Source organism: Mesoplodon mirus, assembly GCF_964341445.2.
Source record: "Mesoplodon mirus genome assembly, chromosome: 3".
NCBI lineage: Eukaryota > Metazoa > Chordata > Mammalia > Artiodactyla > Ziphiidae > Mesoplodon > Mesoplodon mirus.
Window position 1 is genome coordinate 24,110 of NC_138978.1, and position 121,896 is coordinate 146,005.

Consider the following 121,896-nt stretch of genomic DNA (forward strand, 5'->3'; position numbering starts at 1 on the left):
TCTTCTTATGTCTGGGCATTGGGAAAAGAACTGTCCTACACTCTAGAAAAAAGAAACACTTAAATAGTAATTGCCCTACAGCTCTGATAATAGGATATTGGCCCCAGAAGTTCTTCTTTAAGATGCTTCCATCCTTCCTCAGACCCTTCTGCCAGCAAGAGCTCTGTCCTCCTGGTCCTGAGAACTGAGTCTTTAAATGTGAATATCCAAGGAAATAACTCTAACTTGAGGGTGCCTTGCCTTTAATTGTGCTTCTTGCCTCCTGTCATAAAACAGGAGACATTTCTTTCTTCACCTGATGAGTGCAATTACAATCTCCTCCCCACCACCCCCCCCAAAAAAGTCACAATGCTTTCTTCCTTTGCACGCCCAGCCATTGAAAGTAGCTTAGACCACTAAAATCACTGCCTGAGACTGGAAAGGAAAATGCAAATTGTAGACAAACTGGATATTTTATCCACTCAGATTGGCTTTAAAAAACACCAAAATGCACACGTGGTATTTCCAAATATTCCTCTGTCCAGAGTTTAGTCCACAGCCTCCATAAGATTACATATCAGGGCAAATCTGAATCTTAAAAATCTTCTCCACAAATATTAGTAAAAACCTTTAGCTCTCACTAAGCAAGTAATCTTTCTTGTTCCACCTGCCAGAAACACAATTCAGAGCCTACTATTTTATATAAGCAGATAATATTTTATTACTCAGTTTTACTGACTCATGGCTAAAATTTTGTAAAGACAGATATATCTATTTGCATTTGTCTGTATGATTATGTATGTCTTTTTTTTTTTACAGGAGGGGGGGGATCCTCAATCAAGAACCTAGGAGGGTAGAGGGAAAATTTTTTTTTCTCCCATACACATACAGTAAAATACTATTCAGAAGTAGAAAGGAAGAAACAAAAAACAAGGACGAATCTTACATGTGTACTGCTAAGTGAATGGATTCAGTCTGAGGAGGCCACACACTGTATGACTCCATTTCTGTGACATTCTGGAACAGGTAAATCAGAGATGGTAAACAGGTTATGGGGTGGGGGGTTGAAATATTCCCTGTGATACTTGAGTGATAGATACCTGCCACTATGCATTAGTCTAAACTCATGGATTTTTACAACCCAACAAGTAAATCAAATGTTCAAATTTAGTTATTCAGGATATGGGAGTGTCATAGGGTGGAAGACAGAATGTGCCAAAGAATCTGATTTAGAAATGTACGAAAGAAAACTCACTGTTGGTGGTGGAACAAAAGGTACTTGAGCTAGTTAGCTATGGGAGAGAACGGAGTCTGCACTACAAAGGCAAATTGTGCCATACGCAAATAGTGGACTCTATAAGTTCTTTCCCAAGGTGGTAGAAGCTAATAATACTGAAACCACTACATCTCTAATCCGAAATGGAGCAAGCAATGGACTCAATGAAGGACAAATGGTAGAAGCCAGGTTTCTTACCCTTGGAGTGGGATGTTACAGATAAGTAAAGGCCAATGGTTACAATACCCATGTGACAATGGATAGTTTACATTTCCTCAATTTTAAAAACTTTTGTGCATCAAAAGGTGCTATCCAGGGCTTCCCTGGTGGCACAGTGGTTGAGAGTCCGCGTGCAGATGCAGGGGACACGGGTTCATGTCCCGGTCCGGGAGGATCCCACATGCCGCGGAGCGCTGGGCCCGTGAGCCATGGCCGCTGAAGCCTGTGCGTCCGGAGCCTGTGCTCCACAACGGGAGAGGCCACAGCAGTGAGAGGCCCGCGTACAAAAAAAAAAAAAAAAAAAGGTGCTATCCAGGAAATGAAAACACAGCCCACAGAACGGAAAAAAGTATTTGCACAGGATATAGTTAACAAGAGACTTTTCTTCAGAATACATCAAGAACTTACACAAATCATCAACAAAAAGACAACCAAAATTTTAAAATGGAAAAGGACTTCAACAAGGAACAGACAAAAAATGCAAATGGTGAACAAGCACATAAAAAGATGTGTACCAAGAAAAAAAGAAACCACCAAGATGTTATTATGTCAGAGGAAAGCAGGAGCCAATGGAAACAGCTCTGAATAGCCAGAGCAGGAATGAATCGAGCAAGCATATACTGTACTGCTGGCTTATAACCAAAAGCTTAAAATAACTATCCGAGTGCTGTCGACACCGGTTAAAATAAATAATTACATAGTGGAGGTTTCTTTTCATGAGGAGCGGTGAATAGAAATCTCCTACGTGGAAGAATTCCAAATAGTTGATGTAGATACTCAGCCATTCATTAAGGAGGCGGGGCTGACTCCCCTCTCCTGAAGTGTGCGGGCCGCATAGTGACTTCATCCTAAAGAAGACACACAGTACAGACTTGGGGAAAATCTGACAAACACTACCTGAGCCAGGAAGGCAAAGTTAACATGAACAGTGGTACGTTGCCTTGATGTATGATCCCGTGGTATAAAGTAATGAGTTAGCACCTTACCCTTGTAATCTGCTTCCTCAAAACCCATGACCCCATCCTAATCACAAGAAAAACACCAAATAAATCCCCATTCGGGACAGTCTACGCAGTACCTGACTAGTTCTGCTCAGCACTGCCTAGGCCACTGAGAGAAGGACAGTGTGAGAAAATGTCAGAGCCATAAACATACGAAAGTGACACTATGACGAAATGCCATGTGATACCCTGGATGGGATCCTAGGACAGAAAAAGGGAGAATGACGGGAACCTGAATAAAATATGGATTTTAGTTCATAATAAGGTATCCATATTTGTTCATTAATTGTGACAATTCCGTAGAAAACTAGAATGAGAGGTGAAATTAAAAGTTAAATAGGAACAAGCTATTACATCACCCTGTAAATCTAGAATAAAAGGATGATTTCCTAATAACACACAAATAAAATGAACCATAAAATATGGAAAATACAAGCAGACCAATTAACCATGCTATGACCCTTTTTCCCAGCTAGTTCTCCTCTCGTTATTCTGGTGTTTCCCTCTCCTGGGACATAGAAGAAACAGACACAGAGTGGATTGGCAGCTCCCCTTAGATCTGACCCCACACAGTATCTTCATCTCCCCCCAACGCGCCCACCCAGTGAGTACACGGTGCCAGAGGGTGTCTCAGGAACCATTGGTCCTGATATCTCAGGACTTTTTTAATTACAAGGGTTTAGACATGCTTACTCAAGTAAAATAAATGAATATTATTTTTAAACGACAGAAATAAATTAATGCTTCCAAGAGACAAGTTGAGAGTGGGGTTGGAGGTGTCAGGTCCAAGGGCTCACATTCTCGTAGTGTGGCCTGATCCCTCTCCAACCGTCAGTGCTGTTGAGGGCCTTGGGGGCCCCATTCACAGGCGCAGTCTCCCTCACTGCATCTGCAGGATGACACACACTCGACGTGCCTTCTACTGGGAAGGGTTTCTCCTTCCCTAAGGCTCCATGCGAACGCGTGACTTTGAATGACTTTGGCCTGGCTTGGGTCACATTCTCATCCTTGAACCAAACACAGCAGGTAGAGGACTGAAACTGGGATTGTCTAGACGAGGATCACTCATTCATCTTCCAGGTGGGTGGAGCTTGGGGTCAGCCCTCTGAAACTGTTTGGACCGGAAGCAGGTGAGATGTAGTTCCCAAAGGAAAGCTAGGTGCTGCACGTGGACATGAGGACAGATGCTGGCTCGGTGAAAGCATGAGATTCCACGTCACTGACAGCCTGCTGCACAGCACAGACCCTGAAGCCCAAGGTCGGAGAGGATTCACATAGGGTCAGGGCTGCAGCCACCCACCCGATGCTCTTGCTGTCCTCCCACAACAGCAAGAAGTTCTTCCATTTGCTGAAAAACACGTTGATGATGGTGGTAAACGAAAGGATCCTGTCTTGGGCACCAGGTACTTGCATCACAGACACTGGCCCAGAATAGCCCATGTGCCCTCGGAAGTCACACAGACCTCATTCTTGTTCCTGGGAGGTGACAGCCCAGGATTTATGCCTGCCTGTCCCCGGGCCACATTAATCACCCATCCCCGAAGAACAACATAGCTCATTTTTCCAGTCTCTTCTCTCTCTTTTTTTTTTTTTCTTGCTGTACGCGGGCCTCTCACTGCTGTGGCCTCTCTCGTTGCGGAGCACAGGCTCCGGACACACAGGCTCCGCGGCCATGGCTCGCGGGCCCAGCCGCTCCGCGGCATGTGGGATCTTCCGGGATCGGGGCACGAACCCGTGTCCCCTGCATCGGCAGGCGGACTCTCAACCACTGCGCCACCAGGGAAGCCCTCTTCTCTCTCTTTTACAAAGAGCAGAGACCAAAGGCTAGGGTGGTAAGGAATTCTAGCTCAATGGACCACTGGGACGCCCCAGGATTATTCAGTATCATGGACTTCAGAACTGGTAGGCTTTCCAAGGGTCATATGGGTGCACATGACTCTCCAATACCATGCAGCCCCTGTGAAACCACCTGTTGGGAGGCCCAGTTGCTCCCATAACTTTGATCCTTAACGAATATGAATGTCAAACTTTGGAATAACTGGAAGGCCAAAGGATTAGAGAGCCATGGTCTGCTGTATGGCTCTTGTGGCTAGGGCCACACTCAACATTTGTCGGGTTACTACCTCTCTGGGCGGCTAACAGGCTGTGAGGGAGGAGACCGCTATCTAAACTACATGGGTGCCGGGGGGCTCTCTGTGCTGCCCGGGTGGTCGTGCACTTGTCCAGCAGCATGGTCAGCTCAGAAATTGGCTGCGGGGGCTTGACAGGGCCCAGGCTGGCCTGAGCTGGAGACGCATGGATGCCTACCTGAATGGTCAGAGGTCAAGTGTTATCCTGGAGGCCTCAGGTAGTTGGAGAGGTAGAAGGGGAGTGAGGCAGGTTATGCTTAAACCTAACTCTAACACTAACCCTACCTTAACCCTAACCCTAAATCCAAACCCAAACCCATATCCAAACTCTAACCCTACCCCAACCCTAACCTTATCCTCAATCCTAACCTGAACCCAAACCCAAACTCAGACCCTAACCCTAAACCCTAACCAATTCTAGACCTTGCCCTAACCCTAGCCCCGGCCCTGACCCTTGACCTCACCCTCACCCTCACCCTGGACCTTGCCCTTGCCGTAATCCCTCACCCTCACCCTAACCCTCTCTTTCACCCGCAGCCTCTCCCTTATTTTCACTCTCACCCTGACCCTCTAACTCTTCACAATTCCTTTCTCGGTTTCCAAACCTGAAACTGTTTTCAGACTTAGGCCTATTGACTGAAGAGTTGACGGAAGGGACTGCAATCCTATAGAAGTTTTCCTCAGCAATGATTCTTTCAGTTTTTCTCTCAAAGGGACTTTTGTCCATTTACTTAGATTACTGTGCATTGAGAAAGGAGAATGCCCAGAAAATTTGAGAGATGTGAACATAGGGTCTGAGTTGACAATGATCTCAGTCATTATGAGCCCCCATTTAGAGTGGGGGCATATGAGGGCCAGGTATGGAGTCTTGTCCATGGTCTGACTTATGGTGGATCTACTAATTGACAAGCCCACTGTGTGGTCATGGACCTGACCCCTAAATTAAGAATTGGGACATATTTAGGAGACGGTACAACCCCTACTGATTCCCTGGTATGTGGGTTAAGAGCTATCATAGTGAGGAAGATCAAGTGGATTCCTCCTAAACTACTCTCTCCACCAACCAAGACAGTAAATCCAAAACAATACTGAATTCCAGGCAAGGAGTGGAGATTAGTGTCCCCTTTAAGGATGTATAGGTACAAGGTTGGCAGTCTCTATCATATCTCCGTGTAATTCACCAGGCCGCCTCTGCAGAAACCAGATGAAGCCTGGAAGATGACTACAGACTACAGCGAGCTCAACCAGACAGTAGTCCCAACTGCGGCCACCACACCAGATGCGGTTTCTTTGTTACAGCACATTAAATATGCTCTCAGGTTCATAGGATGCCACCAGTGGTGTAGAAAATGTATTCTCTTCTATCCCATTCAGAAAATAGAAACAGCTCACATTCACATGGAATGGACAATATACATTTACTCTCTCACCTCTGTCAAAATATGGTCCAAAGAGATCTGACCATCATGGCATCCTGCAGAGCACAACACTGATCCACTTCATCGATGAAATTATGTTCATCAGATTAGATGGGTAAGAAGTGAATAGCTTGCTGGAGGTTTTGGTGGACATGTGACTATAGCAACCTCATTCTTGGATATTTATCCTAGAGAAATTAAAAACTTAGGTTCACTCAAAAACCTGTACACAAGTGTTCACAGCAGATTTGCTTATAATAGCCAAAAACAGGAAACTCAAATATCCTTCAATGGGTGAATGGATAAACTGTGGTGTATCCATACAATAGAACACTGCCTAACAGTAAAAAGAAATAAATTATTGATACACGCAGCTACTTGGGTGGATCTCAGGACATTATGAGTGGTTACATGTGGTATAATCCATTAATATCAAAGTGATAAAATTACGGTATTAGAGAACAGATCAGTAGTGGCCAGGGGTTAGGGCTGGGGGAAGGGTGTGACTATTAAGGAATAACATGAGATAGTTTCTTTGTGAAGGGGGAACATTTCTGTATCCTGACTGTGGTGATGTTTATTCAAATGCACACATGTAATAAAACCTGATAGAGGCTTCCCTGGTTGTGCAGTGGTTAAGAATCCACCTGCCAACGTAAGGCACACAGGTTCGAGCCCTGGTCCAGGAAGATCCCACATGCCATGGAGCAGCTAATCCCGTGCAACACAACTGCTGAGCCTGCACTCTAGAGCCCACGAACCACACTACTGAATCCCGCGATCCACAACTACTGAAGCCTGCGTGCCTAGAGCCCGTGCTCCGCAACAAGACAAGCCACTGAGATGAGAAGCCCGCGCACCGCAACGAAGAGTAGCCCCCACTAGCCACAACTAGAGAAGGCCCGTGCACAGCAACGAAGACCCAATGCAGCTAAAAATAATAAATAAATAAATAATAAATTTATTTTTAAAAAACCTGATAGAACTATACAACAAAGAGTGCATGTAAAAGCTGGCAAAGTCCAAATAAGTTCTGTAACTAAGTTAATAAAATTGTACAAAAATCAGTTTCCTTGATTTACCCGTATGCTATGACTATGTAAGATATTATCATTGGGTGAAGCTGAGTAGAGTACACAGGAAATTTCTGTACTATTTTTGCAAGGTCTGTTTGAGAGCAAACTTTTCAAAATCAAAAGTTACAATGAAAATTGAAACTCACTAGATCCACCTCACAGTCGTGGGTCGGGGATTTCACAGGGCACGAACACCAGGAGGCAAGGGTTACTGGAGGCCATCTAGGGCTACCACATTCCCTAACAAGCATCTTGCACGTTTAATGCCGTCTCAGCATCCGCTTCCAGGTAACTCATCCTGTGATGACCATGGTAGGTCTATGGGTGGCTTTCTTTGTATTTATCAGGCTTGGGGTTCCTCAGCTTCTTGGACTTGTGTGTCAACATCTTTCATCAATTTTGGGAAATATTTCTTTCCCTGTTTCCTTTCCTCTCCTTTCAGGACTCTAATTATACCTAAGTTAAACTTTTCGATAATATCCAACAGTCCTTGGATGCCTGGTTAGTTTTATCCATTCCTTTTACTCTTAGTGCTCCAGTTTGGAGCTTCAGTTTGGATAATTTCTATTGACCTGTCTTCAAATTCATGGTTCCTTTTACCACTCTGCCCAGACAGCCTGAATTAATTCTTCAATTTCAAGACTGTATTTTTCAGATCTCAATTTTCCAGTTGGTTCTTTTTAGTTCCCATTTGTTTGCTGAACTACACTATCTTTTCACCCACTTTTATCCATCATTTCCTCTAAGTCCTTTAGCACATTTATGATTCATTACTTTTAAGTCCTTCTCTGCTAATTTCAGCACATGAGTCATCTGTGGGTCTCCTTCTTGATTATGGGTCACCTTCTCCTGCTGCTTCATATCTCAGAATTGATTTTGTATCCCAGACACTCTACAGTAGAGACAGAAAATGTTTCTCCCAGAAAGCGTTCACTATTTCCTCTGTCAGGCAACAAGGGTGAAGGGTGATCGCTTCCAATTAAACAGTATCAGGTCTGGGTTGATTCTTTAGTTTTACTTCACCTCTGGTTCAAAGGTGTTGATGGTGGGGTCAGGCCTCTGCATCCCACGGGACTTTGAGACACTGCAATGCTCAGAATGCCCAGCACTGCTGTATACTTAACAAGAGCACCATGTGGGAAACGGGTGGGCCGGGAAGATGCACTCTACCCTTCAGGGCTCCTCCAGATTCCCTTTTACCATGCCAGCCCACACAAACACATCAAAAATTTGCCTAGTTTGTCCTCATACCAGCAAAGTTTCCTTGCCTGTGACATACTGGCTCCTACGTCCCCAGACCGCAGAATTATTCCCAGGATAAAAGCAGCAGCCCAGTCTGCTTGCACTGTAGTTTGTGGAAGAGAACTTACTTAAGAAAATTAACGTAAAGGGCTTAGCACACAGCCTGGCACACAGTAAGCAATTATCCATTTTCACTACTATTGATGTTGTCCTATGTGAAATTATGAGTTCCTGGAAGAAATGGGTAGTTCTTTATTTCTCTTGAACATTCTGTGCGCCCAATGCATTTCTGACAGTGGGTGAGAAGATGTGAACTGACCGTGTGCGTAAACGTTACGTGGGGAAGAGACAAGGAACACTATGATCCTTGTGAGAACATGCGGATGCCCAGGCCTCAGGAGTTCACAGAGAGGAAATTTCACCACCTGCCATATTGGGTCTTCTGGTGCCCATTGTACAGGAAAGAAGAACTGAGGTTCCATGGGTGGGTTTTAGAAGAGCAGTGAAGCACCAGGCCAAGGAAGATAATATGCTTACCTATAGCAAAGACAAATGACTTTTAGGAAAGGGGAGGAAAGCCTCAGCTTACCTGGGACAAGGATGCCAGGAACACAGTAGCATCCCTTCTGTGTTCCGTTCGTGGGTCCTGAGGAGGCCACAGGATAAGAGACAGAAGAGTGAGGTGTATCAATACTACCCCAAACTCTCACGTTAACCTAGAAATCCTCACACATCAGTCTGTGTCCCTGACATTCTCTAAAAAATGATAAATCAAAAATGTACCTAATAAATGTGGAATCTAGAAAAGTGGTACAGATGAACCCATTTGCAGGGCAGGAACAGAGACACAGACATAGAGAACGGACATGTGGACGCAGAGGGGGAACGGGAGGGTGGGAAGAAGTGGGAGATTAGGATTGACATATATACGCTGCCATGTGTAAAAGAGATAGCTAGTGGGAACCTGCTGTATGGCACACAGAGCTCAGCTTGGTGCTCTGTGATGACCTAGATGGATGGGATTGGAGGTGAGGGAGGGAGGCACAAGAGGGAGGAGGCATATGTATACATACAGCTGATTCACTTCGTTGTACGGCAGGAACTAACACAACATTATAGAGCAATTATACTCCAATTTTTTAAAATGTATCTAAGACACTTTTGTCTACTGGCTGGTCTCTCTATCAGGAAGTACCCGTGTTAAAAATCACAGCATGAAGGTTGAAGCATGATTTTTCAATATGGTACATTTAAGTTAATCCTAGTAGCAACCAAGAGCGACTGAAAGTTTTTGGAGCTCTGGGTGCAACGTGCAATTGTTCGCTCAGTGTGGGAATGATGGGAAGTCAGGTATAAGGCAGTATGTGCTAACGGCTGGGAAGACGAAATGAACGGTTTCATCAGCTATTACCAAAGAAAGTGATAAAATAACAGGTTTTTTATTAAGAGAGATTTAGAAGAAGATAAAATAATCATAGCAGAACTTAAAATAGCCTTCCACGCTGTATTTCTTCATTGGTCTTTCTACTGAAACAGCTGTTTGAATATCTTTTCTGATTCCAAAATTGCAAACAAAGTTTCAAATGCCAGGATGAAATTTACTGCCATCAGAGAACTGTAACAGCTCCATTTACTATCACATAAGTTATGAAAGGTCTAAATGTCTCACCTTTTTACAGGATAGTCATGGATGCAAGTATTCAGTGCAGAAGAAATTTCCCTTTGCTTGTGCCACATTTTTCTCATGAAAAGTTTTGTTTATAAAGCTATTTTGAGTACTGTTCAAACAGAGTGAATTAAAACAAAAATCACATGTCACTTTACCCCTGTGCATGTACAAAGGTTGGCAAGGCAAGGGTGGGGCACGTGGAGGCCGGAGGAGTGTAAACTGGTGAAGCATTTTCTGGAGTGCAATCTGTCAGCACTTGGTACTGTTGAACACACGTGTCCCGTGACACAGCACTGCAGCTCCAGGCCGTTCCTGAAGAGACAAGGGTGCCCGTCGCAGCTTTACTTGGGAGCTGAGGCTCCTTCCGGCCCATCACGGGGGCAGGCGAGCTGGGCGGGGCAGGCGCCTACACAGGACACCTGCACTGTGCAGATGTAACGTCGCACTGAGATTGCGCTGAGCGAGAGGTGCAAGGTCCGCAGCCCCGTAACGTGCTCAGAGACCAAAAGCACACACACACAAGCAGGGCATGAAGGATATGCACATAATCTAAGACATGTTCTCAACGCTTTCGCTCAGGGGTCTAAGACGCTGCGGAGACATTAGGGTAGGGAATGGAGAAGAAAATAAAATTAAAAACCAGGGAGGAGGCTGGCACGCCCAGATGATTGCCAAAGAAAGGGCAGAAAAGGAGATTTCAGTTTTCAAATCCAGAGTCCTAGCTTCTGCAAAAAAATCAGAAAATTTAGCGGCACTGGGCCCGTCGCCACACGGCAGCAATGCAAGGGTGCTGCATAGCACGTCTGCTGTGCCATCCACTCTGTGCACCCAGGCCACCTCCCTCACTCCACACCACAAGTCCAGCCCTGCAGGCCCCTGGGGCCGCTGACGCTTGAGGACATGAGTTTTGATGCCACAAAGAACAAAAGTTGTCCTATAGAGGGTGGGACTGGGAACCAAACAGGTGTGGGGACTGAGCGTAAGGGAGAAATTGTAGATAAGATCTGGATTTCTGCCTTAATCAAGTGGGCAGGTGAGCTGCTGCTGAGACAGTGGATACTGACACAGGGCAAGTTTCAGGTGAAGAGCTTAAGTGCCATTTGGTTACATTAAGTTTTAGGTGCCCGTTAAGGATCCTCACAGCACTGAGAATCCTGCTCTGAAAAGAGTCAATTAGACAGGGTTTTTTCTGGGGCCAAGAGAGGAGTTTAACTCTCCCCATGCTGAGGAAACCCCATTGTGCACTGATGCAACCTCTGTCCAGCTACGCCCAGGCTGGGCGCATCTATACTTCGGTGAAAAACTCACTGCCCAAGTGTCCCATAGTGTTCTGGATTTCCAGGATCAGAGCCTCTTGGGGGCACACAATACTCCAGATGCAGAAGGGGCCTTTGCTGGCTACAACCTGGCCTGGAGGTTGAAGTGCATGGTGTGGAGTGGCATAAGTGCTGCGGAAAAATGTCCCAGAGGAAGATGGCCCTTCCCAGGGCGCAGAAGCATGACGTTTAGTCGAGGGCACTGGATCCCAAGCAAGTCAAAGGAAGCAGATGCCACCAAGCCTCTGCGGTGGGGTAGTCCTGCCCAATGGGACCCTCAACCCCCATTCAAGATCTCCCTGGACCAGGACATGGAGAACTTCTCAGAGCACCACAAAGTTTGTACAAAGAGAAGACATTGCCCCACCCAGAATCTGAGCAGCAACCTGTAGGTGTGATGTAGGGAAGCTCAGAGAACTGGGATCACAAGATTTCTGCCTAAGAGAGGGGTGCCACCTCCAGGAGAGCGGTCACAAGAGGAAGTGTGTGTCTGACTCCAGTCTGGGACCCACGCAGCCTGAATGCTTGGCAGACATGTGAGTGGAGGGTCTAGTGATGATGGGGAGGATGGGCAGAGAGTCCAAGCCAGTGGTGTGGATCGGGAGATGTGCACAGAGGTTCTCACTGAGGCTGGGTTCCGACCAAGACCATCCAGAGAGAGGGTGCCGGGAGAGAAGAGGGTAGAGCACAGGACACAGACATTGGCGGGAAGAGAGAGAAGGGCCTCAGAGGAGCGGCAGCCAGGCAGCCAGAGGGAGCCAGAGGCCAAGGGCAGAGGACATTTCAGGAAGGAATTGGCAGTCCCATGAGCAAAGACAAATCCAAATGACTGGTAGAAAACCACACAACTTATCTCATTAAAAAATAGGGGGCTAACGGGGCTTCCCTGGTGGCGCAGTGGTTAAGAATCCACCTGCCAACGCAGGAGACACGGGTTCGAGCCCTGGTCCGGGAAGATCCCACATGCCTTGGAGCAACTAGGCCCGTGCGCTACTCCTGAGCCTGCGCTCTAGAGCCCGCAAGCCACAACTACTGAAGCCCACGTGCCTAGAGCCCGTGCTCTGCAACAAGAGAAGGCGCCGCAATGAGAAGCCCGTGTACAGCAACGAAGACCCAAAAATAAAATAAATAAATTAAAAAGAAAATTTGCAAGTATTATATCAGTTTTTAAAAAAGGGGCAGCTAATACTCCTAATACATAAAGAGCTTTTAAAAATCAAAAAGAAAAAAACTTAAAGCCCTTTAAAAAAAATAGGCAAAATACACAGACAGTCTGTTCACAGAAAAGACAGTGCAAACAGCCCTTGAACATATAAAAAGATGCTTGATTTCACTAATAATAAGAGAAATGCAAATTACATTACACTGACTTATCATGAATTATTTCTCATCTATCAAAGTGACAAAAGTCCAGAATTCTGATGAAATGCTCCGCTGGAGAAGCTATGGAAGAATGGGCAAAGAGTGTGTTACCAGCCTCAGCAGCAGGGTCCAGGGAACGGGAGGCAGGTGCCACGTCCGGTGGCAAAGGTGACAAGAAACAGCCCCTGGAGCAGCCCAGGAAGCCGGCCAAGGGGGTGGTGAGGAAGGTGAGGCATTCCCACAGAAACAGGAGGACGGGCAGAGGGAACACGAGGAGCTAAAGGGAAGCCGTGGGGAAGGGCTCCTGCCCACGGGGGGGATTCAGAAATCTGGCCAAAAATAGGCTGTTCCTTCCGCCCGAGGCAATGATGATCCTTAGCCCCACTCTTGTGTAAACATCTGGATTCCCTGCCGTAACATCTGTTGCCACCTACAGCTAGAATGAAGTGTTGTCTCAAAACCTATTGTACGTTTAAGAAACATAGTGGCTCATCTTTTCTTTAGTTCTTCTCAGCCATTTCTACCTCATCTGTGAGATCAGAGTAAACCCAGCCCAGAACGTGTGTTCTTCTGGTTCTGTTCTATTCTGAATTCTGTTCCACCTGGAATTAAACCAACTCATTTCAAATGGCAAAAAAAAAAAAAAAAAAGAGTATGTTATCAATGAGAAGAATTTGATTCCATCTAACAAAGTTATGGGTACATTGCCCTTTGACCTGGCAATCCCACTTCTAGGAATCTATTCTGAAGATACACCTCCACAAGTCAAAATGTTCTATGCCTGAGGTCTTCACTTAAAGCAATATTTGTAAAAGCAAAATATTAGAAACAACCCAAATGTCTCTCAGCAGGGAACTGGCTGAATAAGCTGCAGTGCATCCGCATATGCAGAACTATGCACATAAAAAAAGCAAGAGGAGGGACTTCCCTGGTGGCGCAGTGGATAAGACTCCGCAGTCCCAATGCAGGGGACCTGGGTTCGATCCCTGAAGAGGGAACTAGATCCCACACGCATGCCGCAACTAAGAGTTTGCATGCCACAATTAAGGAACACACGTGCCGCAACTAAGGAGCCCTGGAGCCGCAACTAAAGAGCCCATGTGCTGCAACTAAGACCCGGCACAACCAAATAAATAAATAAAAATTTGTTTTGTTAAAAAGGCAAGAGGAGGGTCCCCATGTGGAAGAGTGGAGGGGTCCCCAAGACACAAGCAGGGTGCTGGGCAGCCCACACAGTGTCTATTGTCTGTGAAAGAGAAAGTGAATGAGAAGGTCCATGTGGGCATTTGCATAGCTTGCTTACAAAATAACGGTTCACCAGAAACTAACAAAACGTGTGGTGTTTGGGGAGGAGGTGGGTAGGGAACCAGGATTTCCAGGTCTTGCTGTTGGTCTGAGTTGTGAACCATGGAAGCAACCAGAAAACTGAACAAGACAGCAATAGCTGCTTAGAGACTTTGGAAAATGAGCAAGGCAGGGCTGTAATCCCCAAGAGAAGGGAAATAAAACTGTGAGCCCTAAAACCACCGCAGCTCCCTTCCTGGCCCTTATCTCTGCTTGGGCCTCCCTTGCCCTGATCACCCAGACCTGCAGGGCATAAACAGGGCTCGTAGAAATAAGACTTTTCTACATCAGAAAAGAGAAAATAGCCAAGGTAATGCAACCTTGTCCTGACGACAGTCATATATAATTATGAGATTCCCTCTGATGAACAGAAGAGTCAACATAACCCTGCCAAGTGCAGCCAGCGAGCAATAATCCCTCCTGAGAGGTCTGACAGCTTAAGGGGCGAGGACATTCCCTGCATCTTTACCAAGAGATCTGAGTGTCTAGCAAATTTAACTTTAAAAAAAAAAAGGAAAAAAAAAAAAAGGTGTCTCTCAAATTTCATTGAGAGGCCAGGATACAATACATCAAATCAAGATGACCAGAAATACACACGTGCCAAAGCAAAGCCAGTTTAAAGAGCATAGCAATGTAATCAAAACTGTAGAAATCTGTCTGCCTGGGAAAATAATATGTAAGCAAAAGGGAAAAAAACCAACGGTTTTATCTAAGAGAAACCTCACAGCGAAGAGCTGACTCCTGTCACTAGTCAGCAGGCCCTGGACAACGAACCTCTTGTGGAAAAGTGTGGCCCTGGGGGGTCACTCACAGGTCAGATCTCTGAACTGAGCTCCCACCGTAGAACACTTCAGTCCTGTTTTTCTAGTCAGGAGGCACTATGATCTTAAAGTTCATGTTCCCCCGCCTCCGCACCAAAATTCACATGTTGGAATCCTAATGCCCAATGTGATACTGTTAGAAGGTGGGGCCTTTGGGAGGTACTTAGGTCATAAGGGTGGAGCCCTCACGAATGGAATCAGTGCTCTTATGGAAGAGACCCTACAGAGCTCCCTCCCCCCTTCCACCATGTGAGGACACCGGGAGAAGGCACCAGCTAGAACAGGGAAGGCCCTCATCCAACTCGGCTGTCACCCTGATCCTGAAGGTCCAGCCTCCAGAACTGCTGTGTGCAAGCACCCCTTCCATGGTGTTTGGTTACAGCAGCCTGAACGGACCGAGACAGGAGGAGCGCCGTAGGATGTGCTTCCTCCTTCGCTGCCTGTATGTTGGCTCTAAGCCATGTCTGCAGACTTGGAGTTGACACCAAGGCCTGTCCATTCTTGACCAGAGGAGGCAGAACCAGGAAGCCAGCTCTGAGCTCTAGTCTAAGCCCTGGGCAGTGACCAGAGGAGGCATGTCTGGGGCCTGGCATCGCAGGTTTCTCTCTTTGAGTAACTGGCCTTACGTGTCTGCCCCTCGGTGGAAACCCATGGCGAAAGGTAAGAAGTAGGAGTGAGGCAGCTCTAACCCCAGGCTAACGCTGCTCTGAGCACTTGCTGCAGGCAGGCCTTGTTCTTAAAGCTGACAACAGCAACCCTACGAGGTAGGTGCTGTTATGACACCCTGTCCACGGATGCAGAGACTGAGTCACAGAGGTGTTAACACGCTTGCCCCAGGCCACACAGCCAGGAGCCTGTTCCAGGGTCTCCCCGCTTCAGCCCTTGCCTCTCCAGAGTAGCCGAGGGATCCAGTTAGAAAAACACCCAGTACCGTCACCCTTCTGCTCGGAACCTTCCAGTGGCTGCCCATCTCAGCCAGGGAAGATCCAAAAGCCCCCCAGCCCTCCACGCCCTGACCCGTTTCCCGCCCCCGCCCTCACTCGCACCCCCCACGCTGCTGTTCTGCCTCATCCTCAGGGCTCTGCCCAGGTGTGCGCGGGCTCCCGTCATATCTGGGCCTCTGGTCCAACGCCAGCTCCTCCGCAGGCCTTCTCCGAGAACCCTCTAAAGTAACCCCCCCCAAGTCCCCTCCTCCCCTCCTCTCCTCCCTGGTGCACTTTCCTCCTTGGCACCGTCGCACTAGGACTCATCCAGCTTTTTTTTTTTTTGGCTGCGTTGGGTCTTCGTTGCTACGTGCGGGGTTTCTCTAGTTGCGGCGAGCGGGGGCTTCTCATTGTGGTGGCTTCTCTCTTGCTGCGGAGCACGGGCTCTAGGCGTGCGGGCTTCAGTAGCTGTGGCACACGTGGGCTCAGTAGTTGTGCCTCGCGGGCTCTAGAGCACAGGCTCGGTAGTTGAGGTGCACGGGCTTAGTTGCTCCGCGGCATGTAGGATCTTCCCGGACCAGGGCTCCAACCTGTGTCCCCTCCATTGGCAGGTGGATTCTTAACCACTGCGCCACCAGGGAGGTCCGTCATCCAGCTATTTGAGTGTCGCTGTCTGACTCTCCCACGAGTGTCCATCCCGCGAGGGCAGGGACGTTTTCGTGGCTGTTGCATCCCCAGCGCTCAGAGCAATACCAGGGACGCAGCAGTGGTCAAGTACTGTTGAATCAATGGATGACACGGTGCCGCGGGTATGCGGGCAGCGGTGTAGACCCGGGGGTGGGTAAATGCAGGCGGTGCCAAAAAGAACTTACGTCCCGAGGCGACTGACACGGTAAATGCTCCCACACCTGAAGGCGCAGAGATAGTGGGGCACGTGCGAGGGGCGCTCGGCCCACACTGGAAGGGAAGCGGGCGAAGAAGGCGGGAAGTCTGTTTCGTTGGCGGGTACCTCGCTAACCAAACCGAAAGGACCCCCAAAGCACAGCGCCGCTCAGGTTCCCGACTGCTCAGCAAAGGACACTGAGCGGCGTGGACTACACTTCCCAGAAGGCTCAGCGCCAGGAGGAAAGGGTACGGACGACGCGGAAGGCGCGAGGTGTTCCGGGTCAAAGAGGGGCCTGATTCGGATGGAGGGTTGAAGAGTGTCGCGCGAGAGGAGTCGGTGTTAAGTAAGGCTGAAAGTTTGCCCTGAGCAACGATCAATTTTTGACTTGAAGATGTTGGTGGAAGTTGGCGGGGGGTGGGGGGGGCGGAGCGGAAATCCTAGGAAGCACAGGTAGGGGGGGTGGGCAAGCAAGTCATCGCTGCGGGCAGCTGGACTCGGCCCTTCCGCGGACCTCACGGAGACTGTGGGACACACCTCAGATTTGCACCCTGGCACGGTGTGGGGGGGGGCGTTGTTCACTGACCCCCATCCATCTCTGTTAGAATGCTGCTTCCAGGGCATGAATTCTCTGGCACTTTGGCCTGGGCGTGCACGTTCCTGTGACCAGAGAAAGCCCTGGGCAGAGTGCAGGAGCTTGCAATAAAAAGCTGTAGGTGGGGGCTTCCCTGGTGGCGCAGTGGTTGAGAGTCCGCCTGCCGATGCAGGGGACGCGGGTTCGTGCCCCGGTCCGGGAAGATCCCACATGCCGCGGAGCGGCTGGACCCGTGAGCCATGGCCGCTGAGCCTGCGCGTCCGGAGCCTGTGCTCCACAACGGGAGAGGCCACAACAGTGAGAGGCTCGCGTACCGCAAAAAGAAAAAAGCTGTAGGTGGGTGTGGAGGACAGGTGTGTGGGCTCCGACAGCATCTGCTCCAACATCCGTGTGGAGGTGTGAGTCCCTGTGAGAAGGAGGGCGAGAGGGGAGCACGTGGATAACGTGTACAGCTGTGAAACCAGATGAGATCGTCAGAGGGCAGTGTAAGAAGAGAAGAAGCACAAGGATAGAGCACCGGGGCCTCCAGCTGTCAGAGGTCCAGTAAGGAAGGAAGAATCAGGAAAAGAGACTGAGAAGCCTTGATCAGGTAGGAGAACAGCAGGAGATTGTGGCGTCCTTGAAACCCAGTGAAAAGCAGTGATCGGACGAGAAGTGATCAACTTGACGGCAGAGGGCATTTACCAGTGTAGAGGTCATTGATGACCTCAAACAACAGTTCTGGGGGGTTGGGATGGGGAAGCTTGAGTGGAAAGGATTCATGGGTTTTAATAGCTGCTCTCATTCAAAACCTGTATTAGTCAGCTTCCTGTAGGTTATGTTGAGTGATAAAGAAGGTCAAAAACTCAGCAACTTACAAATATCACTTCTCACTGCACCTGTCAGTGTCCAGTCAGGAGACAGAAACCACACTAGTAATTTAATCTAAGGAGCTGTTGGCTAAGAGAGCTGGGTAATAATAAAAGTTAAAAGCCCCTGGTGTGTCTGGCCCTGGGTGCTTCGGCGGCCCAGATCTGTAGTCCTTTCCCTCTGCCCGCCCTGTGAGAAAGAGTGAGGCCCTCTGAGGAGGTGGCATAAACGGGGTCACCAACATAGGGCCACCCTCCCTCACGCTATGTGTTCTGTGAGGCCCACCAATCACAGTTTTCTGTGTTCCACCCTTGCATTAACAAACAAACAATATGGTCTGTTTTTTCTCTTCTACATGGAAAATACAATTCTAAAATCACCCTCTCAAATGGCGTTAGGAGTGCTGAGACTGGCCAGCCTTCAGGGCCACGTCTGGAAGTCAGTAAGGGTGTGTGTGTCAGTGCCAACCCGCGGTCCTGAGCTGCATCCCCCGTGGCTGTCACTGCCTGCATGGCGTCCAGGACAAACAAGTCCCTGCATCTCCCGGGCACAGCAGGGAGAGGCCAGGACTGTCTTCTCTGAGGGAAAAGCCCCGAGGCTACCGAGACCAATGGTACCCAGGCCCACAGAGAGCATCCCCTCCGCCCTCCCTGGCCTGGAGTCTCTGGAAGGGGTCCCAGGGAAAAGAGCCACCTAGAAAACCCCTGCCTTCTCTCTAGGTGCGTGGGGTGGGGAGGGCCCTGTGTGAAAGGGGAGTCTGCACAGGCAGCCGGGTCTGGGTGGGGTGAGGTGAAGGGAGAGTGGGCGTCTCCTGTGTGTGGTGGGCAGGGTCCATGTGGGCTGAGTGTTCTGGGAGGGTGAAGGGAATCCTTACACCCGTGGAGGGTGCCGTGTGTGTGTGCAGCCATGTGTGCGAGGTCTCTGGGGGTCAGCATGTGTGACCGGGTGAGGTGGCAGCCAGGCAGGCAGCTCTGTTTACTAAGAGCTCTCGGTGCAAGGGTGTCCTGGTGTAGCCAGGGGAGAGGTCAGTCTTTGCGTGCGACCCCGGGTTGGGGGAGTGCCCTGTGCGACGTGCTTGAACCGGGGAAGGAGCCTTGGGGGCAGCTGTGACGGCAGGTTAGTTAGCAGACCCAGGAAAAGGACTTCCTGCCTGGGGCACCGTGGAGAGCAGGTGACAGGTCCCCTGGGGGGATCCCCAGGGGCAGACGGCTCTGGTCTCTCCTGGCCCAGGGACCCAGGCTGCTGCTGGGCTTCCTGCCTATCTCACCCTGAGAGCTGGCCTCAGGGCCTCAGGCCTCATCCTAACTGAAGGACGCTGCTCCGTCCAGGGGCCCTGCTCCCCAGCCTGCACTACCCTGGAGACTGTGCTCCCCTGTACCCCCTGGGGGACAACTGGGGTCAGGCCCCCAGAGGGGGAAGGGTGGGTTAGTGGGGGGCAGTTAGTAACAGTTCCCTCTCACCTGAGTTCTGGGAAATCAGTCAAGGTTCAAGGCTCCTCCACTGAAAGGCAAAGCTGGTTTGCAGGAAGTGGGGCACGCAGGCCCAGCGTGTGGGCTGCACCGTGTCACTCACCATATTTGTTTGCCAGGGCTGCCACCCCAAATACCACAGACTGGGTGGCTTAAACAGCAGAAATTTATTTTCTCCCAATTTTGGAGGCTGAAAGTCCGAAATCCAAGTGTCAGCAGGGTGGGTTCCTCCCGAGGCCTCGTCTCCCTGGCGTGGAGAGGGCCGTCTTCTCCCCGGGTCCTCACGTGGCTGACCCTCTGTGTGTGTCTCTGTCCTAATCTCTTCCTCTAATAAGCACACCAGTGCTTATTTATTTTTTCACAGTTCTGGAACCTAGGAGCCCATTTCTGTTGTTCGGGCCACCCAGTCTGTTATGGCAGCCCAAGCCGAGTAACACGGTGGGAAACAGGGAACCCAGGAGAGCTGCACTAACCTGCATCACCGCTGTCAGGCCCAGGCCACCCTCTCAAGGAGGGTCCAGCAGTGAAGGTGTCTAGAAGGTGGGGTGCCTGGTCAGGGGGATAGGTGACCCCTACAGAGAGGCCTGTGGGAACACAGGTTTGGGGCAGCTTCACGTGGGACTGGCCAAGCCTGGGTGTCTCTGGGCCTCCAGATGTGGGGCTGGAGACCTCAGGAAGGGCAGTGGGGGGAGGGGTCAGTCTGGGGCCATGGTGGGCTGTCAGCACAGCCTCCCGAAGAGCACCCCTCCACCTGCTCGTTCCAGGAGGGTCCTGCTGCACCTGCCAACAAGTCCGTAGAAGCGTGTCAGGGCCTGGTTTCTTCCCAGTGTTTGCCAGGACCCCTGGGCCATGGGCACACTGGACACTTGTTCAGAAGCAGGGGGGCCATAACTTGGAGTGAAAGGAGGAGGTGAGGGACAGGTCACATGTGGGGTATGGATGCTTTGGCCCCTGCCCCCCAACCCGGCTTCTCCTCCTGAATTACCACCATCTCTGGAAAGGCAGATTGAGCTCCTGCCGGCCCCACCCCTAGACACTGAGCGGGGACGGGCCACCCTCTCAACAGAAGCCAGCCTGACGCCCACCCCCACCCACATCCTCTAACACCCTGAGTCCCAAGCCCCCTGCTCCTTCCCCCAGTCCCCAGCATCCTCCCGTCTGAGCCCCTCTTGTTTCCTAGCAGTGAGACTTGGAGACACCGGGAAGGGAGAGAGTTAATAACCGCAGGGGAGGAGCAGGGAACGTGGCAAGGGAGCGCAGCGCCCCGCCTTCAGCTCTGGGCAAGGGGACTGGGCTCCTGAGCCATGAGCAGGGCGCTGACTGCTCATAATAAATAAGCAAGAGACCAGCGGCAGCTCCCGCAACCAGCAGGACAAGCCGAGAACCAGGAGCAGATACGGAAAAGCTCAGACGAGGGAAGTGCTCTCACCTGGCGGGTGGGGAGTGCCCCGGGGGGTGGGGAGTGCCCCGGGGGGGGGTGGGGAGTGCCCCGGGGGGGGTGGGGAGTGCCCCGGGGGGTGGGGAGTGCCCCGGGGGGGGTGGGGAGTGCCCCGGCTGGGACCCCTGGGGCAGGTGCACTGCAGCCACCTCTCAAGAGCAGCCAGGCCTAACGCTGACTGTCCTGCTGGGCATCTGGGGAGCTGCAAACTTCAGGCACTCCTGCCTTCACCAAGCCACGCAGGAGCTGAGGCCTCGGCGATGAGTGTGGTCCTGGGGCCCGAGGTGTCCTTGGGGGCAAGATTGGAGCTCAGACACTTCTGGGGCCTTACAGGTCCCCACTACGTACGGCAGGGAATGTAGTTTTCTCCGAAAGAGGAAAGGTGAGTTTGGCCGCAGAGGAGCTGGGGAGGACAGAGGGGGGACATGAGGACAATGGGAGGGTGGCCTGGCGTCTAGATAGCAGGTAACAGCCCAGTTAGAGGGTGAACACCAAGCCTGCTGCTTCACGGAAACTTTGGAGGCTCTGGGCACGAGCACGGTGCTTCAGGCCTGGCGGTTACACGGCCTTCATGGCTCCACCGCAGCCAGGACAGCTGTGCCTGCCACACTGCCGAGGTGCTGATGAGAATGTGAACTGGAGGGGAGACCTGGGGAACTTACGGGAATCTCTGGAAGCTTTCAGTGGCAGGGCTCTTGCTCGAGGAGCCCTTCATTCAAGAAAAGTCCCTGCCTGCTAACCCGCCTTCGCAAGGCCAGTCTGTTTCTCTGCCTTCAAGCATTCCAGTTCAGCAGACTCCCGCATGGCCGCTGTGTCCAGGACGAGGAAGTCCAGTGCCTTTCCTGCAGCGCGCTTCATGCGCCCCTGTCTTGGAAGGGAGGCTTCCACTCCTTGACCTCCCCCCTCTCCCACCACCGTGGTCAGGCCCTGGAGCGATTATCAGCAGCCTCGGTGCTGCCAGCCCAGGGTCCTCTTCAGCCTCGTCCTCCCTGACTTCCGGGCGGCTTTTCTGACCCCACATCCTCATGGGATGCCCTGGCCAACGCCCCTCTGGCTTCCCTCCTGTGCCCCACGCGCTGCCTGTTTCCTTCCCGGGCTCTCCTCTGCCGCGCCGCCGGTGCCGGCCCCCTTCAGGGCTTCATCCTCTCACTGCACACGCACTCCTGGAGGACGTGCCCATGGCTTCAATAACTTGCGGCTTCGCTTTGCTGGTACCCACCCCCACAATATGTATCTGTACCCCAGACTTGTTGTCTAAACTCCAGACGCACAACTTGACTGCCCGCTCCGTCCCCCACGTGGATGTCCTGAAGAGAAGCAGGATGGAGAAGTCAGTGCCGCCCGGGACTGATTTTAGTCCGCGTCCTCTCACCGTAATAACCTGAGTCTGTGAGTGCTTCACCGTAATAACCTGAGTCTGTGAGAGCCCCGAGTGGCACCCTCAAATCAGGCTGCTCACATGCTCACTTCCCTGGTCAGAGCCCATCCTCCCTTGCCTGCTCCCCAGAGACCGTCTCTTTCCCTCTCACTCACTGTGCTCCAGACACGCCAGTCTTCTCTCTGTCCCCAGAAGACACCAAGCCCGTCCCAACGCAGGGCCTCTGTACTCACTACTCCCGCTGCCGTCAGCCCCACGGCCACCGCCTCCTGGTGGCCAGGCTACCTCGGCAGGGCTTTCCCTGCCCCCACCCCAGGCCCTCCATCACGTCTCAGCTTATCTTCTTCCCAGTACCTATCACCATCTGAATTATGTAGTTAATGTTTTTGCTTTCATATTGGCTTATTATCTGTTTCTCACTCTGGAACAGAAGCTCCTTGAGGTCAGGAATGTGCCTGTCTTGCTTGCTTCTCTATCCCTGGCGGTGGTAAAGACTCAGGAAGTGTTTGAGGAATGAATGAGTGAGTGATGGAGAGATCTCCCTGCTCACAGCCTCACCTTCCATAACCATCTAAGCAACTGGCAGCTTCGTGCTTCTAAATGAAAATCCACTCAAGGATTCTTCAAAGTACCCACCAATGATGGGATCCCATCCGTACTTCTTAGCCCATGTAGATTAGCCGTCTACTGCTGTGTAAGCAATTACCCCAAAGCTTAAGACAAGCAACCATTATCTCACAGCTTCTGTGAGCCAGAAATCTAGGTGTGGCTTCAGCGGCTCGGGTCCGCTGGTTTCTGCCAAGCTGTTGACCAGGGTGCTGGTCCATCTGAAGGCCTGAGCCCGCTTCCAGGCGCACTCGTGTGGTTGTGGCAGGCTCGGCACCTGGTCGCGGGACCTCTCCACGGGCCACCGCGCAGCCTGCTAAGTGACCGTGAGAGTGGGGCCGAGATGGGGCCATAGGCTTTTTTTTAAATGATGACAATTGACATATAACATTGTGTTAGTTTCAGGTGTACAGCATAAAGATTTCGTATTTGTATATATTGTTAAATGATCGCCACAGTGAGTCTAGTTACCATCTGGCCCCACACGGAGCCACGAAAATATTTTTCTTATAATAACTTCAAAGATCTACTCTCTTAGAAACCCTCGGATATGCAGCACAGTATTATTAACTATAGTCACCATGCTGTGCATTGCATCCCCATGACTTATTTATTTTATAACTGGAAGTTTGCACCTTTTGGCTCCTTCTCCCATTTTGCCCATCCCCCCACCCCCTGCCTCTGGAAACTACCAATCTGTTCTCTGTATCTATGAGCTTTATTTTTTGTTTGTGTGTTTTTTAAGATTCCAAATATAAGTGAGATTATGGTATTTGTCTTACTCTTCTTGACCTATTTCCCTCAGCATAATGTCCTCAAGGTCCATCCATGTTGTGGCAAGATGTCATTTATTTTTATGGCTGAATAATATTCGTGTGTGTGTGTGTGCGCGCGCGTGCACGCACGCATGCGTATATGACATATTCTTTATCCATTCATCTATAGATGGACACTTGGGTCATTCACATGTCTTGGCATTGTATAGAATGCTGCAGTGAACATGAGGGTACATATATCTTATCAAGTTAGTGTTTTCATTTTCCTCAGATAAATTCCCAGTAGTGAAATTGCTGGATAATATGATAGTTCTATTTTTAATTTTTTGAAGAAACTCCATACTGTTTTCCATAGTAGTTACACCAATTTACATTCCCATCAACAGTGCCCAAGGGTTCTCTTTTCTCCACAGCCTAGATAACACTTGTTATTTCTTGTCTTATTGATAATAGTCATTCTAACAGATATGAGATGATATCTCATTGTGGTTTTGATTTTCATTTCCCTGATGATTAGTGCTGTTGAGTACCTTTTCATGTTCCTGTTGGCCATATGTATGTCTTCTTTGGAAAAATGTCTATCTATTCTGTGCCCATTTTTTAATCATATTGTTTGATTTTTTTGCTATTGAGTTGTGTGAGTTTATATATTTTGGATATTAACGCCTTATCAGATGTATGATTTGAAAATATTTTCTGGGCTTCCCTGGTGGCGCAGTGGTTAATAATCTGCCTGCCAGTGCAAGGGACACGGGTTCGAGCCCTGGTCCAGGAAGATCCCACATGCAGCGGAGCAGCTAAGCCCGTGCACCACAACTGCCGAGCCTGCACTCTAGAGCCTGCAAGCCACAACTACTGAGCCCACATGCCACAACTACTGAAGCCCGCTTGCCTAGAGCCCATGCTCCACAACAAGAGAAGCCACCGCAATGAGAAGCCCATGCACCGCAACAAAGAGTAGTCCCCGCTCGCTACAACTAGAGAAAGCCCACGCTCAGCAACAAAGACCCAACACAGCCAAAAATAAATAAATAAAATAAATTTATTTTTTAAAAAAAGAAAATATTTTCTCCATTCCGTAAGCTGCCTTTTCATTTTGTTGATGGTTTCCTTTGCTGTGCAGAAGCTTTTTAGTTTGATGTAATCCCACTTGGTTTTTTTTTTACATTCGTTGCCTTTGCTTTTGGTGTCAAATCCAAAAAATTATTGCCAAGATTGATGTCAAGGAGCTTACCACTCTATGTTTTCTTCTAGGAGCCTACATCTGGTCTTACATTCAAGTCTTTAATCCATATTGAGTCAATATTGAGTATGGTGTAAGATAGTGGTCCAGTTTCCCTCTTTTGCATGTGGCTGTCTGTGTTTCCCAACACCATTATTGAAGAGATTGTCCTTTCCCCATTGTATACTCTTGGCTCCTTTGTCATAAATGAATTGACCATATAGTCATGGGTTTACTTCTGTGCTCTCTATTCTGTTTCATTGATCTATGTATCTGTTTTTATGCCAATACTATACTGTTTTGATTACTATAGCTTTGTAATATAGTTTGAAATCAGGGTGTGTGATACCTCCAGCTTTGTTCTTTCTCAAGATTGCTTTGGCAATTCAGTGTCTTTTGCATTTCTGTACAAATTTTAGGTTTTCTTTTTTTTTTTCTATATCTGTGAAAAATGTCATTCGAATTTTCATAGGGATTGAATTGAATCTGTAGATTGCATTGTAGCTATATGCTGGACACTAAGTTGACAGTGAAGGAACACGCCACGTCTATGACTTCTGCTAACACAAGTTCATCTCCCTCCTCTAGATTGTCCTCCACCCCCACCCCACATAAAGCTCCTCAATTTATCCTCAAGGTCCGGATCACAGCCCTCCTCAGAGGCCCCAGGGCACAGCATTAGAAAGGGATTCAGAGGCCCATGCTCTTTGGACACTGGCTCAGCCTCCAACTAGGCCGTGCATTAATTTTATATTAATGTATGTAAATGCATACTATTGTGAAGGGTCATATTTTTAGCTGGAAAAAATTTCTAAAAAAGTCAAAAAGACAGGGCTGAATACTACGCTTGGGCAGGGGGAGCCAGAGCCAGAGGCCCAAGGAGAAGGATATCCCAGGCCTTTTCCTCTGCCAGTGAGGAAAGAACTGGCACCAGAGGGGCACGGACAGGCAGCAGCATCACAGGTGACCAGGCCCCGGAAAGAGCTCGGATCTGAGCTGGACCCGGAATTTGGCCTAGTGAGGGGTGTCTCAGCGAGACACCTGTGGCTCTGGGCTAGACCGCTGCGGCCAGAGTTCCCCCGTCAGTGGGAATCACTGGGCCGCCCAAAGGCCTTGTGGGTGAGCACTGTGCCAGCCAGACAGGATGCTGTGATCCGTGCCCCTGATTTGAAGCAAGGCCTTCAACCGTGCTTAGCCTCAGTGAAGCGCTGGGAAGAGCAGCAGGAGGGTGGGAGGGCACTGGGTCACGCCTCTCTGAACCCAGATTTCTCCTCCTCAGAGGCAGGGCCCGGAGAAGATGAAGGTGGAGGACCCTCCTCACACGCCAGTCCATGAGGTCTGCAGAGGCCCTGCCTCCCAGGATGTTGGTGGGGCTCCAGGGCCACCTGATACCCCCTCCCATCACCCTCCTTGTGTCGAGGACATGTGCCCACACCAAGGCCCCTCTTTCTGCTCACCCTTTTAAGAGAACCCCAAGAAGCAGGGGCCCTGGGGCTTGGGGTGCTATAGGCCCATGTCCCTGCCTGCACCTGGGTCTTCCCTCCTCCAGAACCAGGTGACTGAGGTGCTGCTGCCTTCCACCCTCCCCGCACCCCAGTCCTGTCCCTCGATGCCCTGGGCTCCCGCATGCTGCTGCTGCGGGCGGTGGTCTCTGTCCATTACGTGCACCCAGAAGGCACCGCCCACCTGATTTCCCGGGCGGGAGCGGCGGGTTCTCCGCGCAGGCTCGCAGCGCCGCCACCAGGGGGCGCTGCCCCCTTGAAATGCCGCGGAACTGTCCCTGGATTTGGGGCAGCCCTGCGGAAAGGAGCTCCAAAACACAGGCGCGCGGAATTAAGGATGAGCAAACGGAAAGCTTTGACGGAAGCGACAAACATCATAGCGATGGCCAGGTTCCCAAAGTTCTGGTCTAGTTCTGGACCCCAAAGTTACATTAAAGAGGCTCATGTCCTGGGAAGTACCTGCCTATTGAAATTTGGTTCTCACATCTGCCCAAGTCCCCACTTCTGGGTGACCACATGTGGGACTCCAGCGCCACAGCGTGCAGGTTTGTGGCCTTTTGAGCTCATCTGCGGACGAGCCTATTTCCCAAGACACAGCCTTGTATCGACAGCAAAGAATAAATAGGGGAGAAGAGGGCTTTGAAATCAGCAAATTCCTTCCGTCGTAAGAAGCGGCTTGAGTGAGTCACCCAGCCTCTCGGAGGCTATTCTGTGATGGAGATAACAGTGCCTCCTGCAGGGCTCGTTGAGACCATCAGAGGCAATGATGCCGCTCCTACCCCACCCCCAGCAGCTAAGCCCTCACCGTCCTCCACACCCCACTGGTACACTGCTGCCTTCTGAAACCACTGTCCAACTGAGAAAACAAATACATAAAGCAAACAAACCGGGTACCACTCCACATCCACTAGAATGGCTATAATCTTTTTTAAAGGGAAAAAAAGAAAAAAAAGCAAGTGTTGGGGAGGCTGTGCAGAAGTTGGAACCCTTGTGCACTGCTGGTGGGGATGCAAAGTGGGGCAGCCACTGAGGAACAGCAGACATTCCTCAGACAGTTACACATAGCATTGCCATTCCACTCCTTGGCAATATGCCCAAGAGAACTGAAAATATACGTTTGAGCAAAATCTGGCCCACAAATGCTCATAGCGTCATCCAAAAAGTAGAAACAACCCAAATGCCCATCAGCTGATGAATGGATAAAAAAATTGTGGCATAGGGGACTTCCCTGGTGGAGCAGTGGATGGGACTCCATGCTCCCAATGCAGGGAGGCCGAGTTCAATCCCTGGCCAGGGAATTAGAGCCCACACGCATGAGAGCTGCAGCTGAGAGTTTGCATGCCACAACTAAGGAGCCCGTGAGCCACAACTAGGGAGCCCACATGCTGCAACTAAAGAGCCCGCCTGCCACAACTAAGACCCTGCACAACCAAATAAATAAATAAAAATTTCAAATTGTGGCATATCTACACAATGGAATATTATTCAGCCATAAAAGAAATGAAGCACTGATACAGGCTACAACATGGATGAATCTTGAAAACATGCTGCATGAAAGAAACCAGTCACAAAAGGTCACTTATTGTATGATCCCATCTTATGAAATGTCCAGAAGAGGCAACTCCATGGAGATGAAAGCAGATGAGTGGTTGCCAGGGGTACAGGAGAGGATAACAGGGAAAGACTGTGTAACGGGTGTGGGGTTTCCTCTTGGTGTTATGAAGATGTTTTGAAACTAAACAACAATGTTGGTTGCACAACACTGTGAATGCACTAAATGCCACCAAATTGTTCCCTTTAACATAATTAATTTTACATTATGTGAATTTCATCTCAATAAAATAAACAAATAAACCAAGCCAGAATTATGTGCCTGGAGTAATGGGACCCCAGCCACCCCCTGGGACGCCAGCCCACAGTCTGCTGCTCTGGGGCGAATGGTTCCCCCACCCCCACCTGCAGGCCGCCCCTCCATGCCCCTGATGGCACCTTCCTCTCCACATCACCTGCCCTCACCCAGGCCCTCCACCTTCCTCCGGCTTCATGTCTCTTGTCTCCTGCTTTCTCCACCCCCCCATGGGACCCATGACTACCCCAATTCCAAAACCCACACCCCAATTCCAGTGACCCAGCAGCAACCTTTGGGCCTATTCCTCCTCCCCTTTCACCAGCCTTGACCTGACCTGTTGGGCACTCCTGCCCTCGGCCTGAGGCTGGGGTTCCCCCTCCTGTCTAAGACTGACTTCGCTCCTTTGGGAAACTCCTCCTGGCTCTTCAACCACGGCCTCTAAAGCAGACCCTTGGCCTCTAACACACTCGGTCTCTCCCAAATTGAAGGAGGAGGAATCAACTTTCCATGCCTCTAACTTTCCCCTCCACTCCTGGTCAGACCTCTAGGCAGTGGAGCCCACAGGCAGATCTCTGCTCACTCTGTGCCCCGGGCCATATCCCAGCCTCATCCCAGCCTTGCCAGCCCAGGAGGCAGCTCCAAGGCGCATTTCCAGCGCTGCGTTCCCGGCGTCCCCATGGCCTTTCTCAGGGCTGACGGCTCCCCTCCTCTCTAAGCCCCCTGCTGCTTCCTCTCACTCCTCCCAAAATGTGAAGACCTGTTCTCCGAGCTACCCTGGACCCCCCCTCTTCTTCATCCACCTTGGGGCCGGGCGGGGGGGCACTGATAGCTACCTTGTATTCATCAGGTTGGGCAGACACCTGGGGACACATAACCCAGAATTGGAGCCTCACCCCACAGTCACTGAGGTCCTTTCTCACTCGACAAAGTTGTGTGGGGTCCCCTGGGTGGCTCTCTACCTGACCTGAGGGAGCCAGGTTCTTCCACCTGGGATAGCTCCTTCCATGCTCCAGGAGAGAAAGCGAGACCCCCAGGAAGGCACTGGAAACTCAGCCTCCACTCACCCTCTCACCCCAGCCACTCCTCACCTAAAATGCACAGAGGCCAGGAAGACGGTAGGGCCGAGCTGCCTTCCTGTGGAACCCTACGTTACGGGCTTGGGGCGGTGGGGGGGCTCTGGGGGATCAGGGGCGCCTCTGTCACAACCTGCGGGCAGGTTGTCTCCCATTAGCTACAGACAGGCAGCTCAGTGCCTCCTGGGTTTGCAGCCACCTCCCCGTTAAACACACTCACTCTACAGTTTTCTGTGCCCAGACACCCAGCCCCAAGTCTTGGGGAGCACAGGTTACAGGGCCACCTTGGGGAGCACAGGTTACAGGGCCACCTTGTGAAGAAGCTGAGCCCACAGAAACAACTCGGGGAGCCCCACTCCATGACATCTGATTTTCCCCGTAGTAGGTGAAATCTAAGGTAAGTCCCAAGACTTTTCTGTCATTCTCCAGTAACTGAAGGCTTCTGTTCCTTAAGGTCATTTTTTAAAGTCTCATTTCAGTGATTAGAATGCCCAGTCCTGTGTGAGTGGTCAAGCTGGCCTCCTGCAGTGGGCAGAAGGGACTTGGTTCTGGGTGCATTTCCTCCGCCCTTGCAGGGTCAAGGAGGAGAGGGCAGTGTCGGGGGGTCTCACCTGATTAAAGCTGCTGAAATCCACATTCTTTCGGCTCAGCGAGTGTTTGGAGCTGACACTTCCTCCCCCTGCCCCCCTAGGGATCATTGCCTGCCAACCCTCATCCTGAGCCCCAGGAGACCCACAGTTACCTACCCGTGGGCCACATCGCCTCCAGCACAGTCCACCTGGGGAACCAGCAAGCCCCCAGTTTAGCGCTCTTTCCCAGACGTTAAGAAATCTCAAACTCCCTCTGTCCTGACCAGCAGTGGGAGTGCAGACCCCAGTGTGGAGATCACCCAGAATCCCTGCACCCCCCCACCCCGCCCACCAAGCTCAGTCTTGCCTTAGGGCTTCCCAGGGATCCTCTTTCTACCTGAAGGGGCTTCCCTCTGACCGAGACAGACATCCAGTCAAGAACTTCCACAGAAGCCCTGAGCTTGTTAAAACCACTCTCTGTCAATCCTCCACATAAGACTGTCTAGTGTTTTTCTTATTTATTAATTAGTCTATTTGTTCATTATCTGCCCCACCCCTAGTGGAATACAAGCTCCTGGCACCTAGCAGAGCTCCGCACACAGTAGGAGCTCGATAAAAACTTTTCATCAGTATATGGGGCCGTTAAAGCTGCACGGCAGCAGGCGTAGAACAAAACAAAAAGGTACAGATGGGAGTGCAGGGGACCCAACGCTGAGGGTGAGAGTGTGGTTTAGATGCTGGGTTGCAGGGAGGGGTGGGTGGAGTCCTGGCAGCGCCTGACCGAAGCAGTTTCCTGGCTGGTGAGGGTGGAAGCTGGAGTGTGAAGGTTACAGAGCAGGGGAGTCCTCTGCGGACAGCTCTTTAGAAGCTGTGCTGAAACAGGAAAGAGACAGGTGTGGCTGAAAGGAAAGGTTTGTGCGTTGTGATGTGGTGTGAGGCTGTGGCGCTCGGGAGAAGCAGCTGCAAAGGAAGAAGAGTCTGAATGTACGGAGGCGGTGGTGCAGGTGGGGCTAGAGGGGGCCTTGGCCCTGCAGCAGGAAGCAGGACCCTGCTCATGTGGTTCTTGGTGTCTGTGGCCAAGTCCTTGCCTCTCTGGGCCTCCATTTCCTCATCTGCAGCCTGAGGCAACACAGCGATTGTTAGCGTCACCACTCGCATGAACGTGCCTAGCACACTGAGAACACGGAAAATGTCATTGCCATTGGTATGTCACTGTCACCCCTGTGATGTTGGGAGAAGGGCAGATGTGCTTACAGAGAACCTGGTGGCCGTGGGGCCGAGGCACGGAGGGCTGGTTTCCTCGGTGACCCGGGAGGACCCAGCCGCGGGTCCCAGACCTGCAGCTCCCGGGACCGCCCACCGGGACCTCTGCCCCGGCGGCATAGCGGAGCCGGGGACACCCAGGCTCTGCGGGCCGGCCTCAGGCCCGGGTCCAGCGGAGTCGCCTGGCACCTGCGCGCCAGGCCGGAGGGCCGGGGAGGGAAGGGTTAAGCTGCGCGGCCGGGTGACTGTGGGGGCGGGGGGTGGGGGAGCCGCAGGCGCGTGGCCCCGATTGGCTGGGGCGCAGGCCCGGGGGGCAGCTACGGGCGGACGGCCGCCCAGACTTCCCGGACGCGCCTGGCGCCTCCGCCGCGCCGCCGCCGGCGGCCTCGGGGGACGCGCCGCCAGCTGCCTGGGGACAGGTCCGCTCCCGCGCCGGCCCCCAGCCCCCGCCCCCGGCCTGGGGGCGGCGGGCACAGTCTCTCTCGGGGCTTGTCAACCGCAGTGACAGCGTCGCCGCCGGCGCCTCCCACGCGTGCCGCTAGGGCAGGCGCCCACCAGCCAGCCAGCGCCTCTCCCCGCTGCAGGGCTGAATGTGTCCTGAGGTCCAGCCGCGGAGCGACCTGCGGGTCCCATGGAGCGAAGGGGGGCGCCCCTCGTTATCTGATCCTTTGGCTGACCATACCTGGTGGGCGGGGGCGCCGGTTCTGTTAGCTCTCACCCCCTCCCGGACCCCAGAACCTCGCATCCCATAACAGACCGGGGTGAACTTGCTCCCTGGGCACCCGGTGGCTGCTGGCACCCTCCTGCCCCGCCGTCAGCCACCCGACTTGATGCGGAAAACTCAGCTTCTCTGCACACCGGTGCAGAATGGAATCTCGGAGACAGAGTTTTGGGTAAAGTGGAAAAGGACAGCTTTATTCCTTTGTCAGGCAAAGGGGGACACAGTAGGCTCCTGCCTCAGAAAACTATGTGTCCCCACCCAGGAGGATGTGTTGAGGAGTTTTATGACAATCCTTCCCAAGCGAGGGGTGGCTGACAAGAGTAGGGTGTGCGCAGGGCTTGTACTCCCCTCGTCTCATCTCCGCTGGTCGGTCTCCAATCTTGAGGAGCCTCTCTGGTCCCTTGAATCTCGCCTCAGGTGGTTTCCTGTCTGCTCCCCCCTTCATTAGCAACTGTTCAGCTCTGCCCTTTGGAACCCAGGGAAGGTCATGGAGGCTGGAGTCTTGCCTACAAGAAATGGGAGGCAAACAAAAAGAGGCCTCCGTGCCCAGGAGCCTCACAGGGCCCCACTCAGTTTCACACTATGGCCGGGGACCCTGGTGGTGGATGGGCAGGTCAGCACCCCTGCGCACACCCACCAGCAGCTGTTCAGACTAGAACCCTAACGGGAGCACCTGGAAGAGGCTCCAGAAAACCCCAAACTGGCCTCCAAGTGTTGAGATGGTCTCGGTTGTCGTTTTGAAAAGTATAGATCTGCCAGTGAGCTGAGCACCGTTGAAAAAGCTATCAATTCATAGAGAATTTCATCACAAATAAAAGGTGGAGTTGAGGCTCCTGGGAAAGACTATGGCAGTTTTCAGACGAAAGTTTCTCCACATTTTTCGGTCTGGACACTGGAGCAGCTCCCCTGCCCTGCCCCGCCCCCCACGTAGGACCCCCTAGACCTCGACCCTTGATAGCACTGGGGGACACATCTGCCTGCCCGCCTGGGCTCCCACGGGAGACGTGGCCCCGCCTGTGTCCTCTGCCTCCTCCACCCCACCCCACCCCCACGCTGGCCGTGCCCACCGTGCTCGCTGTGGCTGCTCCCCACTCACCCCCTCCTGGCTGCCTTCCCTTTGTAGAAGGGCAGGCATCTCCTCTCCAACGGGACGGAGGCCGTGAGGCAATCATCTGACGGGCTCCTTCATCTATCACCCTGAACGGTGTTTCACGATACAATTACTCATCCTTGGCCAGTGATAAAGGAAATCAGCCCAGAGGCAACCACACCGGCTGCGGGTGGGGACGCCCCATCCAGGGTTTCTGGGCCTGGGTGTGGGAAACCCAGGTAAATTGTGTCTCTGTGTTAACACACAGCCCGGAAAGAGCCAAGTGAGTGGATCTGTGTGACCTGATCTGTACTCTTGCTGGTAAGAAGACACACGCGTGTGATTCTGTGTGTGTGCTCCGAGCCAGCTTGTCAGCCCTGCAGAGTGATGATGGGGGTGGGTGGGGGCCGAGCCTTGGAGGGCGACCAGTGGGGATTCGGAATCCCGGCATGGTAGCCAGGTGGGCGCTGAACAAGGCCCCAGAGCAGAGAGGCTGCATTCCCAGGGGAAGCCGCTGGAGGAATCAGAAAAGTGGGGTGAGCCACAGAGTGGGGTGCTAAGGCAGACAGGAGGAGGGGCTGGGTGTCTCGGAGCCCAGCCTGCTGCCAAGGGAGGGAAGCGGGCTGCTCGTGGGCATACAGGCAGGATGACCGGGCATGGCACCCCCTGCAGGTCTGTGTGTCACATGAGCTCCTGGTCTTCCAAACAGCAGCCTCCAGACCTTCAGGTATCCAGAGCCCAGGCAACTCTCAGCATCTTGCCCGACAGCAAGACGATGTCCAATGGCACCTCTGGATCCTACTGGATCCCTTGCTTTCTTCTGCTTTTAGCCCAGGAATCCCTGAGAAGTCCTTAGCTGATAATTAAGGGGGTAATTAATAATCAAAGTGATGAGTTCAGGGGCAAGCCTTGGCCCAGAGCAGCTGAGGGCTTGTTTGATTAAAGCACAGAGGATGTGGCCACAAGGCTATTCTGCCACCTGCCAGCTGTCACCTGCAACAGGAGGTAAAAAGAGCATCTACCTCATAGGTGCTCTAAGGGCACCTGAGATTATGCTTGTGAAGCTTGTGAAATGCTGAGTCATTATGACACATATTTCCAAGGCCTCCTGAGTGCCAGCTGCCCCGACAATAGAGAGGAGACCCCTCTGGGGCCGACAGTTCAGGTGGGAATATTGGATTCCTATGCAAGTCAGAGCCTGAGTTCTGGAAATGCAGGAACACAGGCTCACAAGCTCAAGGGACAAGGTCCTCATCTAACTGGAGAGATCCAGAAGGTTTCATGGAGGAAGTGGCGCTTGAAATCGGCATCAAAAGATGAGCAGGGAGCAGACGGAGGGACTGGTGTCAAAGTGCTGTTCTGGGATGCGGGGCATCCGGCAGCTCCTGGGCTGCGTCCTGCGGGGGCTCTGAGAGGTGGGTCTGCCCAGTCCAGGAGGCGGGTCGGAGCTCTCTTCTCCGACTCCCACACCAGGAAGGAGGGGCTGTGTGAGCCGCCCACCTTGTCCCGGATGTGCAACACTGTGCCTGGCGCAGAGGCAGGCTCAGTGCTAGTGGAACAAATCAGGGAGAAACGAGAACTGTGCTCGCCCTTCTGGCGGTGGGGCCATGGAGTTAATGAGTCGGGAAATGACAGGCTGAACGATCCGAGCAGCACCAGAGAGGCCAGCGGGGAAACAGCCGGGACCTAGGGGGGCTGCCGGGCAAGGGAGGCCTGAGCCTCTAACAGGGAGCAAGTGTGGGACAAGTGGCGGGGGCCGGGAGGGGGGGCTCCCACCTGAGAGCCAGCCCAGGGCTGGAAGAAACAGCTGGGCGGGGTCTGTGGCGTCTGTGCTGCTCGGGCACTGAGCTTCCCAAAGCCACCGACTCTGAGGACAGTGCCTCCCAAACTAACACTGGGCTTCAAGCTCCCCTAGGGCTGCGTCGAAGCAGCATCCTCCCCACATCGGCCTCTGACTTGGGGTTCCCAGAGGCTCTAGCTTGCTGCTGGCTGTGTTGAAGGCGGGTGGCGTTTTGAACGAGGCCCTTTTCCCAGGCTCTCTCGGGGAAAGTTTTACCTGCCACTCAAAGAATGCCTGGCTCCTTGAAGCCTGTGGGTCTCACCTGCCCCACAAACAGAAGGAGCATGGCGCAGTTCAAGACCAGGACTCAAACGGACGGCACCCTCCCTTCCCCTCCACTTTGTCCACCACCCCCCACCCTGCTCAGGAGGAGCCCATCCACCTGCAGAGCTCGGAGCCAAGGCCCAGGTCTGCCTGCAGGTCCGATGTCTGCCTCCTGTGGGTGCCGCGGCCCAGGCTGCTCCTGTGGCCAGAGGACCAGCCCTCGAGAGCCCTCCCCAAGCGCCCCATGTCAGCAGCACCCTGTCCTTGAGCCCCTGGGCAGTGAGAGGCTGAGATCTGAACCCACCTCTGTTTCAGACAGTGTCCACTCCAAGCCAAAGCCTGATGCTGCCAGACCTGCCTGTGTCCCATGTGTGACATGTCTGTGTTCATGACCAAGGCTGCTGCTCATACTGTCTACAGAGTGTACTTGCAGGTAACAAGACGGACCAGGGGTTTTCCAAGATTAAATTTCCTCTCCCAGTGACTGTCATTGGGGCACTGATGACAAAGCTTTCCCCACTGATGGATGGAACCCTGGTCCCAGGCCCACTGGGTTCTCCCCAGAGTGGACTCAGCCTCCCTCCCAGCTCTCGCTGCTCCACGTGTGGGGACCACTTTCGCAGCTAACGCGCCGTGGCCCACGCCCTGCTTCCGTGTCCTCCTGGTCCCCATGGTAAAGCCACCAGCCGCCCCGGGCAGCAGGGATGGGCCTAAGGGCCTGGAGGTGGAAGTGGCCAACAGAGGACAGGCTGGGGGTGCTGCAGAGAGCATGTCTTCCAGGCCCTTGACCATGGAGCCCCCTCTGACTCCCCTTCCCTGGGATGGAGTTCAGGATGTCCCTCTTTTACCAGGCTGCGGTGAATTGGCAAGTGATGGGGTTGAGGGTCTGCTGTGAGGCCGTGGGGCCCAGAGAACACCTGCCAAGGGACTTCCCTGGTGGTGCCTTGGCTAAGACTCCGCGCTCCCAATTCAGGGGGCCCAGGTTCGATCCCTGGTCGGGGAACTAGATCCCACACGCCACAAGGAAGATCCCGCACACAGAAACGAGGATCCCACGTGCCACAACGAAGACCCGGCGCAGCCAAATAAATAAATAAATAAAAAAATATTCTTTAAAAGAAGAAACGAAAATACCTGCTGAGAGCCTCCTCTATGCCTGGCCCTGTACCAGGTATGGGGCAACTTGTGAGCTCGTGAGACAGGCACTCAGACAAGACAGAGCGACCAGGCCTACTCTCCTGCCGGACCAACTCAAACACCAGGCAAAATACAGGAAACAGTGGCCCTCGAGACAGGACATCAGATGTCAAGGGACGGGGAACCATGACGCTGAACCATAGGGGTGAGCCCTCGGGTCCCCCAGCACGCTGCCTCCAGGGTCTCCAGCTGTGGCACAGGCAGGTTCAGGGATGCCCCGGCGGGGAGGCACAGAGTTGGGAGGCCCGGAAAGCCAAGGAGGCAAGAGTTCGCAGCACGGAGCCCCCGAGTCTGCAGAGCACGGATCAGCCCGTGCACGTGAGGACCGCGCCAGAGGCCAGGAAAGACCCACCAAGAAGGTTAAAGGGCGTCGGGTCCAGAGCTCACACGGGCTGTGAAAAGTGCGGGCTCGTCCCAACAGCCGGGCCAGAAGACCTGGAAATGGGGCACGGTATCAGGTGGGTCTTGCCACAGTAAGACGGGACGGAATTGGCCCAAGACTAAAGGCTGCTCGGGTTCTCCCAGCAAAGCTTAAAAGCAAGACCTGAAGGGACCAAACTGCTACCAAGTAACTTCCTGGTGTCCAGAGCAAAGTGCAAGGATGTTTATGAAAATATCCAGCTCCCAACAAAACCCACAGTCCTGATCACCCAACCAAAAGTCGTGAGGCAGGCACGGAGGCAGGAGGGTACAGCCCAGCAATAACTGGGATGGAAGCGCGGGTGCTCGAGGACACGGAAGCTTTTCCTACAACCGCATCCAGGTGTTCGAGAGGCCGGAGGACAGACTGAATGTGTCTGGAGCAAAAACGATGCTGCTGGGGGGTGGGGCTCCGAGCCAGACCCTGCGGAGGCCGGCCGTCACACGCACCCCGCCCCACACAGGCCTGGGATGCCTGGCACAGACTAGGTGCTCAAAGCGTATACTTTCGTCTTGTTTAATTCTTACTCCCTTTTTACAGATTCAGGCTCAGAGAGGGTGAACTTTGTCCCAGGGCCACGCAGCCAGTAAGTGGTGGGTGCAGCGTCCCGGGCATGTGGCCTCGGGCACTCTGCGCTGCACACCACTGAGCCCCAAGTCTTGCCAACCTGGCGGGTTCAAGGTAGGCTTAGGGTAAGCAAGCCGGGACAGGGAAGCCCATCAGCGTTCGGGTCCAACATTAGCTGGCAGGAGAGAGGTGTCGGTGCCGGCGTCTAGTCCTGCCTGCCACATCCTCCGTCCCGGACGGCTGCAGCCCAAACCCCCACCCCAACTTCCCGACCTGGCCTCGGCCTCCTCAACTTGGGGGTGGGAGCCCGGTCTGAGGGCGCTCATTTCTGTAATTCTGTAATTACCATAATTGCCTTAACCACCACTTCGGCTGGAGCACTCTGTGCACAGAGGCTCCAGCACCCCCACCTCTGTGCACTTCAGCAGCTCCACCTGGGGGCACAGATGCACAGCCCAGGGGACAGCCCCGGGCTACCCCCACCCGGCCCCACCCTGCCGCGGCTCGGTGCACCTCTGTCAGACCAACCACAGATCTAGACTGTTTTCTCGCAGCCCTCCTGCTTGACCAGGAGCCCAGTGCTGGACACAGGAGGACAGGATGAGCCAGGGGGTGAGTGCCATGCCTGCAGGTATGCACACCTGGGACAGGTTGCCTGCGCTGAGTCCCACCCAGGGAGGCACAGATGCACCTGGAAGAGGCCACACAAACCCAGACACCGCACCGATCTTTCCTTCGCCCTGGGTGGAGCATTCTGGGGAGGGGTGTGTGGGCCTCTGTTGTGCTGGTGATGGTGACCTCGGCACTGACCGGGCAAGTACCAGGGACCAGGCGTGGGAGGCTGCTTCAGCAGCCTCCAGTGATGGGGCTTCGCCGGCTGCGGGGGGTGCTGTGCTGAGGTCCAGAGCACAAGAGCGAAACCCCACAGCCTCGCCTGCTCCAGAGTCGGCCTTGGCACCAGCCGCAGACTCTAAGCCAAGGCCGAGGCTCCAGGGGTCCCGCCACTAAGGGAGGGAGGATGAGGGGCCCCCCAGAGTCTCCATAGCAAGCAGCAGCTGAGAGCCAGGCCCAGGCAGGCGGGGGGACTGCCGCCGGCTCCCGCCAGGCCCCTGGCAGCATGAGCGATAAGAAACTAATAATTTATGTTTCCAGCTCCCGGGGCCCCGGCGCCGAGGGAAGGCTGGGCCACGGCCTCCCGCTCACCGAGCAGCCGCAATCCTTTATTGCACAAATTATTAACGACCAGAGAATGAATGACTCTGTAATCAGATCAGTGCTGCCAGCACTTTTCATTTCGTTTATTTGTATAAATTCTGAAGTCGGGGTCTAGCCTGAGCTCCAAAGCCAGCCTCACACGGGCACCCCCCCCCGCCTGGACAGAGGACGCCCCTCCCTCACCCTCACCCTCACCCTCACCCTCACCCTCACCCAGGACTCCAAGGGGGTATTGAAGACAGAGCGGGCTGTGGAGGGGGGCAGGGAGTGGGCCTGAGCTGCAGCGCGCCCACCAAAATCTCCTCAGACAATGGGTCCTGGGCCGGGGTCAGAACTCTGCCCTTCCACCCGCCGCAGGGCCCTCTGCTACCTGTTCTCAGGGCCGGGGCCTTCCCTGCGCCCCCCCCCCTCCCCCTTCCCCAGGCCCTCACTCATCACGGGACGCTCCAGGCCGGCCTCGGCCGCCTCTGGCCGCAGCCCCGCGCCTCGCTGCCTCTGCTTCTCCTGCCCGCCCCGTCCTCCTCCCCCCGTCGTCGCCTGCCTCCTGGGCCGGTCTCCCCACTGCCCTTCCTCTTCCTGTCCGGCTGCTCCCTTGGGTGCAGGGGCTGGGAGGCTTTCCGTGGCAGCGCTGAGGAGGCAGCTGCCTATGGTCCTCTCACGAGCCCACTTTTAATCTCATTGACCTCTCGTTATACTACAGCACATAAATTCAGATTTGGAGAGCTTATGTTCCATCATAAATTGGGCTGGCAGACTTCCGATCAACAAGATAAAGCTGTCTCCTGCGAGGTGGGTGTTTTATTAGTCTTGGCCTCAGCGCTGCAGGCAGTGGAGGTGGGGTGGGGGAGGGAGGTCTCCGGAATCCTCCTGCGCTGTTCAGAGGGGCCTGATGGTTCCTCCTGTTGTCATGGGCAGACCCCCGGTACAGGGGCATCCCCTAGAACCCTATCCCCACGGCAGCAGAATGAGCAGCCCCTGCTGGACCCCCAGGCTAGGCACTGGAAGGTCAAGAGGGAGACCCCATGTGCACCTAGGCCTGTGTCGGTGTATGCCCCTCCCCCTGTGGTGGAGCTTTGTGAGCCTGGCCAGAGCCAGAGTGGGGTTCAGGGGTGGAGAAGGCAGCTGGACCTGCCTGGGCATCCTGAGGGCCAAAGGGCTGGAGGAGGGGCCCAGAGGGAGGGCGTTCAGGCCCCAGCTCCAGAGATATGGTGGCCTGGCACAGCTCGGTCTGCAGATGCAGGTGCATCCCGCCGGGATCCCCAGAGATGGACATGGGGAGGTCTTGGTATCTATGGGCCACGCTGTGCCTGGGCTCCTACTGCCCACCCAGAATTGGGGGTGATGTCTGCTGACCTTGCCTGCCCCTCCCTGCAAGCCAGGTTCTTCTTCAAAAACTCAGTCTCGGGACTTCCCTCGTTGTCCAGTGGTTAAGAATCCGCCTTCCAAGGCAGGGGACGCGGGTCCAATACCTGGTTGGGGAACTAAGATCCCACATGCCGTGGGGCAGCTAAGCCCGTGCACTCTAGCACCCACACGCCACAACTAGAGAGAAGCCCGCATACCACAACAAAAGATCCCACATGCCACAACGAAGAGCCTGCCTGCCGCAACTAAGACCCAACACAGCCAAGTAAATACATACATATTAAAAAAAAAAAAGCTCAGTCTCCGCAAACACTCCCTTCCTCTGCTCCTAGTACTTCTGGACTAGCTTCTGGACCAGCCTGCCAGCACCACCTCTCAGTAAAGCCACCCAAATCAGCACCCCCCAAGGGGGCACCACCTGACCCTTCTAAGCCACCAGCACCCTGTTCCTCACCCACTCCGGGTTGTTTGGTTGGAGCACTTCTGAGTACCCGGGCCTGCCCACGGCTTTGGCAGCACAGCAGGAAACCTGTGGGACTAGGGTATGTGCTGCTGTTCTGGGCACAGAGGGGCCCTAACAGGGCAGGAGGGTGATCCTGGGAGGCTTCTTGGAGGAGGGGATGCTGCCGTGGGTCTTGAAGGTGAGTAGGTGGTGTAGCAGGGCCGATGTCACCGCCAGGCACAGAGGGTATAGCACCTGGACCCCGGGCACTTGTAAGGATCACAAAACATTTTTAGTTTAATTTCCTTTAAAGTCAGAAGGAAAAAGGAATATAATAATAGTGAATGATGAATCTAGCATGGATTATATTAGTCTTTAATGGAGGAGGTGGCCCACAAAGGCCAAAGGTGGCATACAAGTCGGAATGGGACCCTGGGCGGCTACAGAGTAGTAATATTGGGAAGTGGGGCTCCTGGGCAGAGGAAACCACTCAGCTGTGGTCTGACATTGAGGGAGGGCAGGGAGGCCAGAAGCTGGGCCTGGAGCAGAGGCAGGGCCTGGAGTGCAGGCAGCCTGGGCTGTTCCCCGAGCAGCCCGGAGAGCAGCGTGGCCAGACGTGCCCATCAGGCGCCGGACAAGCTGCGGCAGAGTCTGGGGTGTCATGGAAATAATGGTGGGTGAGAGGGGCCAGGTAGGTCACCAGGAGGGAGAGGGATCTCGGCGGGAGCCCAGATGAGGCTTGCCCCTCGGCTAACGGGGAGGAGGAGTCTCTGGGTGACGGAAGCCAGATGGTGATGACAACACAGCGGTGGGAGAGGGGCTCCAGGGACTGTGAAGTGGACACACGTGGTGAGCTGTAGACTCTTCAGTATCTGGATTGAAGCTAGATTTGGGGTCATAACCTATAAAGGAAACCACAGAAGTCCACAAGAAAGAGGAGAGTGCCTAGGGCGGAACCCACCCACCCACCCACCCATCCATCCATCCACCCCCCATCCATCCATCATCCACTCAGCCAGCCAGCCCATGTTTAAGGAGTGGGTGAGGCAGAAGGATCGGGAAGGAAGGAATGAGGAGGGAGGAAATGGGAGGCTGATCTGAGAGGAGGGTCTCGGGCATGTGCCCACGAGGGGGGCTCATCTAATACACATTCACCCACTAAAAGCAATAAGAAAAATCCCAATGTGTCAAGGCCAGCATACGGCAGAAACAGGAAGCAGAACATCAGCATCGAGCAGAAGCTGACAAGTTTGCTGAGGACCACGTTCCTGGCTGGAAGATGGGATGACCCAGCCCAAGTCCTAGGTTTGCCCTTTACCAGTTTCTTGGTTTTTAGGTTCTTTTTTTAAAAATATTTATTTATTTATTTTGGCTGTGCCAGGTCCTAGGTGCGGTTCACGGGATCTTCGTTGCAGCATGTTTAGTTGTGGCATGCGGACTTAGTTGCAGCATGCAAACTCTTAGTTGTGGCATGCTTGAGGGATCTGGTTCCCTGACCAGAGATCAAACCCGGGCCCCCTGCATTGGGAGCGCAGAGTCTTCCCCACCGGACCACCAGGGAAGTGCCCCTTTACCAGTTTTCAATCACCTGTCACATCTCTGAGGACTCAGGGGCTCAGGAATCCACACATACCCACTGGATCTCAGACACAAAATTACTCAACTGCTGACATGGGGCAAACTCTCAGATTTTGACAGTGCCACCGAGTCCAGGAGAATGATCTGTCTGTTCTGGCAGGAGCATCTGTTGGCATCTGCATGTACACAGAGCATCAAAAGTTAGGCTCCTCTGACCTGGCAGGGCAGGAGGACCCCACACTTGGAGATGCCTGCACTCCTCTAGAGGGAGGCGCAGATACCTCAAACCAGCCCCAGCCCTGCCAACTGCCTCTTCTCCTCCCACTTCTCAGTGGCCTCTGAAAAGTGTTCCCAGTTCCCCAGTCTGCAGGCGGGAGGCCCCCGGTGCCAACCTGGGACTTTGTTAAGTACCCTGGGCAGAGCGTCAGGTTGTGGCCTTGGACAGAGGCATGGAGCTGCCGCCCTCCCATGTCTGTGGTAGGTCTGGCCTGGCCTATGCACACGGGCTCCACTCAGGGGCTCAGCCAGTACCAGGCTGTGCCCTCCAGCCAACCCACTTCTGGGCACCGTGCATAACTCCAGGGGCATGCACACCCCAGGGCTGCCCGTTGTGACACCCCCAGACATCAGCACAGAGGAATGGATGGCCTCGTGGAGAGCTCAGCAGGTCACACCCAAACAGCACCCACAAAGACATCAAAGCACCCCACAAGGATGTCACTGACTCAACCTGCCCCGGAGGGATAGGGTTGTTGGCAATGGGAATCCAAGACTTGGCCTTGGACGGGGTCAGTCTAAGTCCGTGACCTCAGAAAGCCAGCCTGGGCCAGACTTGTGAGGATAAACAGTAAAACTCACCGTCCACCTCAGCTCTCCACTTCTGAAAATCCCTGACGGACAAATCAGTGCTGACAAAGTGACCGTTGGCCCTCCAGGCGAGCCTGTGGGTGGGACTATATATGAGAGACTCAGGCCACCCCCCCTCTCCTGGTGAAGCAAGTGCAGAGCACAGGTCGATGAGTTCCTAAAATATACAACCAACTGTCCAGTGAAGGCCGGTAAATGCTGTTGGGGTGCAAGTTTCATTAAAGAAAAATGAACGGGAATCAGGCAGCTGCGGTTTACGTGATGTTCCTCAACACCCCGGCCCCACTTAATGGCCGTGAGGTGGGCACCTGTGTGCGGGGTGGGGCAGGGGGGATGTTCCGCGTTGTACACCCATGTGCATGGTCCCATTGTGTTGTGTTCCCATGTGCACTTTGCCATTCTGTGTCACATGCTACGTGTACCCAGGCCACACCGGGGCAAGGGCAGGTGCCCATGTGATGAGCTCTCCGTGTGTGCTGGGACCTGCACCTGGGCCGCTGCGTCCCCACCATCTGTGTCAGGCTCTCCAGGGCTGCCTCTTAACAAGGAGCTCATTACCCAGGACAGAGTGGAGGCCATTTCCCGGTAACTCTGGCTGTTTTTCTTTATTTTGAGGATCCACTCTGCTTCCCCTGTGCTGAGTTCTGCCCTCTAAGGCCCCAGAGACCTTGTCACATGCTCGTGACCCCTCCATGTAGCGCAGAGAAGGCACTTTGTGGGAGGAACATGGGGGCAGGAGGCCTCAGGTAGTCACAGCCTGTACCGGGGGTGCAGTGTCCCGGAGACCCCTCCAAGGTCTCCGTCTGCTTCTTCACGCGGGAGCAGATGTAAGCCCTCGCCCACTGCTGCTGGGTGGCATCCATCATGGGGCCTCTGTGCCACCCCCAGGTCACCGGCAGCGACCTCAGAACAGACTGCCACACCTGTCCTTGGACTCTGATCTCCCCCTCAGTGTGGACAACACCTGCCAACAATCAAGGGTGCCCACCCTGACCCCTGGGTCTCCCAGGCTCCTGAGTTTTCTCTCTTGCTCTGGTGAAGAGGATGCCTCTGGCCAACTTCTTAAGAAGCTTCTCGGACAGGAGGGTATTCAGAGTCCTGCCTGGGCAGAAGCTCAGTGGGCGGGTGCTGGGGGGAGAGATGAGCATGGGTGGAGCTGCCCCAGGCAGGAAGGCCAGGCTGAGCTGGGAGGGGGCTGCACTGCTGCGGTCCCTGAGGGCAGTCCTCAAACACTGACACCTGAGTGTGTCGGAGGACAAACCAAAGCCCTGCTCGCAGGGAGCTCACATCCGGCAGGAAGTCCAACATATAAACAGTCACTGCTGGGCCAGCCTGGACTCCCTGCACAGCCTGGGAGCCTCTCAGAGCTGGGCCTGGGGGCAGTGACTTCCGCCCCCAACCAGCACCTCCGTGCCTGGATGTCCTCTCTTCTCCAACTTGCACCCAGCGGCCTGGCAGAGAGCCCGCCTGAGCTCACTCTTCCACAGCCCCCTCCTGCTGCCCCCAGGGTCCCTGACTGGTGCCCTGTGGCTGAGGACAGCACAGTGGTGTCTCTGGGGGCCCTGGAGGACTCTATTCCTTCCCTTCGTTTGGCCGCACTTTGGGGGGAGCCCTCCAGCTCCTGCACCCTGAGACCATCTATGGAGGAAGCACGTAGGGCACGCCAGGCCCCCTCACTGCACGGCCCAGGGACCTGCAGCCACATCTCACCCTGACCGCTCCAAGCCACAGGGGACCCCACCGATTCTGAGGCCCTTCTCTCATTGTCAGATGGGGAGACCAAGGTCACGATAAGGGCAGAGGGGGCTATGTCACACAGTGGCCAGCCAGGAGGACCCAAGTCTCAGGCCACTGCAGGGTCTGCTCTCTCCACCGCCTGCTTCAGCCTCCCCAGCACAGCTCAGGCCCAGGCAGGGCCACAGCACCGAGCAGGCTGCCCTGAGGCAGAGTCTGCTCTCTGCCCCCAGTGATGCCACTAAGGGGGCATGTTCACTCCTAGGGAGGGACCGGGCATGCAGAGCCGGTGGCAGCCAGGAGTCCCACCCAGGTGAGCAGACAACAGCTTCCTCTGTGGTGACGTCAGTGTACCCAGTGCAGCCCGTGGTGTGTCGAGCACACGTGTGTCACTGCTCGCGTCTGGGGTCACTGCATCTGTCTGAGAAGGTGTGTGTATGTCAGCATGTGTAACATAGCCCGTGAGTATCATGGCATATGTAACCGACAGTGTGTGCCCCAAGTCTGGACACCAGGCCCTAACTCTTTGCTTCTTTAAATGGCATAAGTTAAGGTCAGTGGACAGACCAGCCTCAGAAACACCTCATTTCCTGAGGGAGAGGTGGCATGGCCTGCAGCCAGCTCACAGTTGGCCAAAAGCAAGGCACATCCCAGCAGGGCAGCCCCTCCTGTGTCTGACCTGGAGCCAAGAGCAGACACATTCCTGAAGGCTCTGACCACTCTTGCAGGGGTGTCTGATGGAGCCCCAGCTAAAGTGCCACAAACCTCTGACCTCCCAGGCTGACCCTTCCTGGTGGAACAGTGCTACACACCAGACAAGCTGTCTTGGACATGACAACTCTACCCCTCTGGCGTTCACGCTGCAGGACCGTGTGTCTATGTGTGTTTTGTGCAGAGGTCTTGGTGGTGTCTCCGATCTTGGCTGCCGTGTTCAGTTAGCACACACACTGTCTGCGCATGTTTGTGGCTAGGATGCCAGCATCTGTGCCTGCACCTGTCCTGTGCGAGCAGCTTTGGGAGCTGCTGTGCACGCGTGTGGGTGTGAGCACACGTGTGGGCTGCTGTCTGTGCGCTGTGAGAAGGCGTGCACGTGTTGGTTGCCGTGGGTGCGGTGTGGGCATGTGTGTGTGCGCTGGGCCCACACCCGTGGGGCCCCTGTGATCTGTCTCTGCATATGCCTTCCTGGGTCTGGGCAGGTCTCGGCCTGCGCTCCCAGCCCTTCAGGCACCGGGGCTGAGCACAGGAAAACGGAGGCTGAGGGGGGCAGGCCCGGCCCTGCACCTGTGGTCTCAGGGACACACTGCTTTCCTCTGCGTCTCTCTCTTCTTCCAACCTCACCTCTGGGTTTCTCTTCCTGGGGTTTTACCACATCTGGTGCTCAATAAATGATTGATTGGTGAACGAATGGATGAGAAGGGGGCTCCAAGGGGGCGGTCCGGCGAGGAGGTAGGCGGGCACTCCAGGATGGGAGGGAGCACCAGCTCTGGACAGGCCGGGCAGCCCCAGAGGGGCGGTCAAGGCTGGCCGAGCCTGGGTTGGGGGCAGCAGGGTCTGTGGGCCGCCCCCGCGCTCCCCGGGGACGTCTCGGGTCACCGTCTGCACCGCCGGCCGCGCCGCCCCGCGGGTTATTTATGACCCCCTCTCCCTCCCTGGCGGCGGCGGCGGCGGCGGCGGCGGCGGCGGCAGCCGGGGCGGCGGAGGGCCCCGCGCGGGGGGACCGCGAGCAGCGATGGCGCCGCGGAGGCCGGCGGGCGGCCAGGGGCGGAGCTCCGCCGGCCGGAAGAGGGGCTGCAGCCACCGACCCGACCTGCGTTCTCCGCGGGGCCGCCAGGCCTGAGGGCCAAGCAGCGGTGATCCTAGCGCCAAAATTCTGTCCCTCTGACCTCTGGTTCCAGTCTGCGAAGTACAGAGGAACGTGCGGGCCCAGATGCCAGACCTGGACAGGCGGGAGGAAGTGAGCAGATCCTCCTGCGAAGAGTATAATGTCCAGGGGTGAGGATGCCTGGTCCCGTCGGCGTGGGAATATCGCTCCGAGCCCCGTGGGCAGAGGGCTCTATTTCCCAAGAACAGGGGGAAACGTGGGGGTGGCGGCGAACTGCCCTGATCAGCCAAGACTCCGACAGCCCCTGGAGGGAGGTCTCCTTGGAGTCAGGGAGTGGCCCTAGAAGGAGAGAGCGTCCTGCAGAGAGCTTTGGGCCCAGTCCCGGTCTTTTCAGGAGGGAACCCTGGTCCTCCAAAGAGGGCTGGAGCCAGACGGTGGCGTGGAGGTTAGGCTGGGTGAGCTAGGTCAGCCACCACACTTTGCCAGCTGGACCCCTCCCCTGAAAGCCAGAGTTGGGGACCCCCATGGCACTCCTTAACCATGGTGGGCCAATGTGTGATGAAAGAGGCCAGGGGTGAGTGAGGGGTGGTCCTGCAGAAGGGACGGGAGGCCCCCCTCCTCAGGCTCGGGACAGAGGAGAGGCCTGGCCTGACAGCTGCCTGGTATCTTCTCACATCTAGAGATGTGCTTTGCCAGCCTCCCCTCCCCAAACCGCAGTGTGAAGGTCAGGGGTTAGGAGGCCTAAGGCTCAACAGACAGGTGCAGGCAAACAGAAGAGCTGGGTGTGGAGGCTGTCTTTTGGCAGCAGGGTCAGGGCTGTGGCCAAACAGTGGGCACACAGGCCCACTTGGCCTCCAGCTGAGCCCTGATGGCCTCTCCACACTGAGCTATGACCACAGATTAACATGAAGCCTCCTCCACGGGCCTTGGCTCTCAGGCGAGGACAGCCTCCTGCATCCATTTGACATGGAGGCATCACACCTGAGAGCAAGACGTAGGCCCCAGAGGCTGGGTGTCGGGGGAGCTCCCTAGCTGTCACTCCTGGGGTCAGGTATGTGCAGGTGTCCAAGTTACAGACACGGCAACGGGGCTGAGGGTGGTGAAGTAAGGAGGGATCACTCACATTCACACCCAGCTTCCCACCTGCCTCTTAAACTCCCACAGACAGAGATACAAGGAGTAAACGGGCAGAGGGTCCCAGACACATTCCTGGTCTGAGCCCAGACCTCACTCCCCAGGTTGGTCTTGGGGCTGGCTGGTACCTTAGCTGAGGATGAGGTGGGCAGCATGCATTAGCACACGAAAGCAGCGTGGTCCCCGGCAGTCAGCCACATGCCCAGGTGGTGCTGGCGTCTGGTAGGAGGGGCTGAGGGGGATTGTTCCCTCACTCCCAGCACCTCCCTTGCAGAAGGTATGAGCACACCTATGACCCAGCTCAGCAGCCCCCTGCCCAAGCCTGGTCAGGAAGATGCCCACATGGGTGCCCTGCCAGGTGCATCTCAGAGGGGCAGGGGCAGGGGTCCGGGAGCTGGGTTGGGATCAGAGGCTACTCTCTAGCTTGTCCCAAATGGCACACCAGAGAAATACAAGGTCCCGCCAGCTACTATCAAAACCACCGAGGTTCTCAGTTTCTCTTCCTAGTTATCCCACTGCGAGGCCACCATGCTGACCTGCAAGGAGGTGTGGGTTGATCCCAGGGGACAGCTGCCCTCATACCAGGCCTAGACCAAGGCTGACCTGCTCCCCCCAAGGCACGGAGGTGGACGTGGATGCGTAGGTCCCTCGTCCCCAGACTTGCACACGGCAAGGAACAGCAACATGCTCAGGTGCACAACCCCCCATTCAGCTGCCCCTCCTCCTCCCCACGTCCCCCGCCCCTCACCCAGATTGCATCTAGCCCACTTTCTTGCCCCATCCTATGGCTCAGATACTGTCTGCCGTGGACGCAGACAGCCTGGATTTGAAACGTCAGTACAGTTACTTGGCCTCTTTGTATCTCACCTTCCTCATCTGTAAAATGGGGATAATAAAGGAAAACTCATGTAGGGATGATCAGGTGAACTAAGGTGTGTGAAGTGTATGGGGAGGGGGCAGTGGCTGATGGAACTGTTATCGTTGTTATTCACAGACCACGGACCCTCCCCAGCACCTTTGCCGAGGCCACACAGCGCACACGCTGTAGCAGAGGAGACCACCCATGCCCTCCCCACTGATGCCCACCACCTACCCAGAGCTGCCGGCTCACACACACCCCCGTCAGGCAAGCGGCGATTCGGATCCCGGATCCGCTCCTTCGGAAGGAGCCAGCCCCCGCCCCACGTGGAGTCCAGGACTCCGGCTGGGGCGCCCAAACAGTGACTCCCTCAGCACCTGGCGCGGTCCATGCGCGCCGCGTCTCGCTGGCATCCGTCCCCCGCAGCCCCCCCCAACACACACACCAGTCTCCTTTCCTCCTATTCTCTCCCACTTGGGAATAGGGCAGAGGGTGCAGCCGGGGCCCGTCGGGTCCCCCGCGTGAGCCCAGTCGGCCGTCACGCACCCCCTGCTGGAGCCCGTGCCGCCCGCCCGCCGCGCCGGGGCCGTTTAAATGGGCCAAGTTGTGGCGGCGGCGGCGGCGGTGCGAGTCTCCCAAGTCCCCGCCAGGCGGGCGCGCGCTGGAGTACGCGGGTGCGCGGCTGGGACGGCGGGGCGGGGGCCTGGGACCCTCGGGCGGGGCGGGGCGGGGCACGCGGCCGGAGGCTCCACACCTCCTCACTGCCCGGCTCAGCCCGGCGGGCGCAGCAGCAAGCCGGGCGCGGGGCCGCCCCGGGGGGCGCGGGCGCAGGTGGCCCAGCGCCCTGTGGAGCCCCAGGGTCCTGCAGCTGCGGCGCTGGGCAGGTCGATCGGGGATCGATACAGCTCCGGCAGCACCATGTCTCAGGCAGCAGAGGCCCCGCCAGCCGGCCGGGCAGCGGTCCGAGGTGGCCCGGCTGGGGCGCAGTAGCGGCGAGGACGTGTGCGCGGCCAGGAGCCCCCCAGGCCCCCGCCCTCGAGACCCAACTCCAGCCCCGGCCGGAACTAGCTGGGCCGGCTGCGGAGAGCCAGGCTGCAGGACCACCCGCCCACCATGCCGGCGGTCAAGAAGGAGCTACCCAGCCGCGAAGACCTCGCCCTGGCTCTGGCCACCTTCCACCCGACCCTGGCCGCGCTGCCACTGCCGCCGCTGCCCGGCTACCTGGCGCCACTGCCCGCCGCGGCCGCCCTGCCCCCAGCCGCCTCGCTACCAGCCGCGGCCGCGGGCTACGAGGCGCTCTTGGCCCCGCCGCTCCGCGCCCCGCGCGCCTACCTGAGCCTGCACGAGGCCGCCCCGCACCTCCACCTTCCCAGAGACCCTCTGGCCCTCGAGCGCTTCTCGGCCACTGCGGCCGCGGCACCGGATTTCCAGCCGCTGCTGGACAACGGCGAGCCGTGCATCGAGGTGGAGTGCGGCGCCAATCGCGCGCTGCTCTACGTGCGCAAACTCTGCCAGGGCAGCAAGGGTCCGTCCATCCGCCACCGCGGCGAGTGGCTCACACCCAACGAGTTCCAGTTCGTCAGCGGCCGCGAGACGGCCAAGGACTGGAAGCGCAGCATCCGCCACAAAGGTGCGGCCGCCGTGGGGGCGCGGGCCTCTCCGGTCCCTCCCTTCTGCTCCCCGAGGACCCGTGGGTCCGGACCCCCCTCGTCCTGCCACCTGGGAGACTCCATCTCTGCCTAGAGAGGGCGCTGCGACTCCGGGGCCACCGCAGAGACGCCCCCTCCCCCCAAGCACGGTCGCCTTGGTGGACCCGGGCAGAGCGCCCTCGGCCTCCGCGGTCCCCCCAGCGCTGGCCGCACGAGCCGGCGGCTCCTTCCGTCCGGAAGGTCTTTGCGGGATTCCTGGGCCTGAGGCTAACGGGGAAGTTTACGGGAACTCGGGAGAGCGGGCTGGAGGCCGACTGGGCGGGGTACTCCCCTGCGGGGTCGAGGAGCCACCGGTTGTGGCGGGAGTGGAGGGGCACACGTGCGGCCGGGTGCGGACGCGCGCTGGTAAAGCGAACGGCAAGGTGCAGGGGTGGCGCAGGCAGGTGGGGGGCGCGAGGGCGCGCGTCGGGGCGGGAGCGCGCGCGGAGCCGAGCGGCGGCGGGGCTGGGAGCAGCCGCTTGGGCTCCCGCAGGAGTCTGGCTCCGAGGGCGCGACGTGCGGGCGCCAGAGCGGGCATGCGGTGGGGGAGAGGGGGTGAGCGCCAGGCCGGGGGTGGGGGGTGGTTAGAAAGTTAGGGGCCCGGTCACGCTCGTCGACTTTGGGGCTCGCGGCTCCATGAGATCAAGCGCAGCCCCGTGTCCCGACCGCGCCGCTCACCTGCGCCGGGCCCGACCCTCCTCCGCCCAGCTCCGGGTTCCGGCGGACCGGCTTGGAAAGCGTGGAGCGCGGGAGGAGTGGCGCAGGGGGAGGGCAGAAAGCCGCCCTCCGTCAGGGGAGGGCGCTCGCCGGATCTTGAGTTTCTGAGCTCTGCAGATCCCCGCGGCGTCCGCGAGGGTGGGCTGAGCGGCGAGGCTTGGCGGTGGATTCGGAAGTTGGACGGAGGCGGGTGTTCGTAGTCGTGGTGGGAGGGAACCTGGCCTTGACCCTGACAGCGCCCCGGAAGCGTGCCCGCGTGCCCGGCCCCACCTGTGCCCGCGCCGCCCCTCACTGGTCCTGCCTCGGCTCTCCTCGCAGGGAAAAGCCTGAAGACGCTCATGTCCAAGGGGATCCTCCAGGTGCACCCTCCGATCTGCGACTGTCCAGGCTGTCGAATATCCTCCCCGGTGGTGAGATGCGGGAGAAAAGTTGGGGCTTCGGGGTCTTGTTTCTCCGCTGCGGAGCTTGTGCCTGTATTTTCTAGGATCAGTCCTAACCTCAACCCTGCCGATGGGCAGGAGGGAGCCCCCAGCGACTAATAGAGGAGATGGCTTTGGGTGGGAATCCCGGGGCACCAGAGCCCTCGCCCCCTTGATGCAGGGCAGGGTCCTGCCTGTCCTGGAACCTCTCCTTGGGAGTCTGGGAGCTGCTTCTCCTGAGGTCCTGGGGACAGCCCACGGTGTGAAGGATTCCTCCCTGGACAGTGTCACCTGACTGGGGCTTGGGGACTTTGCCTTGTCACAGATCTGGAGGGGGTCACCAAGTCAGCTGGCCCGGCCTGGGAGAGGGGCCAGTCCTAAGGGAATGCTCGTTCTGGGATGTGACAGTGTGACAGTGTGACAGTGTCGGCTGGCCTGGATGTACATTTTGGGGTGGCCACAGGCTTGGATGTGCGTCTCTGGGTGCCCAGGGCTGGAGCCCTACAGGGCAAGTTCCTAGATGTCCAGGAGTGTCTGGGGATACAACCCGGCTGGGGGCACAGGAGGTGCAGTGTGGGCCTTGGGTGTCAAGAGAACTGCAGCTGGGAGCTGGTGTGGGGCCTGCAACCTAGTGTAGACATCTCTTGACCCCTCATTAGCCTTGGGGAGCAAGAGAGATGGGGCCTGTGGCTGCCCCTGAAGCACTTCCTTCCCCATCGCGTGCCCTCCAGGCAGCAGTGGTTGGAGGGTGGACCTGAAAAGGAAGTTTCACCTTGAGGGGGACAGTTTGAGCCCCTGGGGGAGAGCCCATTAGGGCCATGGCTCCTGGCACCACTCAGTAGCCCCGCTGCCAGGAAGGCCTGAGAGGACCCTGCCGGCCGCCTTCAGCTTGTTTACTTTGGACTGGCGGTAGGGTGGGGGAGGGGATGTCCTGGATTCCTCGTGGGCCCTGGGGGTGGGCAAGCTGGGAAGCCACACACAGTCCTGTAAAGACACACAAGTTGGGCAGGGGAAGAGGACGCAGCTGAGCCTCCCCACGTGCCCACCCCACACACTGTCTGGCATGAGCTCGCCATACTCACAGGCATGCCCGCCCCCAGAGCCCCCCAGAGCGTGTACACAGGCAGCCCACCTTTGCCCGCTGCCACCATACCTGCCTGGGGCAGGAGGCTGAGCTCTCGCTCCCCTTCTCAAGTAGCTGGTGCCCAAGAGGACACCCTCCAGGCTGGTCTGGGTTTTCTGCTCGGGTGGGAGGAGCATCCCCTTTTGAAGGTCTCCCACAGGAGGGGGGTGGGCAGGTGGCCTGAGCGCAGCATCAGTCCCCTCTAGGACACTGCTTGGCAGGGCTGCCTACCTGTCAGGGGCTCCCAGGCCCCTGCCCTGCATGAGGGATGCCTCGGCCCTGGGCCTGCCTCTTCTGAGCCTCGTCCCTCCCAGGCCCGTCCCTGCACCCCTCCCTTAGGAAGGAAGGAGTCTCACGGACCCCCTTGTCTTTCCAGGCCCCACCTTTTCCACAGAGAGACTGTTTTCCCCTACTCCCCGTGGCCAGGTCCACAGGTATGTGCACACTGCACGGTCACAGAATATGGGTGTGCACACGGCGCAGGGGTCACGCAGCGGCCTCCACACACCCACTCTCGCTGTCTGAGGAGCCAGTGCTTGGCTGGGGCAGGGGCTTAGCGCCCAGTTCTTAAATTTGTGTGCTGAGCCGGGGCGAGCAGCTGAGGTCTCTGGTGTGCGTGGGAGGCGTGTGTGTTCCCTGTCCTTGGCCGGGGTCAGCAGGGCTGCCCATCCTGGCCCCTCTTCCTCAGCACCCCCCCACTGGGGCCATCCCAGGCCGCCCTAGCTGGTCTGGCCGCACCCCAAGCGGCAGCCTTACTGCCCTGTTTCCCTCTCCTCTTCCTTGTCCCACAGATGAGAAGCAGAGAGACATGCGTTTACTTTTCTCTAAAGAGAACAGTTTAATTAAAGCGGAAAGGCAGGAGAGGAGGTCCTCTTGCTTGGGCTACAGCAGGCTAGAGAACGACAGAGCCCAGGGGGCCTTGCAGCTGAGCACACTCCCGACAGGCCAGGGCTGTCGGGAACCCTCCCCCAGAGCCTGGCCTGAAGAGGCTCGGGGCCCAGATGGGCCGTCACCCCCCTCCCCCTCCCCCGCCTCGCCCAAGCTCTGCTGTCGCTGGTGGAGCACTGAGCCAAGGCCAGGCTCTTGCAAGCACAGGGCGAGCCCCCTCGACTTGCAGGCCTACCCCGGCTCCTGCCCCCCCCACGCCACCCGTCCCCGGCGCTGCCCAGTCCATCTTGCTGAGTGTGTGCTGCGGAGCCAACCACGGGGGGCCTCCTGCGTGGATGTGTGAGGGCAGGTGTGGCAGAGACTGGGGCTCCCAGACCCTGTCGGGGGCACTGCCCAAATCTGGGGCTGGGGTGGGCCGTGTGTCTGGAGGTGAGGGTGTTCTGGGTCTGAAGAGAACCTTTCCTCTGGAGGGCAGCACTGTGCGGGGAGGGGCGAGAGCCCCCTGGACACCTTCTTCCCCAAGCTCCTGCGTGTGGCGGGGACACATTGTCCTGGCAACCGGAGGGCGGGGTCCTAGGAGGCCCCTGCCACGTCCCTGAACCAGTAACCTGTTATTAAATAAGAGAGAGCCTCCTGCCCACCAGAAAATAGGAACTTTTCTTCCCTCGGGTGGCAGGACCTGCAGATGCTGGCAGGTGCCATCCTGTGCGGGGCCCTGAGTGTGAGCCTCCGGCCTGTGCGCGGGCTCTGAGTTCTTCTGGGGAGGCCCTGCGTGTGTGTGAACCCTGCTCCCCGCTCACGTCGCGGTCGCAGGGCCGGGAGAGGTGCGCCTCGTGGGAAAACTCCGAATCTTTTAGTTCCTAACCCAGGGGGGAGACACCCCCCCCCCAGGGCCCGTGGGACAAAGGGTCTCAGCTGCCAGGTGACCTGTGAACCAAAGGCCTGCCATTTGCCCAGGGTCAGCTTCAGCCCCCCCTGAGCTGGCTCCGTTTGGCACTTATCATAGAAAGCGGGCTTGGCATGGGTGGGGGGTTCACACAGAGTCAGGGGGGTTGCCAGGCAGACGTGCAGGCAGAGGTAACTGCACGTTGAACAGGGACGGGACCCACAGCGTCCCGCGGGTACTCGCGGCCCCTCGGGGCTCCCTGGAGCTGGGAAAGCCGCGCTGGTCTCCAGCAGGCGAGTGCCTGTGGAGGGGCCTGGGCCGAGTGTGGAGTCCCGACAAGGCACTGCCCACACCCCAGCCCCCAAGGTGGAGTGGAAGGCAGTCTCTGCAGGGGTTCCTGGTGGAGGCCTTGCCCCCCTGCTCTTGTCTTGGCCTCTGGCCGGTTGTGACGGTCCTGGAGGCTGGAGGCCCCGCTGCTGTAGGCGCCCAGGAAGCTGAGCGACCCGGTTTGGCCTAACCTTCCTCTCCCACTCCCTGTCCAGAACCGGGGGCGGCTGGCAGACAAGAGGACAGTTGCCTTGCCCCCTGCCCGCGTCCTGAAGAAGGAGCTGACCCCCAGCTTCTCAGCCAGTGGTGACAGGAGTGGCCCGGCCTGTGGGCAGCGGCTGGGCTTGAAGCAGGAGGACGACCCGCGTGTCCGTATCATGAAAAGAAGGTGCTTCAAGGGCCAGGGTGGGAGGGCACACGGGCTCTGGCAGGGTGGGGACATCAGAACTGGGGTCTCCAGGCAGCCGAAGGCCACATCAGGCTTCGGTTGGGGGGCCTTTGCCCTGGGGATAGGGCCCCGGTTTAGCTTGCTGTGTCTCCGTGGACGCTGATAGCTGCCACGGCTGAAACAGAACCTGGACCCCCGGGGACATGCCACAGGATGGCTGCGAGCCCACCTTGCCCCCGCCTGGGGGCCGAGTGTCGGGCCAGGACTCGGTGGCCTCTCCGGGGAGCAGGCACCACCAGTGGTCACGGCCAGAGCAGGCCAGGGAGGGTCGTTGGCCAGGAGGCCCGGAGCCGCTGGGTGTGAGGAAGGAAGGCGCCTCTGGGAGGGGGGTCTGGTGGCACCACAGCCAGGCGGGGAACGGGGAGCTGGGCGGGCCCCACGCCCGCTCTCACCGGAGTGGCCGCGCCCTGGCTCCTACTGTCCCTCCCAGGCTTGGGGCCACCCTTCCTGACCTCCCACCTTCTCCCCTCCCGACCGAGGCCCCTCCCTCTGTCCACTCGCCCCTTTTCCCATCCATCCATCCATCTGTCCGTCCATCTGTCTGTCCAGCATGTCTTGTGCATCCCCAGAATTGTAGGCCCTTTCTCTTCCTGCTTGGTCTTTTTTTTTTTTTTTTTTTGCGGTACGCGGGCCTCTCACTGTCGCGGCCTCTCCCGTTGCGGAGCACAGGCTCCGGACGTGCCGCGCAGGCTCAGCGGCCATGGCTCACGGGCCCAGCCGCTCCGCGGCACGTGGGATCCTCCCGGACCGGGGCACGAACCCGTGTCCCCTGACTCGGCAGGCGGACTCTCAACCGCTTCGCCACCAGGGAAGCCCCTTGCTTGGTCTTTTAACATGTTCCAGTTTCTCCTACCCACCCTAACCGTCCGGGCCCCTCGAGACACACACCCCCGCCAGCCCCCACTCCCACCCGTGCTAAGGTGAAGCACCACGTGGGCCTCCCACTGCCCTCCGTCAGCCCGAGGGCCTTTTCAGGGGTGCTGCTGGGATGAGAGCGCGGGCACAGGGCAGAGCTGCTTCCTTTCTTCACCTCTCCTGCCTCTGCTGCGTGATGGTCGCTTTCAGGAGGCAGGTTGGCAGCAGCTGGGACCCAGGGGCCACCACTGGAGCCAGCAGGGGCCATGGGGCTCATTCCCTGCCCGGAGCAGCTCTAGCAACTAGGAATTTGGTTCAGTCACACGAGTGGCACGTGCGGAGGAAGCCACGGCCCCACCCCCAGCACAGCACGGGGGCTGCTCTGGTTCCACTGCAACAAGCAACAGAGACCCGGGCTCTCAGTCCTGCCGCTTCCCGATTCCTCTGTCTGGTGAGGCCAGGAGCTGGCTCCTGCCCCGCGGGCCTGTCCTGGTGGCAGCCACAGGCCTGCTGAGGGTGCTCTGAGCCAGCCCAGTTCCCTTGAGGCTGGCGCTCCAGGGCAGACACAGGGCGTGACACACACACACACACACACGTCCTGCTGTCCCCGTGCCGAGTCCTGGAGGCCACACTGACCCTCTGCTTCTCTCTTTGCAGAGTCCACACCCACTGGGATGTGAACATCTCCTTCCGAGAGACGTCCTGCAGGTAGGGCCGGGCCAGGCTGCCCCCACAGGCTGTGCATGGGCAGGACAGAGCCTTGTTGCTCCACGTCCCCTGGGTCTGCTTCGAAGTCTCTCCAGCCTCCCTCCCCTCCTCCCCTTAGTCCGTCATCTGTCTGTTGACTTGTGCCCAGGCTGTGAGAGCAGCACGGCCGTGGGTGCTGGACTGCCCAGCCCTGAAGCCACAGTGCACTCCCCCTCGCACATTGAAGCCCGTCTGTCCAGAGCTAAGGCCGTGACCAGCCCCTCCCACCCTCCCAGAGACCCACTGGGATGTGAGAATGGTGATGTGTGAGTGGGGTCTTGAAGGACGCATAGGAGTTCACTAGGGAAAGGGGATGTCTGCAAAGACATGGAGGAGGGAGGGAAGGGGAAGTGCGAATGGAGGAGGGGAAGCTGGTAGGCCTGGCTCAACTGGATGCTAAGGGGCCTTAGATGCTGGGACTGTTGGCATTGTCCTTCAGGCAGTGGGGGGCCACTGAAAGTTCTTGAGCAGGGGAGTAACCAGTGTATGTTTTGACAAGGTCCTGCTGGAGGCCCCGCCCAGCAGGCTGGGGGTTTGCTCCAGTCCATGGTGATCCAGGTATGGTGGAAGCAGAGAGGCTGAGGGGGCTGCCAATCCAAGATGTAGTAAGGAGATAAAAATGAGGGAACCTGATGAGGAGGTTGGGGGGTGTTGGGGAGACCCAAGTCCCCCGTTTCAGAAGGGCAGGGGTGGGCAGTCTGTGGGCAGAGCCCAGGCTGGGGTGCCTGTGGTGTCTGCTCAGTGGGGTCAAGTCTTGGCCCAGTGCTTCCAGGGAAGGCACAGGAAGGGCCCAACCGAGCAGGCAGTGGGCGTCCAGCACTGAGTGGCCCCACTTGCTGCCTGGCTTTGTGCCAGATGTGTTATTATTATTAATTAATTAATTTATTATTATTATTATTTTTTGCGTTGGGTCTTCGTTGCTGCGCACGGGCTTTCTCTAGTTGTGGTGAGCGTGGGCTGCTCTTTGTTGCGGTGCGTAGTCTTCTCATTGTGGTGGCCTCTCTTGTTGTGGAGCACGGGCTCTAGGCACGCGGACTTCAGTAGTTGTGGCGTGCAGTCTCAGTAGTTGTGGCGCACGGGCTCAGTCGCTCCGCGGCATGTGGGAGCTTCCCGGACCAGGGCTCGAAACCGTGTCTCCTGCGTTGGCAGGCGGATTCTTAACCACTGCGCCACCAGGGAAGTCCCAGATGTGCTGTTATTTACATTTCTGAGAATGTCTGGGTCCTGGAGCCGAATGACAATGAAAGCGTCTTTAAACTTCTCTCCACCTCGTCCTGAAGCTGCTGCTCAACCGATCATGTTTATGAGCCGTCATGAACGCTGATGACATTTTATGAGCCTTTTACTTGGGAAGCTACATGATAAATTTGTCAGCGAAGCCTGTAGGGAAACCCCAGGCTGCTCCTCCCCTGCCTGTAGCCCCCTGCTCACCCTACCTGGCCATGGGATGTGGGAGAGGGCCCAGGTGTCCAGACGTAGGGAGCCCCTAGCAAGAGGCCAGGCCCCAGTGTGAGGGGGCTCCTTCGGCCTGGCACAGGCGCTCAGAGCAGCTGGGCTGATTTCCTGGACTTTACCAGAGGGGAAACTGAGGGGCTCAGCCAAGAGGACTTACAGCCCACCTGCGCCCCGCAGTCCCCCACTGCACACCCCGGCGTCTGGCCAGGGGCTGGGCGAGCACACGGCCCAGCAGCCTCACACTGACCCCACCCCGGCTCTGTCTTTGTCTCCTCCCGGCTCCTTTGGCCCTGTCCATGTGTCTTTCTGTCTCTAGTCTGCTGTCTGTACTTCAGGCTCTGTCCATCTCTTTGTCTGCTGTTGCCATCCTTTCTGTCGGTCCAGTAGCGCCTGTCCGTGTCTGTCTGTCCATCTCCGTCTCTCTGGTCATCGGACTTCATCCATCGATCTTCATCTGTCTGTCTGTCCATCGGTTCCATCCGTCGGTCCATTCGTCCCCATCCCTCTGTCTGCATGACTGCAGTGAAACACCTGCCTGGTTGGAGCTCCCCCTTAGGCCCCATGCATCCTGGGCAGCAGGCAGGAGATGTGGCCCCTGCCCTCCTGAGGCCCCTGCGCTGGCCCGGAGATGGACAAGGGCTGGACAGTGTAGCCGGCACTGGAGGACCCGAGGGCCCCTCACGGGGAGACGGGGTCTGAGGGTTCACACGTATTCAGTCTGGCGTGTACAAAATTTCTTCGCGGTTCTTTATATAAAGCCTGGCGTGAATGACACCAGGCTTTATGTAAAGTGAATGACGGAGTGACCACACAGGTTTTCTGGGCCCGGGCCGGCCAGGCTGTCCTGGGGCCCATGGGGCCGCCCCCCAAGGCAGGAAGCAAGGGTTTGGTGGGTGGACTGTGCCCTGTTTCCCACTAGGCTTCACCTCCATGGGGCTGCAGCGCCACCCGAGTGCCTGAATGACCAGCGAGTGAAAGCACTGCTGGCCACGGTGGTGGTGAGGGGGGCAGACCCGGTCCCTGCGTGGGGCACTCGGCTGAGGAGTCACGGGGAGCAAAGTGACGGGGCCTGACCCTACTCCTCAGCCTCTGGGGAGTTGGTCCCCCTCCTGCAGGAGTCCTAGGGACACCAGAAGGGGGTCCCCTCAAGGGAGAGCTCCATGGCAGCAGCAGCCCTGCCACTAGGCACCCGCCGCCCCCTCCCTGGTGCTGAGGACAGCACTTCTCTCTTCCACCCCCCACCCCACCCCCCGCCCCCACATTGATGAGGAGGATAGAGGGGGTGAGAATCGCTGCCAATTAATCCCATAAAGTACTTATTCCCACCCCACCTGCCCTCTTATTTGCATGCGGGGGGGCCTTCTCGCCTCCAGGGAAAGGGGGTTGGGGGTGGGAGAGAGCCTGCATCAGGGTCTCCCAGAGGCTCTAGAGTCCAGCCCTGGAGGCTTCGGAGCCGAAACTGATCTGCTTAGGGGCCAGCTCTGGATTAGCCTGCTCCAGCCACCCAGGCTGCGGGGAGGGGGTGCTGGGGGCTATTTAATGAGGTTTAGGGTTGGTTCCCAGGTCACTCAGTGGAGGCCCCCCTTGCAGTGGCCCAGACAGGAGGCTGCTCCGTTACAGGTGGGCTGGGGAGCGAGGGTGCCGGGGAGGGAGTTCTGGCACGTCACAGGGGGGGCTGGGGTCCCTCCCTGCTCCTCTTCTGTCGTATCCCAACTTCCTGCCACTCCTGGCCGCATCTGCAGGGTGGCGAGTGGCCCTTCCCTGCGCTAAGGGAGATGCTCTCAGAGCCCCAAGAGCAAGCGGGTTGGGGGACCATTCCCTCCCTCTTTTCTCTGGGGTTCTGTGATACAGGCATTGAGCTGATTTGACAGGAAGAGAAATGAGGGAGCAAAGTTAAATTTGTGTTCATCCCAGGGTTCTTCGCGGGGAACCCTGGAGAGAACAGAGTGTCCTGAGCACGGGCACACCGGGGACCGCGGTGAGCATCTGTGTCTGTGTGTGTCTGAAGGCCTGGGTGAGTGTGCGTGCGCCCACGTGTGTCCCTGGACACGCGCACACCTCATTGGCTGCAGACTTTGCTCTCAACCTCGGTTTCCTTATTTGAAGAAATCGAGAGTCCGTGGGTGGTTGCAAGTTTAGCACGTGCACAGGAGTGAGTGCTGGGCCTTTCTGGCAGCCTACACCCCAGGAGCAGGCCCCCCAAGGCAGGAGGCAGGGACACCGTGGCCAGTCTCTCTGGAGAGAGAGCACTGCAGGACAGGGCCAGCCCTGCACTCCAGACAGACCCTCCCCGGGAGCAGCAGTGCGGTCTGAGGGCGAGGCCTCCACGTCCAGCGGACACTTGGCGGGTCCTGGTGGGCCCAGGTGGGGCCTGCGTAGGTCAGGGTGAGAGCCCACACCCACCGGGGAATGGAGATGCTCACAGGCGAGCTCAGTCAGGAGCCCCACGGGGTCTCACCTTCCCCGTCTGCTTCGCTGCAGCCAGGACAGCGACCTTCCCACCCTCATATCCAGCGTGCGTCGCAGCCGCCACCTCGTTATGCCCGAGCATCAGAGCCGCTGTGAATTCCAGAGAGGCAGCGTGGAGGTCGGCCTGGGAGCCGCAGGTGAGGGGCCAGGGCAGTGCCGGGGGCTGAGGACGGGGCTGCCCGAGCCAAGGCAGCTCAGCGAGAGGACGGCCGCCCCACGGCCCTCCCTGCGTGTCTGCCCATCGGCTCTGGATGCCGCCGCCACCCCCAGCAGCCTTGGCGGGCGGCCAGGGAGGCCAGCGGAGGCGGCGGGAGGGGGGCGAGGCCGGCTGTCCCCCGGGGCTCTGTGTGATGGTAATTGTGTTAATCCCGGCCAGCCGGGCAGACAGAAGGCGGAGGCGGTGGCTCCACCGTGGCTGCTGCTGCTGCGGGGGGCTTGGAGTGGCCGAGGCCCCAGGGGCAGATGAAGGCAGGACAGTCAGGGAGTGCAGGCCTCAAGGAGGCTCAGAGGTGCACACCTGGGAGTGGCTCCTGGATGGGCAGGGACACGCTCTGCACGCACGGAGTGCCCACCGACCCCACAGAGCCAGGGGCCCCAAGAGGGAAGGGGGCCACGCCCTGAGAGGAGGGGGGCTGCGGCCTGGACCTCTGCAGGGGTGGGGCAGGAGGGTGCTGGCCCAGGAGCTCTGTCCCTGAGGATGGGCGGCTCCTGGTGACAGCAGGAGCTCAGAGGGAGGGACAACTTGGGGACCCACGAGGCACCAGTGCAGAGAGTGGGCGGCACGGCTGAGCTGTGGCTGAAGGTGGGGGGTTGCTGAGAGGAGGTGGCAGGGGTCCCTTGCTGCCCTATGGACCAGGGCAAACCCGGGAAGTTCCCAGCAGTGGCTGCAGCTCTCAGGAAGGCTGGGCAGGGGATGGTCCACCGTCCTAGGACACCTGAGTATCCCCATCAGGGCCTCCAGGTGTGCCTGTGCCTAGGTAGGCCTCTGGGGGAGTGCTGCTTCTGGAGCCGTGTTGGGGGCGCTGAGCAGGCGGCTGATAAAATCTAATTGCCCCATCAATCGGGGGAGCCTCCGGAGCCCCACAGTGGTTGAGATATTCTGAGCCGCCAGGCCCCCTGCTGCCTGCACACGCGGAGACCTCCCCACGGTGCGTGGCCTGAGTGCGCGTGTGCGCCCTGGGCCCGGCCAGAGGCCTGGGTATCCACTCACGCCCATGTGACGCGCGTGTATCAGGGTGCCCTCACTCTCTTCATGCTCAGGTTCAGGGCCCGCATATGAGCGCTTCAGGGTCCCACGTGGTCTGCTTGAAGCACCACGTGTGTCCTGTGTCCAGGGTTCGTCCGAGTCCTGCCCTCCTCTTGGGACTCCACTTCTCATCGGCTCCCACGTCTTGCGGCCGGCCCCTGGGTGGAGGCCTTTGCCCGTCCTCACCTCCTCGTCCCCAGGAGCACGTGTCAGTCCTGTTCTCACCCGGGCAGGAAGGGTCAGGAGGAAAGGGCTTGGGGCGGCCCTGCAGACATCTGGTGACGGTGTGTGTGTCTGCTTCTGGCTGCCCCGGGGGTGTCTGTGAGTAGATGTGGCCTCCTGAGGGCCTGGTGAGCCCCAGACCCCCACAGCAGGAGCCCCCTGTGGCCATGGGCCTGGTTCTCACTGTGGGTCCCCCCCACAGTGAGGTGCTCCCCAGCACCTCTCCCAGGCAGAGAGGAGCCCCACCCCCAGTGTGGAAACCGGGGAACTGATCGCAGGGAGGTGAGAGCCCTGGGTCGTTCTCTGGGTCCAGGAGGCGTGCGTACAGGGTGGGGTGTGGGCAGCAGGTGTGGACCCAGCCCAGACCCACCTTCCCGCCTGGCACAGCCCTGCTGGCCCTGCTGGCCGGAGACCCTTTGGCTTCCTGAGGGGCCTTGTGCTGGTTGAGCATCCCCCACCCATCCTGCTAGGTCACTGAGGTAGGACCCTTCATCTGGGCGGTGGGGACCTCGTCCTCGTCCCTCTCGGGGCAAAGCCTGGGGCTAGGCCACTGAGCCCGGCCAGTGGCAGGAGGTAGCCGAGATCAATAAGTTATTAGCACCATTCTGTCAGCTGTAAAGTGGAGATTGATCGGCACTCTGCTGCCGCCGCACTTCCCCACCTGATAAAAATGACAGATTAAAAGAATAAGGAAAAGGAATTAGGCTCTGGAGCTGAGGGCTGGCCTTCTCGGGAGCTCCCCTTGCCAAGGTGTCATGGTGGGCCCCTCACCCACCCACCCACCCACCCAGAGCCCCGTGAGGATGGAGAGGGGGCCAGGAGCACGGGGTCTGGACGGGAGGCCAGCACCGTGGTGGGTTAGGGTAGGTAACTGTGGTGGGTCCAGGAGACGGAGCCAATTGCTGAGCTGTTCCGCAGAGACCTCCCAGGCCTTGGGCTCGGGAGGGAGCCTGGCGTCTGGGTGCAGGGGCTGGGATGGATGAGTCTGGTTTGGATGTGGGACCTGAGAGAGGACTTCAGGATGGGGGGGCTGGGGCGGGGCCTGGGCCACGTGAGGGGCTGTACACAGTGGGTGAGGCTGCTTGGGGTGCCCTTCGGGGCTTAGCCCAGCTGGGCAGGTGGGCATGTGTGTGACAGGCCAGGCCAGGGTGGTGGCTCGGGCTTTCTGGGGGCAGTGAGGGGTGTGGCCTGGGGGCAGGGGCCCAGGAAGAATGGATGTGGCAGGTGTGCCAGGGCCTGTGGCCTCTAGGAAGGGCTTGGGGTACCCTGGCATGGGACCCTGCACTGCCGGTCCTCACCCCTACCCTAGGAGGAGAGGTTGGTTTCCAGTCAAATCAGGGTGCTGAGGAGGGCTCCTTACTCTGCAGAGGAGACTAGTCTGGCTGGTGCTGGCAGCATGGCACCTGTGGGGTCCCGAGTTGCTACCGGAGGCCGTAGCTGTGAACCTCCCATCGTATCTACACGCACACAGTCCAGAGCCCAGGGTCTGGACCGTCCCAGGCCCTCGCCCTGTCCCAGCCCCGCATGAGGGACCCCGGGCTGGGCACGGCTTTAACCTGGCCGGAACCCACAGGCACCCCTGAGGAGTGAGGGGTGTGGTTCCGGCCTGAGCTGTTCCCGCCCTGGCCCCTACGAGCCCTGAGAGGCAGGGCGGGGTTCACTGTGCCCTCCCCCAGGTGACCTGCTGGGCAAGAGGCTGGGCCGCTCCCCCCACATCACCAGTGACTGCCCTCCGGAGAAGAAGGCCCGAAGCAAGTCCCCTCCAGGTGTGAGCCCGACCCCTGGGGGGTGGGGAACAGGCACTGGAGAGGAAAGGGGACAGCCTGGACCCTCTGCAGGGCAGGGTCAGCACAGCAGCAGGTTCTAAGAGGGGAGCCTCCGCCTCTCCCCCTCTGCTGTATCTGAAGGGAAAGACCCCCTCTCCTGTGCTTGCCCAACACAGAGGGTCTGTTGCTTCCGGAACTAGGGCCCGGCATGGCCCCCGAGGATCATTACCGCCGGCTGGTGTCCGCCCTGAGTGAGGCCGGCACCTTTGAGGACCCTCAGCGTCTCTACCACCTGGGCCTCCCCGGCCACGGTACGTAGCCCCTCCCCACGCATGAGAGTCCACCACGTGCGCCGGACTCTCCCTGTCCTGAGACGTCTCTGCTCACCCTGCAAAGAGGCCCTGGGGTCCCTGGCTGCTGACAGCAAGGCTGGGGTTGGAGGCAGTTCTTTCGGCCCCTCAAACCTCGAAAGCCCTTGTAGGTGGGCAACGAGGCCCAGCTCCTCCTCCCTCTGCCCAAGCAGCCGCTTGTTTGGGTGGATCTGGGGGAGGCCCCCCGCAACAGATCTCCCGCAGACTCTCCCAGCTGGGCCTCGAATGGCCACTGTCACTTCACAGATGAGGAAGCTGAGTCTCAGGGGAGCCCACGCGAGAGTGGGAGGTGGGGCAGGTCCCCGTGGCCCCTGCTCTGGATGGCACCGTCTGGCGAGTGCCAGGCCCCTCCTCGGGGAGGCCAAGAGCAGGACAGCAGTCAGCCCCTGAACGTCCGCCGTGGACGTCCGTCCAGAAGCAGGATGGGCGACGGTTCAGGTTTGGCCGCCCGGCCTTCACGGCCTTCACTGGTGCTCGGGAGGCGCTCCGGCCAGAGGCGCCACGCCCATCCCACCCGGCTCCCAGACAGGACGCTTGGAAGCCCCCCTGCCACCGCGAGGGCGCAGTCCGGCACCCTGTCCAGCTGCACCCGGGCTTTGCAGACCCCAGTCCGGGGGCTGGGGCCGGGGGCTTGCCTTTTCTGGCTGGAGCTGGGTGAGAGGGTGCTGGGAAAACGGGCCGGATGTCCTCTCCTTACACAGGCACTGTCCCCCAGGGCAGTCAGGCACCAAGAGCCTGAATAATTCACCAAATGTTAATAATTTAAAAATCTTCCTTTTTAATTGCTTTCCCTGCCCTGCCTGGGGCCGGCTCCGCTGGCCTGCGCGGGGAGGGGCGATGGCCGCGGGGAGCTGCGCGGACTCGGGCTGTCAATCAGGCCCCCGCCCGCCGCCCCCGCCCCCGCCCGGAGCCGACGGTAAATAACCCAGGCCGCGGGCGGGCGGGGGCGCGGGGCCCTGCCGGGATGGGGATCGATGCGGGCGGCCGCGCCGGCTGGGCTCTGCGGCCTGGCACACGGCCCCGGGCAGGACCCACCTCCGCTTTTCGGGTAATTAATTTATAAACAGGCGGTGGCGGCGGAGCCTGCACAGTGGGGGGGCTGCGGGGGGGGACTGTGAGGTCCGGCCCTGAGAAGGAGAGAGGGCCAGGGGTGGGGAGCGGAGTGCGTCGACCGCACAGTGGGCCCGGGTGTCACCTAGGAGGGGGGTGGAGACCCGCCCCAACTCCTGGACAGGTCCCACTGCCCTCACTCTGGGGCCTTTGCACGACCCCTCCCCTCACGGGCCCTGCAGCCTTGCTCGCGGCAGCCTCAACTCTGGTTCCTGCACCACCAGACTCCCCTGCGTGGGACCTTTCCCTCTCTCCATCCCAACCACTTTTTTGTTCCTGACATCCCCGTATCCCTTACAAATGCTCACCTGGCCCCCCTCCCAAGACCAGTGGGTGCCGCCAGCGGGCCTTGCGCTGGGATGTCTGGTGTCGGCCCTGCCCCATGGCCTTCTGCTTGTCTTTCTGTCCCGGTGACGAACCAGCAGGGTCGGTGGGAGACTGCTCCGGGTCTGCGTGTCCTTGGCCAGTGTACTACAGGGTGTGGGGACATGGGGGCCTGGTGGGGGCTGCCCTCTGGGTCACTGCTGCTGCCGCCCCCTCCTCAGATCTCCTGAGGGTCCGGCAGGAGCCCAGCGGCCTGGAAGTCCACCTGCCCTCATCCACAGCAGGTCAGCGTCGGAAGCAGGGCCTGGCTCAGCACCGAGACGGCACCGCCCCAGCTGGCGCCCCATCCTTCTCAGAGAGGTATCGGGGTGCCTGCATTTCAGAGAGACCCCTACATTCCCTGTGCTTGTTTCGGGGCTACAGAGCTGCGGTTGGCAGACCTATCACCTGGTTTCTGCATGTGAGGTCCACAGCCCGCACTTCCCCTTCGCCGCTGTACAGCCGCAGGGTCCTGAGTGAACCGGGCACTGTGCTCGGGCCTCGGATGGTGGCAGCTGGGCAGAGGCCCAGAACATTTCTGGGGTAGAGTGTGTGGGGGTGACCATCCCTCTGGGTGGGGTGTGTTTCCACGGAGTAGCTGTGGGGCCCGCTGAATCAGGTGCCCCTGAGACAGCTGAGGGCTTTGCTCCCCCAACAGGTAGGTGAGGGAGCTTGAGGCAGATGAGGGGGAGCAGTGCGAGGTCTGGGAACCCCGAAGTCGGAGAGCTGGGGGCGGGGAGAGCCCCCCAGCAGCACCGATTCAGACACCGGAGCCGCTGGCAGCACAGACTAGGCCTCCGGGGCTTGTAGGGACCGGGAGACCCCAGGAGGGGGCGGGGGCGGAAGGACTTCGGAGGCTTCCCGCCCCTCCCGCCGGGAGGCCGCCCTCGCGCCCGCGCCCGCGCCCGCGCCCGCGAGTTGTTGGCTGCAGCCGCCGCCTCCCGGACCGCGGCTAATTGCGCCGCGTCCGCGCAGGGTCGGCTAGGGGCAGGGGCCGCGGGGGCGGGGGCCCCAGCGCGGTAATTACCGCCACAGTCGCCGCCGCCCGCCGGGCCAGCGCCTCCGCGCCGCCGCCGAGATTAATTGGCGCCGCCAGCGGCGGCGGAGGCGACCCGAGCTGCGGCGGGCGCACATCGACCGCCCGCAGGGCCGGCAATTAGCAGAGGCGGCCGGAGCGGGGGGCCGCGGGGGCGGGGGCGGCAGTTCCGGGAAGAAGGGGCCGCGCGGGGAGGGGGCCCGAGCCTGCGGCGCGCGCGGCTCACCACCCTGCCGTCCACAGGGAGTTGTCGCAGCCGCCCCCCTTGCTGTCGCCCCAGAATGCCCCCCACATCGCCCTGGGACCCCACCTCAGGCCCCCCTTTTTGGGGGTGCCCTCGGCCCTGTGCCAGACCCCAGGTGAGGAGTAGGCTGGTGCGCGATTCTGTGCCCCGGAGGTTGGGGGGGTGGGGCTGTTGGTGCGGGGCCATCCGGGTTCGTCTGTCACAGACCGCGTGTCCATCAGTGCTCCCGGCGAATCCGCCCCTTCCCCGATGGAAGCCAAGGACAGACCAGGGCGGGCTTGCGTGGCCCTGGACCACTCGGCCACCTGGCCTCGTGGTCTGTCCCCTTCCCACCAGGCTACGGCTTCCTGCCCCCTGCCCAGGCGGAGATGCTTGCCCGGCAGCAGGAGCTCCTGCGAAAGCAGAACCTGGCCCGGTAGGTGCTTCAGCCCGGGGCGGGGCGGCGGCACGGGAAGTGTCACTGCCGAGCTGGCTGATACTCCGCCGTCTGTCTCCACGGCCAGGCTGGAGATGTCAGCAGAGCTGCTGCGCCAGAAGGAGCTGGAGAGCGCGCACCGGCCGCAGCTGCTGGCACCCGAGGCCGCCCTGCGCCCACCCGACGGTGCCGAGGAGCTGCAGCGGCGCGGGGCCATGCTGGTGCTGAGACACAGCTCCGCGCCGCTGCTGGCCCTGCCTCCCCAGGGACCCCCGGGCCCCGGCCCCCCCACCCCGCCCCGGGAGCCTGCCCGCCGAGCTCCTCGGAAGGGGGGCCCCAGCCCTGCCTCAGCCCGGCCCAGCGAGCCCAAGGAGACCACAGGGGCTGGGCTCTGGGCACAAGACGGCTCTGAGGATGAGCCCCCCAAGGACTCAGATGGAGAGGACCCCGAGATGGTGGCTGCTGGGGGCCAGGGCCCCATCCCAGGCCAAGCCCCAACTGGAGGGACCAGCTCTGAGGGGAAGGGGCTTGCCTCAGGGTCCATGCTGCCCCCTCCACTGCCCCTGGGCTTGCCCTACACGGTCAGCCCCTACTTCCACACAGGTGGGCACCCCCGCCATGCCTTTAGATTCCTCCATGGGGTGGAAAGAGACCCAGTCCCCCATCCCCCACCCAGGGTCTCAGGGAGGGCGTGCACGGGGAGAAAGATCCCTTTCAGTCATCAGTCCAACATTTCTGAACAATTAGGGCGAGCAAAGGTCAGCAGACAGGGGTGGGAGCATAGGAAAGAGCTGGCCAGAGTCCTAATAACACTCTACCCCCAACCCAGGCGCCACGGGGGGCCTCTTCATGGATGGGGAGGGGGCCACAGCGCCCGAGGATGTCAGCAAGTGGACAGTGGACGACGTCTGCAGCTTTGTGGGCGGCCTGGCCGGCTGCGGAGAATATGCACCGGTGAGGGGCCCCGCCCAGGATGGTCTGAGCACCCCGGCTACCCAGCGCTGCTTCCCACCCCAAATTTCTCCTCAAAGACTGCGGGGGTGGGGGCACTGGTGCACACCCCACCCCCTCCCTTTGTCAGTGCTTCCGCCTCCAAGGTGGGACACGCGCCCAACACAGAGGAGACTTTCATCTGACACTTTTTCCTGCAAGCTGCGCCGACAGCTCCTCGTGGCTCTGCTTTCTCTGGAGAGCTCTGAGGCCACCCCAGGACACACAGCCCTGGCACTCACGCCCTGACACTGTGCCCCCCACCCCCAGGTCTTCAGAGAACAGGGGATTGATGGGGAGACGCTGCCCCTGCTGACAGAGGAACATCTCCTGACCACCATGGGGCTGAAGCTAGGGCCTGCTCTCAAGATCCGGGCCCAGGTGAGCGCCTGCTGGGGACAGTGGTCTCCAGACAACGGAGGGGCAGCACTGAGGCTCTTCGTGTGGCCGCAGGGTAGCAGCCCCGCAGGCCCCATCCAGGCCCGTCTCTCCACAGGTGGCCAAGCGCCTGGGCCGGGTTTTCTACGTGGCCAGCTTCCCCATGGCTCTGCCGCTGCAGCCACCAACACTGCGGGCTCCCGAGAGGGAGCTCAACTCAGCGGAGCAGCCCCTGTCCCCAGCACCGGCCCCCTCCCCCTATGGGGGCGTGCAGCCCCCTGCCAGCCGGGCCTCACCCGAGCAGGAGAACGGAACCATGGTTCTGCTCCCAGGGCCCGCGGACCCCTCCCAGCCTCTGTGCTGAGCTGGTGTCAGACCCCCCATCCTTCACTGCCGGCTGCTCCCCGGCCAAGGCTCCCGACCCCACAGCTTATCCTCCTTTCAGTTTTGGATGCAAAAACACAATTTTTAAAACGAAAACACATGATTTAAGAGGAAAAGAATGAGTTTCCAAAGACTCATTGGGGGCGCCTGCAGAGCCCGGTGCAGACCGCGCGGGGACCGAACCCAGGCCTGGGGCGGGGGCGCTGCACCCTGGGCAGCTGCAGACAAACCAGAGACAGAGGAGGCGCAGGCGCACCCCAGGCCCTGCAGCGTCGGCCGTGCCCACGGCATGACTGCACACCAACAGAGCCCCGCTCCAGGTCAGCCTCCTTCGTGGGGTAGGTGCATCTCACCCGCCACCATAAGCTGCGGCAGGAGGCCAGCCCCACGGTGGTTTACGTCCCCATGGCCGCCACTCCAAGACTTGGAACAGCACTTGGTCCTTTCTGGTCTCTTATGTTGTAAAAATAAAGCCCTATCCACCATCTACGCCCTGCGTGGGCACGGACCCCAGGGCCTCGGCTCAGCCGCAGCCGGGAAGCAGCACACCTGACTGCCTGGTGAGGTGGGAACACCACGCAGCAGCCCCCCCATGAGGCTCCAGGGGGGCAGCCCTCAGTCGTCCTCGGAGAGCTCTAGATCCTGCAGCTCGTCCTCCGGCCCCTGGGCCAGCCGCCAGGGCTCCTGGGGGTCCGGCCCCGCCTCTGTGTCTGGGCTTCCATCTGCAGGGAGAGCACACAGCTACATAAATTCTGCTTTATCAGGAAGCCGCCAGCCTGGGAGGTTACTCATCACTAATTAATCACAGCACTAATTAATTTATCGCTGCTGCTGTTGCTGGGGGCCAGAGCCAGCGGGGATGGAGCAGCTGGCCCAGCGTCCCCGGGGGCGGGGGCGTGGGCCCAGCTTAGAGCCGATGGCCCTGCCCACCCACCGGATCCCCCATGACAGTCTCAGGCTCCAGACAGATGGGCTCAAAAACCACGGCACCCCGCACTCTCAGGAACCACTTACCCTCTGAGTCGCTGACTTCCTCCACCCTCTGCCAAGCTTTCGGGGACCCAGGCGTCCCTGGGGACCAAGCACAAGAGCCCATGGGGGTGGACCCACCAGCAAATGCACAGAGGGGCAGCTAAGGCAGGATGGGGGCTGGAGCACAGCCCTGGACCCCACTTTCCCTTAGGTCTCCTCTATTCAAGTGGGAGGGGAACCGCCTGAAAGGTGGTGGTGGGAGGGGGTGACCCAAGGCCTGGGGGCCCCCACCTCAAAGCCAGCCCCGAGGCAGGAGAGGCAGAGGAGGGATAAGTGTCCTTCCTCTGGTTCCATGAGGTGGGAGGCCTGCCAGGCCCAGCTGCTCCCTCCTCCCCCAGGCCCCACCTCTCTCTGGGAAGTCAGGGGCGGCGTCATCGTCGTCCTCATCCTCAGCACTGTCCAGTTCAAAGAGGTCCTTGAATTCTGCCCTGTCCTCATCCTTCCTGTCCGCCACCTTGCGGCGCTTTACCTCTGGGAAGTTCAAATCTTCCAGCTGGAAGGACAGGGACCCAGAGCTGCAGGTGAGGGTGGGCTCTCAGGGCTGCCTGCCCACCGGACACAGCCCAAACCACGGCCCAAGCCCAAGCCTGACTCACATTCCAGACCCAGTCCTGCGCCCTCCTGCCCCGTGAGCCCCTCTAGCCTCCAGCCCACCCCCCCACGCAAGGACCCTGCTTGGCCACTTGGGACACTTGGTTGGCATCACTGGGTAGGGTTCCTGGACAGCCGCCCCACCAGGCCAGTGAGGAGGCCCGCTAAGTGACGTCAGAGCTGCAGGCTCCGACCGTCCTCCTCCCCTCATTTTCAGCCGTCACTCCCAGAACAGATGGCCTGCCCACACTGACACCAGGACAGGGATGCAGACAGTCACGTCACTTGGCACGAAGCTGTCCCCTCAGGTCACAATGTCATGCACCCACCGATCAGGCCCAGACCCAAACACAGAGCTAGAGCTCTTCCTGTACCTCCCCACTGGCCCTCCTGGTGTCCACAGGCTGGCCTAGGTGACAAGGTCAGCCCAGCACTCGCTCCCCCAAAAGCCCCAGCCCGTCAGGCCTGAGGGGCAGCAGCCTCTGCCCCAGCACGGCCCTGGGGCCTCTCCACCTGAGGGTCGTGGGAGAAGCCCCCAGACTCTACCGGGTTCTGCCCGCCATCCGCCCCGTCAGAGCGTCGGCAGCGCCAGCACGCGCTGCAGCGAGGGCGGCTACGGGCAGCGCCACCGAGCCCTGCTGACGGCCTCCCAGCCGAGCCCACGTCCCCGACGCACCCCCGCCCGTACCCGCTCTTTGCCACTGATCTCCAGCTGGATCTCACGGTCCCTCAGCTTCCGCCACTGGCTGTAGTACTTCGTGAGCGGGGTCCCCTCCTCCCGGGTCCGCTTCTCCCAGGCATCCTGTGCAGGGAGATCCAGGGTCATGTCCCACCCCAGGCAAACCCCCAAACCTCAGCCACACACTGACCAGTGTCCCCCGGGCCCCGGCACCAGCCCCCAGCTGACCACTGCGCGCTGGTCGGACACGCCGAAGGAGACCCTCTGGCGGAGGCTGCGGACGTGTTCTGCGTTCTCCTGCACCTTCTCGAGCAGCTGACGCACCTGACGGCAGTAGTTGGCCACCTTGCACTCCCGGAGGAAGGATTTCAGCTGCAGGAGAAGGGGGGCTCAGCCTAGCCCCAGGCACAAGGCCGCTCTGCACCCCCCGAGTGGTGACCGCAGGCAGGCGGGGGCGGGTCATGGGTTCCTGTGTCTCAGAGCCCTGGGGGACGCACCTGAGGTGGGGGGAGCCCCAGTGCAAGTGTGGGGGGGGCGGCGGGGGGGCTGCGTGACTCTATGGCCCAGCCCTTAGGGACCTGTGGGGGTCGAAGAGCTGACGGGAGGATGCCCACCAACCCCGTGGGCCAGGCAGAGGGGTGGGCAAGGGCAGGATGGATCCACCCTCCACGCCACATCCCGCCTGCTGCCTGTCTGTAAATAAAGTGCTGGCACACGGCACACTCGTTCCTTCCTGCGTTTCTGTGAATTTTTTTGCACTTCTGCGGGAAAGTTGAGCGGATTGAGAAACCCTGTGATTGCAAAGCCTAAAATATCTACCATCTGACTTTTTACCAAAAACGTTTGTTGACCCTCTTCTAGACCGTGATTCCCCAAGACTCAGAGAGAGGACGACGCGCACACACCTATGTCTGAGCGACCCCGCCCCACTCCCCACCAGGGCCAGATGGGCACGGGCCGCCCTGAAATGAGAAACACCTAGGCTGAAAGTAAACGGATCTCCAAGGGGCTTCTGAGAGGGAAGACACCCCCCCATCCCACCCCAAATGTCGCCTGAAGAAAAGCTGAGGTGGGCGGCCAGGGCTTCCTATGACCCCCTAACGTCTCCTACCTCCTCACCCGGCCCAGGAGCACCTGGGAAAGCATGCAGTGAGACCAGCCCAACCTAGAGCCGGGGGCGGTCCAGCCTGCTGAGCCCCAACACCCCCAGGAGCCCTCACGGCTGGTCTGGGCCCTGGGCTGTTGCAGGCTAGAGGGGGGCTGACAGGTCCCGGGGTCCTCCTGATGCACCCGGGCCAGCGCCCTCCTCAGGCTCCACACCCAGGCATGTACCCCAACACCACGGCCCCGGGGACCCAGCTGCCAGGTGGTGCCAGCACAGAGACCCCAAGCTGACCAGGCTCTGCCACTGGCCCTGTGCGGCTGTGACAGGGCTGCCTTGCTCTGGCCCCAAGCGAGGGCGCCAGTCCGTCAGGAGGCGGTCTGGTCTGCTGAGGGGTTGGGCCCACAGAGGGACTCGGGCGGGGGGCAGGGGGCACACACCTGCAAGACAGCGGGCAGCGCCAGCTCGGGGAATGCAATGCTGTGGGCCTGACTGTGCAGGTACTCCAGGCTGAGGTCGTACAGTTGCTCCACCAGGCCGTCCTGAGGCAGCGAGGGAGCAGGCGGCGTCAGGGCGGAGGGGAGCTCAGACCTCGGAGCCACACTCGGGCTCAGGCTCACCAGGCTACCCCAGCCCCGGGAGGCCTGGAGGTTCAGGCCTGGAGGGCAGCGGGCCTTCTCCCACCCACACTCATCTACCTCCAGTCACCCCGCACGCTGGCCTCGGTGCCCTGCGACATCCTGCCGTGACCCCACCCAGGGCGTCCCCGGACCCCTCTGCAGGCTGCGCTCACCCGGTACGCCTTCTCCTGCAGGTTGACCTTGGACAGCTTCAGGATCACAGCAAAGTTGATGGGCCTGGAGCTCATGCGCCCCGGCCTCCTGTTGAAGTCGACCTGCTGGAAAATCTGCCCCAAGGACCCGTCAGCCCAGCCTGCCCACCCCAGTACCCTGGGTCTCTGGAGACCCATCTTGAGACCAAGGACAAGTGGCCAGATACAGTGCCAGCCCCGCGGCCTCACAGACACCACCCCTCCCCCCACAGTCTGCCCACCTTCCAGATCTCTGGTCCCCAAGGGAGTCCCTCTGCCCTAGAGCAGGGCCCTGGCCAATGGGGCAGGACCAGGCCACACCCTTACACACTGCTGCTGTCCCCCTCCTGAAACTGGGCCAGGGAGCCATGAGAACCAGTGTCTGGAGACAAAGAAGGGTCCCTCCTGCACAGGATCACCATCACTGCTATTTCCTCACCCACGATCGCCTCCCCACAGCCTGGTCCCGGCCCTAGTGGATCTCTAGCCTTTGGACTGAAGCCTCTCCCTACCTAAGCTACGTGCACACGTATACACACAGGTACACGTGCACAGAGGCAGCAAAGGGAACACAGCTTTGGAATCAGACGGGGCTTCCAGCCCAGCTCCGCCGCTCACTCTAATCTTGGGCAAACACCCAGATCGACCCCAGTCTGTGCCCTAAAACCAGCGCCCTCGGGCCAGCCCAGCAGAGCAGCTGTCCTCACCTGCGGTGCCACTCTCGCCCATCGGGCAGGCACCGTGCAGAGTAACGCCCTCACAACACCTGTGTGCTATGGGCAAAGAGCCAGCACTCAGGAGAGCTGCACCGAGCTGAGGAGTGGTCTGGCCACACGCGGCAGGAGGCGTCTTCCCTCCTGCACCCTCCGCCCCCCCCACCCCGAGCACCCGCTCACCTCAAGGATGAAGGGTAGCACCGGGATGAAGGTGCCCGTGCCCTCCGAGAGCAGCGTCAGGGCGCGCACGCAGTGCATGCGCAGCGGGTAGAAGCGGGCAGTGGGGACCAGCCTGGGGGTGTGGGAAGGCGGGAGTGAGCAGAGACCCCAGACTCGGAGACCCCCAAACCAGCCTCAGCCGCCTGGCCCAGCTGCCTCTGAACCCCCCCACCCCCACCCACTGGGCTCCAACCTTAGGAAGGGCTCCTCCCCGGCAGGGTCAGCGGCCACACCAGCCTCAGACAGATAAAAGCAGGACAAAAGGCCCCAACCGAAGTCGCAGTTCTAAGGACCTGCCTCCTTGCTCAGTTACGGTGGCGGGGAGGTGGCGGGGGGACCACACCCCACCTGGCTAACGACTCAATTTCATTTTAACACGTGAGACAGCAAAACTTTTCTTTCTTCTCCTTTCAGGAGGACAAGGATGCCCTCTGCTGGCCACATGTGGCTCCGCCAGTCTCTGCCCCCAGAGACCAACAAGACCGATATTCATAGGCAAACCAACTGCGGCAGGTCACTGCAAACCTGCTCCGTCCACGATGTCCAGGCAGATAAGCCCAAATCCCTTCAAACTGCACACAGCCCCCTCTACCCCGCGTCCCCAGAATGCACGTGTGTGCGGCGTCCTGGACTAAGGTACCAGGTCACAGGCAACCGAGAGGCCCAGCTGACAATGATTCTGGGATGTCGGGGACAAGGCCATGGACAGCCTCAGCCCAGACCTTCCTCAGGTGCTGCCAAGTCACAGACACCACACCTGGAGGCCCCTGGCCATCTGTGAACAACCCCGACCCTACCCTGACCTCCAGGACAGCCTCCTGTAACCTTCTCCCTGTGTAACCCTGGCCCTGAGCCCCAGGACACCTATGTAACCCTGGCCCCACCTCCTTCGGCCCTTGGGGCAACCCCCCGGCCCCGACTCACTTGATGCAACCGATGACAACCTGGGACAGGGGGTAGATCAAGGGCCGCAGAGCTTCGCTGGGGCAGACGGTGCTGAGGGCGCGGCACCACAGGAAGAGGCAGTGCACGAACTGCCAGTTGTACACTGACTGGAACGTCTCCTGGGCAGAGTGCAGTCCACCCAGGTCAGCCCTGGGTCCCCTTCACCTACTCCACAGCCCCCACCAGCAAGGACCCTGGCGCCACCAAGGGGCTGAGCTGCCTCTCGCAGGAGGCCCCGCCCGCAGTGGGTCAGGCCCCGCCCCCGCCCCCGCCCACCTTCTTGCGCGTGGTCATGGCATTGCGCAGGTGGATGGCGAGCTGGCGGATGTAGAGGAATGCGTGCTGGTAGGCGACGCCAGCGTCCAGGGCCAGCAGCTCTGTCAGAGTCCGCTGCATGAAGTTGACGAGGGGCAGGGTGCTGGGGGAGGTGAACCTGCAGTTCCTCACGTACGTGATGTACATTTGCTGCCGGAAACACCTTAGTCAGAGCCACCTTTGAGCTCCCAGGGCGCCATGCCCCCACCACCCAGCTCCAAGCCCCCTGCAGACACCCGGGCCTTTCCCTCAGAGCTGGCCTCAGCAGGAACCACAGCCCAGCCACGTGTGCCGCAGACCCCCCTCTGCTGCACGGCCCTGCTTCTCGAGGCCCCACTGCTGCTCAGCCCACCAGTCCCGGGCAGAGTCTGCAGTGCCGAGGGGAAGGGTCTTATGGGGAAGCCTAGACACCCAGGAAGGAGGGAGCTGCAGCATGAATAACCGTGGGAACGGGCAAGGGGCGTGGACGGACCAGAAGGGAAGGAGACAGAGAAGCCCCAGCTGCCCGCCAGGCTGATGCAAGGGGCTTCCAGAGGGTCCTGTGCAGGGCAGGCCACCTCAGGTTTAGAGCCAGGCAGCAGGGTCCCCGCCCTTCTCCATGTCTGATGTCTTCGTCCACTGAGGGGAGAGCTGTGCAGGTCACTCCATGTGGAGCCCCAGGGGGACCAAGGGCTCCTGTCCCCGTGCCATCCCGTCCCCCACTTCTCTTGGAGGAAGCCATGACGAGGACCTGGGTCTGCCCAGGGTCACAGCACCCGCGAGAAACACCGACCACAAAGGCAGCCTGCCCAGCCCTCAGGTCGAGACCTTCAACCCAGACCCTAGTGGAAGAGCCGGGGGCACCACTACCTTGAGGACGGGGCTCAGGAAGACTTCCTTCTTGTGCCGGCAGACCTTGACAAGGACCAGGAAGGCCAGCACGCGCAGCGTCTCCTCACCCGTGCCCCACAGGACCACCATCCTCTGTGGAGGCGAGCTGTCACCGCCTGCCGCGGCCCCACCACCCCGCCCCAAGCCCGGCCAGAGACGGCCCTTCCCACAGCGCCCCGGGGAACTCCCCGAGTTAGAGCTCAATCGCAGAGGAGCGAAACCAGAGCACACCACCCCTCCTGAAGGCCGTACGGTGAAAACTGACCTCTGCTGTCCAGCGCATGTACGTACGTGGGTGCCAGAAAGCTGCCCCCCACCCCCCAGGGGAGCCCGTCCTCGCATGACTGGGCTGTGCTGCCTCAAGTGTGCCCCCAAGACAGAACCCCATGGGGTGGCACAGATGCCCCCTGCACTCCAGCCGGCAGTGGGGCTGCCCCGAGGCCAGCGCACCTTGAGCAGCATGCGGCACTGCTTGGGGAAGGTCAGGTAGTAGGGCACGGAGCTGCTGACGTGCTGGAGGATGGCCGCCACTACTGTCGCCTCTGCCACACAGGCCACCAGCTGGGGAAGCAGGAGAGGTCAGCGAGGCCCAGGATACGAGGAAGGATTGGACCGGTGGATGCAGCCAGGCCCCCATGTGACCCGGCAGGCCCCGCCCCCCAGAACTGCACCTGTGTGACGGAGCTCAGGTAAGCCTTGATGTCCAGCCGGAGCTTCCCCCACAGCGGGCTGCTGGATGGCTGCAACACCCTGCAGGGAGACCGCACCCTCCAGCTCAGACACGAGGCCAGCAGGAGGCCAGCAGGAGGCAGGGATGTGCCCCAAGCCACGTCCCGTCCAGGACACACACAGTGTCCAGGACGCAAGGGCACATGGGCCCTGGGGTGAGACACCCCCCCCATCTTTCCCATGAGTTCAGGGACCTTTCCAGCTGGATGAACACGAGAGACACACCAGGACTCTCTCAAGGGTGGCCCACAGCTACGCCTAAGGAGGGGTACCACCGAGCCCCAAGTCCCCCACAGGCCACCCCACCCGGCCAGAGGGCTGACCATCCTTCCCGTCTGAGCCCAGGGCCAGAGCCCCCACACAGACCCCTGGCCTCCAGCTCCCCACACCCCTCAGGCACCCACACTCTGCAGCCCCAGGTCTGACCCAGGCATCGCCAACCAGCACGAGCTGTGTCTTCCTTTGGGCCACATACAGTTTTTGTCGTCGTTGTTACCCTTGCGGCGTACAGGATCTCAGCTTCCCGACCAGGGACTGAATCTGGGCCACGGCAGTGAAAGCACCGAACCCTAACCACTGGACCACCGGGGAGCTCCCCGGGCCACATACGCTTTACAGAGACCAAGTCATTTACACCTTAATTTCAGCAGCAGTGGCTGACGCTTAAGAAGTTTCTCGGAGGTGTCACCTCCCAACACTTGCAGAACTCAGCGCGTTAAGTGTCTGTTCACCCTGCTAACGTGTGCAGAAGAACCAAGGACAAGGGCCCCTAATAGCCTTCCCCATGGGCTGAGGCTGGCTGCTGGGCACCTGGACCCACGACCCAGGCGGCGCTGCTGCTTCCTCCCAAGCCCGCTGTCCTCCGTGGTGACCGCTCTCCCCACTGCAGCGGCCCCCACGGGCGCCCGCACCCGGCCATCGCCAGCACCAATCACGCTGCCTCTTCGCTGCCCGCTCACTCGCCGCCTGTGGCCCTGCGCTCTCGCCGGCAGCCAGCTGCCCTGTCCCCTCAGGCAGCCACCCCCACGTGGCCGCATCAGTCCCGCCCCGACCACCCCCCCAGGCCCAGGCCCTCCCATCCCCGAGTCCCGGCCTCCTCCACCTCCCCTCCAGGGGGTCCCGGCGGACCTCTCCCTGGAGCTTCTTTCTCCCTCTGAGCAGCGACGGGGTGAGTCTGACCCTCCAAGCCTTTCCTGCCTCCAGGTCACGTGGCTGCAGGCTCCTGGGAGCCCCAGGGGAACCCACAAGCTGCCAAATGTCGGCTGCTCCCCTCTCCCCTCTGAAAACCTTCCACGGCCTTCTCTAGTCAACTGACCTCTCGCACGAAAGTCAAGGTCCTCAAGCGAGCATGGATGGGGCCCCTGCCTAGACACACACACTCGCACCAGCCAAAGAGCAAGGAGAGCAGACGAGACTTGACTTGTTCAAAGAGAAAAGAGAGAATCCTGACCAGGGAAGACGGGGGAGCAAAGCCAAGCACACACTCTGTGGCCCTAGAGGAATCCTGGGCAGGAAGGAGGAAGGACAGGGCTGCCCCCACCGGGCCCTGAGTGTCCAGCCTCTCCCAAGAGCCCTGCAAAGAGCCTGGCTCTGTCCTCCACATCCCTCTGTGCCAGCTGGGTCTAGAGGGGGCCCCTAGGTCCCAGAGCCCCTGCCTTCCCCAGGGCAGGGCCCTGACCACGCCTCCCCATGCCACCCTCTTCCCTCTTACCTGCTACTGTCCTTTGGGGCTTTTCTAAACAGCAGCTCCTGGAGACAGCCAAAGAGATCTCTGATGCAGAAAGTGACCAGAGCATTGAACACTGCAATGAGGGGACCAGAGATGCCACTCTCAAGACAAAAAATGGAACATAGAGACTGTATCCCTGGTCCCCTCACCCCAGCTCACCAGCACTGTCCGTGACCTGGAATTTGCTGGTCTCAGTGCCTTCCTGTTCTCCTTGGGTGGTGGCCACGGCTGCTCGAAACGCCTGCACAACTTCGTGGAACAGCTTTGGAGTAAGGTGCTGCTAAAAGGGCAGAAGGACCCGGAATGTTGGAGGAGCAGTCAGCTGTGCTGGGGAAAGCGAGAGGCAGCTAGCTGGGGCTCCAGGAATCTGCTCTATGAGAGAAAGGCACGCTCGGCCACATCCTCAGACCAAGAGCAGAGGTGGGAGCCGTGTTACGGAGCCATGTGCAGGGAACAAGAAGAGTCCAGAATCCTCCTAGAAGGGCCACGGCGGGGGGGGCTGAGGAGCCGGGATCTAAACAATGGCCAGCTCCAAGTGGTATCTGGAGTTCTCCCTTTCTGTCCTTTCTTTTCCCTGCAGAAACCACCGCAAGGCCCTCCGAAGGGCCCTGGCTCCACCAGCAAGCAAAGGCACAGAGACTATGTCCTGCCCACAGTAGACTTCAGAGAGCCCCGGAGAGAAACAGAGAAGAAAGGAGAAGGCGGAGGCCCTAGGCTCTGAATGAAGGAGAGAGTGCGGTTCTGATCCCTCCTAGCGTGCAGGGAAAACTGCGAGATTCTCTTGTGCTGAACGGGCTCAGAGAGGGCTCCTCCCACCTGCACTGCCCCAGATAAGTGAAAGAAAGGAAGGGGGCGGGAGCTGGGGCGGGGTCAGCGGCCCAGCCCACGCCACTTCTCACCTTTGCTGCCTGCTTCCATCTCTCAACCATAGCGAGGGTCACAGAGGCAGAATCCCTCCTCTTCCCCGTAGGTCCTCTGGGGGCCCTGCCCTCCTCGTCTTCCTCCTCCTCACTTGCTTCCTGCACCAGACACAGAGGGCCCCACTGGACCAGATGCAGAGGCCACAAATATGCCCCTGCCCCCGCCCAACGGTGCACAGGCTCTCACTTCCAGCCCGTCCGGCAGGGAGTGGAGCTGCCCCTCCTCGCCCTCAGAGCTGTCCGAATCACTGAAGTTCAGCAGGCTCTGGTCATTCTCCTGCAGGAACTTGTAGAACTCAGGGTCTTTGTCCTTCAGTCGAGAGAGCTGGTCCTTGTGCTCAGACGCACGGCCCCTGCGCCGGCTGAGAAGGTGAGGGTCATCAAGTCGGACCGGCAGGCACGGCCAAGGCCAAGTGGGGAGGGGGGATCGGGCTTCCCGTCCTCCTCAGAGAACCTATGAAGCTTAGTCTGCTTCCTCCACAGCAGCTGCCAACGACCAAGGCGGGGGATTGCCAGAGAGGAAGTTTTCAGCAGATCTCTCTCTGCCCCAAAGTCCGGACTCATACATCCAACAGCCTCTGCACACGTGTTTCAAACCCAACGCGTGTTTCAAAACAACGCTGAACTTGCAGCTTCCTCCGAACTTACTCCGCCCACACACTGCCTACCTCAGCTGTCGCTGACTCCCCCTTTCCAGGTACTCACATGAAAGGTAAACCCTCTCTGCCTCTCACACCCAGCATGCACCCTGTCACGAGATCTCATCATCAATACTTCCAAAAGTCTCACGACTCCTCTCAAACCAGCATCATCTCTCAATTCGCTTGTCCACTCCAGCCGCTTACAACCTGCTCTCAGCACAGCAGTCGGAGGGGCCCATCCTGTGACATGTCACGCGACGTTACTTCGCTACTCAAAACCCTAGGATAATTTCCAACTGCACTGAGACGCCATATAAACGGTCTACAAGATCCAGCCCCATCACCGTCTCTCCAGCTTCACCTCCTACTACTCTCCTCGCATTCCTGCCACAGCCATGCTCAACTCTGCGTAAGGCTCACTCTCAACTCAGGACCTTTGCTGTTCCTGCTGCCTGAAACACCCAGACATTCTTCCCCTACTGCTGCAATTTACTCCCTCGGGTTTCCTAAAACGGCCTTATCCACTCCACCTAACGCTGCCGCAGAAGCTCCCGCCTATGCTCCCTATTCCTCCAGCTCCTTCTGCTTTTCCTTCCTGTCTGCAGCACTTATTTCGTCCACCACCCTACATGCTGTGGCTTATCCAAGGCCGAGTAAGCGCTCCTAAGCCAAAATGAGTACTATTCTCCAGCATTTCCCAACACTGGGATGACTTGGCACAGAGCAGTCACTCCGTAAATACCGATGGAAGAATAAACAAGCCGAAAGGTATGGGGGAGAGGTCAGAGGTCCCTAGGTCTCAGTCCTGAGGCCCCAGGTGTGGTCAGCACCCTTCTGGTGGGGCGGGCCAGGACGGTTAAGTGGGTTCTGCTTACACACGGCCCGTAGAAGACGCTCCACTCACCTGGCCAAGGGACTCCCACCTGGCCCATCCGGGCTCCGGGCCGCTCCGCGCGCCGCCCGCGTCTCCGCCTCTGGGGCTCCTTCGGGCTCCGAGTCGGACTCGGAATCAAAGCCCGAGGCCAGGAACTCGTCCACCGTCAGCTCCGCCAGGCGCCTGCGGGCCATGCCGTTGGAGTCACGACTCCCTGCCAGCCCGGTGTGCCTCAGCCCGGCCGCCCCAGGAACACAGAGAGGCGCAAGGGGAGCCTCTCTGGATGCAAGCACCCGCCGGGAGGCCTGATCGGAGCCTCAACTCACCGCTTGCGGGTCCACGCCGCCGCCATAACTGCACGCCCGTAGCGTGCGCCCCACTTCCGGCCCCAGCAGGCCTTGCGCCAGGCGCGCTTCCTGCAGGCAACCCCGCCCCTGGCCCCGCCCCGCCGCGCCCCGCCAGGTGGCTTTAAGGTTCTCCAACCTTGGCTGCGGCGGCATCCAGGCGGGAGGGCGCGTTCAGCTCCCTTTTTGGGCGGGAGGCGCTCGGCCTCCCAGGGTGGCACGCGGGACGAAAGCTCCCTGCGCAGGCCTGGTTCAGTCACGGCTCCCGCTCGCTTCCGCTGAGGGACAGACTGCGGACGGAGCTCCAGCACCCGGCAGGACTGCGTAGGGCGGAATCCCGCCATTCCGCTCACAAATCTGTGACGTTTACCAAAAAAGGCACTAATAACGACACCGACCTGGGGGAGGGCCGGGCCGGGTCACCCTCGCCCAGCCCAGCCCATAGCCCCCCCGCCCCCCCCCGGGTTCCGTGAACACGTGCCTGTGAGGATGTCAATGCATTGACCACGGAAAAAATGCATGGGGGGAAACGTGTCAGAGAGGACTTCTATACAAAGAGCTCTTAGAAATCAATAATAAAAAGCCAATAATCTTTAGTAGAAAAAACAGACGAAAATAGAAATGGTGATGCTATAGATGAGCTGCTTGCGAATTGATAAATGACACTCTGATGAGGATCAGAACGATAAGAGCCGTTTCCACTTCACTGGACAGCCCCACAGCACCTGCGCTGGGGGAGCAGGAGGGGGCAGACAGGCGACAGACCCGAGCACTGTTACTGAAACCAGGTTGGCCAAATCTCCCTGAAAGAGGATGGCTGATATTTCAGTCCAGCGAGTCCTCTGCTGGGAATTCAGCTACGAACACATCTGCCTAAGTCCCCAGGCCGGCCCGGGCAGGGACAGCCACTTTTGCTCTGCCCTATCTGTGGAACAGCCTGCAGGTGCAAAGGCCCGGAGGCTGGAAGGTTGCCTTGGGGAAGGAAGGAGGTGGGGAAGCCAACCTATGCACTCCCCTCCCCCCACTCGTCCTAATGGCGGAGGTCCGCGGGCCTGGACAGCCAGATCCCAAGACAGGGGACCCCTCAGCGCCCAGGGCGTGCACCCCCACCCCTCTCCCGCTCTGCAGCCAGCGTCCAGATCAAGGCCAGACGCAAAGTGGCCTGCGTGGGGTTGGAGAGAGGAGGGCAGACGGGGCCCCCGGCTGGCTCAGGTCTCAGGGGCATCACGTGGGGCCATTCGGCCCCCCAGGAGATTCGGGGCCCCGGAAGGGGCGAGGGGTGCTTCTTGAACGAGTTGAGGCGGGCGGAAGGTCCGGGAGGTTTCTTGGGGATAGGCGGCGGGCGGGGCCCGGGGGGCTTCCTGGAGGAGGAGGCGGACGGAGCGCCGAAACATTGGGAGGATTCGCGCGCTACGCGGCGCCCCTGAAACCTCGGGGGAGCGCGGGAGGCGGAGCGGGCGGCGCCGAGAAACAGCGGCTGCGGCCAAGCGGCGGGAGCGAGGAACGCCGAGCCTGCCGCCACCGCCGAGCAGTCCTCCAGCCGTCCAGCGTCCGCTTGTCCGTGCATCCTCCGCGGATCGGCGGCGGGCCGGCGGCCGAACCCATGCAGCCGCGCAGCGAGCGCCCGGCCGGCAGGACGCAAAGTCCAGAGCACGGCAGCCCGGGGCCCGCGCCCGAGGCGCCGCCGCCGCCACCGCCGCCGCAGCCGGCAGCGTGAGTGGGCCGGGGGCCTGGGGACCGTGACTGGCCAGGGCCGAGGAGGAGGGGGGAAGGAGGGGGGAAGGAGGGAGGGAGGGGCGCGCCGACCCTGGCAGGCTGCCGGGAGGGGGCGGCCTCGTGCCCCGCAGGCTCGGCCCGACCGCGGAGGGTCCAGGACCCCTGCGTTACCCGCGCACACATTCGGCGCGGGGCAGGGCGTCCCGAGGAGGCTGCTCCCGGAGGCTCTGTCCCCTCCCGCCGCCCTTGAATTCCGGCTGCGCCGTTAAAAGACTCGGGCGGCCTGTCTGAATGATGGGGGGGTTGGCGGTCAAGAGAGGTCACACTTGCTGGTCGGTGTAGGGGCTTCAGAGCCACCGGTCAGTACGGACCAGTTTCACCTCGTGCACTTCCCTCATGCCCTGCCCGTGCCGAGGACACCGGACTCTGATGGGGGCACGGGAAGGGTTGCCAGCGACGGACAGAGAGCCTAGTCCCGAGGAGGGTCTAGAGAGCCGGGTTCTTCACGGAGGCCCCCGGGTGGAGGGAAGTGTGGTGCTTGAGCAGGGGTCGCGGCAGAGGAAGATGTACAGGTTCAATGACGGACCGGGCTCTGGCGTGGGATCCGACCTCACTCTGGTAGCAGTTGGAGCAGGGTCTAGTTGGGCTCCCTGGATGCGAGGGAATAGAGTGCGGTGGCGCCCGGAGAGCAGGGGCGGTCCTGAGGGGAGTGGGTCCTCGATGGAAACCGGGTTCGGGCTGCCGGGGGCGGGCGGCCTCCTGGGTGCCCAGGCCCCGCCCAGGGTCTCAGGGGTGGGTGAGCAGCTCCCTGCAGAGCACACCGTGACCAGGCACTGCCCACCTACAGCCCCGAGGCAGAGCGTGCCCGGCCCCGGCAGGCCCGGCCCACGGGCCCCATGGAGGGTGCAGTGCAGCTGCTGAGCCGCGAGGGCCACACCGTCGCCCACAACTCCAAGCGACACTACCACGACGCCTTCGTGGCCATGAGCCGCATGCGGCAGCGCGGCCTCCTGTGTGACATCGTCTTGCACGTGGCTGCCAAGGAGATCCGGGCACACAAGGTGGTGCTGGCCTCCTGCAGCCCCTACTTCCACGCCATGTTCACAAGCAAGTACTGCCCCATCGGGTCCGGGCGCTTGGGGGACTCTGCAGCTCTCCCAGGGTGGGGACCAGCCTGACCTGCTGTCCCCACAGATGAGATGAGTGAGAGCCGTCAGACGCACGTGACGCTGCACGACATCGACCCTCAGGCCCTGGACCAGCTGGTGCAGTTTGCGTACACGGCCGAGATCGTGGTGGGGGAAGGCAACGTGCAGGTGAGGCTGCCTCACCCCCACGTCCCGAACCGCCACCCTGCTTGTGTCTCCGCTCTCCCCACGCCCCCGGCGTCCCCTGTTCCGCTGCCACCCCTTCAGTCCTCACGTCCATTTCTCTGTCCCTGCTCCCCTGGCCCTCTCTCGCACCTTTGCCCCATAGACTTTGCTCCCGGCCGCCAGCCTCCTGCAGCTGAACGGGGTCCGTGACGCCTGCTGCAAGTTCCTGCTGAGTCAGCTCGACCCCTCCAACTGTCTGGGCATCCGCGGCTTCGCCGACACACACTCGTGCAGTGACCTGCTCAAGGCGGCACACAGGTACGTGCTGCAGCACTTCGTGGACGTGGCCAAGACTGAGGAGTTCATGCTGTTGCCGCTGAAGCAGGTAACGTGGCAGCTGGAGCACAGCCTGGACCTTGACTCGGACCCCGACCCTGTCCCAATCGCCAGACCCCAGTACCAGCCTTGGCCCCCCTGGCCCCCATCATCTGGGCCCATGAGACCTGGTCCTTTGCTCCTTAGTCTTTATCTCCAGTCTCTGACCGACAATTCCAACCCCGCCACCCATCCCCTGGGAACCCCCCACCCCCATTTTCTAACCCCACACAAGCCATCACCATTGATACCTGACACTGTCCTGTTCTGGTCACATACCTGCCTACAGTGTCCCATGCCTGGTTCCGTATTCCCAGGACTGCTGTGGAGCTAGGCCCACGGGAACTGGGTCTGTGCCCCCTGACCCTGCTTGGCTCTTCCTCCTAGGGACACTGGGCCCCCTTGGACTCTCCCTCCCAGGCACCTTCAGGGCTCCATGGGTCCCCAAGCCCCTCCCCAGATCTCAGGTCTGAGGGTCCCCACCCCCAGGTGCTGGAACTGGTCTCTAGCGACAGCCTGAACGTGCCTTCAGAGGAGGACGTCTACCGTGCCGTCCTGAGTTGGGTCAAGCACGACGTGGATACCCGGAGGCAGCACGTTCCTCGGGTGAGGCCAGGCCCTGGGGGGCCTACGGTGCTTGGGAGGGAATGCAGTGGCTGAGGATCAGGCGTGCCTGGGCTCTTGTGTGCCCAGAGCTCCCACAGGGGTGATGCAGGCGCGTGTCTTGAGGAGGGTCCAGGACACGTGAGCAGGCCTGACCGTGGCAGGCCTGCTACCACACCCCAGCTGATGAAGTGTGTGCGCCTGCCCCTGCTGAGCCGGGACTTCCTGCTGGGCCACGTGGACGCCGAGAGCCTGGTGCGGCACCACCCGGACTGCAAGGACCTACTCATTGAGGCCCTCAAGTTCCACCTGCTGCCCGAGCAGAGGGGCGTCCTGGGCACCAGCCGCACCCGGCCTCGGCGCTGTGAGGGCGCCGGCCCTGTGCTCTTCGCTGTGGGTACGCCCACCTGTCCCGTCCCATCCGGTCCCCCATCCCTGCCCCGTGTCCCTACCCACAAGCCTAGCACGAGCCCCCCCACCCCCCACCCCATGCCGTGTCCGTCCTGCGCTCACCCCACACCTGCTCTCCCGTCCACCGTGGTGTGACCCACTCACCAGTCACTGCCGCACTTGCCCTTGGAGCCTCCAGGCCCTCAGCCTCGGGCTGTGCTGGAGCCTCCGAGCCCACTGTGTCCCTGGGCCCTTGTCCTGCCCTGTCACCTCCCCCTCCCTAGGTGGTGGGAGCCTATTCGCCATCCACGGGGACTGTGAAGCGTACGACACACGCGCTGACCGCTGGCATGTGGTGGCCTCAATGTCCACGCGCCGGGCCCGTGTGGGCGTGGCGGCAGTTGGGAACCGGCTGTATGCCGTGGGCGGGTAAGAGTGGGGGGTGGTCTCGGGTCAGGGGCTTGGCATGTGCCCACTGGGCCAACCCTGACCAGCAGCGAACCCCTCCCCTAGTTACGATGGGACTTCAGACCTGGCCACCGTAGAGTCCTACGACCCTGTGACCAACACCTGGCAGCCTGAGGTGTCCATGGGCACGAGGCGCAGCTGCCTGGGTGTGGCTGCCCTGCACGGGCTCCTGTATGCAGCCGGTGGCTACGATGGGGCCTCTTGCCTCAACAGGTAGTGGCTGGGGTCAGGGCCGGGTGGCCGTTCAGGGTTGGCTCAGCAGGTGTGGCTGCATCAGGACCGCAGAGGTCCTGCCTGAGGGGAACCAAGGGGGACCCTGCCTGAGTCAGGTCACCAGGGTCCCCTGTGCCTCCTCATCTGGGCTGGCCCGGTGGCCCCTTCTTTCTTCTCTGGCGTCCTTCCCACCAGGCCAGTGGCTGGGCCCAGGTGGACACTTGCCCAGCATTATCCAGGTAGCCCGTGGCCTGTGTCCACCTAGTAGGCCCTGCTTCCTGCTCCCGTGGGACTCTGGGGTCAGCCTCCGTGACCGCCTAGCACGGAACGGTAGTCATTCCTTGGGGGAGGGCAGGTCCTGGGGCCGGGACTGCCTTTCTGCCACTGCTCAAGGTCAGCGGCCGTCCTGGTGTCTACAGTGCCGAGCGCTACGACCCCCTGACGGGAACGTGGACGTCAATCGCCGCCATGAGCACCCGGAGGCGATATGTGCGCGTGGCCATGCTCGGTGGGTGACTGCTTCGCATAGCGCCCACCCCAGGGACCCCCGCACACAGCAGGTGCACCATGGGTGTGTTGCCTCCCTGTAGATGGGAACCTGTATGCCGTGGGCGGTTATGACAGTTCATCACACCTGGCCACCGTGGAGAAGTATGAGCCCCAGGTGCGAAGCACCCCAATCACACGTTCCCCTTCCCCAGAGCTACTTCGGGTCATCGCTCTCTGGCCACCCCCATCCCCCGGAGGGTCATCCCTTTACGTCCACCCTGTCCCACAGACACCCCACCCTGGACTAGAGTCCTGCACGTGGAGACGGAGGGAGGCTGGTGGTGGGTCTGCCCCCAGCCCGTCCCTCCGCCGCAGGTGAGCTCCTGGACGCCCGTGGCCTCCATGCTGAGCCGGCGCAGCTCCGCGGGCGTGGCGGTGCTCGAGGGGGCGCTCTACGTGGCCGGCGGCAACGACGGCACCAGCTGCCTCAACTCCGTGGAGAGATACAGCCCCAGGGCGGGCGCCTGGGAGAGCGTGGCGCCCATGAACGTCCGGAGGTGTGCCGGCCCCCGCACCTGTCACCACCACAGCGGTCTGCACCCCCGACCCCGGCAGATGTGTCCCAGGCTCTCACCCCTGCGCGGCGTGTCCCCCCACCTCCCTCCCAGGTCTCCCCCTCCAGGGCCCCGCCGCGACAGCTCCAAGGCTCCGCCCCCATCATGCCAAGGCCCCGCCTGACCGGCTCATTTCCCCCCCCATCCGTCCTGCCCCCAGGGTACCTCCCAAGGCCCCGCCCCCTGAGGCTCCTCAGGTGGCTACGGCCCCACACCCGGCCCTGCGCCCTCCTCACCCCCAGCCTCGCCCCTTACTTCTCCCCGTCCGCCCTGCTGGCAGGAGCACACACGACCTGGTGTCCATGGACGGCTGGCTGTATGCCGTAGGGGGCAACGACGGCAGTTCCAGCCTCAACTCCATTGAGAAGTACAACCCGAGGACCAACAAGTGGGTGGCCGCGTCCTGCATGTTCACACGGCGCAGCAGCGTAGGCGTGGCCGTGCTCGAGCTGCTCAACTTCCCGCCGCCCTCTTCGCCCACGCTGTCTGTGTCGTCCACCAGCCTCTGACCCGTGGCGCGGCCGCACAGAGACCCGCCCGCGGCCTCCCACGTGCCTTAAGCCCCCTGGGCCCAGCGCCTGCCTCCCCTGCGCGTGGGGCGGGGCTCGGCCCCCACCAGGAACGTCCGGGGCCGTCTGTCCAGTCTCCGCGCGTCTAGGCCGCGGGTTTCTGTGTTCCTTTCTCAGTGTTTGTTTGTGTGTGCCATTTATTTATTCACTCGTTTATTTATCGATTGGTGGTGAGCAGGCTGCAGCTGCCAGTTTCTCTGTTTACTTTTAAAGTGTCCTATCTCTGGGACCAAGCTGCCCTCTTGGGTGTCCTCCCACCGTGCTGGGGGCACTGGGGAGCGACCGGGTGGACACTGGCGTTGCCCGTGGGTAAGGGGCCAACTTGGACTCTCTAGACCTGGAGGGACCGAGGGGTGATGCAGAGCAGTTATTCGGGGGGGCTTTCTGAGCAGGTGCAGACCCCCAGCCTGAGCTTTGCACACCTCCTTGCCTCGCCCAGCCAGGCACACTTCCGGCGGGGGGGCACGAATCGGGCTTCCTTCCTGTGGCTGTGGTGCCATCTCTGGATCCTGCACTGAGCTGGGCACACGTGCACCGCAGACCGCACACAGCAATATGAGCCACGTGAACAATAAACGTGTTTCCTGGGCTCTGCGGGCCTGTGGCTGAGTGTCCATCTCTGTCTTCCAGGGTCCTGTCTGGGGTGACCGGGAGGGCCTGGGGTGGCTGCGCGGCTGGGGCAAGATGCTGTGTTGGCACCTGGGGGTTTGGAGGCAGCACCGTCACATCCAGGGGCAGGGCTGCGGTGGCCAGTGTCTCACTCCAGGCTGTGCATGGCATCCCCCTCACCATGGCTGTCCCAGGCGCACCTGGGAGGGTCATGGCCTCCCTCCTGGATTCTGGTTAAGCCTTGGGGATCCTGACCTGGATCTGGGGTGAGGATTGGACTGAGGCAAGAGAGGAGGCTGCGGGAGGGTCCTGGCTTCCCCTTACCCAGTTGCAAATTCCTGCTTCAACAGCTGAGAGTAAGCACACATCCCCCTGCAGTCACTGGTGACTCAGCAACAGGCATTTAGGTGGAAACAGGATGTGTGCGCACATGGTGGGGAGGTCTGGAAGGGGATGCCTGGGCTCATGGAGCTCCAGCTCTTGGCACCCCCAGTCTGATGCCATCACAGACTGGCCTTTGGGCCCCCTCCTGTACGGACTGGGGGCTCTTCACTGGGCGGCGAGAGGAGGGGAGCCTTTCCTCCCCATCCCCCCCATGCCCCCCGCCCCCCCCCCCCACCGGCTGGCTGGCGTGTGTGGAGGACCCTGGGCAGGGAACTGAAAGGCCCAGCTCAGCCTCAGGTAGGGGCCAGGTCCCTCCCAGAAAGGCTCCGCCTCCCCAGCCCTTGGGTACAGGGCAGGCTGCCCCAGAGCCCCGCCCCCGGAGGTGGGGCAGGAGGCTCGGGACAGAGGGACCCAGACCTGTCGACCTGCTCTACTCAGGCCGGCTGCCACCGCTGCCCATGGGGAACAGCCACTGTGTCCCTCAGGCCCCTAGGAGGCTCCGAGCCTCCTTTTCCAGAAAGCCCTCGCTGAAGGGAAATAGGTGAGGCGGGGCAGGGTACGGCTGCGGCCACTCGGTCACGGGATCTCCCTCAATCTGCCTCGGGGGCCAGGCTGTGAGCACCCCTTCCCTTGTTCCCAGAGAGGACGGCGCCCGGAAGCTGGTCGGCCTGTTTGGCACCGAGGCCAGTCCGGATGGGGACACCACTGCCGACAAGATCTTCCACTACATCCCTGGAACGGTGAGCAGCCGGGCTGTGAGCCCTGGCTCAAGGGGGCGGCAGTGGTGGTCTGCGTGTGACTGCATGTGTGTGTCCTGCCTGTGCTGGGCCCGGGGTCTTCCCCGTCGGACCAGGGGAGTCAAGTCCACAGCACAGGGAGGAAGTAGGTGCAGCCCTGCCCTGGGAAGCTCATCGGCCGAAAGTCTGAGCAGAGTGAAACTGAGACCCGGCCCTGAGTCAGTGGGGCGGTGGGGCGGGGCCTCCACACCTCGCCACGCGCTAGCCCTGCCTGGGGACCCTGGTGTCCGCCCCCCGCCCCGGGCCCTGGCCCAGGACAGCGTGTCTGGGCACGTTGGAGCTGGACAAGCGCGCGTGTCTTGGCTGCTGCCGTGTGGGCACGGGCATCAGGCTGGTGACGGGGCCGTGAACCGCCACGCCCAGCTGTCACTCCGAGAGTTAGGGGCTTCGGGTGCGCAGTGAGCCGGCCTCCCCCCTACCCTCGGCCCCGGTTTCTCCAAGGGGTATCCCTTCAGTGTCCACCGCTGCCTCATCCCACAGCAGCCCCTGCGCCCCGCCCCCCAGGCCCCGCCGCGAGGACGTGGCTCCCAAGCACACGGCGGGCCACCCCGAGCTGAGCACCACCCCCAAGCCCCTGCCGGGCTGGCCGAGGGGGGGAGACACCCACCCTTTAACCCAGCATGGCAAGGGGCGGGGCAAGGCTCTGCTGTGTGCAGAGGCCCTGGGTGTGAGGGAAGTGACCCCCCAGGTCCTTGCCCCAGACACAGCTGCCCTGCGCCCCTCGGTCCTCACAGCAGCTGGTGTGGGCTCCAGAGCCAGCTTCCCAAGTGTCCCAATTGGGCTGTCCCCTCTCCTCCTCCCTGGGTGTCCTGGGCTCCCCGTGGCCAAGTGCTGGCTTCAGAAACCAGGCTGCCTCAGAGAAGTGGACAGGGCACTTTGGACAGGTCCCAGCCAGCGGCCCTCGGTGTCGCCGCATCGCAGACCTCAGCTCCCTCTGTCCAGGCCCAGGGCACGTCGTGTGGTCCTGGCGGTCCTCCTGAGCCGGGACACGGCGGCTGGAGAGGGGACCCTGCTTGCTGAACCTCGGGGGGTGGGGCCGGGGGAGGAGCCAGCGCTCCTCGAGCCCTGCCTGGGCGTGGGTTCCACACCCACAGGAGAGCCTGTTCGGCCACGGCCCCGAGGCTGAGCCCAGGCCACAGGGCCAGCTGTGTGGCCCTTCCTGCACCGTGGCCGATTTTTCATGGGTCCCGTCCGGCATCATTCCCCGCACTGGGTGTGGGTGCAGGAGGCCCCACCCAAAGGCAGGGACGCCAGCAAGCTGTGAGTCTGTCTGTTCACATTCCTGGGCTTGCCCAAGGGGTGCCTCAGCTTGGCCAGGGCACAGCAGCCCCTGCCAGCTCCCCAGCACGCCCTGATCCCAGATCTCAGCCCCTCCAGCCCCAGTTCGGCGCCCGTCCTGGTCTGACTCGGTTCTGACAGTCAAGCCCCTGTTTATAGAGGATTCTCTGTGTGCCAGGGTCAGCTGGGCACTGGTTAGTGGGCACTAACCCTCCCTCCTTTCAGCAGACAGGCGTTGAGCCCCCAGTACACTCCAGGCCCGTCCTCGGCCCTGGCCCAGCAACGGGCCCCATTCTCGTATCGTTCTCACCCCCTGACCCAGCCAGGTGATAAGACAAAGAATTAAAAGACAGAGGAAGCCAGATGTGGCCAGCGCTGAGGGGAAACGTACAGGAGGACCAATGGGCGGGGGTCAGTGAGGCTAGAATGTTGGAAGGGCACCAGACAGGGGCTCACAGAGAAGGGGGTCTGAGCCAGGCTCTGGATGGGGTGAGAAGGGGCTGGGCTGAGTGATACAGGCAGTGGGGGCAGCAAGAGCCAAGGTCTTGAGACGGGCACGTGCCTGCTGTGAGGGGCGAAGACCCCTTGGCCAGTGTCAGGACCTTGGCCTCCGCCGAGACGGAGATCGGGGGCGTGCGGCAGTGTGCTGGTGGCTTGAAATGGGCTGTGACGGGAGTACTTACACCAGGGAAATTGGCAAATACTACAAATCAGCACCCCCCCTTTCTTGGTAGAACCAAGTTTTAAAATGTTAGTAGCCAACCCTGAGGTGAGGGAGGGATTCGAGCATCGTCTCACCTGGACACCTGAAAACCCTTCTGACCAACAGTCCCTGCCTTTGGGAGGTTGAATCACCAAAATAAGGGAACACAGTTAGGAAATAGCGAAGCTGAGCGTTGTATCTGCGTTGAATTGAAACCTCGATGACTCCAAGACTAGATCACAGAGTTCTGTGACCAGCACGGAGGCTGTGTGTGTGTGTGTGTGTGTGTGTGCTGCGTTGTTTTCACGTGAAGAGGCTGTGTGTACAGGGTTCTGCACACGCGTGTGATGCTGCGTGTGCCTTCTGAACCCGTGTATTGTGAGACTGGGGGCCAGGGCTGCTGGCCGCTGGTCAGGCCCCCTCCCCTGAGCTCTGCCCCCACCCCAGAACATCCCGAGCCTGGAGAGCCAGCAAGAAAACCTGGAGCAGCCTTTCCTGAGTGTGTTCAAGGCAGGGCAGCGGAGGGCGCCCGTGAGGAGCCTGGGCGCGGTCGTGCACTACGCCAAGGTCCAGCTGCGTTTCCAGCACAGCCAGGTGGGGGCCGGGCCGGGAGGGGCATGCTTGAGGGCCGCCCCGGGCCTGCCCCCAGCCCTCAGACCCTGGCCCCATTCTCCCCCAGGACATCAGCGACTGCTACCTGGAGCTCTTCCCCTCCCACCTCTACTTCCAGGCCCATGGTTCCGAAGGACTCACTTTCCAGGTGAGGGGACACGGGCGGCGGAGGAGCTGGGGGAGAGGGAGAGAGCAGCCCCATGGGGCGCACGCGGCCCAGTCCTGCTCGGGGTGCCCCAGCGCTCCCCTCCCACTGTGCTCTGGCAGGGGCTGTTACCACTGATGGAGCTGAGTGTCTGCCCGCTCGAGGGATCCAGAGAGCATGCCTTCCAGATCACAGGTGTGCAGGGGCACGGGGCCGCTGCCTGTGCTGACCTGGCCCCCAGGAGGGCGTGAGCACTAAGGCCGCTCAGGGAACCTGGCCGTCGACCGGGCCCCAGGACCTGGGCGGGGCCCGGAGCATGTTGAGGGGTCCTGGCTTTTCCTCTGATGGGCACATGTGCGTCTGCCGGGGTGGGGCGGAGGGCAGTGGGTCGGGGGCCTCCAGAGCCGTGCGTGTGGTCATCAGTGGCCCCCCCGACCCTCGAGGAGCCTCTCCTGTGGCCGCTGGCCTAGCCTACTCTGCCCCTCCCCCGCAGGCCCGCTGCCCGCCCCCCTCCTCGTGCTGTGCCCCAGCCGGGCCGAGCTGGACCGCTGGCTCTACCACCTGGAGAAGCAGACAGCCCTCATGGGAGGGGCGCCGTGCCGCCCCCCAGCACCCCCGCAGGTCAGTGCTGCGAACCCCACGCCCCTTTCCATCCCCACTCTCCTCCTTCCCTTGACCCCCCTCTACCAGGGGCCCCCTGAAGACGAGCTCCCCTGGACTCTGCAGCGCAGGCTGACCCCGCTGCAGACGGCATCAGGCCTCCAGGTGGTGGGCACCGCCATCTGCGCCTCAAGGGTCAAGCTGCAGCATCTGCCCTCACAGGTGGGTGGGGGGCGCAGAGGTGGAGGAGGCGGGGGAGGGGTGCAGGTGGCAGGTGGGGCCCTGGGTGTGTGCCGGTGGAGCCCCTACTCTGCCCTGTGGCCCCTCACAGGAGCAGTGGGACCGGCTCCTGGTCCTGTACCCGACCTCCCTGGCCATTTTCTCGGAGGAAGCAGATGGGCTTTGCTTTAAGGTGGGTCCCTCCCCACTGTGGACCCGCCCCAGGGACGCGCCCTTTGCGTGGGGGTGGGAGGGGGCAGCAGGTCAGGAGGAACCTGTATTTCGGGGCCTGTTGGGACAGAGAGCGCGGGCCCCGCCCACCCAGCCCGCTGCCCTGGTCAGTCTGGGCTCAGCCTGATGTGGCAGGAAGGTGGGCGCCCTACCTCAGCACCCCGTGTCATCCTAGAGGGTCCTCAGGCCCCAGCAGACCCATCACCTGGGGTGGGTGGCAGGGGGGCCCCTGGTGCCCCTAAAAGGGGCCTATACCTCTGAGCAGGCAACTTCCTGGTGCCTGAGGCTTATGCGTGTGCGTGTGCACAGGTGGGCCCGGGCGTGGGTGTGAAGGTCCTTCGGGGCCAGAGCGAGTGTCGTGTGCGTCAGGGTACATTCTACTCTGGGGGTGAGCATGGCTTTCAGTCACTGAGAAACACACAGGGGGCTTCCTTGTGATCCCATCCCACCCACCCCCATCTCAGTGGGTGGCCCAGGGGACCAGTCCCTGACCAGTCCTGTGTCGGCCATTGGCTGGCGAAGGCCCCACCTGGAGACCAGGGGTGAAGGCACCCCCCAAGGGCAGACGGGGAGTGCCTGGCCTCCCACGGGGTGTCGGCCTTGGACCTGCCTTTCCCTCTGCCCGGCGTCCGAGTGCCCACCCAGCCCGGGAGGACAAGACGGGGCAGTGGGCCCAAGGGTTGCTTCCCCTGACTAAGGCCTTGTCCCCCCTGGATGCCCCACAGGGGGAGCTCCCGCTCAGCGCCGTCCACATCAACGTGGAGGAGAGGGAGAAACAGATCCGCTCTTTCCTGATCGAAGGTGGGCAGAGGCCAGGCCTGGGAGAGAGGGTGTGAGCCTCACGGGCACCCAGCTCTGCACCGGGGCTTTGCAGGGGGCACCCTGCCTGCCAGGCCCCCTCACGGCATCTGTGTGCCAGGCCGTCTCATCAACACCATCCGTGTGGTGTGTGCCAGCTACGAGGACTATGGCCACTGGCTGCTCTGCCTGCAGTCAGCCTGCCGCGGGGACAGGGCCTCCCCACCGCCCGGCCCCGAGAGCTTCCCGCGGCTGCGGGCGCCCCCACAGGTGAGGAGTCAGCAGGGGAGGTGCCGCCGGGCAGCGGTGAAACAGGAGGGTGTGCCTGGGCACGGGGTGGTGGGGGGAGGGGCCCTGCCATCCGGCTCACCCTTACCCACCGCCGGCTGCCCAGGCTGTGGGCAGTGGCCGAGGCTCACTCTCCTCTGACGGACGGACCAGCTGGGACTCAGGGTGCCCAGCACCCGCCTCCAACCACACCAGCCACTCCACGCCTGAGTCCACCAGAGGCTGCCCTGCCCGGCCCGCACCGGTGAGTATCTGGGGGGGAACGGGCAGAGGAAGGGGGTGGGGGACCCTGAGGCGAGTTTGTCTTGGGGACCCCACTGCCAGTAGGGCCCTGTTTCTCAGGGGAGGTGACTCAGACCGGAGGGGCTCTGTGTAGCCTCAGAGGGGTATGTGGGAGAGGGCCCCGGGGAACCTTCTGGAAGGTTCTTGGTCCCCACAGGAGCAAGCCAGCCCTGGCTGCCTCAGCGTCAGTGGGCACAAGGCAAAGCTAAGACGGGCCAGCAGCAACCGATCACCCAGGAGCAAGGCCCAGGGCGAGGGGCCCGGCCCAGCCACCCCACTGCACCTGGACCTGACCAAGGTGGGCCCAGCATGCTGACCCCGGCTCCAGGCATGGCTCTCCCTCCTGCCCTCCATCTCCCCGGCCTCCTCGGTCCTGGGGCCACCCAGAGGCCTCTTGCACAGAGAAGGGAGGGCTTGGCCGCTTCCAGCTCCGGCGATTCTGTCTGCTCTGTGTCTTGCCTGTAGCTGAGGCTGGAGGATGGCCCTGAGGCCCCAGACCATTCCCTGGAGACACCGCACTCCCCGCTCTACGCTGACCCCTACACACCACCTGCCACTTCCCACCGCAGGGTCACAGACGTCCGGGACCTGGACAAGGTCAGTCCCCTGCTGGGTAACGGAAAGAGCTGGACGTGGCCACAGCCTGAGGCTGAGAGGGTGCCTGAAGCCTGAGATCTGCTCAGGCTGCCACGGGAGGCTGAGGGAACGGTTTCTGGGGCAGGGGCACCTCAGCTGCACGGAGGTCCCAGCCCAGGGCCTCGGTCACCAACGTTCTCCTGACAGTTCCTCAGTGCGATGCAGAGCTCGCTCGGACCTGAGCCCACGAGCCCATTCCCCTTGGTCCCCGTGTCCGTGCCTGTCTCTGACCCCAGCTCTGCACTCTCCGGCCCCCACTTGCTCTCCGAGAAGGGAGTCCCGCAGGCCCGAGCCTTTCAGCGGCATCGCGGCTCCATCAAGGGCCGGGGGTCCCGGCCCTCGGGCTCCCCTCAGCTTGTGAGTAGCAGCCCCCACCCCGGGCAAGGGGTTCTGCAGGGGGGGAGAGGAGACCGCGTGGGGCTCCTGGGACCCTGAGGGAGCAGGAGAGATGGAAACGGGGGAAGGGAGGATGGGCGGAGACCAAGGACGGGGACGGAGGCAGGAAGGGGGTGGGGCCGGGCCGCCCCCCCCACCCCACCCAGCTGGCCGCCAAGCCGGTCCCAGGGCCCATCCCTCAGACTCGTCTTTGGGGTCCCCAGGTCTCTCCCGCGAGGGAAGTTGTGCCCGAAGCCCCGCCACCTCCCCCAGGTGAGTGAGGGCGCTCCCCCTCCCTGGGAAAGCTCTGGGTGTTGCCTCCTGAAAGCACATGCACCTCTGCCCTCCCCACCAGACGGCCGCCCCCCAAGGAGCTACGACAGTGTCTGGGACAGAGCTCCGTCACCTTCCCACCAGCGGTGGCCTCGAGGAGCACCTGAGGCTGAAGGCGGGCTCGTCCAGTGGATCTGATGGCCACCAGGAGGCTGCTTCTCGGGACCGCCTGCCTGCATGGACCCTGCAGGAGGGGCTGGAGCAGGACCCGGGGCTTCTTAGTGGGGCCCCAGGCCCTCGGTATCGAGTCAGGGTCTGACCCCAGCAGGTGGAGGGGGCCTCCAGAGCCCTGAGCTACCCTGGGCTCTTGAGGGGTCAGGAGGGCCTCATCCTCAGGACACCTTGGCCAAGTTGACTGGATGCCCAGAGGGGCCAAACCTCAGCCTGCCTCTCAGGGAAGGAATGAGGGAGGGGACTCGGGGCAGGGGCTTCACCTGGGAGAGGGAAGATGGCACATGTGTAAAGGTCAGAGGGCTGAGAAAGGTTAGCGAGAGTCAGAGTATGTGAGGCCAGAGGGCACAAGGGTCTGAGACATCACAAGCAAGAGGCAGGAAGGCGGCCTGGGCGTACGTGAGTGTGAACGTCGGGAGAAACCGGCAAGAGACTAAACAAGAACGAAGGAGATTTTATCGGTGCTGTGTGTCCACGCATTCTGTCCTGAACAGCCAGGAGTCTCCTGCGTCCCGGGGACCCTGTATGTGCTGCCTTGGAGCTGGACGCCCACCCAGCACCTAGTCCGGCAGCCCCCTTGCTCCACGACTGCCCGCACCCTGCCCACCTTCCTGTGCCACCTCCGGCTCCTGTCAGCTCTGGGCGAACCCAGGTGTCCCATCCCTCCACCTGACACCCTTGGCTTCCGCCCCTGCGCCTCCTGCAGGGCTCCCCAGAGGGGGGACTCCAGGCTCTGCTCTAGAGACCCCCAGCCTTCAGGGCCCCTCTGGGTACCTGCTCACCATCTCGGGCGGGAGCCGAGGAGGTCTTGACCACAGACCCCTGGGGTTCAGGGCTTGGAGAGGCCTCAGAGGCCTCCGACGGCCCGGCCCACTTATAAACAGGGCAGAGGGTCCCTGGGATGCCACCCCCGGCCTCAAGGCCCTCTGCCCAGATCTCCAGCTGGGGCCTCGCTGCTGCTCTGAAGCCCCATCACACGCCTCCCTCCAACAGGATAACCACGTAGGATTAGGACTCCAGTTAACTCTGGTTTCAGACAAACCACAAATACTTCCTTAGCAGAAGTAGGTCTCATACTGCATGTCTGAGATTCCAGTTTCGCTGGACATCTTGTGTTTTTGTTGCTAATCTGGCACCTTACTAACCAGCTCCCTGCTTGGCCTGCCCTCCCAGCCTTCCAGAATCTCCCCAATCCCAAGTGTGGAGCGCAGCCTCGGCCTCGGCCACCGGCTGGACCCTCGGGTGGAGTCCAAGGGAGCCAGGACCAAGGACGCAGGCTCCTTCCCAGACGCCGCAGAACGCAAGGGTCAAAGGGCAAGGCCTGAGGGCAGCACCTCATCCTGAGCACCTATGGACATTTCCTCCTCCTGCGTCTTGCTGGGCGGAGCCTGGGTCCTAGGAGCTGGGGCTGCGGCGCCCCCGCCCCACCTGCCTGCGGATGTACCGGATAGCGGAGATGGTGCCGATGTTGGCCAGCAGAACTGCAAGAGAAGCGCAAGACCTCCTGAGTGCCGGCTCCATTCCGGCCTGGTCCCCACCCTCCGTCCACACGGCGGGGTTCTCAAAGGATGGGAGGAGGCCAGCGGGGCGAGAGTGGGTCAGCAACGCAGGAGACCCGTCAGGGGAGACACCTGCGCCTCCCCACGTGCCCCTCATCCCTGCTGGCCCAGCAGCTGGGACACCACCACTGCCCCTCCATTTGACTTCTAGACACCAGCCCCCCGCCCCCCAGGCCCACAAACCTGTTTTCCAGGCATCTGGGGCATGCAGGTCTGACGTTCTCACAGCCCAGGTAGCGAAGGCTACAAACACCAGGCACATGTCATTCTGGCTGAAGGTGAACGAGGTGAGGGGGCCCCGGGGCTCCCCTGGAAAGAGAAGTGCGTCCTGAGCTCCTGCTCTTGTCCCACCCAGACACACCTGCCCTGGGACACGTCTCTCCTGGCCATGTCTGTCCTGAGCCATGTCTGTCCTGAGTCACACCCTCCCCGTGATACCTTTGTCCCAAGACACAGGGTAGCATGTGGCATAGTTGAGTCAGGCTGACTTGGGCGAGAACGTCTGGGGCACCGTTTCCTGGTTTGTAAAATATCTTCGAGGGGGAATACGAGCCTGCTCTGGCAGGCAGCGTGGCCTGAGCTGGAGCTGCCCCAACGCCTGCCTGCCACAGGCTGGGGGCAGGTACTGCTGTTACCTGGGTCTGAACACAGGGCGACGGTCAGTGTGGCGCCAAAGCCCTGCTCGACTGGGGCTGCCCCACCTGTACCGGGTCCTGGGATGGCCAGGAGCTGGTCCTTCCTGCCCAGATCATCCCTGAGGGCCCCCACCAGCTCACAACCCAGGGTCCTGGCTTGCCCCTCCCCAATGGCCCTCTTGGCCCAACTCCCTAGACAGTGTGTACCCAGGTCCTGGACAGGCCATGGGGTCCCCGCAACACACACCTGCTTGCCTGATGGCCAGGGTAAGCTGCTCTGCTGAGGCTGGGCTAGGCCCTGGTGGCGTGCTGGTCCCCACTTCCCAGGGGACTGACCTGAGGTGCTCCGTGGCCTGCATCTGGAGACGGGCAGCCGGCCCCAGCGTGCCCCCTGACGTGGCCTCCCCGAGGAGGTGCTCATAGGCCTCGGGGATGGAGATGGGTATGGGATCTCCTGGTGGAGGGGCCGGCACAGGCTCAGCCTGGAGGGGTGGGGCCTGGGAGTGGCCTTCCCGGTGCCTCGACCTCTGGGTTTGGCCATCCTGGAAGAAGAACTCGCACACGCCCGGCCACTGGACTTCGGCCAGAGCCTGGCTAGCCTCTGCTTCCTCCTCGACATCTTCATCCTCCTCCTCGATGGTGTCACAGAGGAAGAACTCATAGGTTTCTGGGAGGGTCACCGCGAAGCAGCAGCTGGGCCCAGGCCCCGCTGAGGCAGAGGGGGCAGGGGGAGGCAGGTGCTTCAGGATCCGAGGCTGGGGGGTCCGGGGCCCAACTGCCAGAGCGTCCCAGGCTCCAGACGCCCTGTGGCCCCCAGCTGCTGTCCCGGGGGCTGTGGCTGGGCAGGCAGGGCCTGAGGCCTCTCCTGACCCTGGCTCCTCGGGGCTGGGCACAGCCATGGAGAATCGCACTTTCTTTTTCTTGGGGGCTTGGATAGGGCCTAGCAGGGGCTCCCCAGTGTGGCGTCCAGGGGCACCTGCTGAGGGCTCCCCTCTGGGCTTCTGTCGGCCCCCCTCTGGAGACCGAATAGGGCTCAAACCCAGCTTGGCCACTGGGGCAACCTCCAGCTCCACCACGTCAGGCCCAGCCTCGGGGATGGGAGCAGGTGTGGACACACCCACATCAGACCCAGCCTCAGAAGCCAGGTGAGGCACAGCTGTACGTGGAATAGCCTTTGAGACAGGCGCAGAAGAATCCACCTCCAGCTGGACCCCGGGGCCTGGCATAAGCAGGTCCACATCCAGGCTAGGCTCGGAGGCAGGTGTAGACGGGGGCTCATCGGGTTGAGGCTCAGAGGTGGGTGTGGACAAAGCCACGTCTGACTTAGCCATTGTGACATCTAGAGAAGCCTCCAGGTCAAGCGTGGACGTAGTGCATGGCTCAGTTCTGAGGGTCATTCCGATTAGGTCTGTACCCTGCTCAGTGTCAGGGACAGATGTAGACAGATCCACACCTGGCCCTTGCCTGGCCACCTGCTCAGGGGCTTCTGGAGACTCTGGCCCCAGCTCGATCTGCCCAGCTCCTGCTGTCTGCCCTGTTGTCCCCACCCGGAGACCCTTCCCCCTGGACCCAGCCAGGCCAAGGCCGTCCTCGGCCCCGGCCTCGGTGAGCAGTAGGGAGCCCAGCTGGGTGGGAGCAGGGCCCGGGTCACCCAAGCGCCCACCCGCCTTGGTGCCTGCAGCCCGCCTCTTCTTTTGGCTGGGGCTGCGCAGCAGGGCTCCAGGGCTGCCAGACGGCCTCGGGGGGGCAGCGCTGCGGCCGGGGGAATCGGGGCTCCCAGCGGGCTCACCAGTGAGAGTAGGGGCAAGACCCCGGGGGGCTGGCCCCTGCCGAAGCCTCTGCCTCTCGCCTCTGGAAGACACTGGCCCCAGGAGGGATGAGCCCTGGACCAGAGGGGCAGCACCAGGGCTGAGGGACAGCCGAGCTTCTGGCTGCACAGACATGCTGGGCATCTGCTGACCAGCCTCTGGGGCCAGCACAGACTCACGCCAAGACCTGTTGACCAGCTGCCAGGTGGCTGCCTTGTCCTCCTCCTCAGAGCCAGGCCGGTCACTCCCCCTGGGAGCCAGCTGCCCCTCAGGAAGGGGCGGGGGCCCTGGGGGGCTGCTGTCCCTTTGGTCAGTGTCACTGGACAAGAGCTCATCCCCAGAGGCCAGGCTGGCCTGCAGGAGGCCACACTCTTCGGCAGTGGCTGAAAACTCAGCCCAGTCCTGGTCACTCAGCTGGAGGCTGTACTGGAAGTTCTCCATTCTGGGTCAGCAGAGGCACGTGAACCACAGACCAGGCTCTTCACGGGCCCAGGCGCGGGGCCCTGGCCGGCACACACTGCTCCCACCCCACCTGCCCCCTGGGGCATCCCATGCCTCCCTGGCTCAGGGGCCAGCACTCCATCTCTGTCCTGAAAGAAAGCAGAACAAACAGAGGATCCAGAGGGGAGCTGTGCTGATCTCAAACCTGATGGCTTCCTGGAGCTAGAACATCCGGAACCCACTTTCCGTGCTCCCAAATGGACCGCAGATGCTAACGTTACAGTGACATATTGCTACAGTCCTGCATTTAAGTTAGTGAAGTTCACTGAAGAACAGCGTTCCTCATGTTTGAGTTTTCATCCCCAGGAGGAGTTTTCCTCCGCAACGTTATGCATTTTCTGTTCGGCTGGGTCAGCCTCCAGCTTTCCTGCAGTGGTGTTGGTACCGAGGCCAATTCTATATAGCAAAGCCCATTTCAAGGACCACCCACCAGGGCTCAGTTTACCTGGCGATAGTCAGCTCTGGACTATCCCAACATGCCTCAGGTGGCAGCTGGCCATGGGGGGGAGGAGCCGCAGTGTCCAGCAGGTGACCAGTCTTTGGTGATGACCTTCCACCAGCCTTGGCTGGGACAGACGGCTGGGCTTCCTCTGAGCTTACCAAGGTCAAGCTAGTGCTGGCCAGAGCCCACTCCGGGGCCATCAGGGAGAGCCTGGCTCTGCCCTTGCCTAGGCAGGAGGTCCCAGAACAGAAATGAGCCTCCTGATTCCCACCAGCCCCCCTGGGGCCATCCTCAGTGTCTGTGCCCCTGACCAGATCTGCCCAGCCGGCAAAGGTCCCCTCCCCGTGTCTCAGTGAACTAAGGCAACCCTACCTGGCTGACAACCCCTAACCTCTCAGCCCCCTAGAGGGGGCTGTCCTTTGGCCCTTGGTCAGCTGCCAGTGGACCCAGGGTGGTGGGAGGTCACTCTGACCAGGCAAGTCCTGAGATGGAGGTGCCTGAGACCAGGGCACTGTGGCTTCCTGACCCCGCTGCACCTTGCCCTCCCCTCTGGTCCTAGGGGAGGTCCCTGTGGGGGCTGTCTGCCTCGGGACCCCTTAGGGTGGGAATGAGGGGCTGACAGTACTGTACCTGGGACCCCACAGCCAGCCGGGGCAGCGGAGCTGGGCATCCAAGCTGCCTGTCCCAGAGCGGCATGGTGCAGGGCTCACCACGCAGGCCCCACCCCCATTGCTCAAAATACCACAGCCCCACAGTCACATGTCTCCTGCCAGGTGGCAGGGTACGGGCCACAAATAGATGGCATTTGAGGGGCTGCCAGCTACGTGAGGGACGCCTTCCTGGTCAGGTCAGATGCCAGTCAGAGAATGCTGATCCGCAGTCAGGCCCACAGGACCTCCCTTTCCCAGGCTGAAGGCTGCTCCACTGCCTGTCCTGGCCGAAGGCTGTCCTTTCACAGTGGATAGCTGCCCCGCCCACTGTGAAAACTCCCCACTCCTCCTGCCACCTCGCCTGCTGGCACCCCCCAAGACTAGCCCAGGTGCTTCTGGGTCTCAGAGCTTTACCCTGACACCTGTGGGGGACAGAGGGAGCCACAGAGTGATGAGCCAGGAAGTGACTGGTCCTGGAATGTTCCTAGAGGTCATTTGGACGTGGCCACCGCCAACCTGGGTCACGGTTTGCACCTCGCTGCTCTGGCCCCATCGTGAAGCTGCCGGTGGGGCTTGGGAGACAAGTGGGGTCCTTGAGGGCTCTCAGTGGAGGCACCCACATGGGAGTGGGCCTCTGAAGAGGGCTGGGAGCGGTCAGGGGAGAGCTGGTCACTCCCGCCAGCACCTCTCCCGACCTAGGCTCCTGCAAGTGGGGCCCAAGATGGGGGTGGCAGCGCAGTCTGTCTCTCCAGGAACAGGGGTCAGGGGCTGCCGCCTGCAGGTCACCAGGAGGAGCCGGGCAGGAGACATGGCCTCTGAGAGCAGCCCCTTCCAGGCACCACCCTGCCCAGTACCCTGAGCACTTTTCCAAAACGTGTCCATCCTGAGAGGGACACCAGGAGGACCCTCTTTCACAGTTGAGCTTGGTAAGGCACAGAGAGGGTGAGTGAGTTGTCCATAGCCACACAGCTAGTAAGTGGCAGAGTTGGGCCCCAAAGGCCCTGCTCGGAGCCATCCTGCCCTCGAGGCTGGTGTTGCCTATCCCCAGCCTGGTCATTGTGACACAAACCCCTTCCGCTGGGGACAGAGGAGGGAGTAGGGGGGTTGGACAGCAAACATTGAAACTAACAGGTAAATAGGATCATTTCTGACAGCAACACATCTTAAGAAGGGCCTAGAGTGGAGAGGAGGGTGGCCTCTGAGGAGGGTCCAGGAGATTGAGACTGGGCAGGTGGGGACCACGACAACCGAGGCTTCAAGTGGAGGAGGCCGAGTCACCCCGGAAGAGCGAGGTCGGGTGGGGTTCTCGGCCGCCCCGGGTGGGCAAGCCGGGTCTGGGGTCTCTCCTCGCTGCCTCTGTGTGTTGGGAAAACCCAGGTTTCCCTCCTGTGTCTCTCCTGTGAGTCTCCTTTACTGGTCGCCAAAAGTGTGTGTGTGTGGGGGGGGTGTCCCATACCACGCAATTCGGTGACACCAGCTGCATGTCCGACAGGTTAACTCAATTCTGATAATATTTGGAGATGCTTAGGGGCTCAGTCCCACAGACTGCCCCCAACTTCAGACGCCAATGGCAAGGAGCAGGTCCCCAGGTCACCCACCACTTCTGTCCGACTTGGCAGAAGCTTCCCACGACCCACTGCCCCTTGGATTCAATTAATTTGCTAGAGGAGCTCAGAGAACTCAGGGAGACATTCACTAACGCTCACCAGTTCATTATAAAAGGGTAGGATGAAGGATGCAGATGAGGGTCCAGGCTGGGAGATGGGCAGGGCTTCGTGGGAAGGGGCGTGGACGCAGCTCCACCCATCTCCAGCGCTCGGGATTTTGTGGAGGCTTCTTCACACAGCCATGATCGATTATTAACCTCATTTTCAGCCCCTCTCCTTTCTCAAGAGGATGGGGGCGGGGCTGAAAATTCCACGCTTCTCATCAGGCTTGGTCTTTCTGGTGACCAGCCCCCACAGGAGCCTCATTAGAACAAAAGATGCTCCTGTGCTCTCAGCAGGAAATTCCCAGGTTTTCAGGCACTCTGTGCTGGAACGGGGCAGAGACCAGTATCCATGCTCTCTGTCTTCTAATCATCCCACAGTCCTCTTCCCTGCTCCTCATCAGGCTCTGGACTCGGTGGCTAAGGGTGTGTTGGTCAGCTTCACCGCTGAGGGTGGTCCATGTGTGATCCGTGCATCGCTTTCCTGTGGATGAAGATTTGGGTCATTTCCAGTTTGCAGCTGCTCCGAGGGACGCTAGGAACATTCTGGAACATTTCTTTGGGCAGTCTTGGAGAGTTGTGGGGTCAGAGGTATTTGTCCAGCTCTAGAGGACACTGCCCAACAGTCTTCCGGGGTGGCTGTGACCTCGCTCCAGCGTGTCTGCACCCACACTGCCTACGGCCTGTCACCGCCTGGTGCAGCACTTTCCTTAAGAATGAAGTTACTGGCCATTGTCATCTTCTTTTTTAATGTTTATTTATTTATTTGGCTGCACCGGGTCTTTAGTTGCGGCAGTCAGGATCTTCGTTGCAGCGTGTGGGATCTAGTTCCCTGACCAGGGATCGAACCCCTGGACCCCTGCATTGGGAGCGCAGAGTCTTAACCGCTGGACGACCAGGGAAGTCCCCACTGGCATCTTCCTTTGTGAAGATGTGTGTCTCTTCAGTGCTTCTGCCTCTTTTCTATGCCTTTTTCTTATTGATCTGTAGGAGTTTGTTACCCATTCTGGGTAAGGATTCTGTTTTGAATATTTGTACGATGAATGTCTCCCCCCCATCTCAACTTTTCAATCTCTTAACAGTGCCTTTTGATGAACAGAAGTTTTAAATTTTAACATAGTCCAAATTATCAACAATTTTCTTTATGCTTATCACTGTTTCTTTTTTATTATTTATTTATTTATTTATTTATTCTTGGCTGCGTTGGGTCTTTGTTGCTGTGCGCGGGCTTTCCTCTAGTTGTGGCGAGCGGGGGCTACTCTTCGTTGCGGTGCGCAGCCTTCTCATTGCGGTGGCTTCTCTTGTTGCGGAGCATGGGCTCTAGAGCGCAGGCTCAGTAGTTGTGGCGCACGGGCTTAGTTGCTCTGCGGCATGTGGGATCTTCCCGGACCGGGGCTCGAACCCATGTCCCCTGCGTTGGCAAGTGAATTCTTAACCACTGCGCCACCAGGGAAGCCCTGCTTCTGTCTTTTTACAGAACTCTTTGCCTGCCCCAAAAAGTCATGAGGATTTCGCCATGTCCTTCCACGTTTTTAGAGCTTCATCGTTTTACCTTTCTCACTGGGACTACAACCCGCATGGTACTGATTTTCGTGGATGGTGGGTGATGGGGGTCCTGTCACACCTTTTTGTTTCCACATGGACACCAGTTGGCCCAGCGCCCCATCACGACTCCGTGGCGCACACGTGTGTGTCTGTCTACAGGGCCACAGCAGCAGAGCCCCCCATGGACTCCCCAGACAGAGGAAGCTTGGAGGGTTTGGGGCAGGGGCTTTTCTACAGTTGCCATGGCTGCCCTGGAAGAAGGCAGTACAGGACCCGAGGGGAGGCTGTGGGGAGGGCGCGGTGGACCTGGTTCCTTCTGAAGACCAGCTGTGGCTGGAGTTACCCGAGGCGTCCCCTCTCTCTCCTCGCCCCCCAATCATGGGCCTCCTCGTGGGAAGGGCTCTGGAGCACACGGGCATCTGCGCGCTTCTGACCCAGCTCCGCGCTGGGGGCCTTAAGCCTCTGTGGAGGCCCGCGAGCGCGTGTAGACGGACGGGCCTGCGCTACCGCCGGAAGCCACCAGAGGGCGAGCGGGCTCCACCGGAAGTCGGCAGAGCAGAGCCGTCGGCGCCTGGCTCTGAGAGGCCGGTGTGTTTGGGGGCGCCAGGGCCCCTTCCCGAAGCCACTTAGCCTGCTTTGAGCCCTTGACCTTGAGACATAAGCCCTCAAAAATAAAAGCCGACTTTCAACGAGCAGCTATTACACGCCTGGCAGTCTTAAATGCTTTACACAGATTAGGGGCTTTTTACTTTTCCTTTTTTAATAGTTTATTGATGTATAATTTAATATGATAAACTCCACATATTTAAAGTGTAAAGTTAGCTGCGTTTTGACAGGTGTAGTCACCCGGGAAGCCGTCACCACACTCCTGAGAGTGAAACGCCCGTCACCCCAAGGGTTCCTGTGCCCTTTCTGACGCCCCCCTCTGCCCAGGCAGCCACGGGGGCCTTCTTTCCCTCCTGTCACCGCAGTTGGGTGGCACCATCCAGACTTCATGTAAATGGGATCATACCGTAGGCACTCATTGGTGTAGTACAAAAGAGTGCAGTGTGACTGGCTTCTGTCACTGAGCGTAATTATTTTGAGATTCATCTATGCCACTGTGTAGCCAATAGTTATGTTTATAATTAATAAGTAGTGTCCCATTGTTGGACATGCCAAGATTTACCATTCACCTGTTGATGGACATTTGGGGCTATGCTACAAACATTTGTGTTTAAGTCTTTGTGTGAACATGTGCTTGCATTTCTCTTGGGTAAACTGTTTTCTGGCGTGGTTACCATCTTTTCATCCCCACCAGGAGTTCCTGAGAGTTCCAGTTGCTCCATATCCACACCAGCACTAGGTCTGGTCAGACTTTTTTTTTTTTTAAAGCAGAGGTCTTCTTAAAAGCCCATATGATTTATTTATTTATTTATGGCTGTGTTGGGTCTTCGTTTCTGTGCAAGGGCTTTCTCTAGTTGTGGCAAGCAGGGGCCACTCTTCATCGCGGTGTGCGGGCCTCTCACATATTGTGGCCTCACTTATTGCAGAGCACAAGCTCCAGATACGCAGGCTCAGTAGTTGTGGCTCACGGGCCCAGTTGCTCCGCAGCATGTGGGATCTTCCCAGACCAGGGCTCGAACCCATGTCCCCTGCATTGGCAGGCAGATCCTCAACCACTGCACCACCAGGGAAGCCCTGGTCAGACTTTTTAACTTTACCATTCTAGTAGATGGTTAGTACTATCTCATTGTGGGGTTTTCTTGTTTTTTGTTTTTGTTTGTTTGCTTTTTTTTTTAAACGATTATTAAAGAGGGTATTTTATTTTATTTTTTAATTTTATTTATTTATTTGGTTGTGCCAGGTCTTAGTTGTGGTAGGCGGGCTCCTTAGTTGCGGCTCTCCAGCTCCCTAGTTGTGGCATGTGAACTCTTATTTGAAGCATGCATATGGGATCTAGTTCCCTGACCAGGGATCGAACCCGGGCCCCCTGCATTGGGAGTGTGGAGTCTTAACCGCTGCGCCACCAGGGAAGTCCCTCATTGTGGTTTTAATTTGCATTTCCTTAATGACTGAAGTTGAGCATCTTTTCGTGTGTTTAAATGCATCCAGGCAATTCCCTGGTGGTCTAGTGGTTAGGACTTGGCGCTTTCACTGCCGAGGGCCTGGGTTTGATCGCTGGTTGGGGAACTGAGATCCCACAAGCCGCGTGGCAAAAACATTTTTAAAATAAATAAATGCATCCATATATCTTCTTCCATGAAATGACTGATCAGATCTTCTGCCCATTTTCTTCATTGGGTTATTTGTTTTCGTATTGTTGAGTCTTAAGAGCTCTTTATATATTCTTTACATAAGTTCTTCATCAGTTATGTGATAAGAAATTATTTCCTTCTAGTCTGTGGCTCATCTTTTCATTTTCTGAACAATGTCTTTTGAAGAGCAGAAGTTCTTAATTTTGATGAATTCCAATTTATCCATTTTTTATCCATTTTTCTCTCATGGATTGTTCTTTTGGTTGTATCTAAGAAATCTTCGCCTAACCAAAGATCACAAAGATTTTCTAAATTTTCTCCAAGAAGTTTTTTTTAGTTTTAGGTTTTGCATTTAGGTCTATGATCCATTTTGAGTTAATTTGTGTATATGGTGTAAAGATACGGTTCCAGATTATTTTATTTGTGTATGGATATCCAACAGTACCTATACCATTTGTTGAAAAGACTCTCCTTTCTCCACTGAAGTGTCTTAGCACCTTTGTTGAAAGTCAGCTGACCATATAGGTATGGGTGGTTCTGTTTCTAGAATTCTAGGTTGATAGTTTTTACTTTCAGTAAAGATGTAGTTCCACTGTCTCCTCACATGCATTGTTTCCAACAAGAAATCAGCCATCATTTATCCTTGTTCCTCTGTATATATCATGTCTTTTTTTCCATAGAGGCTCTTAAAACCTTCTCTTTACTGCTGTTTTTATAGGGAAGGGGTTAACAGTTTTATTGATATATAATTTACACCCCATACAATTCACCCATTTAAATTAAATAGTTTTAGTATAGTCAGAGTTGTGCAACCATCAATATAAACAAATTTAGAACATTTTCATCGCCCCACAAGGATATCCCGTACCCCCATATGTAGTCATTCCCCATTTCCCTGGACCTCCACCCCAGCCGTGGGCAACCACTAATCTACTTTGTACCAATTTGCCTATTGTGGACACTTCATGTAAATGGACTCACACAATATGTGGCCTTTTGTGTCTGGCTTCTTTCACCTGGCATAATCTTTTCAAGGTTCATCCATGTCATAGCATGTATCAGTACTTCATTCCTTTTTGTTGCCAAAGAATATTCCATTGTATGGATATAGCACATTTTATGTGTGTGTATGTATGTAAGATATGTAAATAATAAGATATGTAAGATATGTAAATAAATTGTATGTATGTACGTATTATTTATTTATTTATTTATTTATCTTTTTGGCCATGCCGAGCAGCATGTGGGATTTTAGTTCTCCAACCAGGGTTTGAACCCACATCCCCTGCAGTGAAAGCATGGTGTCTTAACCACTGGACTGCCACAGAAGTTCCCTAGCACATTTTAAAATTTATCCATTCATCAGTTGATGGAATTTGGGTTATTTCCACTTCTTGGCTATTATGAATAATGCTGCTGTGAACATTTATGCATACACTTTTGTGTAGACATATTTTCATTTCTCTTGAGTATGTACCTAGGAGTGGAATTTCTGGGTCATATGGTAATTCTACATTTAACCTTTTGAGGAACTTCCGAACAGTTTTCTAAAGTGGCTGCACCATTTTGCATTCCTATGAACAATGTATAAGTGTTCCAATTTCTCCACAAGCTCACCAATACTTGTTACCATCTGTCTTTTTAATTATAGCTACCCTAGTGGATATGAAGTGGTATCTCATTGTGGTTTGATTTAAATTTCCCTGATGGTTGATGATGTCAGGCATCTTTTCGTGTGTTTATTGGCCATTTATATATCTTTGGAGAAATGTCTATTAAGATTTTTCTCCAATTTTTTAGTTGGGTTGTCTTATTATTGAGTTGAGAGAGTTATTTATATTTCTTAAATACAAACCTCTTGTCAATATGTTTTGCAAATATTTTCTCCCATTCTATGTGTCTTTCACTTTTTCGATAATCTCCTTTGAAGCCAAAAGTTTTTAATTTTTATGAAGTCCAATTTATCTTTTTTTTTTTTTTTTTTTATCTTTTGTCACTTTTGCTTTTGGAAACATATCCAAGAAGGCTTTGTCTTCTGGACCTGACTTCAGGTCCTTTCTGACCCAAGGTCATGAAGAATTACGCCCATATTTTCTTCTAAGTGTTTTATAGTTTTAGCTCTTACATTTATGTATATCATCCCTTTTTAGTTAATTTTTCTGTATGGTGTGAGGAAGGGGTTCAACTTCATTCTTTTGCATATGGATATTCAGATGTCCCAGCACAATTTGTTGAAGAGACTGTTCTTTCTTCTACTGGATTGTCTTGGCATCCATGTTGAAAACCAAGTGACTAAAAGTGAAGGCTTCTTTCTGAACTCTGAATTCTATTCCATAAATCAATATGTTCAACCTCATGCTGGTACCACACTGTCTTGATTATTGTAGCTTTGTAGTAACTTTTGGAATCAGGAAGTTTGAGTCCTCCAACTTTGTTCTTTTTCAAGATTGTTTTGGATATTCTGGGTCCCTTGGATTTCCATATGAATTTTATGAGCAGCTTGTCAATTTCTGCAAACATGTTAACTGGAACTTTGAAGAGATTGTGTTGAATCTATAGATCAATTTGGGAAGTACTGTCACCTTAACAATGTTAAATCTTCCAATCCATGAATGTGGAATATCTTTCCATTTATTTAGGTCTTCTTTAATTTCTTTCAACAACATTGTATAGTTTTCAAAGTATAAGTTTTGCACTTCCTTTATTAAATTTATTCATAAATGTTTTAGTCTTTTTGATGTTATTATAAATTGAATAGATTTCATTTTCAGATTGTTTGTTGAAAACGTATAGAAATATAACTGATTTTAAAATATTGATCTTGTACCCTGCAACCTTGCTTAACTCATTCATTAGTTCTAACAGTTTTTCTTAGTGCATTCCATGGAATTTTCTACATATAAGATCGCGTCATTTGAACATAGATAGTTTTACTTCTTTTTTCCAATATGGATGCATTTTATTTCATTTTCTTGCCTAGTTGGCCTGGCTAGGACTTCCCACACCTTTTGGTTTTTGTTTGTTTTGGTTCTGTTTTTGTTTTGGCAGTTCTATAATTTTACTGGACAATCAGCAGATAGTTCTCATCCACATTAACTGTCTGTAGATTTTTGAAAGTGGTGACAGGTACACAGGTAACCAATGTATAGAGCTTGTTTGGTGAATCTTCATCTCCATTATGCCCACACCTCTGACTAGAAGTTGTGAGAGCAGAAATCATTGTTTTATTGCTGTGTTTTAGCAATTTGATTATGATGTTCCTTGATGCAATTTTCTTCAAACTTCTTGTGCTTGGGACTTCCCTGGTGTTGCAGTGGTTAAGACTCTGCCCTCCCAATGCAGGGTGCCTGGGTTTGATCCCTGGGAACTAGATCCCACATGCATGCCACAACTAAGAGTTCACATGCCACAACTAAGGAGCCAGCGAGATGCAACTAAGGAGCTCACAAGCTGCAACTAAGGAGCCCACCTGCTGCAAGTAAGACCTGGGGCAACCAAATAAATATAAATAAATAAATAAATAAATAAACAAACAAACTTCTCGTGCTTGAGTTTCCTTGAGCTTCTTGCATCTGTGGGTTTATCATTTATGTCAAGATTGTAAAACTTCCAGTCATTATTTCTTCAAATGTTTCTCACCTTCTCCCCTCTTCTGAGACGCCAGTTACATGTATGTCAGGCCCTTGACATTGACCACAGCTCACTAATGCTCTTTTCTTCCCCCAGTCACCACTTTTTAAATCTCTATTTTCAATAGTTTTTACGTTTGCAGTTTACTAATAGTTTTCTCTTCAATGTCTAATCTCTAGTCTGCATTACCCCCACCCAATGTATTTCTTACATCAGACATCATGATTTTCCAGAAGTTCAGCTGGAGTTTTTGTACCTTCATTGTCTCCAAGACATTCAGTCTTTCTTCTAGCTTCTCAGTCATGTGAAGTGCAGCTATAACAACTGTTTTAATGCCCTTGTCTATCACCTGCGACATTTCTAGGGTGCTTTCAATTGATTGAACTTTCTCATTGTGGGTCAGATTTTCCTGCTTCTCTGCATGCCTGGTAAATTTTTACTGGATGCCTGACATTGTGAATTTTAATGTATTGGGTGCTGGATATTTTTATACTACTATAAACATTCCTGAGCTCTGTTCTGGGTGCGGCTGTTATTTGGAAGCAGTTTGATCCTTTCAGGTCTTGTTTGTAAACTTTGTTGGGCAGGCCTAGAACAGTGCCTAACCTATGCTGATCATTCCTCACTGTTGGACAAGACCCTGCTGGGTACTCTGCCACCTGCCCTGTAGCTATGGGGTTTCACTTCTGGCTAGTGGAGACTGGAACTGTGTCTGGCCCTGTGTGAACTCAGGGGTTGCCACCTAATTCTTTGGGTGGTCCTTTCCCCGGCCTGGAGGAGTTTCCGCACGAGGATGTTCTAATCAGGTCTGAGGGGAACCCCTGCAGCTCTCTGGAGTTCTGTCTCTGGCACCACCTCTCTTCCTTCTGACATCCTGTCCTGTGAACTCCAGCTGCATTGGCCCCCCGGACTGTCAGCCCCTAACCTCCCTAACTCAGGGAGTCTGCCTGGCTTCCTGCCCTGCACCATGGCCTGGAAACTGTCTCCAAGCAGTCAGCTGGGGCAATGTAGGGCTCACTTCATTTCTTTTCCACTTCTCAGGGACCACTTATTCTTTTTTTTTAAAGAGCTGGGCTTTTTTTTTTTTAATTTATGTATTTTTGGCTGTGTTTGGTCTTTGTTTCTGCACGTGGGCTTTCTCCAGTTGCGGCGAGCAGGGGCTACTCTTCGTTGCGGTGCGCAGCCTTCTCATTGTGGTGGCTTCTCTTGTTGCGGAGCATGGGCTCTAGGCACGTGGGCTTCAGTAGTTGTGGCTCGCGGGCTCTAGAGCGCAGACTCAGTAGTTGTGGCGCAGGGGCTTAGTTGCTCCGCAGCATGTGGGATCTTCCCGGACCAGGGCTCAAACCCGTGTCCCCCGCATGGGCAGGTGGATTCTTAACCACTGTGCCACCAGGGAAGCCCAGGGACCACTCTTTTTCATGGTCTGCAGTTTCATATATTTTAAACAGTTTTTTAATTATTTTAGACAGAAGGGTAAATCTGGCCCCTGCTACTCAGTCTTGGCTGGAAGCTGTCATAATGCAGATTATTTATTTTATTTAATCCTCTCAACCACCCAGCTCCACAGGCAGGTACTATTACTAATCCCGTCTTACATTTGAGATTTTGTGACACACAGTGATAGCACGCAAGGTCACAGTGACAGCAGAGGTAGGGCTCAGTCCCGGGCTGTGTCAGGCGCATCCTTGAACCACTGGTGGGGAGCTTGAGGCTGTCCTGCACAGGCGCCCCGCGTGGAATGTGGGGGCAGGGTGTGGACCTGCAGGTACTCCAAACACAGAGCAGACTGAAGAGGCCTGAGTCTCTGTGGGGAGGGCCCTGGCTGGCTCTGACAGGCCTCTGTGTCGGACTCGGTTTATTGACTGTGTGTCCTGACCATGAGATGGTGGACCTCTGGCTCTGTGCGTTTGTTCACCTCAGTTACCTGTCCAGGTGGAGACTATCCTGGTGGGCTGGTTACTGAGAGCCCAGAGGCAGGTGTGCTCCAGGAACAAGTGGTAACTGTCTCCCTTTCCCCTTCCCTCCTCCTAACTTTCCTCGAGGCCACATCACTGTTCCAGTGACGTAGCTGAGAAACCTGCAGCAGCGTCACAGCTGCACCAGTCACAGCTGCGGGCCCTGTCAGCACAGCCACCAAGCTCTAGGCACCCTTTGGGGCTGGGACACTTGATGAAATAAAATTAATATTTTGGAAATTCCCTGGCGGTCCAGTGGTTAGACTCAGCACTCTCACTGCTGGGGCCCGGGTTCGATCCCTGGTCGGGGAACTAAGATCCTGCCAGCCCTGAAGCACGGGCAAAAAAAAAAAAAAAAAAAAAAAAAAACACCTTATATTTGAAGGCAGGACAAGAGAAAATTAAACATAAGATTCTCTCCGCGTGTTTGTTTGCGCCTCCTCCCTCCCTGACCCGCCGTGTGCATCTGCATCACACGCGAACCGGAGCTCCTCCAAGGTGGGGCGCCTGCTCCACAGGAAAGATCAATTTTCTTCTTCTGATGCCAGCAATGTAACTTCTTATAGAGTCCCTGGGCTTCCCTGGTGGCTCAGTGGTTAAGAATCCACCTGCCAATGCAGGCGACACGGATTCAAGCCCTGGTCTGGGAAGATCCCACATGCCGTGGAGCAACTGAGCCCGTACACCACAACTACTGGGCCTGTGCTCTACAGCCTGCAAGCCACGACTACTGAGCCCACGTGCCACAACTACTGAAGCCCGCGCGCCTAGAGCCCGTGCTCCATAACAAGAGAAGCCACCGCAGTGAGAAGCCTGCGCACCACAACGAAGAGTAGCCCCCTCTCACCGCAACTAGAGAAAGCCCGCGTGCAGCAATGAAGACCCAATGCAGCCAAAAATAAATCTTAAAAAAATCATCTAAAAAAAAAAAAAGAATAGAGTTCTTTCCCAATTCTGGAGGGGGTCATGGTGACTTGCTGCTCCTTTGTGGGTGTGTACCTGGACTATGTATCCTTAGTGACCTTTATGTAAAATATCAGTAGGTCATTTTGATGTGAGAGCCTTTGTCTAAAAAATGTATATGAGGGGAGTTCCTTGGTGACCTAGTGGTTAGGATTCCGAGCTTTCACTGCCATGGCCTGGGTTCAATCCCTGATCAGGGAATTGAGATCCCACAAGCTGTGCAGCATGGCCAAAAAAACCAAAAAAACCAAAAACAAAACCAGTGTACGACTATGCGTTCTACTTCTAACAGGTGCAACAGTTCTCAGAGTTTTCTGAGAATCTGCTTCCCAGGTTACAGTCCTCAGTTTGGCTCCAATAAAATTCCCTTTTTTTCTTCTTATCTTGATAGTTAATTGAATTTTCGTTGACACATTACAGGCATCATTCCATTTACTCCACACACACTCCCGAGCTCCACGCTGGGGTGGCCCAGACCTTCCCCAGGATTCTGGGCTCAGGCTGGGACTCTTCCCCACCCAGGAAGAAGCTGCCTTTACCACACAAGTCAAATCCGTGCGGCAGGGAGGGACCCCGTGAGCAAGGAGCATCAGCCCAGACACCCGAAACTTTAGTTTCTGTCCTCACCAGGGGGCAGGCGTTTGTCCCAGCGATTTCTGGAAAGTCAGCCGCTACCTCCAGCCTCCAGTCTGCTTGGTAACATCAAGCCCAGGCGTCCTGGTCAGCCTGGCTGCTGCAACAGGACAAATCAATAGTAGGAATGTATTCATCAGGCTTCCCTGGTAGTGCAGTGGTTGAGAATCCACCTGTCAGTGCAGAGGACAAGGGTTTGAGCCCTGGTCCGGGAAGCTCCCACATGCCGCGGAGCAACTAAGCATGTGCGCCACAACTACTGAGCCTGCGCTCTAGAGCCCGCGAGCTACAGCTACTGAAGCACACATACATGCCTAGAGCCCGTGCTCTGCAACGAGAGAAGACACAACAATGAGAAGCCCGCGCACCGCAATGAAGAGTAGCCCCCGCTCGCGGCAACTAGAGAAAGCCCACACACGCAGCAACAAAGACCCGATGCAGCCCAAAATAAAAACAAATAAATAAATAAATTTATTTTAAAAAAAGAAAGAAAGCAATGTATTCATCATGGACCCAGAGGCTGGTACCAGCACGGGTGGGTTCCCGTGAGGACCTCTTTTAGGCGCGAAGCCTGCCTTCCGGCTGTGTCCTCACATGGCCGACAGAGTGGGCGAAAGATCTCCCGTCTCGTCCCTCTGTAAGGGCACTAATCCCATTCCATGACCCCATCCCCTCCCAGAGGCCCCTCTTTAGGCCACCACCTTGGGGGGCAAGTTTCAACATATGAATTAGCAGGGAAGGCGGGGAGGCGGTAAGGGTTGTGGACACAAACATTTAGTCCATTGGACCTGGTCTCTGCTCTGGAAACGTCCGACCAAAGATTGCAGACTCCAAGTGGGCAGACCGGTCAGCTCAGTCCTGGGATGTTACCTTCACCTCTTAATTCAACAAAGCAAACTCCTAGGGACACAGGGAGAAGAAAGTCCCATGTACACACAGCCAGATGATGCCCTGTCCCTCCTGGCATTTCATCCAGAGCCAGCCTCCTGATCCAAGTAGAGGCAGAAGCTTGGCCATGTCTTGCCTAACACTTTTGTAACCTTAGGCTGGCAGCGAAAGCCCAAGCCCAGGGCCCCACAGGCCTGGGGCCTTGAGAGGCCATGAAAAGGAAGGGCCAGGAGTTGGGGGTGCTCCGGCTGGAACCCGGCCAGCCCCCGGCCCCTGCATGTGCGTGTATGGCCCAGGCCGTGGTCAGCTCACATGTTGGGGGGTGGGCGTAGGGGCCAGGAGAGGACAGAGTTGCCTCCCCACACCCAGAGCTGCTGACCCCTACCCCACTGTGCTAGACAAGACAAGGGGTGCTGGGGGACCATGGGTGAGGGGAAGGGCGCAGCTGGGGAAGCCCTCCTCCCCACCAGCCTCTGGCCCACTCGTGGGTAAGGATGGGAAGGCAGGAAGTGGGCCCCCACCTCCCCACACAGACATGGGGATTCCTTCTCTGAAGTGGGAGCCCAAAGCCACCAGATGGGTGTCAGGGTCAGGCAGTCCACCAGGAAGAGACACCTTTGAAGCAGCAGCAGCCAGTTGCTTCTTGGTCACCATTGATACCAGGCTGCAAAAAGGGCTGACATGCCCATTGAGGGCAGGTCAGCGTGGCCCTGGGGCAGGTTGGGTTCTGTGGGTCTCAGCACGGAGCATCTCCCACACCTGTCCTTGTTTGAAGTCTGGGGCCCATGAATCCCCAACGCCATGCCCTGTCGGTTACCAGAACAGAAATGGGCCCCTGCCCTGCCCAGAAGCCACAGGGATGGGCCTTGGCTGTCCCTGCACCCCTAGCTGGAGCTCACGGGGAAGCAACTTCCAGGCAGACATCAGGCCAACCCACTCTGCTCCTCACTACAGCTTCAGTGGCTGTTTCTGGGTCCCGCCCCGCCTGACCTCTTCCACAACCCCATCAAGTGGGCACGTGGTGGGTGGCCCTGGGTACATTAGTTGTTTATTGCTATTGTTATTTATATTTATTTTAATTTTACATAAAACATTATTGTTATTTATAGCTGCATGACAAATTAACCTACAATTCAGCAGTTTAAAACAACAGACGTTTATTATCTCGCACAGTTTCTGAGGGATAGGAGTCAAGGAGCTGCTCAGCTGAGTGGTTCTGGCTCTCATCTCTCAAGGTTGCCCTTGAGATGCCGGCAGTGGCTGGGGTCTCATCTGAAGGCTCGACAGGGCTGGAGGATCTGCTTCTAAACACCACACTCTGTTGGCCTCTCCATAGCACAGAACAGCTGGCCTCCCTCAGAGTGGAGAATGTGAGAGACAAAGAGGTGGGCCAGGATGCCCCTGCAACCTCATCATCTACAGGACCTTACTGGTCACACAGGTCAGCCTCAGTACATTTACAAGGCTGAATACCAGCTGGGGGCTCCTGGGGGCCTCCTGGGAGGCCATCAACCCCACGGCCTCTTCCTTGCCCAAGGGTGCATCCTAGGATGGGTATGGCCCCCAGGGCTCCATGGAGCAGAGACTAGCCAGGCACAGCTGCAGAACCCTCTGGGCTCAGCTTCTTCCTTGGGAAAAGGGAGCAGGTCCTGGAGCCAGGGCATGCCACTGCGTACCAGCGGAGAGGAAGAGGCTGCTGGGGCCTAGAGATACTAGGGCAACCACAGGAGTTCTTGTGGGGGAGCTAAGGCCTCTCACAAGGGCTCCAAGCAGCCCCAGGCCCTGCCCCACCCCAAATTCCCAAGTGACTGGAGTTTCATGGGCCTGGCCAGGCCGACTTCTGTCACCATGAGGACTAATTGTTTCTCCAGATTTCAAACACCTATGACTTGCTGTCATTGTCTAGTCCCCAAGCCCTGACACCACAGGCAAGACAGAGGGGCCCAGCGTCACAGGGCTCCACAGGGATGAGACACCCACAGAGCCAGGCAGATCACCTGATCTTGCACATGAATTCAGCAAACATTTATTGACCCTTGGTCCCTGCCAAGAACTGGGCTGGAAGGAAGCCACAGATGAATGAGACTCCATCCGCCAGTGGAGGAGAAATGATCAGCAGGCCTTCTGGCCACACCCTCCCCCCAGGAGGAGGAAGTTCTGATTCCTCCCACCCACCCCCCAACACAGCCACCGGAGAGGATGCTTCCTCCATTATTCTGCAGGAAAGGCCTGCAAGACAAAGGCCAAGCCAAAGGGGTGGAGGGGGACAGAGGGACTACCCAGAGCCCCTCTGAGGCACGGGAGGGGGCGGGGGAGGGGGGAGGGGGCAGTAGGAAGAGCCCCCGGTGTGAGGGGGAGACCCCTACCCAGCTCCCCGCGGATGGCGCAGGTGTCCAGGCTGAGTGGGGAGAGGGCTGTGGCCTCCTCCCACAGACGAGGATACTGCGGAGGGGCGGCCTGGGGAGGGGCCCAGCCTCAGCCCCCGCTGTGCTCCCTCACACCCCCCTAATCTAACCAAGAGCGACACCCTCGGCAAACCTCCTGGCTCCACCTTCATCCAAGCTAATTAACGAGGTGTGTATGGCCTGAGCCCGACCTGAGCGTCTTCCTGTTCCAAGCAGGTGCTGGGGACAGGAGTGAGTGACACAGACACGGCCCTGGCCTCCAGAGCCCTCGGAGCCTGGGGTGACCGCCTCAGGTGGGAAAGTGGGGAGAGAATGGGGCGGCGGGGGGGTGAGTACAAAGGGATAGAGACGGGAGGAGCTTGCCTGTCTGAGGAACAGTGTGGTTCCCTCTGAGCCTGAGAGGTCCCTGGAGGGCTAACAGGGTGCTTGGTGTAAAGATCCCTTTGGCAATAGCGTCTTGAGAACAGATGACCAGGAACAGGAAGTAAGGAAGTAAGGGAGGGGGCAAGGCCCAGGGACGGAGTGGGGGGTGGGGGGCTCTGGTCTGGTGCTGTGTCACCACCCTCTCCCTGGAGAAGGGAGAGTGTGATGACCCAAGTTCCAGGTGACCTTCCCGGGCAGCCCTTCCCTTTCTGGCCACCAGGTGGGGTGCTCCCCCTACCCACGGACCCACCCACCCAGCTTCATATCCCAAAGCCCCCGGCCCTCTCCTCCTGCACTGAGGCCCTCCCTGAGCAGTTCCCCTCCCCGAGCCAAGCTGAACTTCTGGCTTCTGAAATGGACCCTCTACAATTCTCCTGCTGGGAGGGCCTCCCAGGCTGGTCAGCAGCAACTCCCCCACAGTCCTGCTGGTGACCCGGCTCTCCCAGCCTCCCCAGGGCCTGTGTGCAGAGGGTGCGGCACCTGGCCTGCATGGCTGCAACCGGCCAGGACCACTGGCCTGGGCCCTGGACACTCAGGGAGATGGGCCAGGCAGCTAGAGGTCGGGGAGGAACTGGCTTGGTGGGACGTGGCAGGCCCTGCCGGGTGTGCACGGCTGAGTCCAGGAGGGCAGGTGAACCCTGCGCACGACACGGACACGGGAGCTGACGGGGCCACTGGAGGAGGGCAGGCCAGCCCCGGCAGTGATTCACCCTCCTCCTCCGTGATGGTCCCTGGCCAGGCAGGCGGCCGGCAACCATCAGGTGAACTTGGCTGTGGGTGGGAAACAGATCTAGCCTCAGGAGGGCTCAGGATGAGACACTGCACTCCCAGCTGCGTGCCTTGGACCACCCCCTCACCGCACCTGGAGCACAGCCCCCAGCAGCAGCCTGGGGAGGCCTGGGACCACAGGACAGCGACTCCTGGGGTGGGGGGGTGGGGGGCCATGCCCAACGCCGCCTAGGATCGCTGTATTGTAGGGTGAACACACAGCCGGTGCTCAGGACGGATGCGTAGGCCGGACCAACGCCAGTTCCTTCGTACTGTAGGGGCACCTCCCCTCTCAGGGCAGGATGGGGCACACAGCAGGGCTGGACTCTGGCAGGAGAAGAGCCCCAGCACTAAGTGCCCTTTGTCGGGCTGGCCCCCGTTCCCTGCCGCTGGGACTCAGATGCCCTCTCCTGCTGGCACCCCTCTCCTGGGCAGACAGTGGCCTGGGGCAGGCTTGACGCATGGGTGGGCACAAGCAGTTTTGCGGTCAGCCACAAGAAGGCAGGAGGTGGAACAGGCCAGAACCGAAGCTTCAGGGACAGTCAGGCCTCACCACAGCTCAGCACCAGGACAACAGTGTGTAAATACATGTCTCCACCTTCCAGGGTCCTCGAGAGTGAGAGTGGGAAAGAACATGCCCAGTGAAGCTGCAGGACCGCTTCCCGGCACTGGGAGACATCCTGGAAAAAGTGATGACTGTCACTGTCCTGCCTGAGCTTCCCGAGGGACCTCTCACACACACCCTCCCCCACCCTCTTCAAGGCGGGTCGCGGCTCCAGCGCAGTTAGACACAGGCAAACGCAAGGCCGGCCGAACCTCCGCGCCGGGCACTTGCGGGCCCAGGTGGGAGCAGAACCCCCGCGGCCCGCTCTGCCTGCTCGCGCGAAGACATCAGCCGACCCCGCTGCCGGGCCTCTGCCGGACTGGACCCTTCACGAAGACGACAAAACAAAGCTCCCGACGCGGTCTCTGGAAATAAATATTTTCTGACACAGTCTCAGCGGGCTCTGGGGCCGCGACCTCACCGCAGCCACGGCCTCCAGGGTGCGCCCCGGCCCTGAGCCGCGGCCCCGGGGGCGGCGAGGGGCGCCCCCGTCCGGCCCGGCAGGAAGGGCGGCGCCAAGACCGCCCCGGAGCGCGGCAAGGGGAAGGGGCCGTCGAAGGCCGGCGGCGGCGGGCGGCCCGCGTACACCGCGGGCGCCAGAACTTCGGCGGCGGGGGCCGGTGGAAGCGGGCGGCGCGAGGGCCCCAGCCGGGCCAGGCAGGTCGCCAGATGGCCGAGCAGGCGGGACCGCACGTCGGCCGGGACGCCCTCGCAGCCGGCCAGGAAGCGATTCACCTCGGCCAGACACTCGTGGAAGCCGGCGCGGTACTTGCCCAGGACTGCCGGGTCGGCGCGGAGGGCGGCTGCGGGGGCGGCAGGGGACAGGCGGTCGGGGCCTGCGGTGGCGGCGGCTCCGGCCCCAGAGCCCTCGCCGCCGCCGCCCGCGCTCACCTGTCACCTGCACGCGCCGCAGGCTCTGCAGGTGCTTCACGGTCAGCTCCAGGATGTCCGCCTTCTCCAGCTTCGAGCGGCGGGAGCTCTGGGGGCGGGGCCGGTGTGGGCGGCTGGCAGCCCAGGAGCGCCGGGATTCCAGGCTCCCCGATCTCGCCCTCCCGCCCCCGACTCACCTCTTTCCTGAGGGCGTCCAGGAGGAGGCTCTGGAGCTGAGCGAGGCTCTCGTTGATGCGCGCTCGGCGCCGCTTCTCCATGACGGGCTTGGAGGACTGCGGGGCCGGCAGCGGCTGAGTCCCGCGGGCGTCAGCTCCCCTCTCCCCCCCGCTCCTGCCAACCGCGTCCGGCCGGGTCCCCACCTTCCGGTGCTCGGCCGCACTCCGGGGCTGGTCCGGGGTCCGGCGGGCACCGGCCGGCGCTCCCGCCGGCGGCGAGGCCCTCAGCTTCCCCGGGGTGTCGGCAGGCATGGTGCGCCCCCGCGCCGCGCGGGGCCGAGGGCGGGCCGGACGCGCGGCTTCCCGAGCCCTTCTCCCGCGGGTTCCAGGCTCCGGGACCGAGCGCGCGCAGCCAACCGCCTGGCTATTTAAGGAAGCGCCGCCGCGGGGCGTGTGAATCCGGCTCCGCGTTCTTTCCCACACTCGCGCCAGCCAATGAGCCGCCGGCGCCGGGCAGCCCGCCCCCGGCCGCAGCCCCCGCCGGCTGTCAGTCACGCGTCCGCTCCCGGCCCACCGACCCCGCGGGCGACAAAGGCGAGCCGGGGCACCCCGCCCGCGCCCGCCTCTGGCCACGCCGGGCCGAGGCGGGAAAGTCGCCGCGCCCGCTCCCCCGTTCCGAGCGGTGCGCCGGGAGGGGACCTCTCCGGGAGGGCGGAGGCGCGAGGCTCACCTTCAGGGCGAGCGGGGGCCGCGGGAAATCTGAAAGGAAAACTCGCGAGGGGAACCGGGAGGCTCCCCCGAGGGGCCGGCGAGCCTCGGCCCACGCGCCTCTGCTCTCCGCGGACCCAGCCGGGCCCT

General features: G+C 58.8%; 6 protein-coding genes across 18 annotated transcripts; 3 read left to right on the plus strand and 3 right to left on the minus strand.

Moving 5' to 3' along the window:
• Positions 1 to 49,151: 49,151 nt before the first annotated feature.
• On the plus strand, positions 49,152 to 68,909 carry SAMD11 (sterile alpha motif domain containing 11). 4 transcript variants are annotated; one of them, XM_082615258.1, is made up of 14 exons: positions 49,152 to 49,993; positions 51,087 to 51,178; positions 54,627 to 54,799; positions 56,372 to 56,422; positions 60,398 to 60,522; positions 63,530 to 63,619; positions 63,796 to 63,930; positions 65,646 to 65,784; positions 66,743 to 66,858; positions 67,080 to 67,158; positions 67,247 to 67,761; positions 67,988 to 68,112; positions 68,419 to 68,529; positions 68,645 to 68,909. In XM_082615258.1, exons 1-14 carry the CDS (start codon positions 49,477 to 49,479, stop codon positions 68,888 to 68,890), a joined length of 2,514 nt encoding a protein of 837 aa, XP_082471384.1. In that variant the 5' UTR covers positions 49,152 to 49,476; the 3' UTR covers positions 68,891 to 68,909. The 4 variants fall into 4 exon arrangements, with proteins under 4 accessions (XP_082471384.1, XP_082471385.1, XP_082471386.1 ...); XM_082615259.1 differs by having other exon boundaries at positions 51,087 to 51,175; XM_082615260.1 differs by lacking the exon at positions 49,152 to 49,993 and adding an exon at positions 50,311 to 50,417.
• An 82-nt stretch (positions 68,910 to 68,991) lies between these two features.
• NOC2L (NOC2 like nucleolar associated transcriptional repressor) lies at positions 68,992 to 81,710 on the minus strand. Of its 2 annotated transcripts, none has more exons than XM_082615266.1 (19): positions 81,410 to 81,710; positions 81,114 to 81,266; positions 79,756 to 79,930; positions 79,548 to 79,667; positions 78,808 to 78,925; positions 78,631 to 78,721; positions 76,862 to 76,940; positions 76,641 to 76,751; positions 76,170 to 76,283; positions 75,282 to 75,470; positions 74,985 to 75,124; positions 74,022 to 74,133; positions 73,108 to 73,221; positions 72,755 to 72,856; positions 71,441 to 71,584; positions 71,222 to 71,335; positions 70,288 to 70,435; positions 69,925 to 69,981; positions 68,992 to 69,632 (listed from the first exon to the last, which is right to left on the minus strand). In XM_082615266.1, the coding sequence occupies exons 1-19, from the start codon at positions 81,433 to 81,435 to the stop codon at positions 69,526 to 69,528; spliced, it is 2,214 nt and encodes a 737-aa protein (XP_082471392.1). In that variant the 5' UTR covers positions 81,436 to 81,710; the 3' UTR covers positions 68,992 to 69,525. The 2 variants fall into 2 exon arrangements, with proteins under 2 accessions (XP_082471392.1, XP_082471391.1); XM_082615265.1 differs by having other exon boundaries at positions 78,808 to 78,928; positions 81,410 to 81,503.
• A 665-nt stretch (positions 81,711 to 82,375) lies between these two features.
• KLHL17 (kelch like family member 17) lies at positions 82,376 to 88,823 on the plus strand. 2 transcript variants are annotated; one of them, XM_082615256.1, is made up of 12 exons: positions 82,376 to 83,140; positions 83,991 to 84,250; positions 84,338 to 84,459; positions 84,620 to 84,841; positions 85,321 to 85,437; positions 85,525 to 85,831; positions 86,109 to 86,253; positions 86,338 to 86,505; positions 86,925 to 87,013; positions 87,096 to 87,169; positions 87,370 to 87,551; positions 87,889 to 88,823. In XM_082615256.1, the coding sequence occupies exons 1-12, from the start codon at positions 82,461 to 82,463 to the stop codon at positions 88,115 to 88,117; spliced, it is 2,595 nt and encodes an 864-aa protein (XP_082471382.1). In that variant the 5' UTR covers positions 82,376 to 82,460; the 3' UTR covers positions 88,118 to 88,823. The 2 variants fall into 2 exon arrangements, with proteins under 2 accessions (XP_082471382.1, XP_082471383.1); XM_082615257.1 differs by having other exon boundaries at positions 85,618 to 85,831.
• Positions 88,824 to 88,851: 28 nt separating this feature from the next.
• Positions 88,852 to 97,382, plus strand: PLEKHN1 (pleckstrin homology domain containing N1). Of its 2 annotated transcripts, XM_082615264.1 has the most exons (16): positions 88,852 to 89,711; positions 89,811 to 89,910; positions 92,396 to 92,542; positions 92,628 to 92,708; positions 92,828 to 92,900; positions 93,199 to 93,326; positions 93,432 to 93,527; positions 93,637 to 93,717; positions 94,481 to 94,556; positions 94,675 to 94,823; positions 94,948 to 95,085; positions 95,281 to 95,421; positions 95,589 to 95,720; positions 95,907 to 96,116; positions 96,359 to 96,407; positions 96,490 to 97,382. In XM_082615264.1, the coding sequence occupies exons 1-16, from the start codon at positions 89,284 to 89,286 to the stop codon at positions 96,603 to 96,605; spliced, it is 2,145 nt and encodes a 714-aa protein (XP_082471390.1). In that variant the 5' UTR covers positions 88,852 to 89,283; the 3' UTR covers positions 96,606 to 97,382. The 2 variants fall into 2 exon arrangements, with proteins under 2 accessions (XP_082471390.1, XP_082471389.1); XM_082615263.1 differs by having other exon boundaries at positions 93,199 to 93,527.
• A 651-nt stretch (positions 97,383 to 98,033) lies between these two features.
• On the minus strand, positions 98,034 to 115,173 carry PERM1 (PPARGC1 and ESRR induced regulator, muscle 1; the record flags this gene model as incomplete). Of its 2 annotated transcripts, XM_082612868.1 has the most annotated exons (4): positions 114,899 to 115,173; positions 99,080 to 101,230; positions 98,381 to 98,506; positions 98,034 to 98,119 (listed from the first exon to the last, which is right to left on the minus strand). In XM_082612868.1, the coding sequence occupies exons 2-4, from the start codon at positions 101,079 to 101,081 to the stop codon at positions 98,034 to 98,036; spliced, it is 2,214 nt and encodes a 737-aa protein (XP_082468994.1). In that variant the 5' UTR covers positions 101,082 to 101,230; positions 114,899 to 115,173. The 2 variants fall into 2 exon arrangements, with proteins under 2 accessions (XP_082468994.1, XP_082468993.1); XM_082612867.1 differs by having other exon boundaries at positions 98,034 to 98,506.
• A 1,759-nt stretch (positions 115,174 to 116,932) lies between these two features.
• HES4 (hes family bHLH transcription factor 4) lies at positions 116,933 to 121,427 on the minus strand. Of its 6 annotated transcripts, XM_082615270.1 has the most exons (4): positions 121,243 to 121,427; positions 121,060 to 121,155; positions 120,884 to 120,971; positions 120,296 to 120,795 (listed from the first exon to the last, which is right to left on the minus strand). In XM_082615270.1, the coding sequence occupies exons 1-4, from the start codon at positions 121,348 to 121,350 to the stop codon at positions 120,410 to 120,412; spliced, it is 678 nt and encodes a 225-aa protein (XP_082471396.1). In that variant the 5' UTR covers positions 121,351 to 121,427; the 3' UTR covers positions 120,296 to 120,409. The 6 variants fall into 6 exon arrangements, 4 of the variants coding, with proteins under 4 accessions (XP_082471394.1, XP_082471393.1, XP_082471396.1 ...); XR_014293514.1 differs by adding an exon at positions 116,933 to 120,068 and having other exon boundaries at positions 120,205 to 120,795; positions 120,884 to 121,427; XR_014293515.1 differs by adding an exon at positions 116,933 to 119,391 and having other exon boundaries at positions 119,483 to 120,795; positions 120,884 to 121,427.
• Positions 121,428 to 121,896: the final 469 nt, after the last annotated feature.

Excerpts from the sequence above, each read along its gene's own strand:
- SAMD11 (XM_082615258.1), top strand. The coding sequence starts at position 49,477 with ATGCCGGCGGTCAAGAAGGAGCTACCCAGCCGCGAAGACCTCGCCCTG. Across the intron at positions 51,179-54,626 it reads GTCGAATATCCTCCCCGGTG|AACCGGGGGCGGCTGGCAGA; the intron begins GTGAGATGCGGG and ends CTCCCTGTCCAG. Across the intron at positions 68,113-68,418 it reads GCTGCGGAGAATATGCACCG|GTCTTCAGAGAACAGGGGAT; the intron begins GTGAGGGGCCCC and ends CCCCACCCCCAG.
- NOC2L (XM_082615265.1), bottom strand. The coding sequence starts at position 81,435 with ATGGCGGCGGCGTGGACCCGCAAGCG. Across the intron at positions 71,336-71,440 it reads TGTCCGACCAGCGCGCAGTG|GATGCCTGGGAGAAGCGGAC; the intron begins GTCAGCTGGGGG and ends CTCCCTGCACAG. Across the intron at positions 70,436-71,221 it reads AGATCAGTGGCAAAGAGCGG|CTGGAAGATTTGAACTTCCC; the intron begins GTACGGGCGGGG and ends CTGTCCTTCCAG.
- KLHL17 (XM_082615256.1), top strand. The coding sequence starts at position 82,461 with ATGGCGGAGGTCCGCGGGCCTGGACAGCCAGATCCCAAGACAGGGGAC. Across the intron at positions 83,141-83,990 it reads CCGCCGCCGCAGCCGGCAGC|CCCCGAGGCAGAGCGTGCCC; the intron begins GTGAGTGGGCCG and ends GCCCACCTACAG. Across the intron at positions 86,254-86,337 it reads CGGCTGTATGCCGTGGGCGG|TTACGATGGGACTTCAGACC; the intron begins GTAAGAGTGGGG and ends CCCCTCCCCTAG.
- PLEKHN1 (XM_082615263.1), top strand. The coding sequence starts at position 89,284 with ATGCCATCACAGACTGGCCTTTGGGCCCCCTCCTGTACGGACTGGGGG. Across the intron at positions 92,709-92,827 it reads CCGAAGGACTCACTTTCCAG|GGGCTGTTACCACTGATGGA; the intron begins GTGAGGGGACAC and ends GTGCTCTGGCAG. Across the intron at positions 94,824-94,947 it reads GGCTGCGGGCGCCCCCACAG|GCTGTGGGCAGTGGCCGAGG; the intron begins GTGAGGAGTCAG and ends CCGGCTGCCCAG.
- HES4 (XM_082615267.1), bottom strand. The coding sequence starts at position 121,350 with ATGCCTGCCGACACCCCGGGGAAGCTGAGGGCCTCGCCGCCGGCGGGA. Across the intron at positions 120,796-120,883 it reads GCGGCGCGTGCAGGTGACAG|CCGCCCTCCGCGCCGACCCG; the intron begins GTGAGCGCGGGC and ends CCGCCCCCGCAG.